The sequence below is a fragment of the Rattus norvegicus genome, chromosome 1 (genome assembly GCF_021556685.1).
Source record: "Rattus norvegicus strain SHRSP/BbbUtx chromosome 1, alternate assembly SHRSP_T2T, whole genome shotgun sequence".
Lineage (NCBI taxonomy): Eukaryota > Metazoa > Chordata > Mammalia > Rodentia > Muridae > Rattus > Rattus norvegicus.
In genome coordinates this window covers 197,680,362-197,823,460 of record NC_141534.1, presented here as the reverse complement: position 1 = coordinate 197,823,460, position 143,099 = coordinate 197,680,362, and the positions used below count along the sequence as shown (strand labels likewise).

General features: G+C 47.1%; 1 protein-coding gene and 1 long non-coding RNA gene across 20 annotated transcripts; both read left to right on the top strand.

Moving 5' to 3' along the window:
• The first annotated feature begins 7,232 nt into the window (after positions 1-7,232).
• On the top strand, positions 7,233-19,418 carry LOC147996981 (uncharacterized). The gene is made up of 2 exons (XR_015655355.1): positions 7,233-7,348; positions 17,965-19,418. It is a non-coding gene; the product is annotated as an uncharacterized LOC147996981 (long non-coding RNA).
• Positions 19,419-33,339: 13,921 nt separating this feature from the next.
• Positions 33,340-138,713, top strand: Fgfr2 (fibroblast growth factor receptor 2). 19 transcript variants are annotated; one of them, XM_087624566.1, is made up of 18 exons: positions 33,340-33,799; positions 37,577-37,878; positions 57,218-57,484; positions 58,539-58,616; positions 71,555-71,724; positions 81,376-81,499; positions 99,171-99,361; positions 101,810-101,954; positions 103,932-104,128; positions 114,535-114,686; positions 118,014-118,135; positions 120,270-120,380; positions 122,296-122,486; positions 127,988-128,110; positions 129,351-129,421; positions 131,100-131,237; positions 133,230-133,335; positions 137,033-138,713. In XM_087624566.1, exons 2-18 carry the CDS (start codon positions 37,713-37,715, stop codon positions 137,195-137,197), a joined length of 2,517 nt encoding a protein of 838 aa, XP_087480692.1. In that variant the 5' UTR covers positions 33,340-33,799; positions 37,577-37,712; the 3' UTR covers positions 137,198-138,713.
• The last annotated feature ends 4,386 nt before the right edge of the window (positions 138,714-143,099 follow it).

Genomic DNA, 143,099 nt, shown 5'->3' with positions numbered 1-143,099 from the left:
ACACACACACACATAAATAAAATTAAAATGTTTTAAAAATAATTAAACAGGTAAGGCAAAACTGTTAAGGAAAACTATACACCAATATAAAATAAAATTGCATACCGAATCTGCACATACACACATCACCTGCGGTGAGCAGCTCCCAGCGGGCACAGGGAAGTCCCATTTTAGCTTCCTTCCTCTTTTTGTCATTGCTTCCAAGGGTTTTTAGTGTGGGTACCACGGCAGCTCACCTGTGACCACTGCAGCGAGTCTGTGTAACACATAAGGATCTTTCCTTATTTGTGTGACCACAATGCCATCATTACGATTCCCCGAAGCCATTTCTTTGCATCCTTGGACGTTTGGAGTGAGTCCAGTTTTCAGGTTGCCTCACAAATGTCCTTTTATAGTCAATATGTTCAAATCAGGGAACACCCATCAATCTCTGAACCGAGTGATGATTTTTAGTCTCTCGCTTTCCATTTCTGTACTGAATTATTTTTAAAAATTTTTTTTCCACTTTCTGAATTTTTAATTTTCGTCTTTGTGGTGTTATTTCACACATTCCTCATCCCTTTGTGCCTTCTTTGCGTGTTTACACATATGGGCATGCATTTTTTTTCAAGATAAGGTCTTACTGTGAATCCCAAGACTAGCTTTGAACTCATGATTCTTCCGCCTCCACCCCCTGTGTACTGAGAGCACAGGTGTAGACGGTCACACTCAGCTCTGGGCTTCCTTGAAACTGGAGAGGGAACTAAAGAATGGGTTGGGTTTGGAAAGGGTCCTCCATGAGTACCACTCTTCTTGCCCATCCCTCCTGCCTGGAGACTCTGTTTCTACTGATGTGGGCAGCCTGGTCTGTTTATCTCAGCCCCTGTCTATATTTCCTCTGCTTCAACAGCTTTCCCAGGAAGGTGACACAGGACCAGCTAGTCCTACTGCCTATATTTATTTGCAGACGTCTCTGAAGACTTCCCATGTGAGGATGTGATGCCCCAGCCAGGTCAGCTCTTCTGATTTTTCTATTGCCTGTGCACGGCAGATCCTGGTAAAACGTAGGTTTTGACTCCAGAGTTCCGGAATGGTAAGTACCTAGCTGATGCCAAGGCTGCCATGTGTTAACCTCTGCTGTCATCTGTTATCAATGCCGATGTCACTGGAGACTCTGCAATGTGACTCTGCATCCTAGGCTTCTAAGGACCAAGGGGGGACAGGACATAGAACTCTGCTCCTTCTCCATTCCCTGAGGGAATTTGGTTGTACCAGAAGCACACTTTTCTCTACAGGTGAGAGGGATGTGCAGTTTTACATGGTTCCTATTGGATGGGAAAAGGGGCAAGATCCTTCCAGCACTAAGGACCGTGGGCTGCTGCCACCCCTACCTTCTACAGCAACCACACCAACATCTATGCTGCAGCTAGACCTGAGAGGCGGCAGCAGATAACCTCCAGAAGGCCTGTGGGTTATCAGAAAAACTGTTCTGTATGCTCTGCTTAAGAAAGAGAGAGAAATGGGGCATTGTGGCTCATGCCTTTAATCCCAGTGCTCACAAGGCACAGGCAGGGGGATCTCTGAGTTCAAGGCCAGCTTGGTCTACAAAATGAGTTCTAGGATAGCCAGGGCTATCTTGAAAAACCAAAAAGAAAAAAAGAAAGAAAGAAAGAAGGAAGCAAGGGAGGGAGGAGGGAGGGAATAATGGGCTAGAGAGGTGGCTCAGTGGTTAAGCTCAAGTATTGCTCTTGCAGAGAACCTGAGTTTGGTTTGCAGCCCATCCCCTTCCCCCATGTAAGGGAACTCACAGCTCTCTAAAATTCTGGCTCTAGGGGAGCCAATGCCTTGGGCTCCAAGGGCACCTGGACTCACATGCACACACCTATACAGACACCTGGACTCACATGCACACACCTATACAGACATCTGGACTCACATGCACACACCTATACAGACATCTGGACTCACATGCACACACCTATACAGACACCTGGACTCACATGCACACACCTATACAGACATCTGGACTCACATGCACACACCTATACAGAGATAGACACACCCCACATAATTAGAAAGAACAAAAATAAACATGTAAAAACCAAACCACAGGAGTTTGTAGATTTTCACAGTTGAGGCAGAATAAATACCTATAGATAGAAAAAAAGAACTTGCTTCTTTTTGAATATGACTATTTTAGTTAGTTGGAAACATGACCTCTCATTTATTGATCTCAAAGTTCTTTTACTTGTCAAAATGCTATTTCCAGTCTTTTAATTGTTTTATTTATTACTATTGTGTGTGTTTTGTGTGTGTGTGTTGTGTGTGTGTGTGTGTGTGTGTGTGCATGCGCACACGTGTGTAGTTCAGAGGAGGACTAGTAGAAAGAAATTTGTTCTCTTTCCTACTTTAATGTGTATTTCAGAGATCAAAACAGCAAGCAACTTTACGTCCTATGCCTTCTTGGTGGCTCTGACTTTTCATGTCTTTGTTTGTGGGAATATATATTCATGGTTCTTTCAATGTTCTTTTAAAATTTTCTATTTCTTCTGCACTTTCTACTTTTTCTATTTTTAGCATGTTTCTTTTTGACCGTGTTATTTTCAGTCTTTATGGTGTATGTGTTTTTATTACTAAAATCACATTCTCTCTTTGTTAAAAAACACATGACCATTCAGAAAATACAGGTAATGTAAGTATATATAAAAAGGTGTGTGTGTGTGTGTGTGTGTGTGTGTGTATGTGTATGAGAGAGAGAGAGCGTGTGCGAGAGAGCGAGCATGTCCTTGTATGTGTGTTTGCACACAATTGCACTTATTCAGAAACAACTTCCATTAACACCTTAGAGTCCATATTTCCAGATGCTTCTTTATGTCCAAACCAGTTGGATTTTTTTCTTTTTACAAAAAAAAAAGTCACCCAATCGCACCATTTTTGCAATATGCTTTTCTTCACTCACTTTACTGTGAATATCTTTCCATGTCATTAACATTTTTCAGAACTGTCACGTTTGTGTCCTGTTGGATTGTTTGGCTCTTTATTTTTAGTGACTTCACGGCTGGCTGTTGTGCTGTTCCTGTCTTTCACTATTCTAGTCCATAAGGAAGCCAATGAGCTTTAGAAAACAAGTTTTTGTGTATATTAATTCTTCTTTTCCTAGGACAAATTCTGGTCATCAACCTGCTGGGATCAAAACCAAATACTTTTCCAGAACGTGTTTGACATCTGTTAACTCTTTCTCAGAAAAGTTGCCCAACCTTCAGTTCCATGGAAGTCTATGGGTGTGTTTGTGTTTGCACTGGTTAAGTATATATATGTTTTTAGGCTTTCTCACTAGGAGGACACTACATCTAAAGGTTTCTCCACTGTGAAGCCATTGATATTAGGGACAGCAATTATTCTTCACACATATCACAAAAGTTTATTTCCATCTCAACAACACCTGTTCTGTTTTAAAATAGTTGCTCTTTCAAAAGAGAACACTTTTTTCTTTTAGAATATCTATTTATTTAGTAGATCTTTACCCTTATTGTATATTTTATGAATCATTTTCTTTGTCTGCCATTTAGTTTGGATGATAGTATTATGTGGAAGTTTGATTTTTTTCATTTAATTATTTACGTTGTCCTAATTAACTTTAACTGCCAACTTAACATCGTCTAGGATCTCCCGAGATCATTTGAGGAAATGGTCAGATCAGGGTACGTCTGTGGGAAATCGTCTAGATTGACAACTGATGCAGGAAGGCCTAGTCTGCAGTGGGAGGAACCATTCCCTAGGCAGGTAGTCATGGGCAGTATAAGAAAGCTATGGAAGCACAAAGCAGAAAACAGTGTTCCTCCATGGTCTTGCTTGAGCTCCCACCCTAACTTCTAACTTCCCTCAGTGATGAGCTGTGACTTGTAACTTGCTTTTAGTCAGAGGCTTTTCTTCCCCTACAACAATGGAAGCAACGAGAACTCTCTCTCTCTCTCTCTCTCTCTCTCTCTCTCTCTCTCTCTCTCTTTCTCTCTCTCTCTCTCTCTCTCTCTCTCTCTGTGTATGTGTGTGTGTGTGTGTGTGTGTGTGTGTGTGTGTGTGCATGCCATGGTGCAGGTGTGGAGGTCAAAGGACAATTTGCGAGAGTCAGTTCTCTCCTACTAGAGGAGGATTGAACTCAGGTCAACAGGCGTGGTGGCAAGTGCCTTTAGACTCTGAGTTCAGAGTTTGACTTTTTCCCCTGTGGCTAAATTGAGGGAACTCGTCCTGAGAAGCACGGGAGAGACACAGAGTGCAATGTACAAAAGCTTCTTCTCTCAGTGCAGTAGAAAAGCTCAAGCTTTGGGCACTCCTTCACGTCAAGCCCCCACGGTGCCAGCACAGTTGGTTCTCATCTTTCCCCAGTGCCCTACCATGGTCCATCCTACTTGCGTAGGACACCTTTAACTCACCACAGCTTGTGTGTGGATAGAAATCAGACTCATGAGGCCTGGCCTTTAGAGTCCCAGGAGACCAGGCCAGCAGAATTACCTCTTGGTACTCTCATAGGTCCTTCTTAGCTGGGTAGCCCCTTTGAGAGACAGGAGTCCTGAGTTTCTGCAGACAGCGTATAGTTTTGGGTCTGGAGTCCTCTCTAGGAAGTCTAAGGTATAAGTCAATCCTTTACATCTGCAGGACCTAAGCCTCAGCTGAGAGCCCTGGCCAAGTCACTGAGCTAGGGCTGCACTAATGGCAGCGAGAATTAACAATCCTGACCAGCAGAAACTGCTGCATCTGGAAAGTGGTGGGCATCCGAGGGCAGCCACTGGTGAGGACAGGGCCTTGAAGGTGAGACACTGGTAGCTTTGGATTCTCTTTGCCTTTTTCTTACCTGACCCCAGCAGCCACATACCACCCTCCTTAGTGCTCATTGAGTTGGCCTTGGGCTACAGGTCTTCATCAGTGGACCTCTGAGGGCCAGTCTCCCTTATGGACCTCCTAGAGCACCACAGAACTGTGCTCTGGCTATCAGGTTAGCAGCCAGAGCTGCGACTTCCTCCATGCCTCCTGTTGGCTACAATCACCAGCGCTGTCACTCTTATCCATTCCCACAGAGCTGGTTGGATTGATCAGGCAGTCCATGTGGAAATTACATCGAACCAGACTCACTGAAGATGGTGCTCGCTTGTCAGACATCTTTAACCCTCCCCCCAAAAAGAGACTATGATTTTGTCCCTTAATGATGAAAAACTGGGCCATTGTTTCATTATGCATGGCTCCTGCAGGGAGAGAATGGGCTACCTCAAGCATGGGGCCATGTCCTTTTCCACAGGCACACTGCAAAATTGTCCAACAGAGAAGATTCTCTCCCAAATCAAAGGCCACATAGGATCCCAAGGAACCAGGGCTCTCTATTCAGAAATTCAACTTCTAGGATCTTGGCAGGGAGGGTCTGTTGTGCAAAGGAAATAGTGAGTTCACCCTGAGGACCCAGTGAGAGACACTCAACCTCTCTCCTTCCTGCTTTTGAAAGACGGCCGTGAAAAAAATCTTTGTTTGCCCTTGGCATTCGTACCATCTACTGCTGCAGGATCCTGGCTGCACTGAAACCCAGTGATGGCCACCACCACGGTCCACGCTGATGACTAGATGGGCTGAGACCCGTTTGGGTTCACCATCCCACCCTGCCAACTTGCAGAAAAACCCAAGTGTGTGAGTTCTGACTTCCTGGGGTAAAGAAAAGACAGGACATGGCAGGGTGTTTGCTGAGAGCCAGGGATGGGAAACTCAAGATAGACTTGCCCACCCCATAGGAGCTGAGCAGTGTTCAGAGTTCTTTAAAATGCACCTTTTAAGCACCTGGGGAGTCCCTGTATACAGAAACAGTGCATATGAGGCTGACCATTCACTGCTGAACCTGGTTTCTTTGACTTGACTGAGGGTCAGGGGACAAGTGCATACTTCACATTTTCCCCTGTCACTCAGCGGCGATCCAGGCACCACCCATCCCCCATCTCCACGCTGGAAGACTGGAAGCAACCTCTTCTGTGTGTTTGCCAGAGAGAATAGCAACCCCCTGCTGTATCACTCAGCCTGGGACCATGTGCATGAGCAAAGGGGTGGGCATTTACACCTTGTTTCTGATTTGTTTGTTGCCCACCATGTGGCTGTGTTGTAGTAGATAACGCTCTCGGTCTCTCTGTGCCTTAGCTGAAGTGTTTATCAAATGGCAGGTGTGATCAGACCCATGAAAAATCTTTAGAACACAGGTAGGTTGGCAGACTATAGCCTCCGGCCAAATGGAGCCCCCCTTACCAATTTCAATATAGCCTGTGAAGGTCAGAGAGATTTTTTAATAGCTTTTTTAAATTATGAAAAATTAAAGACATATAAAAAGATATTAAAAAAAATCACTGCGTGCTGAGTTCAATAAGGCAGAGGCACTCCAAGGGTGGCCACACTGTAGTCCCACCTCAGTGAATTTCTTGGAGCAGTCAAATCTTTACAGACCGGAAACAGAAGGGCACCTCGGCTGGGGGAATTGGAGAGTGCAAAGAGAGACAGTTTCTATTTGGAAGCTAACGATGCTCTAGGGGCAGATGGCACTGACAGAGTGGCACCACCCTAAACGCCCTAAATCCTGGCTGAAGGCTCATGTGAGGCGACCGATGTGAGGAAGTCTAGATCATGTTTACTTCGCTTCAAGAACTGTGCTTGGCAAGCACTGGACCAGAGAAAGCTGTTGCGTCCTCCAGAACCACGAGTAGACTCTGGCGGTCATCATCCACGGTGATGCTCTCAACCTGAGTGGGCTGCGGGCACTGTGGGTTTAGTCCTTACACAGCACGGAGGGAAAGCAGTGTGCCTGGCAGCGCCTTTCAGTGAGCACAGAACTTTTGCTCTGGACACAACGGTGAGGGGAACTACCGACTAAAGGGACTTGCTTGAAGTTTTCCTACCTGATGCTACTCAGGCGGCAAGAATATGGCTTCCAGCGTCCTCCATGGCCCCATTTCTCAGCCCCTCCCCATCGTAAGAATACTGCGCTGTCTGTGAGCAGCAAGCAGCCCCCCTGCAGAGTGAATTTAGGAGCCGGGGCTACTGCCAGGGTCCAGCTTGCTGTCCTCTTGCATGTCCTATGTGAGCAGATAGAAGCCTTTAGGATCAACGTTAGGATCGTCCTTGCTCCAAATGGTCCCAAAACCACCTTTTCCACTTCAGCAGCAGACTAATTTGCAGCAAGACTTTTTCTTTTTCTCACGCTCTCTTTGTTTTGTTTCCAAAATATTTGAGTTATAGCTCAGTTAATCAGGCATAATCGTGTCACAACACTCAGGAGACTCCCATCTTCTTGGGGAAATGCGCTACACGTGCTGCTGGGCCAATCAGGGGCGAGTGGCCGTGAGAACAGGTAGGAGGGTAAGGGTTTTCTAGAGAGCTGCTGCTGAAGATGTTTGAACTTTAAAGCCATCATTTTAAAGGTGGACAGGCCAGCGGGCACCCTAACCTTTGGGTATTTGCTGTCAAAGAACTCTGGTGCTGAGAAACTGGAATGCAAGCAGGAAGGTGGATTTCGCAAGGCAAGGGGCTTGGCAGGGAGTCCTAGTACCAGGCAGCTTGGATTTCAGCCTCTGTGTTACCACAGCCTGTGACTGTCCGCTTGCTGTCTGGCTGGAAGTTAACTCTGTAAAGCAGCATTCCTTGAACTGAAGGGGACTTGTTTTCTCAAGGGGGCTGGGGGGCAGGGTGCCTTTACTGTGCCTTTTCTTGGCAGCCTGGCTGAAAGTGGCGGTTGCTTCTTGCCCTAGTCGGATCTGTAAAGACTAAGTGGAGGCAGGAGAAACTTTAGCCTGTTTAAAAGAAACTCAGTCCATATGTGGGTGCCTGACAAGACCCAGGGCGTGCTGGAGATTAAAAAAATATGGTGATCACACTTTGTTTGGGACATGGGAGGGGGGGAGTGGAAGAGAACTGGGTAATTCTTTTAGCAAGTAAAGGCATGTGCGAGGCAGAGATCTGAGAGACACTGTAAACACATTTTTACAAGCCGTGTTCAGAACTGACTCATTGTGGAGAGGAGATTTGGTTGACCAAGGTTCTGTCATAGGTAACCCTTACCTTACTAGGAGGCATACTGATTGTCTGCAATTGCTGGGGACCAGCAGAATGTTCGAGAAGTGAGGAGCGGACAGGGTGGAGGAATGGCTCTGCTGAGAAAGTCTGAGGCAGAGGAGACTAGAGAATCAGGAGCGCATCACTGGGGCGCATATATGCAGTGGGGCACAGGGAAGGAAGTTTGAAGCCCACAGTGAATATTTAACAACCGGTTCTCAGGAAAGACAGGAAAGGGCCCTAATTTGTAGCATTTTCTGAGAGCTGTGGTATGAATCCCTCTAAGAGGGCCGGTTGGAAGCTCTCCACTTGACTTCCTGAACATTCCTTAAGAAGGAATGGACTCCATTGGCTCCTGCAACGAGAGGAAACAGGCTCTGGCACACATGAAGTCGGCACCCTCCAGATCAGAGGGGGAAATGGGAAGGTGGTTTAGGACAAAGCCTGGGAGGAGACAGCTAGCCGGAGGGAGGAGGCTCAGCTCAGGAATAGCAGGCTACCATGCTCTCCTCTTCCTGGAGTGGGGCAGTCTGTTCAGCAAACATGTTCTGGGCTCCTGTGGAGAGTTTCGGTGGCTTGTAGGGGAAATGTGGGTTCTTTAGGATTGTCAGCAATTTTGATAGGTTTTTTAGAATGGCCCTGTTCAGCAAAAGTGTGTTTGCGAACGAGCTATGGTGTACCACCCATAGTGCAAGGCATGCATGTTCTCTCTCTCTCCCTCCCTCTTACCCTCCCTCCCTCCCCCCTCTCATCTGTACCTAGAAGCAGTTATAAAAGCCAAGTAGTGACATTGTGAAAAAGAATGGATACAAGAGCAGAAGGCTAGAATGCCAACATTGTGGATGAATTCTGGGGAAAGACTCTTGAAGTCTGAAACATGTACACACACACACACACACACGAGAGAGAGAGAGAGAGAGAGAGAGAGAGAGAGAGAGAGAGAGAGAATATAAGAAATAAGAATAAGAAACTAGATGGGGTATCTTACTATCTTGCATTGTGAAATAGATAAGCTCAGGCCTGAAGGACTCAAACCTCTCCAGTTTAAGCAGCTACCTTTGCTGTGATGTGTCCCTTAACTTCTCGGAAGTTCGCTGGTGTCCTTTGTAAACCAGGCCCTGGCACAATCTTAGTGAGGGCCAGTAACCCCCTCTGTATAGCTTCTCTCCAATGTGTTTGTGGAGACAACAGCTGAGAGCTTTACACCCACAGGGTAAACCTGACTCTGGGTCAAACTAGAGTGACCTGTAACCTGTGTTCTGCTAGTAACAAGCAATGTGACTTCAGGCCATTTGAAATCCATTTCGGAGTCACTAGCTTCATGTGTCCAATAAATAGGTCGAGCTGGTGGCTTCTAAGGCTCTTGTAGTAAGTCAGAATAGCAAGAGTGACCTCACAACTAGTTTCTCTGGGACAGTCCTGGGGGACACCTGCTATTCTGGTGTCCCTTTCCCTATCAAAATGTCCCTGTTGGACAATAGTGTGTATATATCACCTTTAATGGCTATTTTCTCTTTTAAACTTTGCATATTGCCCCCCAAATGTGCGGGTGCATGAACCCATGCATTCACAAACTGAGAATCAGATTTCATGCATCTTTGTCAATCTTGACTTTATTATCTTGAGACAGGGTCTGTCACAGCGGAACTGCAAACTCACTGGTTTGTCTAGGTTGACTGACCAGTGAGCTTTTTGTAATGCCTGTCTCTGCCCCTCCGGTACACGCCAACGTAACAGGCACACCCAATCATACCTCACTTTTTACAAAAGACTCAAACTCAGGTCCTCAAGAGCAGGAACTCTTACCCACTGAGCCATCTCCCAAGCTGCTAGCTAACATTTCTTAAATGCACTTTATAGACAGAACAGCATGTCATTGTTTCCAGCTACAAAAAAAAAAAAAGAGTTAGACCAGATGCCCTCAGGCCATACTGCCGCCAATATAGACACTCAGACTCAGTTCTGGCTACATGCACCCAACCTCTTACCCGCTCTTAGCCACTGCTATTCTGTTCTAGTCCTGTGGCTCAGAAGAAGTTTCTAGAAACAAGTTCGTAAAGCTTGGCATATGAACTTGGTCACTGCTAATAAACTGAGAACTTTAGGCTCATGCCAGGGCACGTGCTGTCAGGCTTGCACACCTGTGTGCAGACGAGGCGTTAGGCATCTAGGAAGGCGTTCAGCAAACGGGCTCTGCCTTCAGCTTGGCGCTCTTGGGGAGGCCCACATCATCTGAAACATTAACTTAAGAAAAGCACCAATTAAGTAGGTGTGCTGGGTGGGGGCATGTTTCAGCTTGATAACTGTTCTTTATCCTGAGCAGATGTGGGTCAGATTCCCAGAGATGCCCAACCCTGATGCTGAAGAAAGCTGAGTAGATCTATGAGGGCCTTAAAGAGACAGTATTGTGTAAAAGGAACTTTTATTCACCCGATGTAATTGTTGTCTCTGAAGCTCACTGCCTCTGTCTGCTAACCTAGGCCTAGTCCTGGAAGCTTTCACCCTCCGTACAGTCTTCTCCAGGCTTAGAAAGTTTCCAGTCTCTGAGACTTACTGCTGAATAAGCTCACCCTTACTAGCTCTTCCTGAACTCTGGCTGGTTCAACTCAGCTGTCCTGGCTCAAACTTCTCTCCAAGCTGACTGATTCAACCTGGCTTTTCTCTCGGCTTCTCCTGAATTGCTCTGCTTGGCCTCAAACTAACTCTAGCAATCCTTTCTAATCTTCTGGCTCCCCATTCTCTAGCTCTTCACCTGTGTCTAGCTTGTCCTTTCTTCATCTGTCTTTGTAAAACTCTCCTGGTAAAACTGCCTCCTTCTCCCTCTGCGCTGCTCTACCCACCCCTCTCAACTCTGCTGTGCTGCTCTCCACGAACTCCACTGTATTCTCTTCTTCCTGTATCGTCTCTGTCTCTCCCTTAAGTAGCTTTCCTTTCCTCTCTCCTCTTGTGAGAGGAGGGCATATCCTATTCTGTCAAATCTTTCTCTGATTCTTCACTTTTTCTGCCACTAAATTAGATATCACTTTCAAACATGGGTGCTTCCTTCTACGAACTCACTTTACCTTCATTATTTGGGATTAAAAGTGAGTGTCTAAGGGTGTGTCTGTATTCCAGCCAGAGGGATTAAAGGAGTGTGCCAAGGACTGAGCCTCACCACAACTAGAAACAGGCTCAAATATCCTATAACAGCATTGCTCTTCCAGGCATAGCTGACTTCTTTGAATGAGGATCTGAAATAGGAAAAATAGAATAGAATAAATAAAGGCTTTAGTAGTCAAAGAAAGGCAGGAAGTATGGGTGTCCTGTTGCTGACATTTGTCTGAGGAGAGTCTCTTGAATGGCACTCAGTGCTCTAGATGCCATATGTGTGTGCATATGTGTACCTGCCTGTGTATGTGTGTGCTATGTGTGTGCATGTGGAGGCCACAGGTCAACTTCCATTGTATGCCTCAGGTACCATTCACCTTGTTCTTGAGATAGGCTCTCTCACTGACCTGAAACATGTCAGTTTAGCTAGAATGGCTGGCCAGAGAGTCCAAGAGATTTGCCTCTTTTAACCTGCCCAGTGCTGGGTTCACAAGCATGCATCACCATACCTGGATTTTTAAAATATTTATTTTATAATTTAAAAATTGTGTGTGTATTCACATGCATGCATGCATGCATGCATGTATGTGTGTGTGTGTGTGTGTGTGTGTGTGTGTGTGTGTGTGTGTGTGTATGTACATGTGAGAACTTCAGGTGGTGCCTGCCTACCTTGGGGAGGTTAAGTATTAAATTCTTCTGGGAGCTGGAGATCTCGGAAATTTTGAGTTAGGAGCTGGCAGCCAAACTTGGGTCCTCTGCAAGAGCAGTGCACGCTCTTAACCACTGAGCCATCTCTCCAGCTCAGACAGCCAGATTTTTTATATGAGTTCTGAGGGAGAAGACTTAGATTCTCAGGCCTGCAAGGCAAGCACTTATTGCCTGACCTATCTCTCCAGCCCTGTAGCCAACAATTTTCAATGGTTCTTCTAAATACTTCCTTCTCTATGGCTTCTGACTTTTCCTGATAAAATTGTCCATCTAGCGCCAAGTCTCTAGAACTTCCAGTCATGGCAGCTCACAGTCAGCTGTCTTCAAACTTGGGCTAAGGGTCCTGGTTGTTTTGTCCCTCTTGTGGATGGGTGTCCTTCTCCAGCCTTCCTGGTCTGAACTAAACTCTCTGTCTCCTTTGCTCTGTACCAAGATACTACAAGGAGAGGGAGGCAGGTGATGTTGGCCCTGTGGGTGGACGGGGAATGCTAGAGCTGGGATAGCGAGTACTTGTTAGTGATGGGACTTGGCTTGGATGTCATTCTTGGGGTCCCAAGGTATGCATTTCCTATGGCACTCTGGGGATATGGTACTGGGACAGCTTTCAGGGTGTTTGGCATGAAGAGATAGGTACAGAGCGGTTTTCCCGCTCTGAGTGGTTGTAGTTATAGCCATGTGCAGAACTACATCTCATAGCTTCAGGTCAAATCTGACTCAATTCCAACTGCTATGGAGAATGAAACAGTTCTGTATGTGAATGCGCATGTGAAGATAGCTGTTTTAATGGTGGAAGCAGATTTATTTATGTGTTTATTTCACACAGTTTCTGGGAGCTTCTGGCTGCTGGGCCAGTTAGCTCAGAGTTCTATTGCAGAGCTCATGTGGGTCAGCACATGCAGGCTAGATCTACCCATCTGCTCTTGGGCTACGTTCTGCAATTCCCAGAATTCTTCAAGTCCTGCTGACTCTGTCCTCAATTTCCGTAGGTGACTTCTTTGGACAAAGAAACCACTGGGGCTCAGCAGGGAGCAGTCACTTCTATGTCCATAGCACACACAGTCCCTGGTCTCTTAGAGGCTCAATATTCCTCAATACGAGGTTTCCGAATGCTGGATACATGCATTGCTCTTCAAGTGGGCGCTTGCTTTAGGACATGGCTGCCTACCTGCTGAAAGTTAGGATCCGAGGTCAAGAAGACAAGGCCAACCTCCGTCAACCATCTTTCTCTTTAGACTGTGCTGGGCTTTGATAGTCCTTAGCTACCTGTTTGTGATCTGTCTTTCCCAGAATGTGAACCATCCGGGGATAAGGTGATGTTTTGCTTCGTATCTGAACCCTTAGTATCTTACTTCCCACACTTGCTAATCTAGAACTGCGTCCAGAGTGGTGTGAAGTTGCTAAAACGAATCCCTGATGGTCGTAGTTATCACACTGGTCTTGAACAGAAGTCTCGTGCCATAAACCAACTTAGATGACAATGTGCAATCAAGGTATTCAGTATTCCTGAGTTCCAGATCCAAGGGTACCAACACGCTCAGCTGAGAGAAGGCTTTTCCTCTGGGGGCCAGTTTGGGGGTAAGTCCAAGAATCCTTTATCTGTGTCTTTTGGCTGCTCATGTCCCTTCACAGGGAGGCCTCCAGTAACGAGGGCAAGTGTTTGAGATCAGCAACCTTACCAAGTCCACACAAGGTGATTTATTATTATTATTGTTATTGTTGTCGTTATTGTTGTTGTCAGTGTTTTTTTCTTTTGTATGTGTGTGCTCATGTATAAGTGTGGGTACACACATGTGCCATGAGATGCATGTGGAGGTCAGAAGACAGCCTCGTTCGCCAGTCCTTGCCTTCCACCCTGCCATTGCTCACTGCTGCAGCTGTCAGCACAGTTGGCCCTCAGGCTTTCTGGGGCTCTCCTGTTCATGATCCTCCTCTCGCCATAGGCACACTATCGTGAAAGCATCCAGGCCTGCTTTAAGTGGGTTCTGGTGATCTGAACTCAGGTCCTCATATTTGAGCAGCAAGAGCTTTGCCCAGTGAGCCATCTTCCCAGCCTCAGTGTGAATTTTTTTTATCATACAAAACAGATACAGGAAAGGAGTGCCTAGGACAGAGGCTGGGGGACCACCGCCCACTTCGCAACAAGCAAACAGACAAGCAAACAAAACCCCCCAAAGAAGTTAAGAACTGGTTGGTGTTTGTGTCACCTGCAAGGCTCTGGGCTTCCATCCAGGAGAGGCAGCTTGCTTCCCATTGAGGTCCTGTCTATTTACTGACAGCTCTTCAATGGTGTGACAGTTAGACACACCCGTGTATGACGTTTGGTCATTGGCTGTTCATCCGAAATGTGGGACAGAGAATGACCAACACGCGGTGCCAGGCAAGGCAGGCCATCAATCATTTGTTCAAAGTATGTTATACCTTTTTACTAAAGACTTTGAAATATACGGGACAGATAACACTATTCATTAAAGGGCTGCAGAGATGGCTCGGCTATTAAAGGCTAGGCTCACAACCGAAAATACAAGAGTTCATTAAGATAAATATTAGGTTTATTTATGTTGTGTGTGCACACGTGGATGGGGTGGAGCCTGTGTGTCACAGGGCACACATCGAGATCAAAGCACGACTTCCCTGGTGTTGGCTCTCTCCTTCCACCTGCGAGCGTTGGGGATTGAAATAATCGGACTTGGCGGCAGGCAACTCCACCGCCTGGGTCATCTCGCCCGCCAGTCAGCGAGTCACTTTATTTTTTATTTTTGTTAGAGATTATAATACAATTACATCATTTCTCTCTTCCTGCTCTTCCCTCCAGACTCTTCCGTATACCCCTCCTCGCCCTTTTTCAAATTCATAGCCTCTTTTTTAGTTAATTGTTGTTCTATGCATATATGTACACGTCCTTTGGGCAATGAGGCTTACCCTTCACGTCCCTCTGCTTACATTTGTAATTGCCTGTTCAGTGCCAGTGTTCCTATCTCCCCTCATACTTCCAAACCGCACAGGCATCTTGCGCATGTTTGATGTTGGGTGCAAGTTGAATGGATAAATAAACAAACCCGGGATTCGGCAGAATGTGCCTAGAATTTCTTGCTTATTTCTTGTAGGTCATCTATATATTTTTGAAAGTCTATTTTCAGTGTTTGAGTGTTTTGTCTGCATGTATGTCCGTCTGAGCACCGTGTGTGTGTTCCTGGTACCCCAGGAGGCCAAAATTATAGGTGGTTGTGAACTGGCATGTGGATGCTGAAAACTGAAGCAGGGTCCTCTGGGAAAACACCAGTGCCCTAACCTCTGAGCATCTCTCCAGCCCCTATAAAGTATGTTTTTAAGAACCCAAATCTAGGTCATGTTTTGAGATGGGGGCCAAGCATCTTGGTTGTTTCAGGTGTTTGATTTTAAATTGGTATTGAGGAAACCTCCCAAAAGAAGGTAAAAAAGATACGTGGCAGGCTGGCAAGAGGGCCCAGTGGGCTAAGGCACTGGCCATGTCCAACACTCAAGTTCCATCTCTGGGAATCATACAGTAAAAGGAGAGAACCAACTCCCACAAGTTGCATGTTGACTTCCACACATGCACAGTGGTACATGGACACACACATCCATACGTGTGAACACACACACAGAGATAGAGATGAATGGAGGGAGGGGCAGGGGGAGAGAGAGAGAGAGAGAGAATATAACCATAAGTTTGAAAATGCCGAATACGCGGCATCTGAGGGCAGCAGTCAGCCCTGTGCAGGCTGCAGAGCGTCAGGGGACACTGTTGCTTTCCTGTGCTCTGGACTTGCCTTGGGGGTGAGAGATTCTGGAAATCTGCTCTGCTTTCTCTGTTACTCTCTGGAGAGGCATTTAAAGTGATTTCTGACACCCCCTCCCCAACTCGCCCAGTTCTATTCATTAATAGAACTGGCCTCTGGATGTGCAGGAGGTCCTGAGGGCCCAGCTGGGCTGAGGATGTAACATCTGTGCTCTGTGTATGTGTGTCAGGCAGGGCTGGGGAAATGAGTTAAAACCCAGGAGCAAGGGGGAACCTTTCTGTCCCCTGTGTGCTGCGTCTATGAAGCTGTGACTTTTCACACATGAACAAAGTCCTGGGATCCATGGCCACGCCTTGTAGCTCACAGCTCGGCCACTGGCGAAGTGCAAGTGTGGCGATTTGTGCTTGGAGTCTGGGATTAAAAGGTGCAGAGGGGAAGTGTGTTTCCTAGTCTGATGTCACCCATGGACCCGTAGAGGGTGTTTGTGATCAACAAAGACTGCCTGCTTGCATCTACAACCTGCAAGTGCAAGAGGGAAGAAGAAAAAGATGGTGAGAACTGGTCAGTACAGGCCCTGCCCCATCCCATATGCAGATGAGGTGTAGGCCCCACCCCATCTCATATGCAGATGAGAAGGTGTAGATGTTTCTGAGCCCTCTGAGCCTCCATACCCTGTGTCTCCTCATTGGTTATGACTGGCTATCCTTCTATCCTTGTAAGTCAGCTCATAAGTGAGGGTCCTTGGCATCACAAGGGTGCAGTCAAAGCAAAGGATGTTCTCTGTCCTCCCACAGTGACCTGTGGTGGGGTGAAGACTTCTAGTTTCTTGCCTCCCATCAGGGATGTGGCCAACTTCTGACTTGCTTTGTTCAATGATATGTAAAAATGATGTTCTATTGTGCCTCGAGCTGGAGATTTGTAGTTTTCCACCTGCTTGGGATGCTCTTGCTTGGAACCCATTGTCACACTGGGAGGAGCTTGGTCTTGTGGAGAGGCACACGGCAGAGAAGTGCAGTGCTTCTGTTGACAGTCAACATGGCCTGCCAGGGACCAGTACCTTACACAGAGCCCGTTCAACAGCAGAGTTAGTACATGGTTGTTGAATTTAGAACCATTTAATATACCAAGAAGCTCAGAATGGCTTTGCTAACAGGAGGTCTGAAGGTTGGCAACACACTTTCCTCATTTCTTACAAAGTGCTATGATGGTTAGGATGTGACTTTACAATGCTTGCTGAACCTGGTTATTGATGTCCCCAACACCAGCACCAAAGGATTCCTTGCACACAACCCCACCCACCTTTCATTTCCCAGGCAGACTACCTGCTTGTCTCAGGAACATATGGGCACCCTGGAACTGGGGGGTTAACCTTTTCCTGGGGAATCATCTCAAGTTATTATTTTTTAAAGATTCATTATATATAATATATTACACACACACACACACACACACACACACACACACACACTGCAGCTGTCTTCAGACACCAGAAGAGGCCATCAGATCCTACTACAGATGGTTGTGAGCCACCATGTGGATGCTGGGAATTGAACTCAGGACCTCTGGAAGAGCAGTCAGTGCTCTTAACTGCTGAACCATCTCTCCAGCCTCTCAAGTTATTTTTACAATCTGGGTTACAAGGCTTGGTGTATAGCTCACTGGTCAGTTCTTCTCTAACAAGTGAAAGAATTGTAGTCCAGTGTGGAGGGATGGCTCATCAGTTAAGAGTGCTTCCTGCTCTTCCAGAGCACACAAGTTTGGTTTCCAGCGTCCACACTGAGTGGGCTCACAACTACCTCCAACTCAGCTCCAGAGGATGTGATACCCTGTTCTGGCCCCTGAAGGTGCCTGTACTACCACAGACCTACACACAGACACAGACACAGACACAGACACAGACACAGACACATAGACACACACACACACACACCACCCATCTCTCTCTCTCTCTCTCACACACACACACACCACCCATCTCTCTCTCTCTCTCACACACACACACACACCACCCATCTCTCTCTCTCTTTCACACACACACACACCACCCATCACACACACACACACATCACCCATCACACACACACATACACACACACACCACCCATCACACACACACATACACACACACTACCCATCACACACACACACACACACACACACACACACACACACACACACACACACACACACACACATGTTCCTAAGAGCCTTGGTTCAATTCTAACCTGAGGGGAAGGGGTTGCAAGTCATCTGCCTGCCCTCCCACCCCCACTTTGAGCCTGTCAGTAACATATGCTTTTGGAAGTTCAGTCTTGGTTTGCATGGCTAAAAATACTCACAGTTTCCTTCTATTCTTTCTTAGGAAGAAAAATCTTAGGAAGATTGTCTGCGGAGAAATGATACTCAGGCTCTGCGGCTCTTTCTTTCATCTAAGTCCTTGGGCCAAACTTAAAACTTGTCTGGGCCTCCATCTCCTGATGGATTTAGTGCGCTGGACTGTGTTACTCACCGAAGAATGGCCAATAGGCACCGAAACCAGGACCTACTACCACGTGGGCTCTCAGGGAACAGATGATGGCCTCTCGTGGGGCTCCCAGGCGCCCTGTGGGAGAGATTTTGGAGTACACCCATCATAGCAGCTTGGATCAAGAGAGGAGGGCGAAAGGCTTCTAGTTCCTGACTCCGGACTGACATGGAAAAAGAAGTCAAATCTCCCTCCTGTCCTCTTACCCTGGTCTGCATGTCCCTCAGGGGACAAAAGAGTGAGAATGGCAGCTTCTCCCCTAAGGTGCCTGGGAGGTTGTAGCAGCTGGCCACCTCAGGAGCTTCTTGCCTGGCTTGACTGACCTCCATTTCAGGCTGAGCTGTTGCTGAGAGCAGCAGCTTCAGTGCCACCTCTTAGAATGTCACCTGCCCAGAAAAAAACAGGGGCTGAAGCAAAGCTTTTCCCTTCTCCCTCCCACCTCCAGTCTAACAGGGGGCGTTTCCTCAGAGCGGAACTGCTCCACACAGGCCTGGTGAGGGGCTCCTTAAACCGCGTTTATTAAGCAGCTGAAAGGTGAGTAGCCGAGACGCTAAGAAGAACCAGTCAAACACACCGGCCTTGTTTATTTTTTTTAAGTTTCTGAGCGAATGTATACTTCTACATGTTTAGGGATTGGCAACCCTGGAAAATGAAGTTTATTTATTCATCAGATACACATCACATAAGCAGCTGCAAAACGACTTTGCCTCCCATGTGGCTGGGGTTCTCAGCTCTGACCCACTGTGGCTGAGGGGGGCGCCCCGCTTTTCTTAAACACACTACCCTCAGACAGGGCATAAGGAGGGCAGTCTGCCTCTGACATTTGTGCGTTTAAAACCAGGCTTCATTTGCAGTGTGTGTCAGGGATTGGGGCGGGCGAGTAGAGGTGTTCTAGAATCTTCTCTGGCAGCCTGAAATCATTTTATTGATTTGTTCATTTAACAAACCGTGATTGTTCCTTCTGGGGCAGTGTTAGACTCTGGTGATGTGAAGATGGCAAGACTCTGTCTGGGAAACCCTTCCAAAGAGGAACAATGGTCCAAGAGGCCCTGCCTGTCTCTTCTGTTCCCCCAGCAGCGACAGCTGTCCCTCATCTTTCTCCAGCTCTGTTCCCTTGTGTGCCTGGGGAAGTGAGCTTAAGGCCACTTCCGGAAATGAGGAAGGTCAGAACGCTGAAGTGTTTGGAAGTCATTCTTCGCTCTCCACAAAGCTGTGGCTGGGGACCGCTCTGTGTCTGCCTGCGTTCTGATTTATTAAATGTGTCTTGAAAACACGGTGTGAGATCCCCCAAACGGCTGAAGGATTGTCTCAACTCTTCCCCCTCGGCAGCCTGAGGCAGGCCAATGTTAGGTCAGTAAGTGAACAAGCATGAGGGAATCAGTACCCAGCATCTAGTCTGAATCCTTAACGTTCTGCAGTAAGTCGGGGTGGGTATGGGAGTAAGCCCAATAAGGGGGAAAGGTCTAGGGGGCCTTGGGGTGTAGCACATTAGGTAGAGCACTTGCCTAGCACCTGTGAAGTCCTGGATTCCATCCCCCAGCGTGGTATAAATCAAGCATGGTGGCTTTGTAACTCTATCATTTGGGAGGTGGGGGCACGAGGAGCAGGAGTTCCTGGTCATCTTCTGCCTAGTCAGCTTAAGCCTAGCCTCAGCTATGTGAGCCTGTCTCCAAAGGGGGGAAAAAAGAAAAGAAAAGAAAAAGAAAGAAAAGAAGAGAAAAAGAAAAAGGGTAGGCTACCTTGCCAAAGGACTTGAATGTTGTTTTTCTTTTTAGATAGAAAAGGTCATTGTAAGACAGATTACTATGGGACCAGGATGAGCAGATTGATTATTTCTTGCCTGAAAATCACTCATCTGAATTGTGCAGACCCCAAGCAGACGGGTCCTATGTCTTTGTGGCTCTTTCTCTAGCCAGCCGTGCAGCAGGATGGTGAAGAGGTCAGCTCCAGTACTCAGCCTGCCCTGCCAGAGTGGGTAGCGCCCTGGGGTGGGGGAGGGCTGGCAAAGGGTAGGGTGGGGAGAGGAGGGCAGTGGGAGGGGAAGGGGGGAGAGGAGAGATCAACAGCCTTCCAGATTATTGAGATCTGAAGAGTGGCCAAGATATGGACTTGGATGACCCAGAAGAGGTGAAAGGTCACACAGGCAGGAGCCAGTCCTAGTTAAGAGCAGTAGAAACTCTCGAGATGGGCAGGGGTCAGCTAGGCTGGAAGGCTAAGGAGAGGCAAAGCTATGGACATATTCTCACTTGCCATTCTGGGTGGTGCCTACAGTGACCAGAAGGGACCCGCCCTGGGCATGGCCAACTGCTACTGTGTATTAAGCCAGCTAGAGGCAGCCCTGGACCAAAGACTTTCCTAGCACTGTCTCTTTGGGACACTTGGGATTGCATTACTGTTTGACTGGGAGCTCACAGATGTCACCAAGTTAAGTTCCTTAAGACTGGCCCATTCTATAGGACAGATGTCCTTCTGAGAAGAGGCATGTTGCGGGGGTGGGGGGACGACACCGGATGAAGTAACAGTAGATGCAGCCACTGAAGGGCTAAGGTGCAAGCCAAGGGACTCTGAGAATGCCTGGTGGTCCAGGATGGCTAGGAGATAGAAAAGGAGAGGAATGGAGTCTCCTGTGGGTGTCAGTGGGAGCCCAGTTCCATAGACATCTTCCTTAGGGACTTGGAGACTCCAGAGCGTGTGAGAGGGTTAGCTCATGCACCAGCCACTGTTTATGTAGCCACAGTCTCTGAGATTTGTTTTTCTCCCTGCAGCCAGGTGTATTCTTCTCTGTTTGCTTCCCCTCAGAATGCTCCTGTTTCAATACCCTGAGTCTAGTAAAATAACGTTGCCGATGGGAAAAGTACTTTTAAACTATGAGGTTATTTGCAGGATGGTGGTGGTGCACACCTTTAATCCCAGCACTTGGGAGACAGAAACAGGTGGATCTCTGAGTTCAAGGGCAGCTTGGTCTACAGAGCCAGCTCCAGGACAGCCAGGGCTACATAGAGAAACCCTGTATCAAAAACTAACATGAAACAAGAGTGCCTGCAAGGTTAATTGGACGGGGCCATCTCTCCAAGCAGGCAAACTCTTCAAAAGGGACAACTTCTCCCAGTTGGAGCAGAGATGCGTGACAGGAGACGAGACTCGGCTCTGCATGGCACTGAGAAGCGCTTCTGCGTTGTGCCGACTTTGAGATTGGAGAGAGGAGCTGAGACAGGCTTCCTGCTGAATGCACGAGTGTCCCGAGGTGCAGCGTGCCAGAGCAGAACCCAGGTGATATACCCTGTGGGAATGTAGAGCCGGATGCTTGCCCAGAACATCTGTGAGCGGCACAGCCCACCCAGACTTCTTCTGGTCCTTGAGCCAGTGAGAGCACCTTTATGCGGTTTTTAGTCTGTGAGCTCATGGCAACTGGTTATAGCAGAATAGGGAGCTGTAAGCCATTTACAGAGCAGATGAGGCAACCAACAGAGGTGGCACAGGGAGGCTAGGCAACCTAGCTGTCATGGAACCCTAGTCAAACTGAAAGACCCAGACAGAGTTAGCTGATTGGAGCTGAGGAATGTGTGGCAGAGAGGTAAGAAGGATGAAGTAGTGGGATATGGACTGGTGAGGTCACCAGAGACCGCTCACAACCGTGAAGAGATTCTAACAGAAAGCATGCTCGGAGGACCAGAGCCGGTAGCAGGATGAGAACTGAGGAGTAAAGGACCCGCAGGCAGGACACCCTGGGAGCAGGAATTCTTCTGTCTTCTTTAAGGACAAAAGCTGTGTTTGTACCTGAGTTCCCTATAGTGTTGTCAAGATGGGGTGTCACAGCCCTGTCATCAGGCCGAGAGGAGTGCCGTAACAGGCTGGTACCCATCCCTCCTAAATCCCCAGGTAACCTAGCAGAAAACCTGGGGAACCAATGGTATATCACACTTGGGGCATATGGTCCCTGCATGCTGAGGGATGGACAGTGTCCAGGCTTCCTCCTGAGAGTCAATACTCTGTTGTGACTCCTGGAGAACCTGGTGCTCTAAGGTTGGGATTTCCTAATGACCATCATGGCGGCAAGAACTGATGGACATTCCGCCTACACAATTGACAGCATTTCCAATGGTTCCGGTTCAACTTCAGGACGGTAGCTCATTCAACAGGAAGCTCAGGTAAAAAGACATGATTGTAACCACTGGCCAAGGTGTGACCAGCTCTTTCAACTTATACATCAATCGCTAGGAAGAAAGCCCAGGTTGCCACAGAGGCCCAGGAAACCAAACTCAAGCAAGACACTACAGTCTTCTTCAGGCCTCCTCTCCTAGCCTCTCATGGCTCTTCTTTCGTAAATCCAGAGAGGAGGGCTTTTAGTTGCCTGTTTTCCTTGGATTTGCCCAGCCATGCTACCCACATGTCCTGGTTGGTTTTACTTGACCCAGCCTAGAGTCAAATGGAAAGATGGGCCCTCAGTTGGGGAATTGTCTATGTCAGATCAGCCTGTGGACGTGTCTTGATGACCAGTTGATGCAGGAGGGCCCAGCCCGCTGGGGGTGGTACCATTCTTAGAAAGGTAACTGAAGGTGATCCTTGGAATGAGTCAGTAAGCAGCACTCCTCCATGGTCCCTGCTTTAGTTCCTGTCTCCAGGGTCTTTCCCTGAGTGCCAGCCTTGATGTCCCTCCCCGATGAGCACATATAACATATAAGGCGAAATAAACCATTCCCTTCCCGACATTCCTTTTGGTCGGTGTTTTACCACAGTAACAGAAAGGCCATGTGGATGCCATGAGACTGGCTTCTATCCAGCATGGGAAGGGTGTGGATGGGGAGGCCACATTTAATGCCAGATACTCAGTTAAATCTGAATTTCAAATAAATTACGAACAATGCTTTGAAATATCTACATCTATATCTATATAATGACATTAGCTCATATGATGCTGGGGTCATACAGTAAAAATTAAAAAAATTAGTTGCTGTTTACCCCAAATTCAGATATAACAAGGCACCCTGTGTTTTTTTTTTTTAAATCAGATTTGGCAACCAGGGCATTCAGAGTTCAGAAGTGGCGTCTCGTTTGAGGGACACAAGGATAGCAATGGTGTCTAGTCCCTTTTCATTACACTGGGGATTTTTACAAAGAAAACGGAAGGGTGCTTTGTGGGAAGGAACACATGGGGATATAAGAGATAAAAACAACTTCTTCCGCTGAAAGAGGGGCTAAGGAGAGAGTGGCTTCTGGGCCACGTGGAGGTTCCATTAGAAGAATGAGAGGAAGCCCTCTGCCCTAGACGGTGTAAACCACGGTGGAAGGATGGTCAGTTTCAAAGCCATTCTGACAGAGTCATAGTTCATCGAAAGGGATGCAGCCCCCCCGGGGGGGCCACATCATTTGCCTGATGTCACTCAGTAGAGAGAAGCATCGGGAAGTGAGGCCAGGGTTAGAACAGGGCTCCACTGAGGCTGGGGCCTAGAGGCTCTGGTGTGGAAATGACACAAACAGCATGAATCACCGGTGCAGTGTCCTTTTCCGTCCTCGAGGGCCTTGCTCCATGGTCACCTACAGATACTCAGATCAGTGCCTGCTCAAACCTTTCACATGTCATGGTACTGTGTTTAAACATAAACCACACGTCTTTCAGGAAACTGTAAGCAGCCTCTAAACTCCATGTGATACCTGAGACATTGTAAATGTAACGTAAAGAGTTATTTATTCTACTGCATGGTTGGGGGAAACGACAGACACAGAATATGTACACATCAAGTGCAAATATAACCCCCGCCCCCCAAATCTCACTCTCAGTCTATGGACACTGAGCTGGGTGATGGTGGAACACATTTTTGTTTTAAGAGCCAACTCTGCTTGAGTGGTTGAATCTATTGTTCCTTAGCTTCCACTCATTCATTTCTGCCAGAGTCTACATTATATCGTGGTATTTACCATGTTGGGGTCTGGTTTGCTTTTCTCTTTCTAAGAACTTACGATCTATATGGTAATTTATTTGGAATCCTTCTGATTAAATGAAAGATTTATTTATGAATATGAATATTTATTTATGAATATGAATATGAAAAAATATTTATTTTATGAATATGAATATTCTATCTGCTTGCACGCAAGAAGAGGGCATCAGATCCCAGTACAGATGGTTTTAAATGTGGTTGCTGGGAATTGAACTCAGGACCTCTGGAAGGGCAGCCATTTACTCTTAACCTCTGTGCCATCTCACCAGCCTGGTGGTACACTCCTTTGATCACTCAGGAGTCAGAGACAGGCAGGTCTCTTGAGTTCGAGGTCAGCCTGGTCTACAGAATGAGTTCCAGGACAGCCAGCGCTATGCAGGGAGTCTACAGACAGAGGACCTTCCTGGTGATCCACAGAGCTGATTGTACTTCATTGTATACATGGGTCTGTAAGAAGGATCAGACACCCAGTCCATTACAGCTGGATTACAGCTGAAGGGTTGTAGCCACTAGAGTCAGCCAAAGATGCAGCCCACAGAGCCTCTGTCAGCATCTCTAAAGCCACTTCCTTCCCCATGGCAACAACATTCTTGGCTAAGCTCACACCACCAAAGCTTGGCTTGTAACCAGGGTCACCTAGTGCTACCTCTCAGGGTTCTTATGCTTGAAGGCAAATAAGCCCTAAAAGACCATGATGACAGTCACTAGACTAAAGTAAACACCAGGTCAATGTCTCCCAGGAAGCCCCTACCCATGCTAAGAGCAATGAGTCACGGTCCTGCAAATGGGGACCTATCAAAACTCAAGATGACTTCGTGGACAAGGAAGGTAATGGTTTCCATTTCTGGGCGATGACTAGTGGAGAGGAGGCAGAACTGGCCAGGATGGCCAATCACAGATTCTAATTTGATGAAGTTTAGAGCTACCATGGAAACAAGTGTCTGTAAGGGATCAGATTAGATTAATTGAGGAAGGTAGGCACACCCTGATTATGAGTGTCACCGTTTTATGTGGTGAGGTTCCTGGACTGAATAAAAAGGAGAAATCTTTTTTCCTCACTGGAACAAAGTGATCAGCTGCCTCAAGACCACCATGACGTTCCAGACATGATTGAGCCAAAAGAAATCCCTCCTCCTTCAAGTTGCTTTGCTCAGCAAGGAGACAGGCAACACAGTTTGTATCCGCTCCAGGAAGGATGGTTATATGGTGATAACAAGAGGAAATAGCCCAGAGTGGGGAACTCACTGGCCTTGGTAGAAGGGAGCTGGGATCCTCAGGCCTGGAGGCCTACCGGGCAGGTGGACTCCAGCAAGATGTGGTAAAGGCAGAAAGGAGACCCTAGCTTAACGCAAAGCTGCTGCGGTTGCTCGGCACCCTTTTCATCCAAGTGGAGAGAAGGGGCCACTATCTGGAAATAAGGAACAGCCTTCGGGGGTGGAGGTGGGGTATTGTTAAGCCATCCTGTGGACAGAGAAGAGGCCTGAAGTAGTAACATTCCAGGCTGCCGATGCTTGCTCGCCACGCCCTCCCAAGACACCAAGGGATAAGACCATCCATCTCAGCTAGGATTGGGCAACCCGCTGGATTCTTCCTACAGACACGCCTCCCCACCAATCACTGCATTCGCTACACACCAGGAACCACTGGAAGCCGGGAACAGTGTTCGAATGAACACGCTCCTGCTGCCCTGGAAGCCTCTTCTCTTGCACCCTACTAGGCCACTAAGAGCCTCTGGCCTGCCCGCAGGGACGCCCACAGCCACACGGGGGCGCTAGCGTCCGCCGAGCATCTACCTCCTGTGCCGAGGCAGAGGAACAAAGCCCCCAGGCCCTTCACCTACAGCCGCCTGCTTCCTGGGTCCCCGAGTGTCAGCTCAGATTAGGAGTTAACTTTTGCTCAGCACTGTTCTTAGAAATCTGTTAAAGAAATCTCCGTACTCCTTGATGGCCTTTATCCCCAGCCTGGGGACAAAATACAGGAGCTCCGGAACCCTAAAAGGGTTACTGGGTTTGTGGTTTAATGCACATCCTGACCTGTATTCCCTGCCTCCTTCTTTGAGTTTAGCAGGATCCTGGCAGCCTTCCTCTTGGTTTTTCTCCCTTTTGGTTTATTAAGGCAACTTCTTCACACATTTGGACAAAATAGATACACACCCTCGAGAAATAGAATAACGAGAAACGCAGAAATCGGCAGAAAAGGAGGAGCGCACCATGGAAACTGGGTCACTGCAAGCAAGGGGAATGACACGGCTAAGTCAGCCTTGCCCTAAAATGGCTTTTTCTCCCTAATTTCCAGGTAGACCTCACTGTGTGTAAAACCTCATTGAAATATGTTCCCCGGGCACCTTATAAAGAGATCCAAAGAGGCTATGTTTCAATCACCGTCAATCAGCGAGAATCTATCTGTAGGCCTGTCAGCTATAAGCACAGCTCACCAAACTGCTCTAGCATGGCAGGCAGGGCCAGCCTGTGAACCCAGAGAGACAGAGGCTATGCCTTTCCATGTGTGATAATTTAGCACTGCCCACTCAGCTCCTGCTTGCTCCAGGACTATGGCCATCTTGAATCAGCAAGCACTTCTCACTGGATCCTCACAGCTGTGAATTTCTGAGAATTCGAGGGAACAGTGAGGTCTTAGAGTGGGGGGACTGGAGGCCCATCGAAAGTCCCTCGGAGAGCAAGGGCTGACACAAGGGGGTGTCAGGACGGGCAGGCGAATCTGTACCCATTTCTCCTAAGTTAGCAGTTTTCAACCCGTGGGCCTTGACCTCTTTGGGGTTTGACCCCTTGGAGTCAAACAACCCTTTCATAAGGGTCACTTAAGACCATTGGAAAACACACATATTTCATGGTCAGGGGAGGGAGGTCGTCACAACATGAGGAACTGTACTAAATGGTGCCACCATCAGGAAGATTGAGAACCACTGGCAGTGTAAGGTGCTTTCCATACAGGCCATGGGAGTAGTCCAGATGGGGATGGGTAGGAAGAAACCTGAGGTCCTCCTGGAGGAGGAAGTGGTAAGCAAGGGCCTGGCTCACAGTATCGTGAGAGCAAAAGCCTCTCACATCTGTGTTTTGTTCACCGTGGTAGCACGAGCTACACATGGCTTTGGAGTTCTCAGGATGTGGCTACTGCTACTAAATTGGAGCACAGGGCTCCGGGTGGGGACGGGCGTTGCAGGTGGGAACTAAAGGTAGAACTGCATGTGATAATTTGTTTAGCGCTGTGTACAACCACACGGGTAACTTCCCTGCTGCCTGCTGAAGGGGTGTGGGGTGGACTGCTATGGAGGAGGTTGTCCCAGTGTGATGATGAGGATGGTGAGGGTGATGGTGGTGATGATGATGATGAGGAGGATGGTGATGGTGATGGTGAGGATGAGGATGAGAATGAGGATGATGATGATAATGGTGGTGATGATGAGGATGAGGATGATAATGGTGGTGATGATGATGATGAGGGTGATGATGGTGGTGATGATGATGGTGATATGAAGATGGTACTGGTGGTGATGATGATGGTGATGGTGATGATGGTGATGAGGATGGTGATGAGGATGAGGGTGTTGGTGTTGGTTCTGATGAAGGGCCTGGAGGCTCGTAGTCAAAAAATGATCAGCCATACATTGCTCTTAAATATCAATGGGCAGGGATTGGAGGCGTTCTTCTGGGAGAGGTTCATTATGAGTAGAAGGGTCAAGAGCAGTGCTCGCCGACCGCTGTCTGTTCTCCCACACAGATGCCAAGCTCCTGTAATATAGCAACTCCTTCAGTGACAGGTAAATGACAACCTCTCAGCTTCTGGACTTCAAGGTGTCGGCCAGGATGTTCAGAGGCCTGCGGGAGATCATCAGAAGCTTATCTTAGGCTAGAGGAGTGTGTGTGTGTGTGTGTGTATGTGTGTGTGTGTGTGTGTGTGTGTCTGTCCGTCTGTCCTTAATTATGCAGATAGTGATGAGCACCAGTGCCTTCTGTGGAGGTGGATACAAGCCAAGTGTGCTAAGGGATGAGAATGGAGGATGAAAGCCACATCTGGGTGCCTAGACCGAGCACGGATTCTCCTGTCCCATGGTCAACCGCCAAGAGACTTGGGGCTTCCTAGCTGTGCATGTGGCTGCCTTAACTAAGCAGCTAGCCAACCGACTCCCTTCTCAGATTCAGGTGAGCAGATGGCAGGAGCTCACCTTTGTCCGCTGGGCACAGGGCAGAAGGGAGCGGTGTTGAGATGAGAGCTCGCACCATCTACCTATGGATTTTCCGCTTCATTTCTAAACTATGAAATTATTCAAATGTCCAGCCAAGGAGGGAGAGAGAATGTGCAACCCTGTTGTGTGGACTCTGGAAAGATAAGGTAGATGCATCTGATTGGCCAGATCTCTGTGCTTATGCTGTTTTTCTCTTGCAGGGTGGTCCTCGGGGCAAACTATATCCTTATGTGTGCCTTCTACTCAACCCCACACAGTCCTTCCAATGTCCCCCAGGAACTACTGATAGCAAGAGCAGGTACCGACCAGCACTCAGGTGCCTCACTACCGTCCATGCACCCATGCTCTGTGCAACCAATGCCATGCTAAGGCCGACCTCCGGGTGTTTCTTATTGGGCTGTTCTGTTGGAGTGGGAGGGCGTGTCGGCAGTGATGGCTCCAGAATATGTTAATGAAGGCTCTTACTAATTATTAGTAATAGCACAGTAATGATAGGGTAGCCACGAGCTCAATCCTGGATAGTCCTGAGAGGTGGGAGTAGTCACCTATGGGGTGGTTGGAGATGATCATAGCACACACATGACTTCTCCCCTGTGCTAAAGGTTCTGGAACCCCCTGGGAGTACCCTAGTGTCTGCCCCATCTTCGTCCGTTCTGGCCTTTTGGAATCCATGTGACAGCTGTGGAATAAGAAGCTCCTTTGCCACTGAGGAAACAGATGACTCAGGACACTGAAGTAACTGGCTCCAGTTCACCCACACTGGGACCTAACCGTGAAGGGAGGGGCTTGCCACAAGGCCTCACCCTCAAAGAGTAAATCCCGTTGGCATCAAAGTGAGATAGTCCTACTAGGAGGATGTGGTTCTTCTTAAGCCAGAGTCTCATGGAGCCCAGGATAGCCCCCAGCTCTCTTCCTGAGGCTGCCTTTGAACTGATTCTCTCTCTGTCTCTACCTCCTGAGTGCTGGAATTATACATATGCGTATGCGTCACCAGATTTGGCTTCCAAAGGACCGTATATCCCCCAGGGAAGTAGGTCCATGTAGTTTAGAATACTGGATGACATTCAAGGTGAATATGGGGACACACACACACACACACACACACACACACACACACACACAGTATACTTTTTCTCTCTCACACACACAGTATACCTTTTCACACACAGAGTATACCTTTTCACACACACATACACACAGTATACTTTTTCTCACACACACAGTATACCTTTTCATACACACACACATACACACAGTATACTTTTTCACACACACACAGTATACCTTTTCACACACACACATACACACAATATACTTTTTCTCAGACACAGACAGTATACCTTTTCACACACACACACACACAGTATACTTTTTCTCAGACACAGACAGTATACCTTTTCACACACATACACACACACACACACACACACACACACACACACACACACTTGCCCTAGTGAGATGCCACAACTGATTGGGCTCTTTTCTCATCCCGGAGTAGGTGGCCTGGCTGTGGTCCTGGACCATGAGCTTGAATTCCAGCCATGCTTTGGACCTTATAGAGATGTCACATAAAGACTGAAGCCCATCATTTTGCCTGTGGGCAAGCCCACACGGGAAGACCCACACAGCCTTTGTTCACCCAGCTTGTCCATAGGGTGAAGGAGACACAACCCATTAAAACACGAATGGTTAAAATTAAACATCTGAATCTCAACAGAGAGGGGCCCCTTTCCTTTTCCCCTCTCCCAGGGATGGGCTGACCTCACAGTTTGCTCCTCGATGAGTGTAGGATCTTTGATTTCTTCTGCCCTCAGTTTCCTTTCATTCCATTGACGTATCATTACTAGAGTAGCGGGGGAGGGGTGTCGTCAGGCCTTCTGGGGAGAAAAAAGAAAAGGGTGACTACTCAAGACATTTTATAAAAGGAGAAAATTGGGAAGAAAGGAGGCCCCGTAGGGGGTGGAGGGTGGAGAATGTGGCCTTGTCTGGAGTTTCTTTCAGCCTAAACCTGCCGCCTTCAGTTCAAACTGTCACCTTCAGTTCTTGCAGGCTTTTCTGCCCTCACCCCCAAAACCTCAACAGATTGGGCCCTATTTACCTATTCACACTCGGCCATGGAAACTCATTAATAGGCTTATTAGCAACAGCATTCACGGGAGGCCATTGACAAAAGGGGTTCCAGCCACTTGAAGAAGGGAGAGGGGGTAAAAATCCTGCAAAGAGATTATTTTCTCATTCAGAAGCCTGGCTGGGAGGAAAGCTTCCCTGAACCACTGAGGTCATTTGAAGTCTAAATGATGCAAAACTATTTTTTTAACCAAAAATTCTAAGCATGCTTTAATTTTTTTTTAAACTTAAACATTTTCCTATTGTGAAATCTGTAGGTTTTCCTAACTTGAAAAATAAAAGGCACTCTTTGGCAATCAGGGACTTTGGATGGCTACCTTTTTATCTCCATAAAGAACAAATTCTGCACACTGCCTCTGACGTTGAAGAAGGTGTTTTTGTTTTCAGCGGAAGGGCTTCCCTCCCATTCAGTATCTATAAAGCTGTGAATGAATGGGGGACAGGGACAGTGGCTTCCTGGGCCATTAATTTATGTGAGAATGTGTTAACCTCATTTTCAATGGCTGGTGGACCCACTGCAGTAGGGAAACGTCTCTCTGTCCTGAGACACGGAGTTTCCCATCAGTGGGGATCATAAAGATAGAAGCACCATCTTGCAGCAGGACCATAGCCTTCCCTTTGTGACTTCAGGTCAGAGAATGAGCATAGGTTGGCACCCCCCAGTGAATGGTTCAGTGGTACCTGGCTGCGGTGTTCCCATCCAGGCCATAGAACTCACCCAAAACACACTCCTTTCCACTAAACATATAAACAGACCACTTCGTTTGGAAATCAGGCTGCTATTTTGGTTGAGTTCTCAAACTATAATTTCATAACTATTTGCCCGAGGCATTGGAAATGGATTTGCTACTCCTCCATTTTAAGTGATTTGCATAAAAGTTTCCAAGGCTATGCTGTGAGTAAAGACCATCCTCTGATCATGTGGGGGATGCCTGAGGAATTCATGTGTGTAAACCGCATGAAGTCGAGGGTTAGGGATTCTTGTACCTCTCCTCTTCCAAACCTGCTTCCCAGGTGAGCTTTCCTGAGGCTTTGTTTGTCTTCAGGCACCAGAGGGAGTCTAGGCTTTCCTGAACTTAGTGACTTTTTTGAGTCAGGGTCTCAGGGAGCCCAGGCCTGATACGAACTCAGCACGTACCTGAGACTGGTTTCAAACTCCCCAACTTTTCTTTATCGTGTGAGGTCTGGGAATACAGCATGTACTATTATGATTGGCTCACTAATCAAGATTTTATTTATTTATTTAGACACAATGTAGCTGTCTTCAAACTTACCATGTAGACCAAGTCGGCCCCCCGCCGCACTCAAGGCAATTCTCCTGCCTCACACACTTCTGAGTGTAGGGTTACAATTTATGTGGCCTTGAACTTAAGCACCGTTGCTCAAGGGTTGAAGGAAGGAAAGGGAACACATATTGAGAGATAAATGATCCCAAGATAGTCTAGTGGAAGAGACAAATGGGAGATGCCAATCAGTTACAACCCGGCCTGACAGTTTCGTTAAAGACTCCTGCTTTGCAACGTTAGAGTCAGAGAGAGGAATCCAATTTGCTCAAGATCAGACGACTTTTTCTTTTCTGATAGAGTGCATGTATTTTCTGTTTCTGTTTCTTTGTTTCTTTCTTGTGGGTGTGGAGATCAGACACAGGGCCTTGTACGTCAAGGCAAGCCATCTACCACTGCACTACATCTCCAATGCCTCTCTAGACTCTTGGATTTCTTCCCATTCATTCATTCATTCATTCATTCATTCATTCTCATTTTATTTGATGAGTTATGGACGTTTGCCTGCATGTCCATCTGCACACTGTGCATGCAGTATCCCCAGAAGCCAGTAGAGGGTGTCGGGGCCCCTGGAACTGGAGTAAAAGGTGGTTGTGAGCCAGCATGTGGATGCTGGGAATTGAGCCGGTCTCTGGTAGTACTCTTAACCACTGAGCCATTTCTCCAGCCTCACTTTCTTTTAAATATTTATTTTTATTTATTTATTTATTTTTTGGTTCTTTTTTTCGGAGCTGGGGTATTTTTATTTTTAAACTATGTGACTGTATCTTTGTGTTCACCAGTGCAGCTTCCTAAGGAGACCAGAGGTTTTGGATGCCTCTGCAGCCGGAGTTACAGGCCATTGTGAGTGCCTGATAGTATGCCAGCCATTGGTTTCTGGCCCTCTGGAAGGCAGGAAGCACTCTAAACTTCTGAATCATCTCTCCAGCCCTCCTTTGGATTTCTTTATGTTAATCTCGTTATGTTTGTGTTTAATTGATACTATTAAACAAGATGTTTTCTGTTTTTGGCTTTTTCGAAGACAGCCACATTTAAGGGCTCAACCAGCAGCCAGTTGTGTTAACCTCTCGGATCTTCAGTTTTCTTGTCAGAATCTGGCTATGTTACTCTGTGGGCAGATGTGCGGACTAAGTACAATTACCTATTCACTTGGTCCTTTCCCAAACACACGCCCCCTTCTATTGTTCAGAAGAACAAGATAACGCAACACCTTCCACGAACATTAGCTGCTTCTACCCTCGAAGCTTCAGTGACGCGAAATGTCTGGCCCTAGTACGCTGCAGACCTATTCTAAGGTGTCTGAAGTTGCACAGCATTCTGCCATTTGTTTCCTAACTTGACATAAAACAACTTAACTTATTCTCTCTGCACCGAAGCTGGCTGGCTACGAGGGGACAGAGGCGTACAGGGCGGTTCACTAGCCGGGTTCCGAGAGGTCATCTGTGCACCCCTGCGGGCAGCGCGGCGGGGCCCCTCGCCTGCCTGGCGGGTGTCTCTTTGCGGCTGCTAGGCGTCGGGAGCCGCGCGGGGCTCGGGACTGCCCCAGCGCGCAGCGCTGATTGGCAGAGCGGGCGCCGCCGTCCAGGAAACGGCTCGGGTTTCAGCGGGGGGCGTGACCCGCCCGAGGAGGCTGCGGCGGCGGCGCGGGCGGCGCGGGGAGAGCGCCGGGAGAGGCGAGCGGCGGCGGCGGGCGCAGAGCGGGCGCACGGACGATCGAGCGCGCGGCTGCCAGAGCTCCGGTGCTGAGGCTGCCTGTGTGTCCCTGGCCCGGCGTGGCGACTGCTCTCCGGGCTGGCGGGGGCCGGGCGTGAGCCCCCGGGCCTCAGCGTTCCTGAGCGCTGCGAGTGTTCACCACTCGCCAGCAAAGTTTGGAGTAGGCAACGCCAAGCCCCAGTTCTTTCTTCTGCTGCTGCCCAGATCCGAGGGCAGCTCCGGCGTCATGTCCGCGCTGTTCTGCGATCCCCAGCGCGCGTGAAGCCTCGGAACCTTGGCGCCCGCTTCCACCCAAGGGATCATTCTCTTTTTGGAGTTTTCCTCCGAGCTCATCGCCTGCTTCATCCCGACCCACTCAGGGCTTCGACGCCAACACCGAGCGCAGAGGAGCGCTGCCATTCAAGGTAATCGTCGTACCGAACGCCTTCCGGAGCTTCGCCAGCCGGGAAAGTGGGTTCAGTGGGAGGATGCGAGGCGCAGGATCCCGGGGAGGAGGGCGCGGGTAAAACGATTTGGGGGCGCGCCCTGTCAGTCTCTGGCTGTATTGGTGATGGAGGAGTGGATGAATGTGGATGGCTGGCTTTTGGGGGGGGTTCTTTCAGCACCTCCATCCAAATGCTGACATCTGTCTCTGCCGCCAGCACCCCTTTCCTGTCAGACTCCGGCGGGCACAGTCCTGCCTACTGGGCGCGTTCCTTTGAGCTCAGAGCCGGCGCGCCGTGGGGCCGCCTGCCAGTGGCACAGCCCATAGGAGGAGGTTCGGGAAGGGCATCTTTGGGGTGCCTGGTTCTTGGATTCTGGAAGCTCCAGCCTGGTACTACACAGACCCTTGGGAGAGGTTCTTTCTTGGGAAGAAACTGCTGGAGTGTGTCAGGCAACATCCCCAAAGGGATGGAGATGCCCGGATGACACCTTTGGGGAGGCAATGGCTTTGGTTCGGGATTCCGGTGCTGGCGGTCCCTCTCTGGTCACAGCGGTTGGCGCAGGAGGGATCGCCGCGCGCCTGGGGCTAGGGGGCGAACTGGACCGACTTTACCTAGTTCTTCTAGCAGCTCCTACCGCAGCCGCGCCGAGATGTTGAAAGCACAGGCGAGTTCTAACTTGCGCGCTCATTCTTTCAGCGCGGGGGAATCGGCAGAGGGCCCTGCGTGGCGCTGTCTTCCACCGTCGCGGCCAGGGGGCAGGCGCGGGAGGCCAGCTTCAGCTCCGCGCCCCTGCAAACTTCCCAAGACCTTCCTTCCTCAATCCCCCCCACGTCTCCCCCCCCCTCCCCCAGTTCAATAAAACCTACCCTTAGAAGCAGACTTGCTTTCAAACTCTGGGCACCCATTATGTGTTTGGTGTGAAACGCTATCAACATTTAAAACTCTATTGTCCTTAGCGTCCCAAATCCCTGTAAATCTTCTACCAGCCTGGACTCATTTTCATCTGAAAAGCCTGTTTAGTTTGAATAGAAAAGCAATCAGGCGCCCCTCTCCCTCTCGTTGGAATGTCAATTAAAATGCAGATTTCTCAGAGCTCTTTAGCGCCCCAAGAAGAGGGACAAAACAGGATATTCCAGGCTGACAAATGAAAGAAACGCTACAATGAAATAGGGTGGCGATGTGCACCCCAAGCTGCTCGGAGTACGGCAGTTTATATTTTTGGGATTTCATTGTGTTTAGGACCCCCCTCCTCGCCTCCTCGAACCCATGACAGCTCCCTTCCTTAATTCATCCGGGATCGAGAAGTAAAGGAGCCTTGAGTCAGGTTAGGGGGCCTACATATAGTATTAACCTGGGAGTGTTGACTTCTCCCATGAGAAATCCACTTGGGAACAAAATGTCAATTGCACAGTCCACTGAGGTATCCTGGAACTACCCTTTAAGGTAGCAACACACCCCTCCTTGCCCCCCCCCCAACTCCCTCCAGGCTGGCCTTAAATTAACCTTGCGAGATGGGGAAGAGTGTGTGTAAACGTGTACAACACTGCGCAAGCTCGCCAGCCCTTTCTGCTGGTCACTTTGCCTGTCTTTGGAGGCAGACGTGTGTGGAGATGACCCCAAGGGGCGGGTGGCCGTGAAGAACCATCCGTCAGAGCGAGGGTGAGGACTCCTCCCTCTAGGCTGAGAAGAGAGTCCCCTTTCAGGGGGAAAAAATAAACACGCTGGGGCTTTCTCTGGGGCTCAGCCTCCAGGAAGGATTATGGTATTGAAGGCAGGAAGCTGGGATTGTGGCCGCCAGCAGCATGCTGGGCCTGTGTTCCCAACACGGAGCCTTGGGACCTAATTATCCTGCCTAGGAGGTCGCTCAGCACTTTTGTCCACTCCGGTGAGGAGCTGCGCAGACCTGCTGCCTTCACTTCTCGCCTTACAGAGGTTTGAGGAGGGGGCTGCCGTGGGACTGGGCCTTCGAAGAACCAACGTTCAAATTGAGTCAGCCTGGGGCACTGGCCATCTTCCACATTCCGCTGGAACTGAGGCACTCCTGGGTAGTGACTAGTAGGGAAGGTGGCCTGAGCACCCTGCTGCAGGACCTACTAGAGTCTGAGATTGTAAAGTTGCTAGAGAGGCGGAGGATTGACCTGCATTCTGAAAGCTCTTAGTAAATCAATGAGAAGGTTTGTGTAGTCTCCTTGACAGGTATGTAGACATAGACAGTGAAATATCTTTTTGGGACTCTTGGCTTTAAAAAGAAAGAAGACTTGGGAAACAAAAATCCTTCAAGGTCTCTAGAAACCCTGGGCCCATAAATGCGTGATCAAACACATGTGCACGTGCAGGCGTGCACAGACAGACAGACAGACAGACACTCACTTTCCTGGATTTTGTTGTTAGCTATACCATTTTACCTGTGCTTAAAAGACAGAAACAAACAACAGCTTCTTATTTCCCTCTTGGAGATGGTGCATCCTCTCTGCTTTTTAATCTCAGAGAAGGGTGAAAGGAACAGATCCTAGGACAGGGAGGGCTTCAGGGAGGTTCTGGCAGTGTCGATCGAAATCCTGTGTTCTAATTGAAAGCATCAAAAGTGTGGGATTAGACACCTCTCTCTTTCTCTCTAAAACGCTCACCCATTCCCAGTCTCATAAAATGTGCGCACCACAGGATCCAAAGCCCATGGCTTTGTCCGATCCTTTCCTGTTTGAGCAGATTCTCTAAGAGCTTGTGCATTCTGACTCAAGACTGAGTCACTGAAGACACTGAACAAACGTAAAGCTATTTGTACTGTGGTAAGCTTTCTTGGGAAGTTCTCTGCTTTGGATCTAATGAGTTGAGTGCCCCCTGTAACTGATACTTGGGAAGTTTAGCCAATAGGTTACATATTGAAAGTTCGCAGGCCAATCACACACCACAAACTGCTTGTACATATCATCACCGTTCCTAATAGAATCTTGAATTATTCCTCAAGGTTTGTATCTGCTCTGTATCTTTACCCCTTTGACGTACGCTGAAGGTATTTAGTTAGTATGCCTGCCTGTACACTGCCGCGTAGTCAGTGGAAGGGAATTCAGGCTTTGAATCCCCCGGTTGGATTAAACTCACTCTTTGTAAGTGGCGGCTTGGCGAAAGATTGAAATACACGCCCGCGTTTGAAAATGAATTCTGACAAGTGTAAACTGGTGGGAATTTTTTTGTAGCCTTCCTGAGATTCTTTGATTCTGTCGGTCTCCTTTTCTTTCTGAGAACCATTCTGGAGCGGGGGACATGCAGCTCGGCTCAGCTGAAATGCGGCTCTCAGAGCAAACCCTTCCTCCAGTCAGCTTCTTAAAGGCCAGCTGGAATAAGAGAAGTTAATGAGGCTGGTCGTGCCAAGCCCAGCGTTTTAAACTCGGTTTTTTTTTTTTTTTTTTTTTTTGCAGTTGCCCTTGAGAGGAAGGAAGGTCAAGTTGCTTCAGCAACCTGGTGGCTTGATAGTGGATGGAGGGGCGCACTGCATGGCTGGGTGGCTGGGTCCTATAGTGATGGTTTATCTTTGTGTGTCTTAAAAGTAAGCTTTTTGAAAAGATTGGTTTACTCCAGTTTGTGGACGCCTCTGGAAACACCTGGGACGCTGAGGTGAGGATGGAAGGCTTTTCCGATAATGAGAAAAAATGTGTTTGCGAATGTATTGAGAGGCTGAGAAACGGTTTTTATCCCATCTGGGTTTAAGCTGGCTGGCACGGGGGGGGGAGAGACTGAATCTGGCTGATTCTCTTTCAGGGGCGGCCGCAGCAGCAGCAGCAGCGACAGCAGCAGCAACAACAGCCTGAGCAAGCCACAGCAGCGCCCTGGCTCCTGAGCCCCCCGTGGGCTGAAGGCATTGCAGGTAGCCCATGGTCCCTGAAGAAGTGTGCAGATGGGATTACCGTCCACATGGAGATATGGAACAGGACCAGGGATTGGCACCGTGACCATGGTCAGCTGGGGGCGCTTCATCTGCCTGGTCTTGGTCACCATGGCAACCTTGTCCCTGGCCCGGCCCTCCTTCAGTTTAGTTGAAGATACCACTTTAGAACCAGAAGGTAAGTTCTTGCATGTCATTTTAAGGGTACCAAGTTATTTTGGGGATGTGTCTGGGGGAAGTGGTCTTTGAACGGAAGGCCTATTTCAGCCTGCTGCCTTATGAGGGTGATCTCTCTCCACATCTTCCATATCAGACCGTAGAAGGGAGGGTCTTGGCTCCCAGGCATGAGTGGAGTGGTTTGATTTGCCCTGTTCTCTGTGCTTGGGTGAGGGAGGTGGCAGCAGTTCTTTGCAGCACTCTGGAGGGGACATACCCTGGCTGGGTGACTGTGGCCTTCTGCGGTTGCTTTTTTAGATGGAGGGAAAGCCTTGAATCCACTATCTTTTGGCTAAAGGAGATAGGCAGCCTCTGAAGGCTGACGTTTTCTCGAGTTGTTTAGGAGAAACAGTGGTTCTGAAGTTGAGCACCAAGAGCCGTGCCATGCTGGATTGAGTTTTAAGCTGCTGTAAGCTTTGTGCTTACGTCCAGTATCACAGAGGGGCAGGCTTTATGCTGGGAAGATTCGAAAGTGAATTGGCCAAGAGCCTCCCCCATCCGAGGAAACGCCAGATTTCACTAGTGTTTGGCTCTGCACACTTGGTTGCAGATGAGAAATAGGCTAGTTGTGAGGAGGAGAAGATGGCTGAAAATCCTGAGCTGGGCAAAGAGCTGGTCCTTCTCCCAGGTCCTTCAGAGCCGGGGTCCATAGCCAAGCCTCTCTGCTTGGTGCAGCATGGGAATCTGTCATCGGGAGGGAATATTGGTAGGCGAGTTATTTTTTGAGTGGTAATCCGAGCGTGACACTGCAGATCGCAGCACTCATCGCCACTTAATGAACGTGTTTGCCGAGGGCCCACCTGGTGCCGGCTGGCTTTGGAGTCCGTTATGGTCCTGAGTGCTGGCGGGTCAGCTGAGTTGCTGTTGTTACACACCCTGAATCAGGGTCCTGAGGAGCAGTTCGTCCAGAGGGGGATGGTAAGGGGTGGGGACAGAAACCCCACCCCCCAAGGATGTCCCCAAGGAGGGCTTGTATCCATCTAAGAGGGGTCCCCAGTAAGATCCACTCAGGCATTCTCACTGGCTTTGTGTGAATGAGACGTGTGTGTGTGTGTGTGTGTGTGTGTGTGTGTGTGTGTGTGTGTGAGTGAGGTGGGGTGGGGTGGGGTGTGGGGGATGGGTAGATGGGTGGGTGGGGGGAGGGCACACAGATGCCTGAAAATGTTATAAATTGCCAGGTGTCTTTGGAAAGGAAATGTGGTAGGAGCTTGTGTTCGGGGTTCAGCATACAGCCTCACACCCATTTTTGGAATCACCTCTTTGTAACTTATCCTGTGACGTCAGGGAAAGTGTAATTTGCAACAGGGACACGTTTTTCAAAGGGTTTAATGCGAGAGGAAAGGATTGGGTTTCTGAAAGTCTGGTCTGTACTTCTTTAATTTTGCTAATAATTAAAATGGATGTTCCTCTAATTGCTGGTTTTCCCTGGAGTGTGTGGTTCAGCACAAACTGAGGAAGCTGAGCCGAGGTTTCCTACGGCGTGGGCTTCAGAAACAGCCCCGTTAGGAAAGAATTGTCATTTTTCATCTGGACTCTCGGGGCAGTGTTGCTGTGAGTTGATTTCAGTGCAGGGTATAAAATGGTCCTGGACTCCATCTAATTACCTGAGAAAGGTTACAAGGTGTTTTTATGCGCAGGGAGAAGACAGGTGGGGGAGAGGAAGGACAGTGGGCTGGAGTCCCCCAAACGGCTCTTTGTGTAAGAACTGATATCCAACAATGCTCACATTGTTGAAAGCAGGTCCTCCACCTGGGGACCTGTAGGTACATGTGAGGTTAGGGAGGAAGGCTGAGAAGCCCCAGAAGTTGTAGGTCACACTTTGCCAATGCCCCTGGGTACACTTCACTAGGTTCAGGGTTTGCATGAGATTCGAATCACAGCCAGAGTCGGGAGATGCTGAGGAGAAGGAGAGAAAGAACAGAAAACCGTCTTAAGGTGTGGAGCTTCTCCAGCGCGGGCTTGGAAAATGCAGAGAAGTCTCAGAGCCTGGATTGGTTCTTCTGCTACTGAGTTCGGTGGCACCAATCGTCATCGAACAGTAATGTCCCCAGGCGCCTTCTGAGGTTAAGTTTTCACCAGTGACCTGGACAGAAAGAGCAGAAAGCACAGCTCCTGGCCTTGATGGTGGCCTTGGCCATTACCATCCCCAGCGAGTGGGGACAAGGTGGTGCCAGTTCTCGGTGCGGCAAACAAGTTACCCTGAGATGAAAGTTGCTTTCGGATGGAGGATTCGGTGATGCTGGATTCCTGCAGGATCAGGCTGACATTGCCAACGATATCCAGGTGACTAGAAGGCCATCAAGCTAGAGATTAGGTTCCGTGCTAGGCTCTGGTGTCTAATACGTGCACATCCCTCCAGCGGCCATATTTGGTGCAACCAGAACTTCAGCTAAGACTAAGTTCAGCCTCCATCTTCTGAAGCTCTACCACAGAAGACGTCGGTGCGCTAATTTAGAAGCTCAGTTTAGATAATGTCTATCGGGCCAGACAAATATGTAATCAGGAAGTTCCTAGAAAGAGCCCATGCCTTCCTGCTGAGGAGTCCTTTTGACCCTCTAGGGAGTGTTATATTCAGCCATGTAGTTCTGTGTAGTTTATGTTGTCATATAATGTGTGTCCTCATCCCCAATCCTATCCTGTCTCTGGACACTTTCTCAAGTGGCAGCAGCAGGGTTGGGTCAAGTCAGTTGACCTAAGAAGACAGTAATCTCTATAAGACGTTGCTCAGTATTTCAGGATAGAAATGACAGTACCCGACTGACTGGTCATCCCCGTGACAAAGGACAACAGTGTCAACAGTTGCAGATTGCGGAGGGGTGGTCCCGATTCTATGTACTGTCCTGTTGATTCATATTCTGAATGCTCCCAGTGTAGTCAAGCCTGATTACTGCCAGTCTTGGCTCTTACTTTCAGATTCCCCCTGACATTGTCACCTGCTCTGGTTAATTAAGTCATTGTTGACATTAAGGGAATCTGTTTACCCCAGCCCAGTAGGAGCTAAAATAAAAGGCTTTCCCAACCTCAAACCCTTAATTACTTTCCCACCCTCTGCTAAGTGAAATGTGCAAAGGGACGGCCTGAGGGTTGGGGGTGGGGGGTGATTTATACGCCTTTAAAAACACTAATTCTGGGACAGTCTTCTGGGGTGATGCAGTTCTGGACTGAAGTGAGCCTTTTTAAAGTTCACCCGCAGAAACCTCCTTGAGTGTGAGGGCTGCGTGGAGACCTGCCGAAGAGAGTTTTTCTTTTCCAGGGTGGCTCAAGTCCTTTGTCAGAGAATATCCTACATGCTGTGGTCTCAGCCCTCCACATTTAATTGCCAGTTAGAAGAAGAGAAAAGAAATATCCGCATGGTGCAAGTGGATGATTTAACATAAGTCTTGTGTTTCCTATTATCTGCATTTTTTGTTCCTCAGTGTGAGTGTGAATATTTAAGAGTTGACTGTAACTTGATAGTTTGCTGAGGAACAAGGGCTTATTCTTGGTCAATTAAACCAAATGCAGGCGCATGCTGTTAAACACACAATGAAGTACACATTCTTTATTAGAATATAGCATATTTCACAATTCATAGGCAAAGAGCTGTGTTTAATATTACTTCTAGAGCAAAAATCTGGCCAGCCCAGAAAATTGGCATTTATATAACTCTTTCTAGCTTCCACTGATCTGAATAGAGCAAGTTGTGTGTGTGTGTGTGTGTGTGTGTGTGTGTGTTGACTGTTTATTTCAATCAGTTAAAAGACTAAATCACTTACTTAAAAAAAATAGCCTCCCCTTGTTTTTAAGGTTTATTTTCTAATTAATTTAAATTAGGTGTATGTGTGTGTATTTCTGTGTGGGCATGTGTGGTGTGTGCACAAGAGGGTGGGTCCCCCTGGAGGTCAGAGGTTTTTGAGGCCTGGGAGCTGGGTCTGGAAGTGAACGTGGATGCTCTACAAGAACAATACATGCCTATAGAAAGGGAGCTGTGTCTTCTGCTCCAAGATATTTCAAAGTTTTTCTTTTTTCTTTTTCTGTTGAGGGTGAGAATTCAACTAACCAAGCATTCCAATATGAGATGTTTCCAATATATGATTTAATGAATAATTACATGGTTATGAAATAACTGGGGTAGTGTTTAAACAGGAAGGGGATGTTTAATGTTCACATTCTCCATGGAGTGCGTGCAGTAGCCTATGTGTGCAGTGGCCTTGTGCACCCAGTAGCCTGTGTGTGCTGGAGCTCTCACACTTCAGACAGTTTGGCTACTTACATAGTTAGGGTGGTCATGAGAAGACAACTAAGTCCCTTTCGTCAGGGTCTGTCTTACTTTTCCATTTCTGAATGATCCAGCAGGGTGTCTTGTCTTGGTCAACAGCTAGGAATTATTTTGGGGGAAGGGATGCTGCAGGCTATTTTACAGATAATTATGGGTTTCCTGTGCAGAACTGTCCCTGTAGGGGCTGGAGCGATGGTTCCGTGATTAAGAGCACTTCCTCATTTCTCAGAGGACCAGTGTTGGGTCCCCAACACCCACAGGGAAGTGCTCCTGGTTGTCTTTATCTCCAGCTGCTGGAAGCTCCACCCCTCTGACCTACTGTTGCCTGCACACGCCCTTCTCACCCATGGGCTGTCCTTGCCCTTACTGTCTTTATTGCTTTGTAGAGAATGGTGGGGAAAAAATTCAAGATGGCAGTCCCATTGATGACTACTGTTTAGTGTAGCCTTTTATTAAAATACAGTTGGTGAGCAAGGCAATGGTGGTGCACACCTTTAATCACAACACCAGGGAGGCAGAGGCAGGTGGCCCTTGAGATTGGGCCAGCCTGGTGTACAGAGTGAGTGTCAGGACTGCACAGAAAAACCCTGTTTCGGAAAACAAAACCAAACAAAAAAAAAACAACACCCCTCCCCACCACCCACATTCACATAATTACTCACCAAAACCTTGAAGATGTAGTTTTACAAAAGTGTATTTAACTGTCAGGACTAGCCATGAGCATTCTTTTGTGCCAGTGGTTTGTTTTTTGAGATGGGCATCTCCCACAGACTGGCTTGGGATTTGCCATGTAGGCCAGGTTGTTCTAGAACTTTCAATCCCCACCTCAACTTCCACACCTAGCTGTCCGTCATTCTTGAAGAGCATGTATCTCGATTTTCAGTAATTTTGAAAAACTTGGACTAGGGTTTATTTTTCACGTTGATTTATTTTTACACGTACATGTGTTTTGTCTGCATGTAAGTATATGCACCATGTATGTGTCTGGTGCTTGCAGAGATCAGAAGAGGACCTCCAATCCCCTGGAGGTAGAGTTATATAGGTGATTGTGAACTGCCTTGTGAATCAGGAAATAGCACCCAGTGGTCTTCACCTCACCCATGGCTCTCCAGCCCTGTGATTAAATGTGGAATGTGTTGCTTGTTTGCTTGAGGCCACTGTAGGCAATGATGTGCTCTGTGGACTCTTTACATTTTGAGAATAAAGGAAAGTCCACTGCTTGCTTTTATCTGGGTCAAGTCAGGGAGCTAAACCGTCGCAGACCTCCTCTTTAACTTCTTGTCCAACTAAAGAATCATGATTCCCAAGCCATTTCTGGACAGAGAGAATTTCAGGTTATGGTGACCATGTTTTATGATGATGTTAAAAATAGCTCATAGGGAGAATGCGGATTGAGGAAGGAGAACCTGGCGGGCATGTTTATTTGTGTTATTTATGTAGCACTTTCCCCTAGACATCTCAATCCTGAGCACTAAGGAAATCAACTCATAAATTCCTTCATTGTTTCCTAACCCTGAAAATTGTTTTTTTTTTTACTTTGTTATACCCGACAGTTTACAAATACTGTTTTTTTCTCCATATGTGACCACGTGTTTTAAAGGTATCTTAACAACTAAAAACGGCCAACTTGGTGTGCTTGAGATCTTTGAGAATAGAGACCTCTGTAAAGTTTATTCTCGTTGGAAACCCTTCAAGTTCACACTGAGAGCTGACAGTTGGCCCTTGAGTCATGTGAGTTGCTTCAAGCTGCCTCTTCCCTGTTCCACCCCAACCCTTTGGATTCCCACTAAGACTGCTGCTTAGCTGATTGTAGCCTGTACAGATATACGCTTCACATTTAAAACCACTCAGGTCTTTAAAGACTAAGGGATCCTGGTTGGACATTTGACTTAAAATTTTAAGTAGAAACTAAGAAAGTTGTTTTGAATCCATATGTGTGTTTGGAGTCTCAAAGGGAATTGCCCTTGGGAGCGGAGTTTGAACGTCTCTACTATCTACGTGACCTCAGTCAAGTAAGATAACCTGGCTGAAATACCAAGATAATATCTCTCTAAACTGTGCAGACTGAATACAAACTGGACTACGGTTTCTGGCTCAGCACTGGTGCTGGGTAAGTTCTGGTTTCCTCCCATCCCACACCCTCGTCAAAGTAAATAAAACCCATATTTCAAAGACCACGCTTGCCTTGTAATCTATGATAAATGGCAAATTTTCAGACATTTAAGTAGAGAAGAACATTAGGCCTTCCTTTATGCAACTCTCTTTTTTTTTTTTTTTTTTTTCTGTCCTCTTGGGCTTTTGCAAGCCTCCTGGTGTTCAAGGTTGCCTTTTTATTTCCTTTCTTTTTTAAGGAAGTCGACTGTGGCCACGCAGCACGTAGTGTGAGCTGTGAACGTGGGTAGAGTTTGGCAGGAGAGTCTTCTGTTTGAGGTTCCTAAAGGATCAACATAGGCCAGTGAAGGGCGGTGGAGAGGTTGGTGTGAGCCTGGTTGGGTGTGCCGTAGTGCTCTGTCCAGGCCAGTGAGGAACCTGTCCACCATAGCAGGTGGTGCTTGCCTTTTGCCATCGTCTCCTGTCTCCATTTTCCATTCGCCTGCCAGGGGAGCTAGGTGCTGGGCTTCTGGTGGGCTCCATGGAAGGAAGCTCAAGGGTCTGTGCTGGGATCCAGAGTAGTGGAGGAGCTGAGCATTCATTCGCACCGTTCCTCTAGGAGGGGCTGATGATGGCAGAGGTTCAGGGTGAGATCATGTCCTACAACTCAGTCCTTGGGACTGTGAGGCTTTCCATGAGGGCGGACGAGGTCATGCTCTTCACTCCATGCCTTGTGATGATGATGCTCAAGGTGGTGATGCTGACAGCGGCCAGAGCTTTGTGAAAGTGTCGCACATGTGCTAGGGATGTTGACAGATGGCCCCCACTCAATAAACAGGCAGATCCCAGGATCCCATTTCCGGAATAAAATTTGTGCAATTCTTAGAGATGCTGTGGTTTCCGGCCAACTTCACAGTGACCCTTTAGGTGGATGTCACAGCTCATTTCTCTTTCCTCAGCAAGAGGGTGTTTGGTGGAGTGTTGGCACCCCTCTTGTTTTGTTCTTCATCCCTACTTTGAACATTGAACTTCCGAGGAGAGGCTGGTTGGTTCTGTTTCTCCCTCGCCTGCCCACACCCCTTCCTTAAGTCCTTTGAAGAAGAGTTTCAGACAATAAACGTTTTCTAGCTCTTATATTCTGTAATCCTTTTTTAATGGCCTCTGATGATGTGTAGGGAATTGCTCTATACTCTCTGCTGCCATGGGGACCAGTGGGACACAGCACAGAGTCCTGGATGGTGACTTATGCTGAGCCCCTGAGCCACGAGCTCAGAACAAGAAGGGCCATCTTGTTTTTGCCTGTCTGTTCCTTACTCATCACTAGATCTGCCTTGTCCCAGATTCTACCAAACCTTAGCTTCATTGCATTGCTGTTTTGATAGCAATTCAAGTTTCTCCTTCTAGCATTTCTGCCTTTTATGCAACAAGGTGGGAAATGAAAGGCTACATGTATAGGACTGCCAGGAACTCCTTCAGCCTGTGGCCATGGAAATGACTGGTGTAGAGGCCCTTCCCAGCACTTTCTCCTGAGATTAGAGACTCCCCTATCTTCTCTCCACCTGCTGTCTCCTCCCCTCTACCCCAGGGGAAAAAGAAAAAAAAAATTCCAAGAACTAAAGGTTGGAAGCCAAGACACCCACTCCCCTTCCAGCCCTGGCCAAGAAGGGTGGCCCTAGGGGCAAAAGAAGCCAGGAAATGAAGCCTGTTTTTAAAGCAAGCAAAGCTCACTTCGGTGGCTTTAAAAAAAAAAGTGACCTCTGGTCCTCGCCTGGTATGGAGGTGAGTGTGACCGACTAGGATACAGATAGATCTTTGTGGAGGTCGGTTGCTTGTGCAGTGGGTAGGGATGTTCAGAGGCTGCAGGTCTGAAGTGAGGTGGGGTCACTGTTGACCGGAAAGACCCACATCAGCTTTCCCTCAGCGCTGAATAACCCTTGCATATAATGGCTACTTCCTAAGCTGGTACAGAGAAGAGGCCATCTGCAGGTGTGCTCTTCCAGGTCGGAGTAATTAGTTCCCTTTCAGTTAGTTTCTCCACTTATTGGCTGATTGGGTGACTTTGGGTCTCCTGATTCTCAGGTCTCCACCTCCTGCGTGCTGGAATTACAAGCAGGGACCACTATAGCCTGCTCCCACCTTTGTTGTAGAAGTGTTCACCCTTGAAAGGGTGGCCAGCAGGAGGAAGCTGCACCATGCCTTAGCTGCTCTTAATGTCTCTTTCCTGGCATTTCACCTCTCTGATTGGTTTCTTGCTCAGCCGTCATGGATGCAAGGCAAAGGTTGAGAGGCCAGAAAACCCGTGCTGGTCCTGGGCAGAGCAAAGACGACTTCCTTGCCTGGCACAGTGACATACCTTGTCCTCAGGAAGCCACACTGTTGGGCGCCTTGCCCGGATCTTCCCAGACTCAGTGGTGAAGTCTGAAGGGAGCCACTTTTCAGATTTGTTTGCATTCTGAAAGCCTTTCCCTCTAGGCAAATCTGAGGTCTGCAGAGCAGGAGAGAAAGGTTAGCCATGGTGGTGCCACCCTAATTTGGAACTTCCAAGCAGATGTGGCTTTTGGTCCTCCTGGACAGCATCCCCAGATAGAGAATCCTTGCTTTTCCCTGCAAATCACTATGGAAAAGTGGTCCTTCTGGCTCTGGCCTGCCTTTCGAGGTCCTGTGGTGTTAACCAGCTGGAATGGACGATCCCTGCCCTCTCCTGAAAGCAACTTTCTATGAGGTCATTGCTTGCCGACCATTCCCCCTAGCAGAGATTCTCCTCCAGCTTCTGTGCAGGCCTGAGCTAGCTGAGCCCCAACAACAGGATCAAACCCATTCCAAGAGGAAGGCCACCTGTTCCTCAGTCTCCAGCTGCTGGCCCCTCATTTGCAATTGGCTGGGAAGCTTTGGAGGGGACTGGTCCTGGGGACACATCTGCAGTCTCTGAATGGTGTTGTAACTGGGGTCCCGCTGAGAAAAGAAAGGCCAAGCCCTTTAAATAAACTTGCTGAACAATACCTCCCCAAAGGTCTGGAGTCAGAGAAGCAGGAGGCAGCCTTGCCCTCTAGGGTTAACTCTTAACCTTGCCTTTGTAGCCAGGCCACTTTAAAAACTATTCCTTTATCCAGAAAGCCCTTACCAAGTGGAGGAGGGAGGGGCTGCCTCTGAACAAGGAAAATGTCATATAGGATTTGGGCATCGATCTGCCCCTTAAGGGAATTAGAGGGCAAATATCTCCACTTGAGTGTATGCCATTTATTGAATATTTATCTCAGTGTCAGAGAGGCAAGCTCGGTCCAGATGCAGCTTCTGTAGAGCCACAGGCAACATGAAGTCCGCGCAAACTTGCCTCTGGACTGCAGTTCGGCCTCGGGAACACCTGCCAATTACCCCAGTTCATTGCAAACAGGTCCTCGAGCTGTGGCTGCTTTAGGCACTGGGATTCTTGGACCTGTGTGTAGTTTGGTGTTAGAGCCCCTATTCCCAGCATCTGGGGGGTGGGCGGTGGGGGCTGGGGAGTATGATAACTCAGCCCACTGCTATAGGGACTTCGTGTGTGTGTGTGTGTGTGTGTGTGTGTGTGTGTGTGTGTGTGTGTGTGTGTATTCATTGAATGGGTGAATAGCAGGTGTGCAGGTGTTGTCCACCTTGGTTTTATTGACAGGGTCTCTCACTGACCGGGAGCTTACAATGTAGGCTAAGCTGGCTGGTCAGCAGGCCCCTGAGATGTATCTGTCTCTCTCACCACAGCTAGCTTTTTTTTTTTTTTTTTTTTTTTAATGTGGGTTCTGAGGAATTAAAGTCATGCTTGCAAGGCAAGCACTTTGTGGACTGAGGTATCTGTCAGCTCAGCCCCCAAAGGTACAGTAAACTGTAGGCCTTTGGCTCACTGGTTTCTTGAAGCAGGTATTAGGCATGGTCTGGAAGAGGAGGCGCCTTCAAGACTTGTGGATGTTTAGTTCCACTTGAGAACTTTGCAGGAATCCTCACTTAGGGAAGCGGCGTATATAAGATGTGACAGATTTGCTCATTTGAAAGAAAACCCTGGTTTGGAGTCAGAGGAAAGTAAGTGGATATTCTCATGGGGCTGTCTCAATCCCCTGCTGACTCATCTACTGACTTGTTAGAATCAGGTTGTGACCCATAAAACCGAGCCCCAGATAGGTGGCCCCTCGCTGGGGCAGAGCTGCAGCTAGAGCACTTGCCCTACTGTGCACAGAGTGCTTCCTCTCAGCGCGTTCCTCATATCAGGGTCTGTGTCTCAGGGACCGAGGGGCCGTTCCACATGGCCTCGTTCATACCCGAGCAGCAAGTCTTAAGCTTTGGTCTTTGGGCAGAGGGTTTCTGAATTGGCAGTGCCCTCCTCATCTGGGAGCCCATGAGCACCCAACCCGAGCACCCAGTCCATGCCCTAGGCTGGCCTTGGATGGAGGTCCTCACACAGCATAAACCTAGGTCACTGCACTCATTTTCCTTCCTCCCAACTTCTTAGAATGTCCCCATGAGACAGTTGGGCGAGGGGGTGACTGAATCTGTGTGTTTTATTTTACATGGATAAAACATAGGTTGTGACATCATGGGGACGGGGTGATGGCATGTGTTATGATAGGAATCAGGAAATCTTACAGGCGAGACATTTGGGTTGGATTTTGAAAACTGCACAGGAATCTCTCAGGTGGAGTAGCAGTTTTGGGTGCAGGGAACAGGGACAGGGGACAGAGGACAGACAGTACCTTCTGACTAGGCAAGCTACTATGTGAATGAACAAGGGAGGAAGGGAAGGGAGAGAGAGAGAGGGAGAGACAGAGAGAGACAGAGAGACAGAGAGACAGAGGAGAGAAGGAGTAGGGAGGGAGGCGGGGAGAGACAGAGAGAGAGACAGAGAGAGACAGAGAGACAGAGGAGAGAAGGAGTAGGGAGGGAGGCGGGGAGAGAGACAGAGACAGAGAAAGAGGAGAGAGGGAGTAGGGAGGGAGGGGGAGAGAGACAGAGAGAGAGGAGAGAGGGAGTAGGGAGGGAGGTGGGGAGAGAGACAGAGACAGAGAGAGAGGAGAGAGGGAGTAGGGAGGGATGGGGAGAGAGAGGAATGTGGTGCCTGGGTAATGATGTGAATTAATTTTCTGGAGAGACACTAAAACAGATCTTAAGACTGTATTGGTACAGATGGGGTACGTTCCATTCTGGCCTTCGCCTCTTTGGGTGCCCAATGCTCCCTCTGATGCTGTAGCTAAGGGGAGCAGCCACCTGACTCCAGCCAACTTTCCTGGTGGCCCTTTTCTGTGCATCCAGCCTTACATGGCAAGGTTTGGGGAACAGCGTCCCAAGGAGTCCTGAGGACCTTAGGAAGCTGTGCTTTCTCTTGCAAGTGCGCCTTCAGACGCAGGAGGCCTGGGCCTGGCTGGCCAGACTGTGGATACAGACTGTTCTTTGTGCCTCTGAGCCACGAGTGCTGGGTGCTTTGACATAACTTGTAATGCCAGTTTCTACTTCCTGGGTGCTGTGGAACCTAATGGCTGGGTTCTCCGGGATATACTCTCAGAACAAAAGGCTCCATTTTACAGTTCTTGCTCAAGCAATAACTGGAGGATTTATGTGGCTGCACGGATTTGATATCTTCTTGCGTCTCGGTGGCCCAGAGGTGGTTCCAGTCTTGGGAGCGTAGGAACCGAGTGCAGGTGTCTCTGCCACTTGGACACTATCGTGTCATGACAGGATTGGATGGGAGAGGCGTGCAGGTGGGCACAGGGTGAAGCCACTGAGTCCAGGTATTGGGTGATACAGTGAGGACATTCTTGGGCCCTTTTGCCTTTCTGCATTTTTATTTTCTCCTGGGCTCAAGCATAATTTCTTTCAAACATGGAGGACTGTCCACCCTGTTTCTCAAAGCCAAACCTAAATTACGAGGGGTGGGCCTGAGTACGTAATATGTAATGGTTCCCATATTGGAAGCATTTGCTACCTTCTAGTCCTCTCTGACGGGCGGCTTGAGCCAGCCCGGAGTTTCTGGGGCCATCAGGCTACTGCAGCTGAAGTAGCTGTTGGCGGGAGTGATGCTGACAGGACACGTGTCTGAAGAGATGCTCCAGCTATTGGTTGTAAGCAGAAAGCCTGAGCGGCCTGCTCCCCTCTCTCCTCTCCCCGGCCTCACCCCACCCCTCCCCGTTTTTTATGCAGCAGTAGTTCTTGAGGTTGAAAACTTCCACCTTTGTCCTGTGTGGCTGTTGTCCCCCTCCTCTCTTTAAGGATGCGTTGTACTGGGGCCTTAGAAGGATGGCATCAGGATGTGCAAGTTGGCACCTGTAAAGGGGAAGCTTTGAAAGCGTAGGAGCTGTAGCAGCCTGCTCTAGGGTGTCGTCTTTGTGTCTGAGGAGAGGCTACCAGAGGAGGTTCTTCCTGACTCCACCAAAGGACCCCATTGTCCTTAATATCTTTATACTGAGCTCTGGTGCCAGCTCCATGCCGACCGTGCCGTGCAAAAAAAAAAACAACAAAAAACAAAAAACAAAAAAATACCAAAAAAAACCAATAAAACAAAACAAAAACAAAAACAAAACAAAAAACAAAAAACAAAAAACAAAAAATGAACAGGAGGGGCTCTTCCAAGGTCCCAGTCGAGCCAGGTGTCACAGGTTTCTAAAAGCATGGGTGGGCACCCCAGTACCGTGTGCCCTGCGTTCTGGGCATCCTTGATTTGAAGTTACAAAGAGCCTTTCAAGTTCTGTCCACTGTTCTGTGGCCAGTGAACACAGCTCACCAGGCCTGTGGAGTGGCCACTGCAGGGCATCTTTATGGCTCGGAGGGCAGAGTGGGTCAACCCACTGCCACTCACCTGTTATGAACCCAGTGTCCTATGACTTTGCAGTGACATTTGGCAGCTTAATCCCCATTCTCTGTAAAGACTTTTGGCAGTCCTGTGGCTGTGGTGTTTATTTGTCTTGTACTAGATGGCATCGTCTGGGAGAACACCAGGCCACGGTATTGTTTTCTCCTCAGTGCTCCTGTGCGATCCTGCTGGGCTAGAGGTGTGCTGGAAGCTGGGGACAGTTTAGCTGGGCAGTCCAGTCCCTTGACAGGACAAGCCTGCTGGGACTGCCCTTTCTCCACCACCCTCCTCCTCTCCTCTCCCCTCCCCTCCCCTCCCCTGCTCTTCTCTCCTCTCCTCTCCTCTCCTCTCCCCTCCCCTCCCCTCCCCTGCTCTTCTCTCCTCTCCTCTCCTCTCTCTCCTCTCCTCTCCCCTCCCCTCCTCTCCCCTCCCCTCCCCTCCCCTCCCCTGCTCTTCTCTCCTCTCCTCTCTCTCCTCTCCCCTCCCTTTCCCTCCCCTCCCCTCCCTTCCCTTCCCCTCCTCTCCTCTCCTCATCTCCCCCTTTCCTCCTTGTATTTCTCTCTTCTAGGTGAATCTATTCTGATTCTCTTTTGGGATCAGATTGTGGGGAGACCCCCTAAGTGGGCCATTTGAGGTACCCCACTGTATCTTTAACTCAGATCCTTTAGACGCTGATGAAGAAGTCATTCTGGGGATACCCTAGATGTGGCTGTTGTGATGTGCTGGGTGATTTGTTGTCCCAGAGGTGGTTGGCAGAAGTGGCTCCCTCTCCCTGAGTGGGAATCTGCCATGCGTTCTGCAGGAGATGATTGGCCAGGACAGGACTTGGACGCCCATCTGTTCTCTGTTTGCACTCGGGCGCCATTTCAGAAACCACACGGGAAAAGTTTATAGGCAAACATTATAAAAAGTGACAGTCTGAAGTGCTGCTATCGTTGGCTTGGCAGCGTAAAGCATTACCTGAAGCAGCCTCTCTCTCACTTCCAGACACTCTAGCTGTTTGGAAGCCTCAAGATGGCCATCCTGATGGTGCTGAGGAAAAACTTGCATTTGTGCGTTGTGAGGCGTCTTAGTCTTGGCTTCATCTACTTCTTGAGGGAGCCCTTTCTAGGGCGACTTCACCCATGGCAGGGTGTCATACCCCTCCCTTCAACTTACAGGAAAGTAAACAGGAGCTGTCACTGTTGACATCAGGTGAGGTGCCACCTAGAGGTTGTGACCTACGTGGATTTGCAGAAGAACTTGGGGAAGGGTCAGGAAGATTCTGCCTCAGTTTCCCTTTTGCCTGGGTCAGAAGCTCCTCATTTCTAAGTTTCTTTGACCTCTCAGGAAATAGTGACTTGGGAGATGTTGGGGAAGAAAGGGGGCTCGTGGCAGGGTGGCAGCCACATATGTGCTTTTTTTTTTTTTTTTGAAAGATAGACTCTCACTACACAGCCCAGGCTGGCTTTGACTGCACTCAGTAATTTAAGTAGGCCTTAAACTTTGAAGCCAATGAAGGCTCTGAACTTAGAGGACCCTCTTAACCCACCCTCCCAAGTGCCCACTGAGACCCACCATGCCCCAACACTGTTGATATTTTCATTATTGACTTTTGAGGCTGTGAAGGACCCTCTTTATGTTTTTGTTTGTTTGTTTTCTGAATATCAGAACAGTCAGTTCACCGAAAAATATGCCCACTATATAGGAAACTGCTTGCGTGTATCAAGGGTTTGTAACCTGTGGGTAGAAACAGCGCTAAGCCTCCACACAGGAGAGCCTCGGCCCCTGTTGTGTTTGTAGCACGGAGAAACAGCTGAGCGCAGCCTTCCCAGAAAGCAAACATGTCACCTGTTTGTTCAGAGAGCTTAGGGAACGCTGACAATGTGCGGCCCAGCTCCCACGCTTCTTTCCACAGTTTCACTTAATTATGAAAATTCTGTGTGTGGAAACTCCTGAAAGAGCAATTGGGGCCTCTGCTCGAAGCCTCTGGAATTTTCTCCCCATTGTACTGTGGAGAGTGCAGAGGACGGAACTTGGAAGTGCGTGCTGCAGTTAGCCACGGCATGAGAAATGTTAAATCCAGGAAATGTTGATATTGCTATAAAAGACACTGTTTGGATTTCCCAGGGAGTTCCTTGCCCTATGTCAATGGTCACGTGTTACACAGAGTAGCTTGGCGGAGGCAGGCAAGCAGTGGCCTGTGTCGGAAGGCCATCTGCGTAGGAGAGACAGGTGGGGTGTGGTGAGCACAGTGTTCTTGGTGTCTTGGCCCCTTAGGGGACACTATGAGGTGGTGATGATTCAGAGTTGTGATACCTCAGAACTCTTAAGAGCAAGCGGTGGCTGTGAGGAGACAGCCCCAAAGCCCCGTGAAGGATTCAGGCACAGAAGAGAAGCCTTCAGCTCTCAAGCAAGTGTCCAGGGCTAGGCGGAGGCATAGGACGACATCTCCTCAGTGTGCCCTGGTCCGTGATGTATCTCCTGTGTGTTTCATTTGACGGGAACTACCAACCAGATCCATGTCCTGGGATGCTGTTGGGTTGGCTTTTTATGCCCCCGATTATGGTCCTGCCCATCATCCTTCAGTAGCCTTCTCTCTCCTGTTTCTTCCCCCATTCTGGTGTTTGACCTTCTCCTTTCTTCCTGCCCTTTCTTTTCTTGTTTTCATCTCATCTCCCTGCTCCCCATGGCAGCCAAGGCAGAGGTAGCATCGCTTACTGACTTCTAAGTGGGGCTTCTTGTGAAAAGGCCACTGGGGAGGCTGGAGGAGCTTACCCAAGGCTGATACCTGGGAGGAGGCCTTGGCGTTAAGATGGCTTGATTTCATAGAAACTTATCTTTCCGATGTGCTTGCAGATGACACTTTACTGTCTCAGAAGCCAGCCATCTTCCTGGGAGACTAGAGAGCCCTTGCTTGGTTTTACGAGCAAACAGATCCCATTTCTGAGCAGCCACGCTGTCCTCACCGTTCACGGAGATGGGAGCCCGTCAGCGAAAGTCTTGAGATAAAATCCCGTTGTTTCTGACCGTCGTGAGCATAGTGCCACAGTCATAGCTTGAGAACACAGGCAGGGTGACTGACACCAGTTGTGGCTGGAAGAGCAAGTGCACAGTGGGCACCTCCCATATAGCGCCTGGCCATCCCTGTGTTTGGTGGTCGGGGATCCTGCAGCTGAGAGGCTGTGCGGGGCAGAGAGGAAACGAGCTCAGTGTCCTTGTACCCAGGGCAGTGCACATTCACCAAACGTCCAGCATCCTGTCCTGGCTGAGACCCTCTCCATCCTGTGTCCCTCATGACGTGGTGGTACAGCGTGCGTGGTAGAATTGGTCCAGCCATACAGCTGAATTTCAGTGAATCTTGGTCCTTTGTTGATGTCAGGTGAGGGAAGGGTTTCTCAGTGGATGCTGTAGCCTTTAAGGCTCAATCATTTTTAACATCGTGTGAGTCTTTGGTTCAAAGATGTTAAGACCAGAATGGCAGATGATATGAGACATAGGGTCCAACCGAACCCCCCTTCCTCTCCTTACTTCTCTTCTTTGTCCTTAAAAATAGGAGCGCTTTATTTTTTTTGTCGCTGGTGTTTGTCATTGTCAGTGTTACTGTGTGTGTGTGTGTGTGTGTGTGTGTGTGTGTGTGTGATGTGTGCGTGTAGACACATGTTGTGTAAAGGTCAGAGTGCAGTCTTAAGGAGTCAAGTCTTTCCTCCTCTTCTACCTTTTTATGGGTTCCTGGGAATCAAACTTGGCTTTAGGCCTGCCTGCCTTCCTCCACCGAGCCATCCTTCCAGATCTGCCTCTCCTTCGTTCAGTTAGGCACTCAGGTCAGCTGCCTCTTCCAACCGGATTCTCAATGTCTTTCAAACTTGGCGCTGCGTATTGCCCGTTAGCTACAGGGTGGCTGCTACTCCTTGGAGGAGACTCCTATCCGCTCCTACAACAGAAGCAGAAACACCTTCAGCGAGGGCAACGCTATCCGTGTTTGGGGCCTGTAGGCCTTAAGATCTTTTTTGCAATGACTTGGGTCTGTCCTTGTAACACAAAAGCAGCCCTAGACAATACATCCCCAACGAGTGTGGCACTGCTCCAAGAAGTCTTTGTTTACCAAAGCAAGAGAGTGACTTGGCCTTCAGGCAGTGCTTGGCTGGCTCCTGCTGCCCATGGGGCCTTTGCCCACCATTTCCACGTGAACTGTTACCTAGTTGCCTCGCCTAACACTACTTACACACTTCCTATTTTCTGTGAGTTTTTTTTTTTTTACTTACTTCCGTTTGCCCCACCACAATGGAAGGTTCACCAGGGCAGGGACTATGCTTACTGGCCTGTTGCTTCCTGAGCATACAGAACAGAGCTTGACCTGTGGTAGGTGTTCAATAAACAGAGGGTGGGTGAGAAAAACAAGCCTTGGACACCTTACCTGGTTGTCAGTTGTATTTGCTTTCTGCCCCTTTTTTATGTGTGTGTGTGTGTGTGGGGGGGTGTTTTTCTGTTTCGTCAACTTCTGTTTTCTTCCCTATGTGGGTTTCCTTCTGTGCTCCTGTACTGTTTAACATCTGTGCCCCTCTTGGCTGTGTGCACTTGAAGTGGGGGTCCCATGTGAGAAGCCTCAGGCCCCTTGTGTTGGCTGCTGCTGTGCTGCTGGTATTTCTTGGACCAGATGTTTATGAAATGGCAGGACTGAAACATGAATTGACTGTATTTTAGTTGTGGGGGAGATTTGTTCTTTTGAGTGGGCTCTGGGCCCAATAGTTGCCTTGTGATGCCACTGCCCAGATCTGGAACCGTCCCAGGGCAGGGAAGGAAGCATTGTGTTTTCTCCGCTTGGGACTCCGGGTACCATTCACAGCTCTCACTGTAGGAATGAAAGCTTACTTCATGGGCCTTTATGGCCACCCTGACCTTGAGCAAGGTCAGGAGCTTCCTCTCACTCCTTTTGGGAGGTTGGATCATTGTTGGCTTCATCCTGCCCTGTCTCTTAGAGGACTGTGACGATGTTCAAAATGTCTGCCTTCTCTGTGTACGACAAAGGTGTCAGTGCGTGGGGCACAATGGCCTATCAGAACTGAGCTTTCTGATTTGAAGGTTTCCTCCGGAAGTCAGGACAGTCCTAGTCAACATGTCTATTCCTGTGTTTGGAGGTATGGGGTAGGCAGTTGGACTTTAGAGTGGGAGAGACCCCCTCTATTTCTAGCCAGGTGATTGATGGCAGGGTGGTGGACCATGGAGGGCCATGATTGACCTGGGCACCAGAGGAGGATCTGGGCTAAATGGGGATGAGAGGGAGGACCTTGTGTTCATAAAGAAGAGAAGGATGCTGAAGGAGATCAGGGAGCCTGGGGTAGTGGGTGGGTTAGAGGGCAGGATGGATCTGGCTTCATTAGTAGCATGTCAGGTAGATAGTAGGTAGTATTCTTATCTAATACATACAGTGTGTGTGTGTGTGTGTGTGTGTGTGTGTTATGGCTGATATACAGTGTAGGGCCATTGATTGCGAGGGACTCCCTACTTTTCTTTCGTTTTATGTTAAAGGACCCCAGGCACCTGTCACTTTGAGGAAGGTGGAGTGTCCCAGCTCACCCAATACAGTATAGACCTAGCTCAGTACTGATTGGACCTCAAGAGCTCATAGAAATGATCACGCCAATCGGAGCCATTTCCCAAGTGGTGAAGAGTTCTGCAGATGGATCTGTTTGCCCCCTGAGTTTGAGACATTTTGTATTGAAAAGCGTGGTTTTGTGATAAGAGGCTAAGTGAAATATGAATGAGTGGTTAAGCCAGTGTGGGAGCTCGGGTGTGCGTGTGCACGTACACAGTCATGCTGGATGACGAGCTTGGCAAATCAACTTTACAGTTTTCTCGTGGAGTTTTCTTCCACTTTAGGGTTTGGTTGGTTTCTAAAGCCCGATTTACAGTCTGTGGAGATGAACCAACCCAGGACAGCTTCTGCGGATGCTTCTGTGGTCATTGTTTCCAGTGCTGTCAGTCAAGTCTGGGTGCAGGCTGCTTCCTGGCTTCTGGGGTCTGGGGGAGAGATGGACATCTCCTGGGGCCATTTGTAAGACAAACGTCTCCTGAGGAAGAACTGGCCTCCACTGACCTTTGTCGGACCTTCTCTCCTTTCCCTCCTTCCCATCTGCCTCTGTCTTCTCTCTCCCACCTCTTCTGCAGAGCCACCAACCAAATACCAAATCTCCCAACCAGAAGCGTGCGTGGTTGCCCCCGGGGAGTCGCTAGAGTTGCGCTGCATGTTGAAAGATGCCGCCGTGATCAGTTGGACTAAGGATGGGGTGCACTTGGGGCCCAACAATAGGACAGTGCTTATTGGGGAGTACCTCCAGATAAAAGGTGCCACACCTAGAGACTCCGGCCTCTATGCTTGTGCTGCAGCTAGGACGGTAGACAGTGAAACTTTGTACTTCATGGTGAATGTCACAGGTGAGTTGGCTTCTGATCAGAAATTATTACTAATTTTGGCCAAGGGAACTGCACTCATTGACTGCTAGGCACAGTGTCAGGTCGTTGTTCTTTAATTGTTTGAGACAAGGTCTCTCTTTGCTGCCCAGGCTGGACTTGAACTCCTGGGCTCATGTCAGCTTCTCATCATCCTCCCAAGAGCTGTGACCCCAGGTGTAGGCTAGTATGCCTGGCGGATCCATTTCTGAAATTCCTCACTGGGTCCTGGTGCACCACACAGTTGACAAGTGACAAAGATCTGACGAGCAGCACACTGTCTTCTCACTCCCACACTGCCCAGCACTCTTGGTGCTTACGGTATAGAGCTGAAATGTGGGAGCTAGATTTTAGTTCCTTTATCAAACGCTTGAGTCTCCCTCCTTGTTATTTCCTTCCATACGGTGAAGGGGATAGGTAGCAACAGGCTTCCTTTGTGGCCAAGTTGGAAGCCCTGCCTTCAGAAAGTTAGCAGTCCGAAGGCCCACACAGGAGACCGTCTTGTTAGGGAGTCGTTTCTGTCTTGAAGGGAACCCCAAACATTGAAAATGGGGAAACAAATCAATGTTTGGCTATTATAGAGTCAAAATTTGTTGGAGGTGACCCTGGAGAGATGGCTCAGTGGTTGGAGCACTGGCGGTTCTTCCAGAAGATCAGGGTTCAATTCCCAGCACCCACACGGCAGCTCACAACTGTCTCTAACTATAGTTTCAAGGGATCCGACACCCTCACACAGGAATATATGTAAGCAAAACACCAATGCACATAAAATAAAAATAAATAAGCCATTCGGAAAACTGTTGGGGACTTGAATACTGTTTGAGGCTTAAAAAAATGAGAAAGCAGAAAACCCTAAGGGTTAGAGACCGACTTCTCGCAGAGAGACACTTCCAGATGGCACTGCACAGTCTCTGACACTCCTCCTGGGTGGTTGAGCTCACTCTGAGGAGGGTGGTCGCGCGGAGAGCTCCCTCAGCCACAGGTGATGGTGACGTTTGCCTTTGCCAATGCACCCACACACGTGTTCTTTTGAATACAGATGCCATCTCATCTGGAGATGACGAGGACGACACAGATAGCTCCGAAGACTTTGTCAGTGAGAACAGGAGCAACCAGAGTAAGTAACCTGCCTCCGAAGGTCCCCAAGAGGAGTGACAGGGGAGTCCTGCCTGTCGCCTGTCTCCTGTCGACTCCTCTATATGCAGTGCTGTGTCCCTTGGCCCTCACTGTCCCCCACTCTGTCTGCTGTCCCTATTTTCCAACTTGAGAATAAACTGTGTTGCTGTCCACCGTCTCGCCACTTGTCTGTTCTTCTTGTGTCAACAGCTCTCTCTTCCACACAAACACTACTTCTGTCCGTGGTTTTACTGTCTTCTTTGGTCTCTCGGTATTCACAGAACTAGTAGAACCGTGGCCATCTTGGTTTTCTTCATAACTCCCGTCATGCCTTTCCTGACTTAGGGTTGGTTGCCTTCCTTCCTCCACTCCCTGGAGTATTTCATTGTTATTGTTGATTTATTTGTTTATGGAAACAAGGCGTCAACTTGGTTGCTTAGGCCGGACAGACTTGAATCCCTGATTCCTGCGATCCTTCCATGAGCCTCTTGAGTTCTGGGCCCATAGGTGTGAGCCACCTTTTGGTTCTTCTATTTCAGAAAGTCCTCCTTGAGAGCTAGTGGAGACTTGTGGTTGGAGGCAAGAGAAGCTCCTTATACTCAGCGTGTAGCTTAGCAAAGAATTGTCTGGTCCAGAATACGAGTTTTGGGGGCTTAGAGACCCTTGCCTGTGCAATATTGCCTTTTGCTGAGGGCAGAAAAGTATCTTACTTTGAGGATGTTGGTGAGAAAGGGAGGGAATGCTGGTGTGTTTTAAGGCAGTGGGCACCAGGCACTCACACTTGACGTCGCTGACTTGCTGGGCTGCTTGGGGCTGATTGCCTAAGTTCCAGTCTTGATTCACTATTTCCCAGTTGCTCATTTGTTCTCTGGGCCTCAGATGGGAATGGCGGCCATGTCTTCTGGGAAGTTAGAGGTATCAAAGGGCAGTATGCTTTGAAGACTCAAGCGCTCGTGAACATTTGTTCCACAGAGAAGCAAAACACAGAATTAGTTATGTTCTTCAGGTAGGGCTGGACTGTTCTAGGGAGACTGTATTGCTAACTGTTTTTTTTAACTTTGTATATTCAGTGTTATTGTGAAAGGATTTTTTGTCATAAGTAAATTTAAATGAGTCATAAGTAATAGAATTTAGTTATTAAAATGAGCCTATGGTGATATACCTTGATGGGTAAAAGTGCTTACCTGGCATGCACAGAGCCCTGCTTTCAACCGCCAGCACTTCCTAAGCTGAGCACGGTGGCACATGTCTACAGTCTTAGTACTCAGGAGGTGGGAGCAGGAGGATTGGAAAGAAATCAGGTACAATTAGAACAGCTCACAGCAGAATTAAGAGATTTTATTCTTAAATAAAATACTTTTTGAAAGGTTTATTTTATTTATACATATGTATTTGTGTGTGTGTGTGTGTGTGTGTGTGTGTGTGTGTGTGTGTGTATGTGTGTGCGTGCATTGCATCCCCTGGAACCGGATTTATGGACAATTGTAAGCTACTTAAGGTGGATGCTGAGATTTGAACTCTGTTCCTCTATACAGAACAGCATGTGCTCTTAACCACTGAGCCATCTTGCCAACCCATCATAAAACACTTCTTAAGGAAAAATATCACATACTTCCCCCTGCCCCAAGTGCAGCATCTTCCATGGTCAGCAACATTTGAGACCACTGAAGAGCCCACACTGACTCAGCCTTAGAGCCCAAAGCCTGTGGTCACTGGGGTTCACTGCAGGCTCTGGGACTTATGCACATGAAGAAGGACACGCGTCTGTCACTATGGTATTACACAAAATTTTATTGTCCTAAGCATTGTTGAGAATCACTTATTCACACGGGCTCCTGCCCAGCCCTTAGGCACCACAATCTTTCTGTAGCTTTGCTTATTCAGAAATAGCCTATGTCAGGTTTATAGACCACGTAGGCTTTTCAGAGTGTCACTTTGCCGCTAGTGCTGTGCGTCACGTTGTTTTCTGAATCTCCCATAGTCTTCAGCTAAATTTTTCTTAGTACTAAGTAGCACCCTCTGGTTTGTGTGTACATGGCTTACCCATTGTCTGTTGAAAGGTATCTTAGCTGTTGCCCAGGCTTGGCAGTCACAAGTAGAGAGATGCGGTTATCTAGGTGTGGGCTTGTTTAGCTGTGCGTTTCCTATTCTCTCCCTTGGAACATGACAATTAGATGCTGTGGTAAGTTCAGAGCCATTGGACACTTGCCAGACTACTCTTCAAAGCAGCCATAATATTCTGCGTTGCCATCGTCCATGAAGGGGAGCGTCCTTTGCTCGCCATCCTTGGCACCATTTTGTGATGTGGTGCTATGGATTCTTTGCCATTCTAGGATGCATTTCCCCCATGACCAAGGATGGTGAGCATCTTTTTATGTGCCTGATTAGCATCTTCATGTTCTCTTGGGTGAGCGTCTAACAACGGCTTTGGCTCCTTTTTTAATTGGGTTGTTTGTTTTCTTATTGTTGAGTTTCAAGAGCTTATTGCATATTTTGGATAGCAGTCCTCTTTCTCCTTTCAAATCCCCTCTCCCGGTGTGTGAATGCCTTTGTTTCAACAGTGTCTCGCAGAGCAAGCATTTTTGAATTCACAGGAAGTCTCTCTCATCAGCTCTCTCATGGGTCCCCTCGTGCCGTTGGTGTTGAAGTTGGGAGCAAACCCGAGGGTGATCCTGTTGCTTCTTATGATTTTTATAGTCCTGTGTTTTACGTTTATTTCCCAGTTGTGATCAGTTTGCAAGGTCTGTGTCTAGATTTAATTTCTGTTGCCTCTGAATGTTCAGTTATTCTTGTATCATTTATTGAAAGTGCCACCACTTAGCCTGGGATAGCTATGTAAGAGAATGTTGTTAGATCTCGGGGTGAATATTGTTACTCCACTGAATTTTTGGCTTTGTCCTTAAGTCTCCTAACTGCTTGGGCATCAAGAAAAATAATTTGATTAATACAATTTTTACTCTAGGGAGGGTAAACATGTAGGACTGTGGTTTTCAAAGTGTGCCTGGACCAGCAATGTCAGCATCACCTGGGTCCTCCCTAGAGATGTACATTCCTTAAGCTTGTCCTTAGACCTAGCTAGTTAGAGATGTGGGATGTGGGTGTCTGTCCATCCGTCCGTGTGTCTGTATGAGTGTGAGTTTATATTTCATCATTTCATATTAAGGTGTGAGAACTGCTGGTTTAGGGATGGACAAACACACACACACACACACACACACACACACACACACACACACACACACACACACAGATTTGCTCCAAACAGGCTCTTAATGCTAGCCATGTTCATAAAAATCAAGAGGACAAGGGAGAGTGTGTGAGTTGTGACTCCTTGTTCCTGTTCTTACGTCCTCTGATAAAGGAGGACTTAGCAGAGTGTGTGTTCATAGTTACCGTGCATTGGCTCTGCCTTAAAGCCAGAGGTGGAACCCTCTCGAACCAGCTCTGGAGGGCACTGGTGCCAACTGCTGGCTCAGGCACTGCCTTCAGGAACCCTTAGTGAGGAAAACAGCCAGGAAACCTATCTGAGGGAGCAAAGGGGGAATGTCCAGCCACTCGCAGCCTGGTACCCATGGGCATTCCAGGTCCTCACAGCAGGTCCCCACGGGAGTGGGATGACATGTTTGTGTAGTTGTTTACAGCTCTCGAGTGATACTACGTGCAGGTGGGTGCCACCATGATTGATTGAGACATCAGGTTCTACCCACTTGGTTTGGCTGGCACACCTGGGGACTGTTCTGTGCTGGGTCAAGGATGCTGCCTGACTACATCACCAGGAGTCCACATGATGTCATGATGAGTAAGATTAGGAATAGATTACGCAACAACCAAGGCCGAGTGATAACAATCTCCTGGTGGTTCATACTTTGCCTGATGGGGGACATCCAGGGCTTCTGCTGTGACTAAGTCCAACTGCCCAGCATGTGTGCAGAAGGGCCGGGCAGGAGAGCACTGTGCAATGGGTGCCGTTCCATAGACAGGTTACTTACACTTTCACCTTGCAACTGGGATTTTGGTAATTAGCTCTCAAATGACACCAGCTCTGTCCCTGAGATGGGTGCTGTGTGGCGATTAAGGGCTGGTGTTAGCTGTACCAGGGAGCTACTGCTGCAGGGAGGGGCCTGTGAAACATGAGATGCTATTTAAAGTGATAGCAGTTCTTAGCTGGCTACTTGGCCTCTGCCTTCTGTTAGTGCGATTAGGCTGGTCTGATTCACAGGTGCAGCCCGGGGCAGCTGAGATTAAGCAGCTGTGCCCTGTGTGTGTGGACAAAGAATGTCAGGACTGGGATACTTGGCAAGGCGGGAAAGGGAATGTGACTGTTCGAACCTTTGTTTTTGTTTTTGTTTTTGTTTTTCCTCCTGTCACCTCAAGTGTCAAATACCTTACCTGACCTGACCTGATTATGAGCGAAAATGCAGAAGTTCGGAATTCTTCGAATTTTCAGCCACCTGGAAACATCCTTGTGTCCACACAGATTCCCCTGGTGCTTCTGTTGTCTGGAAATGCCACTTGGGGTGTGTGTTTGAATATTTGCCTTGAGTAAAGTTAGCCAGTGGTGCTCCTAAGGAGGGGTGGACTGTGTTTGTCTTGGGGCTTGTGAGCGCCGTTTCCCTTTGGATACTTCATGTGCCAAGTTTGTGTCTTCTAGCTTGGAAAAAAAGTGTCATATAGGTCATTCCTTCTGCCAGGTTGCTAGATGGTCATTTATCAGTGTAGGAAGGCAAGCTTCCCGATGTGCAGAGGTGGTGAGTCCTGTGTAGCATGTAGAAAAGCATGATGGCCCCTAAACAACAAACCAAGAGTTAAGAGGGCTGGGAGACGCTTCAGTGGGTAGAAAGGTGCTTGCCACCAAGCGTGGAGACTTGAGTTATTCCTGGAGCCCACCCAGGGGAAAGAGATACAGCACTCCTACAATCAGTGTCTTAGGGTTACTATGGCTGTAATAAAACGGTGTGACTAAAAGCAACTTTGGGAGGAAAGAGTTTATCTGGCTTGCAGTTCCATATCATCATCATCATCATCACCATCATCATCATTATCACCATCACCACCACCATCAGGGAGGGCAGGATCCTAGGGGTCAGAGGGGATCCGGAGGCCAAGGAGGGGTGCTGCTTATTGGCTTGTTCCCCCATGGTTTGCTCAGCCTGCTTTCTTATAGAGCCAGGACCACCAGCCCAAGGGTGGGACCACACACAGTGGGCTGGACCCTCCCCCATCAGTCAGTCACTAATTAACAAACTACCCTATAGGCTTGCCCACAGTGGGGCTCTGATGGAGGCATTTTCTTAATCGAGGTTCTCTCCTTTTAGAAAACTAACGCTTATGTCAAGTTGGCATAAAACTATCTAGCACAGTCTGCATGCATGTGTACACACACACACACACTCACACACACACAGATAGAATAAATACATGTTTAAGAAAAATAATTAAGCAGGGCGGTGGGGGCACATGCTTTTAATCCCACCACTCGGGAAGCAGAGGCAAGTGGATCTCTGGGAGTTCGAGGCCAGCTTGCTCTTCAGAGTGAGTTTCAGGACAGTTAGGGCTACACAGAGAAACCCTGTCTTGAAAAAGAAAAGAGAATTAAAAGGAAGCCATGGCGTTGATCGTCACCCATACAGCAAAAAGGAGAACGCAGACACGAATCGACTGAGGCAGAGTAATGCACTTTGGTTACGGAGTTGGTGTCATTGAGTGAGGTGGACTTCGGTTTTTAGATGGATATTCTTGAGTGTTTGGGTTGCTCCTAACTTTTGGCTCCTCTTGCTGGTCTCCCTCAGCGATGGGTTCTTCTGTGGAAGGTTTCCCTGTTCATATAAACTCTGGGAACTCACCCGTTTTACTTTGTGACATTGTTTACCCTGTGAGCCGGGCTCGCAGGCCTACCTTTTTCACTAACCCGTTAACTTCTCGAGAGTAAGAACCAGCCTGGTGTAGAGTGAATGCTTCTTGGCCTTACAGGTTTCCCAAGCATCTCTTCTGCGTCTTACGTAAAACAGAGTGCTGTTCAGATCTGGTCCATACATGAAGAAATCAAGCCACTGTTTCTCAAAGGATCTTATCTGGAATGATAGTTTGGAACAAGTCTCCACTGAAGGTGACTTGAGTCTTGTAGTGAGTTTAGGAAGCACCTCATGTTGTGACTCTTGCTTAAAGACCAAGTCCAAGAGCATCATTCTTGATCCAAGGGCTCCTCTAGCAAACATCCATTTAATGCACACACACACACACACACACACACACACACACACACACACACACACACACACACACACTGTGCATTCCTGTATGGGCTGATGGGATGGATAGGGCTCCTATCCCTTTTAAGTTAAGTCCTTCTATTGCAGGTGTGAAGGGCGTCCCCAGGTCATGTTTTAGCGGCTGACTAGCTAATGACTTCACACTTTGCCAGCACTAGCTTACTCTCCTGAATAGAGCAATCCTGTGAAGTCATCCGAAGTGTATGCTCAACTTGTTTTCTCTGGACCGAACATTTGATGCTGATTTTTGAAATGTTGAGGGCGTAGAAGTTTCTACATTTGTGCATCAGCATGGGAAAGGTAGCTTGCCTAGTTCTTGCCTTCCCTGGGAATTTAAGTGTTTCCATAGATTGATATCTGGCAACATATTTGTGGAGATTTTTTTTAAAAAAAGTTTCCTCAAGCTTGTGTTTAAAGTGATTGCTTTCTGGAGATTCTGACAGTTAGTTCTTAGGTAGATCATGTTTAACTAAAAGTCTTTGTTACTTAAGTGGAAGGGCTCGACAGCAGGACAAGAGTCCCGTTCTTGGAGTGGTCCTTTCTAGTTGCAAGGGATTTTCCATTTTGTTTTCATCCCTGTTGAGACCTGCACATGCCATGTGCTCCACAACAGAGAGAAAGGCAATCTTCTTTTCTTCTTCCTGGAGGAAGGGCTAGGAGGAGCTAGGGATGTGGTCTAAGGTCCCGGATTCTTTGGTTACCTGGTTGCTGCTAACAGTCCTGAACCATCACTGTTCTGATGATTTTTTTTTTCTTAAAAAACAAAAGTGTGTAGGCTGCCAAATGTTCTGGAAATTCCTAACTGAAACCTCATCAGTAGGTCCGTTCAGGTGCGTTATCACAAAAGGTGCTAATGGTGATTCTTCCTTCTCAGCCCCGCCTGGCCAGCTGCATAGTTGCTGGTCAGGATTCCTTGACTTGCAGAACTTCCTGCGAATTCCATGGAGGCAGCCTCCCGGGAGGCTAGTCATTTCTCTTGTGAGTCATTTGACACTCCCTTTCCCCAGCTCTTCAGTGAGATGTTTGATAGAGATTTCTAGAAGCCAGGCTGTTCCTGTGGTGGTTTGAATAAAAATGCTTCCCAAAGGCTCATGTATTTGAATGCCAGGTAATGGCACTATTTGAGAAGGATTAGGAGGTGTGGCCTTGTTGGAAGAGGTGTGTCACCAAGGTGGGCTTTGAGGTTTCAAAAGCCTGTGGCTGGCTGTGTCTTTTTCTCTTTGCCTATGGATCAGGACACAGAACTTTCGATCTACTTCTCCAGCACTGTATCTGCCTACACGTTGCCATGCTTCTTCCCACTGTGTTGACAATGGACTGACCTGTGGCACTGTAAGCCAGCCCCACTTACGTTTGCCTTTTTAAGAGTTGCCTTGGTCATGGTGTCTCTTCACAGCAATCGAACACTCACTAAGACAGTACTCTTTTTTTAAGTGACACTCCCAGTCTAACTCTGCTAGATTTGGTTTCTCTCAGTTCATATCAAAGGGAAGAAGATGAATGCAAGGATAGTGACATTAAAAACAAAACAAAACAAACACATCAGGGGGCACAGCATTCAGATGCCCCGATTAGTGATATTTTTAAAAGCCCTAATTATAGACTTAAGGCAGGGGGCCTTAGTGAGGCTTTAGGGAGTCGGAGAGACTTGATCTAAGAGCTGAAACAGCCTGTGTGCTTTAAAAATTCTGCATCAATAAAAATACAGTTGGCAGTCGTCAGTATCCCTGGCTCACATAAATCTTGAACTTTTGACTTAATTACTGTGGGAGAGTTCACGGGGCAGCCTGCTGTGGATAAAGAGCATTGCTAAGGGAGCTGGAAACTCCAGGCTAGCCTTGGCCTGGCCTCTGGCTTCGTGACCTTGATCAAATCACTTAACCTTTCTGGGTGACATTGATCTTGTCAGCCATCAAGCCAGATGGAGGAACATTGTAATGTGATTCTCTGTTTTTGCTTTAAAATATGGGGCTGTGCTTGCATTTTGGTTCTAGAGAGAGAGAGAGAGTAGCCTGTAAACTTTAGATGTCAATACTTGGCCATGTAAGGGTTTTTACGGGGGATATCGGTGGGGGTGGGGGTGAGGGTTGGAGGGGCAGGGCCAGCAGCTTGTGTTTTGTCCTTAAGTTTAAATTGAAGGGTAAAAAACATCCCTGTGGTCCCATTATTTGTTGACAGAGATCAATACTTACATAGCACACAGAAGCCTAGAAAGAATGTTAGAACCTCATTAGAACGGCTTCCTTGAGGAAGAGTCAGGGTTTGTCCAGTTATCCATCCTCTTAGAGACTGGCTGCAACTCAAGCTATGGCCTATTTCATTCTATGCTAGCTGGCAGCCATCAGCGGGCATACCTTGAAGGATGGACAGACACCCATTGTGGGAGCTGGCATTGTTGACAGTGCAGCAACCCATCTAGAGGAGGAAGGACAGACCTCCATGGTGAGACAGAGTGGTTAAGGATAACCATTGAGTGCTTGGGGGGGACTTTGAGTGCAGTTAGCTGCATTTTAACAGTGGAAGGCTGCCTGGGCTGACCCTGGAGAGGTGATTGGTGCTGGTATAGAGGAGAATGGCTCTAAAGAGGCCGGCCACATCTCAGTGACGGGATTTTATTTACTTCTTATGATGCTGCTCTCTGTTCTTTTGACTTGCTTCTTGTTAGTACTATTTTGTGACTAAATAGAACTTTTTTCTTTCGCTGTGTATGCCGTGAGGAGATAGATGGATGTCAGAGCCCAAAGGAAGTTTGCTCCTTCCCTCACAAGTGACTTGGTGTGCTTCACTTTTGGTGCCTTTGGAGGTCTACCCCACAGACCAGTCTGATCAGCGAAGTGACTTTGTGTGCGTTCTGAGTGTCCCTAAATAGATGCTGAGGGAGGGGGAGAAAGCAGCTGTCTTTTTTCATGCTCCTGACTTCAGACAGCCTCCTGTGCTCTTGGCTTGCAGAGCCATTTCGAGTAAGGCTGTTGAGTAACTCCAGTGTGAGCGTCTGCTAGGTACCAGGATTGTCTCTGCTTTTGCAGGTTTTTACCCGGGTGCAGCAGTCCCTGCTCCATAGACTTTCTGAAATGCTCCCTAGCTTTGGGAAGGCTGCCTTGCCTTCTTCGAGATGCCTGCTTCTTGTTTCTCTGGTTGTATTTTCCAGTTCTGTGGTTTTTGACCATTGGTATGTGGTGACTTTGGAAGTGGCAGGAAGTAGGAAGAGTCTGCAGAGAGTCTGAGTGTTGGACCTGCAATTCCAGCGCTAGGGAGGATGGGACAGGCAGGATCCTGAGTGTGATGCCAGCCTGGGCTACATAACAAAGCCGTATGAGATAACAGGAGGCCGTTGCTGTGGGAAGCACAACAGGATGCTCATATAGGAATATTCATTTTCCAGACCATGTAGCTCCTTCCAGTTCATATCAGAGTGATAAAATAAAAATTAGGTTATTGTTATAGATAATAGAATAGTTTCATTCCTTCTTCAAGCATCGTGTTTAATGTTTTTTTAAAAAAATATGCACACTCTCCATTTTAAAGGGAGGTTGGTTGCAAAGGCCTTTGACCTGTGTCTCAATAGAGTGGCACTGGCCAGAAAGTCAGGAGCCCAGCAGAGCGTAGGGATGGCCCTTTCCTGGCACACAGGTATCTTGAACAGCTTAACTCAACCGCCCTTTCAGCTCCTGGGGGACTGCTGTGAAATTCACTTCCAACTACTTGTGATTGGATTTTGTTGTGCCCCCACCCACCTTGGGCCTCTGTGACTGAGACAAGAAGCCATCCATGCCCACTGTGGTGTGTGGCCATTGTCTGTTTTGTGTGAGCAGATTTTCTAGATACAGTTCCACTCCAGGGAGGCAACTACCTGCTAGAAATCTCCCGAAGCATTCTTTTATCCCATTCTCTAAGTCATTCCTTGGCTACCAGGACAAAGGCATTGGTTGCCAGTGCACTGTAGGCACAAGTCAGGACAGTGCATTGCATGCGGCTGGGGGCTAGGGGGCAGTCCCCTGTGGTGGTGCAGCCTCGTTGATGGCTTAGAGTAGAAAAGAACATTCGTAGTTCCTGAGACCAGCCCCTCCTTTTTGATCTCCGAGAAGATGAAAATCATGCCTAATAGTTTGTAAGCACCTATTTGCTGGCTTCTTTTATGTTAGGGGGGGAGGGGCATTCCAGAGCTCAGCCCAGCAGTAATTGATGCTATCTGAAAGAGTGACTGCATTAATATTTAGCTAATTCATGTGAATAGGCCATTGTGTTTACTTAAACAAATGACATGAGTCCAGACACCTGACAGCATGAGGTATGCTTTCCAGTTAGGTCAGATTTGTTAAAGTCTTTGTGTTGGGGACAAAGCTCATTATTTATTTGGGGACCTCAATGACTGCTTTCAGTGGCTTTGGATGGATTTTTCTAAGTAGAAGCTTTTAAAATGGAAGATGATTGAAATTGTTTCAGGGTATGCCAGATCCTTGGGGTCTTGTGATAAGTGGGAGTCCAGTAGTCCCCCGGTGAACTCTCAGAAGAATAGATGTGTTTACAAGCATTCAGTACCCAGCTACAAGGTCCTCTCACAGATGCAAAGAAATGGTATAGCCTCTTCTTTCTTAGCCTCACCCTTCCCTCCCTCCTTCTTTCTCTGCCTCCCTCCCTCCTTCCTTCTCTCTCTCCCTCCCTCCTTCTCTCTCTCCCTCCCTCCTTCTCTCTCTCCCTCCCTCCTTCCCTCCCTCCTTCTCTCTCTCCCCCCTCCTTCCCTCCCTCCTTCTCTTTCTCCCTCCCTCCTTCTCTTTCTCCCTCCCTCCTTCTCTCTCTCCCTCCCTCCCCCCTCCCTCCCTCCCTCCTTTTCTCTCTCCTTTCCTCCCTTCTTCCCTTACCTTCCTGCTTCCCCTCTGCTCCAAATGGGTAAGCAACTGTGGTTTTGCACAGTCTTGGCGTCATGAGGTTGCCACCGCAATCCCACCACCTTGACACTTGGGGATGTATTATTGTGAAGAAGATACAGTGTGCCCTTGATAAGAATCTCAACTCTGCCTGTTGTAGTGGGTGTCAAGAGCAAGGGATAGGTGCGGTTATTCCAGAAAGTGATTGTAGCAGGGAAGCTTGGTTGTTCAGGTTGGAACCCTCCCCCCACCCCCGGCAACCCAAATATGCTCCCTAACTGTGATCATTTTGCCTCTGGTTTGTGGAGTGTGCGTGTGGCTCCTGTTGACCCTCATCATGTGGAAAGTACAATCGTTGCCCAATATTTCAGTGGAAGTTCAGGACAATACCAAAGGTTAAGGTGTTCGCCCTGACTGTCTCAGATTCTAGTTTTTAGTGTCTAAAGGGTGGCATGGCAGGCTTGACTTCTTGGCGAAGCTACTCTGTAATAAGCAAGGGATACTGGGGATAAGGACTGCGATTCCAGTATCAGACCGATCTTGGTTAAATGTCAGTTGCAAGCCTCTCGGTGCTGTGACTATTGGCAGGTAATGTCTTACCTCAGTTTCCTTGACCTGCAGCAGGGATGGCAATAACTCCCTTGGGATTGCCATTGGGATGTTGTGAGGAGTCACATGTGTGCCCTGCATGTACAAGCTCTTAGAACAGTGCTTGGCAAACAGACATTGGGTCACTAGCAGCTCCACCCATGTGTCCAGGCATGAGGAATTGATAGCCGCATGCTGGATTGGGGCTGTGGTATCTGTGGGTAAGATGCCCTGTGCTTGTTACTTGGTCACGGAAAGATCCACCTCCTTTCCTGAGCCCAATAAGTCACTTGTGCCTGTGACTGAGGACTATTTAGGGGACTCAGCATTCATCTGATTATTTGCCTCTTAATAAGCTCAGGCAGGGCGTTAGGATTACAGTGCTTTATAACCAACGCTGGGAAGAAAAAAAGGAAGATCTCATTCATTAAAGAAAATTAAGATATACTTAGCAATACAGTATTCTGATTTATCACACGAGGTGCTAGGAAGCTAATGATGGCGTCCCGGATCATCCTACCAAGCTAAGATGAGAACTTACATGATCATTATCAGTCCCAGTGCTGGGGAAATGGGAGCATACAGGTCCCCGGGAGCTCAGTGGTGGGCCAGCCTTCCTACCTGGTAAGTTCCAGGCCAGCAAGAGACCCTGTGTCAAAAAATAACGTGTTTATTTTTTGGCACTTGAGGAACGGACACCTGAGGTTGACCTGTGACCTTACTCACGCACATGCCCATGCACCCGGAACATACACGAACACCCCTCTACCCGCGCCCACACAGAAAGTTCTGATCTGTAAATTGATATGGTCCCCGAGGACAGTTTGTTTTTACAGTGTGTCTATATGACCATTTAATAGGCGCGGAGATCTAAGATGATGTAATTCTCGAGGACAGAGCCCCTTGTCATTACACGGGCTGTTTCTGTGAATACAAAGTAGCATTTTAAAGCATGATTCCACATGGAATTATTTTTTTGGCACCAGACGGGAGCAAGAGAGAAGGTGCTTCTCATGCTTTTTTCCCTGTTAATAGGCATAACCCAATAAGCAGCCCCTCTGGGGACCTTCTGCTAGGCCAGCTGGACCAGACTTCTGGAAATATTTTCAGAATCAAAAGAAAATCAGATCCCTTCCCGTACAGCGAAGCAGTCCTACCTTTGTTGCTTGATGAGGCCGCTCCTTCATACACACGTATTTCATTGTCTTCTAACTCAGGAGCACCGTACTGGACCAACACCGAAAAGATGGAGAAGCGGCTCCATGCTGTCCCTGCCGCCAACACTGTGAAGTTCCGCTGTCCAGCCGGGGGGAATCCAACACCCACAATGAGGTGGCTAAAAAACGGGAAGGAGTTTAAGCAGGAGCATCGCATCGGAGGCTATAAGGTAGGAGCTTCTAGGGCCCTGTATTTCCAAATGTTTATTTTTTTTTAAAGTCCTCTGGAGTTGGTGGGACCAGGGGGAATACGTGTTTTTAAAACGATGTAATTATTGTAATTGGTCACGTCACTGTCTGATATGTTTAAACGATCGCCCCGGACGCCCCTGTAATTTTAAAGTTAGTCCCCATTTACATTCTTCTTTACACGAGGAGGGTTTAATAACCAGGGGGTCGAAAGTTGAGGGTCTGTTTTCTATATGCTTTATGGCCCGTAAAACTTGAGCTGGTGCAGCCAGCCTGCGAGGGTGGAATTATATGAAGAGTGAATAGCTTGGGTTAGAGAAGGGGCGTATGAACTAGTATTAGTTCACAAGGGGGGTTGCTGGACGATGACAGAAGCAGTCCCCGATGCTCCATCGCCAAAGGTGTTCCAGGGACCATCCGAGAATGGCCTAAATTTCGTCTCATCCCTCACTGAAGAGCTGGGTGACAGCATCTCTGTGACATCCTGAAATGGCTCCCTGGGATGCTAAGAAAGGTTTTGCCCATTCATTCATTCTTCATTCATTCAGTGTCATGGATTGAACATCCCTAGGGGTTTTCCTTATGGTTTCATTCAATCACTCCGCATCACTGATTAAGTATCCTTCTATAGGACACTGCCTAAGCACTGGGGAAACTAAGCAAGCAGGACTAGATGTGGTCTCGAGTCAGAGGGCACCGGGTATGGCAGGGAACCCAAGGTGAGAGCTGGCACTTAGATAGAGGATGAAGTCACAAGCACACGCTGTACCCGGTGGGCATGCCGAGGAAGGGTGGTCCTCAGCACAGTGGGAGGATAAGAAGAACCAGGGCTAGCCAGGCATGGTGGCACGTGCCTTCAGGAGCACTCAGGAGGTGGAGACAGACAGATCACTTTGGGGATTAGTTGGAAAGTTGAGGTGGTGGTGGTTGTGGTGGTGGTTTGGTTTGGTTTCGTTTGAAAGAAAAGAGATGGAATTTTCAAATTATTTAGTATGGGTAGAATTATTTTAAGGATTTTGCACATGCAGAGGGTTTAAGGAGGCCGTGTCCCTGTGCATTTGGACTCAGTGAGGGTGTATACATTGTCAGTTGCCACCAGCTGCTTCAGGTTGAGGCTCTACTATGGTCAGCACCTCACAGTTTGACCGTAAGTCCGAGTGCAGCCTAGTGGGGTCTTTCCCCTTGGGGTCTCCCTGAAAGGATTCTCTGGGGAAGGAACTATTCATTTGTCATTAGGATTCACTCTCTGCTTCCTGCCACATGGGCCAGAGCAGAGCCGGTGACACGGTAACAGCTGTCATCTCCAGGGTACGCAGAGGAGGGAGGTGGGAAGAACCTCACAGCCTCTGCGACCTCACCTCACCTCACCGTGGGAGCAGCGTTCCGGCTCTTCTGCTCTCCCCTTTAATTAAACAGGTCCCCAGGGAGGAGCCCAGCCAAGGTCATGAGTGCCAAGAGTATCACTTAGAGGCTTCCAGCGTGGGCAAATAGAAGGCACCCATGCCTGGCTCCTAAAAGCCAGGTGGGAGAGGCGTTCTTGGAGGCGGCCTTGGGGTGTGCGGAAGAGCGGTCTCTACCTGTGTTTAACCTGGCACTGTGGTACCCAGGCCCCGTGCCACCCTGCCCAACTTATATGAGCTTCCTCCCACCTGTCAGATACCTGGCACTGGCTGAGCAGGCTTTCATCTTTAAAAGGATCATTTGTTTCTATAGTAATTTTTTACCCCTGCTTTTAACCTTTAAAAAATTAACACGTAGAGCCCTGAACCCAGAAGAGGATGGGGCCAACCTGTAAGTCTTTATCTAGGTTGGGGAAGTTGAGTGTCAAAGCAAAGAAGGGCAGGCTTGCTGGACCTCAGACACGGGCACTCTTCAGTCCTCCACTGCGACTTCTCCATGTCGTTAGAAACAGGACAGTGGCATTGGAAAGTGGACTCTAAAATAAATAAAAGGAACAAATAGACAAAGATTTCATCAGGTATTGCAGCTTAGAAAGGGAGGGTCACACCCCTTAAACGCTGGCCCCCAGACTGGCCGACCACTCTGGCTTGCGGGGGAACTCACAGAATCGATGCAGTTTCAACGATTTGCTTACGTACAATTTTACTGGGAGAATGGTGGTCAGGACCCTGGTAGTTAACTAATTCTGCTCAGGCAGACAACTCTTAAGCAGGTACCAAGCGAGCCCGGGAGTCTCCAGAGACTCCTGGTCTTAAAATAAATGGGCCGTACATCATTATTATGGATAAGGAACATTTTGCAAATGTGAATGAGTGATTACGATTTCGGAGCTGTTAGACACAGGGCTTAATGAGGGAATGCCCTTGATTTTTAACAGGTGCAGGTAGCTTTAATTACCCGTGACAACGTTGTGCTAATTAAGAGCACCCAGGAGGACCCTGGAAGATGGCTGTAGCCTATGAGGACACATGTCCAGGCTGTCTTATTTTTTTTTTAAAGATTTATCTGTTTGTTTTATGTGTATGAGTATCGCCTGCATGTGTATTTATGCACACATGTGTGCCTGATGTCCTCAGAGGTCAGAAGAAAGTGTTCGAACCCTGGAACTGGAATTACACCATGTGGGTGCTGGGGCTTCTGCAAGAGCAGCAAAATGTTCTTAACCACAGAAACACCCTCCCACCCAACCTTGGGAGTCTTTGCTAATTCGTGTTGGAGCTGTTCCTAGAGGGAAGAAGAAAGGAATTTGGATGGATAGGGGTAAAATCCTAACTCAAAAGGACATTTCCATGCTTGAGAAATAAGCCTAGAGAGAGATGAGGACCCGAGTCAAAGACTAGAACCCAGATGTCACAGGGTGTCCTGTGATCCCAGGGCTGGAATTCAATGGCCAGCTAGTCTTGCCAAGTCAGGTTTGGTGAGAGATCCTGTCTCAAAAAAATAAGGTAGAGAGGGAGATACCCAAATTTGGCCTCTGACCTCCACACATACGCACACATGCATAGGTGGACCCACTCCCCAGAAAATAAAGGAAAGAGGATAAAAAGGATGAAAGGAAAAACTGGTTTGTGTGGCCCTGGCCTCGGTGCTCTCCTAATCTTTCCCTAGTGCATGCAGAAGGAAGCTGTTGTCCTGGTGGCCCCTGAGGTGACCTGTCCAATGCAAATGATTGTGCAACAGAGATTTTCACATCAGAGGAATTAAGTTGACCCTGGTAGGACGTTCATTGTGGCGATACTGGAAATTTAGAAATTCCGTGGAGCCCCAGGGCTTTCTGGGAATTAGGAAAGTCATAGCTGTCAGCTTGGCAAATGTGTGCCCTAAAGCATACTTCTTGCTGAAGGTGCATTAAACCCTCCCAGGGTTCCTAGGTTGTGAAGGGTGGGAGGTCCCCCAACTATTGCCATCTCCTGGGCTTGGGTCTCCCTTCCTGGTATAGCTGCCTGCCTGAAACCACTCTATTTTTAGGCTTCCCCCTGGGCCTTAACAGCACAAGGTTAGGTATCTTGGTCTCTGTGTGGTTTTCCTTTTGATATTCTCTTCATTGTTAAGTGAACTCCTAAAGAAAATGTACCTGCAGACTTTTGACCTGAGGTGCTGTGTACAAGCTGTTGTTTTGCATCAGTACCGGTTTTGGTCTCAGTACCGGAAAGGAGAGACCTACTTTAAAAAACCAAAAATAAAAGCTTAGTTTATTTGTCTGTGTGTGTGTGTGTGTGTGTGTGTGTGTGTGTGTGTGTGTGTGTGTGTCTTGTATCATGTGGAGGCCAGAGGACAACCTTTGGGAGGGAGTTGGTTTTCTCCTTTCACCAGATGGGTCCTAGGGATCACCCTTAAGCTATCTGTCTTGGAGGTAATTCCATGTCGTAAGACAGATACCTTACTGAAGAGACTTACCTAACTCAATCGCCACAGAGAGGGCCTGCCAGGTCCCAACCCCCAACTCTTCTGATTTCTGTTTGTTTGCCTCTTAATGAAGCAAGGTGTCAAGTTTTCCATGGTATGTTTTTTCCAGAAAGCCTGAGACCTGGAAGTTTCCATAAAGGAACATTGGTTATTTGTGTGACTTTTCTTGTTTCTTCATAAACCTGTCATTCTGGAGCCCACACAGGGCTTTGATGGCTAGCCTAGTCCCTCCAGCACTTCTGACTTGTTTATGGCTTTGTGGCCCTTGGCCACCACACCCCAGCATGCTCTGGAATGACTTGTGCTTGGGACCACTGAAGGGGAAAACATCGAGAATTAAGAAATGAGACCAAAACTGGAGCTGGAGGGATGGCTTGGTGGCTAAGAACGTGTATTGGTCAAGCAGAGGCTCTGGGTTCAGGTGTCGGCACCCAGAGATCTGGTGTACCTCTGAGGGTACCTGCATCTACATGTGCATATCTTTCTTACATAGTACACATGATTAAAAATAAAAATAATTAAAATTTTAAAAGGGGGCTCAGCTTTGTTTCAGCTTAAAAGACATTTGGCATTCTGCACCCCAGTCATGTGTGTGTGTGTGTGTGTGTGTGTGTGTGTGTGTGTGTGTGTGTGTGCATGTGTGAGTGGGGGTGTGGGGGGTGTGGGGGTGTTCATTTGCTCTTCCAACTTCTGTCACCTCTCTGGGTTATGAAAGTTAAAAACAAAACAAAATAAAACCCACCAAAACCTGTCCTAGAATACCATCTTGTTTGACCATTTTTTTAAACCTCCAAAACTTTTTTGATACTCTAAATAAAATGTCTGCACCCATTAAAAAAATAACCTGTCCCCCAGCACTTGAGGTTCTCAAGTCTAATTCATTCTTTGTCTTTAAATTTTTTTTGTACCTCCTGCAAATGGCATCCTAGGATGTTTGCCTTTTATGCCAGTGTATTTTACTTAATCTATTCAGGCTCTATGTTACAGTATGAATCAAAACTTATTTTTATTATTGATCATTATTGCGTCCAATGGCTGTAGCCAGCACCTTTCGTTATAATTTGAATGTGTCTGAGTCCTTGCTCTCAGGTTTTTGGGGTACACAGTTAGTGGAATTACTGGGTCGTATGGCTTGAAGGCCAGCATTCAAGGAGAGCTGAGTTCAGAAGGTGCTGAACGGCCTGCTGCCGCCCAGCTTGTTGTTCAGGCAACCTTGCATTTTGTGGTATAAGACATCTCCTTAGAGAGTCAGCGGTTGTTTACTGATCTGAGTAAAGAGATTCAGTTTCCACTTGCGGTTGTAGATTTCAACCTTCCTAAAGCTGTAGCCATTTAATACAGTTCCTCATGTTGTGGTGACCCACAACCATAAAGTTATTTCCCTTGCTACTTCATAACTGAAAATTTGCTACTGCTGTGAATCCTAGCGAATGGTCTTAGGTGACCCCTGTGAAAGGGGTGCTTGACCCCCAAAGAGGTCACACCAGCAGGTCTATAACCACTGTGGTAGAAGGTCTGATGGTACAGTTCTCTGAACAACCCCGCTGTAAAGCAAACTGCTACCCGTCGATGCCGGTTTAAGCATTAACAAGTGTTTGCCTTCACATCTGGGTAATGACAGGCGGCTGAATGTGAGTCCTTCCACACACGTGTGAGACTTGTATACAAGTGCGTTCAGAAGGAGTGGTTGGGCACCCCTAGGAGCCTTCTGGAAGTGGGGCTCGGGGATGGAATAGTGAGATTTCGTATATCTTCTCAGCCACGGATGTATTTATAGATGACCTTTCTGAAGCCGGGACTATGGGGTTTTTATTGCTAGGAAGTTAGAGGGCATCTGTTGTCACATGGAGACTTCCTTCGAGCTGGCTTGGGGTTCAGCTTCTGGCTGTTTATTCTGCTTGTCAGCGAACACCTGGGTATTTGGAAATCTTTGAATATTTTGTTGTTTTGCAATGAGGAAGCCAAACATCCAGGTGACAGTTGGGGCCTTCGACCTTTGACTTTTTGGTGATACCTTTTGAGTCTACAGAAGTTAAATCTTTATTTCCCGTTGTTACTTGAACATAACCAAGGCTTTCACAGGCATTTAGAGAGGTTCGGGATAGCAGAAGAAGTCTAGAAACAAAACAAAACAAAACACTGAAAACAAAACAAACAAAAAAAAAACCCCCACAAAAACAAAGCAACCCAAAAACCTGTCTGGGCCGCCTTCTGTCTTGGAATAGGTGGGGTGTGGAACATTTGTGAAGTCTGCTTTTTGGGTTCCAAGTTAAAGAGCTCAGGGCTTAGCTTCAGTCTGGTTTGTTTCAAAGCTGAAATGTTATTTCGAGAAAGACCTTGGTGAACATAGTTTTGGAGCTCTGCTCGCCAGTTCTGTTCCTTGGCAGGTGGAAAATGACGATGAATTCCACACAAATTTGGCTGTGGGCAGGAATGAAAAGACGAGTTGCTTGGTGCAGGGCTCCTCCCGTCCTTGGCCTTTTGTTCTGGGTCAGCTAGAGAGACCCAGAAGAGGAACATACCCCAGAGCAGGATTTAGGGCCCAGCAGACGGCTGAGGAGACGTTCTCTTTCAGTTCATGCATCTACATGTTTGTGTGTACACACGTGTTTGTGTGCACACACGTGTTCATGTGTATGCATGTGTTTGTGTGCACACACATGTTCATGTGTATGCACGTGTTCATGTGTATGCACGTGTTAATGTGCACACATGTGTTCATATATATGCATGTGTTCATGTATATGTACATGTTCATGTGTACACATGTGTTCATGTGTATGCATGTGTTTGTGTGCACACACGTGTTCATGTGTATGCACGTGTTCATGTGTATTCATGTGTTTGTGTGCACACACGTGTTCATGTGTATGCATGTGTTCGTGTGTATGTACATGTTCATGTGTACGCACGTGTTTGGATGCCAAAGGCTGACAAGTGCCCCCCCTCAGTCACTTTCTATCTTACGGACTGAGACAAGGTCTCTCACTGAACCTCAAACTCGCCGATGGGCTTGCCTGGTTATTTTCCGTGGACAGGATACCCAGAAGAAGCAGGACACAGTTAGTTAAACAGCACCAGCAAGCAAAGTGTCATTAGTCTTAGTGGGTGCCACTACCTTGTTCCTCAGACTAGTTTCTCTGGTTTTACGTCGCTGCTCGCCTTTGGTGTCTGTGTTCCCTTCTACTCGCTCACCGCGTTCTGAAGTGACACCCATCTTCCTGATTTGTGTTAATCAGCCGGCGAGCAAGTGTCTCATTATTGTTTTAATTTGCATCCCCTTGATTGCTAATGAGGATGAGCAGCTTCTTAGATTTGGGGGGAGGTATTTATAGCCCATGTACAGAAACAATGTACATGCATTTGGCCTAAACGGCAAAACAGTCGAGGTCCCGCAGCTCTGAGACACTCGGGGCGCACTGAAGGGCACAGCACATTTCACCCGCTTTCTGCACGGTGCCCGCTTCAGGTCACAGAGAAGCTTGGAGCGCAAACACCGAGTTTAATAAATTTCCAAACTCAGTGCCCATGGCTGCCATTTCTTACGAAGATGCTATTGTAGTTGTTTCAGCAGTCCCTCCTCTACACAGCATCCAAGCAAGCCCTGCTATTGGCAGCTTAGTTTCTAAGAGCATCCCTCTGGAAAAATGCCGTACCTTTAATATTTGGGTCTCGTGATGTGTTAAGGAATTCAGCTGGGAGCAGAGGTGTCAGGGGGAAAATATGAATGGCACTGCATGTAGGAGATGATTGAGGGAGTCGCAAGGTTCTAGAAGGCCGGAACTATTGAGTAACAGGGTTCTAGAAAGGGGTGGAAATAACTACTTTAGTATGTGTGCTTCTTGTTGCAAAAGCATTTTGTCCAGGTTAACTTGTTGATATGTGTATTGTGTCTCTAAGACGTTAATATCTGGGACTCTTTCTTAGAATTCCATAGGCCCCAGGAAACTCTTAGCTGATCATGTATTCTGAGATGGGGTGCTGGGCTGTGCTGCCCCAAGCCAAGATCTGATGCCTTGGGCAGCCAACGTCACTACACTTAGCAGTTCGTGGGGCAAGTCCATTTGGAATATGCCATGTGCCAGAGTCTGAATCCAGGCACAAGAAAGACATTGACAGTTTGGATGGGGTCCAGAGTGAGGCGCTGCCACGATTAAAGGCTCACAGGCATGACATTTGAGCAGGGGCTCAAAGAACTGAATATTTACAGCAGGGCTCAGGGATGGATTACGAAGCGTGGACTCTGGAGCTTGTGGGCTGCATCCCTAAAGTACCGTCCATGTGACTGGCTGGTAGAGAACCAGTTCTGAACATTCTGAGAGCCTGGGATACAGAGGGTACCCTTGTGTCTCCATCTGCCTTGAGTTCTGCAGAGGAGCCAGCCTGTCACTGCCTCCCCCACCTCTCAGAGTGACATCTCCAAGTAGCACCCTGGGACTGGAATTTGATAGGTTCCCCTGGAATTGGCAGGGCCTCCCCAATCAGGACCCTCGTATTGCACGGCTTTTTCTCAGGGGGTCTTGCAGGTCCTGAAAGGGGACCGATGTGAGTCTTGTGAGTGGAACACAGACCTTCTCTGTTACCAGGCTGAAGCCCTCAGATTCATTCCTTCTCCCCACCTATTTGGCTTGTGAGTCAGTTTTCCTTCCTGTGCTGGACTCAGAGGCAACTCCAGGATTGTGCAATGGTCGGGGTCAGTGGCATCTAAGCAAGGCAACAGCCCCGCCTCATTTCGAACCCTCTGCTTGTGCTGTTAAGAAGGTTCCGGCCCTCACCCCAGTAGTACCACGAGTCATCCTAGTGGGAACAGTGATCTTGGCTTTGATCTCAGCTCCACTCAGAGGTTACAGCCACAGCATACGATTGCCCCGTTTTCAGGTGCATCCTGGGACAGCGGCCCTACCCTTTGTTCTTAGAAGGGCATGGCCATGTGGTACCTTTCCTCACTGCCTCCTTTAGGTTCTCCCAAGACGAGAACATTAGAACCTCACGTGAGCTGACAGGCTGTGGGTGGGAGTCATAATAGCTTTAGTTTTACGCGCACTTCTTATTTTTGGAAAGTCTCAAGACATTTACAAACAAACAGATATGTAACTTGGGGTCCTTGCTCCCATGTCTGGAATTCTGGGAATACCAGGAACATGTGCCATTAGTTTATCTCCCCCATCAGGGAGGGGGAGGGGCAGACCCATGGTCCCAGTGGAAACATACTTTCGACATATCTGGGGGCCCAGAGAATGAAACAAACAGCCCTAGGAACAATAATAGATCTGACCCAAGGGCTTCTTGGGGGAATTATATTAGCTAAGGCCGAAGGTGGGGCATGCAGCCAGTGACCTCGAGTGTTGGCTCTAGGTGATTCCATGGTGCTCTGGGGACTGCCGGCTCCAGGTGGGAGGATGGCCTAAGCAGTTCACCTACCAGTGAGGTATGACATCGTGAGGTTTACTGATTGGACCTCTTGGCTATGTAGGTTCTCCTAGTGGAACCACAAATCCAAGACAAGGACACGCATTTACAGGCTCCTGAATACCAGCTTGTCGGGCTGTTCTAGGGAAAACTTTCTGAATATTAATTATGGGGCAGTTTACAAGTCTTTTTCATTCTCCGCTTCCCATAACTTCCTGGGCATTGAACCCAGGCTATGTGCAAGCTGAACAAGTTCTGCCCATGAGCTTGACTCAGATCCATCCAGCGTCCTTCATACTGTGCACATCTGGGACTCAGTCTGTGATAAAAAACCATCTTTCCTTTGACTCTTTCAGGTACGAAACCAGCACTGGAGCCTTATTATGGAAAGTGTGGTCCCATCAGACAAAGGCAATTACACCTGCCTGGTGGAGAATGAATACGGGTCCATCAACCACACCTACCACCTTGATGTTGTTGGTGAGTTCGCCTCCTGGCTTGGCTCCTTTAGAACCACAGCAGTGAGGGTATTTCTTTTCCTCACACTTAAGGAGAATCGGCTTGTCTCCTTTCTGTGTCCATAAGCTGTCATCTGAGAAGGTCCCATCTGTCATATGACTGTGTTCTGTTTCCTGGGTAGCCAGGTTTTATGGGCTTGGAGGAGATCTTCCTGGTCCCTAAGCATTATTTATCAGGTGGATGTGGGATAAAACAGATCATTCTGGAAGCTGAGATTACTTTGAATGATCTTAGTGTGTGCAGGGAAACTTTTAATTATGTTTGTCTGTGTGGATATGTGCAAGTGAGTGCAGGTGCTTCTAGTGGGCAGAAGAGGGGGTTGGATTTGCTGGAGCTAGCGATCCAGGCAGTTGTGGACCACCAATGTGGATGCTGGAACGGAACTCAAGTCCTCTGGAAGAGCAATGTGTGCTCTTAATATAATGATTGAGCCTGTGTCTGGCTGGAAGTAAAAAGTCAATATCAGAAATGGTCCTTGGGTAGTTCAGCGCCTATTCCTGGAAGATATTTCTCTGAGCAAAGGGAACCATCTGTGTCTGAGACTCACCAATATGTTTTTGTCACAGCGTACACATAAATAGGTCATTTTCATTTCCCACCTTTTACACAGCCTGTAGTTCCAGAAAGGGACATTTCTACCCAAGTTTTACTGGTTATCATATGCCTGTGTCATGACTACTGAAGAGATCCGATTGGTTGCTCCAGGTTATGTTTCTCATTGTTGCACAGAATGCTTAACAGATGCAACTTATAGAAGGAAGGGTTCGTTTGGGCTCCCACTTTGAGTCCTCCATGGTGGGCAAGGCATGGGGACAGGAGCAAGGCACCTGGTCACATTGTGTCTGCACGTCAGGAAACAGATGGATACAACCACCTAGCCCATTCTTCTCTCCTTGTACAGTATACTTAATGGGGTACCCACTTTTAGGGTGAGTCTCCCCACCTACCCTAGATTAATCTAGAACTAACTTAATCTAGAAACTCCTGCACAAACTTGCCCAGAGGTTTGTCTTCTAGTTGATTCTAGGTCCTGTCGATAGTGTTTGCCACATGGTTACTGACGTGAGTCCCCAGCCAGTCCCCTGCTCTGACTTGTCAGGCAGAGCGACACTTGGCGTCTTCTCTGTCCTTGGTCATTTCTTTGGGTTACTCTTCAGTGCACAGATTGATGACTGAGGGATCAATCCGTTTTGATTTCTCACGGGTGACAAGGTGACGTAAATGGATCCACCCACTGTAAATACAGACTCTGCTACATCATTTCCTCTGCGTGCATGGCCCTGGGTATTATCTTACCTAATGGATATTCCAGTCTCCTTTGTAAGCTGTAAGCTGAAGGGAAATTCTGCAAATTCTTGAATTTCCTAAGAACCAATAAAAACCTCTCTCAATACAGGATTAGCCAAACCTCAGACATTGGTTGAATTGAAGATTTAGGTTAACTAAAAGTTAGACAGAAAGTCATATTGATTTTACTGTCTGGTTAAGTGAGGTTACACTCAAAAAAGTTGCCTTACAAAGTACAGCACACAGCCTTTAACTTACATATGGGTGTAAATATTCAATGCCAAGAGTATGAGTTATTCAGAAGCCTTAGAGTGAAATTTGATAGGGCATGGTATAATATTTATCCTATAACTATTTGTAAAAAGTGTCAGTTGTAAAAAGTGTCAGAGCCTTCTTTTATTTACTTTTTTTTTTTTTTTTTGAGACAGAGTCTTATGTAGCCCAGGCTAGCCTTGAACTCTTGGTGTAGTTGAGGATGATCTTGAACACTCCTGGTCTGCCTGCCCCTGTACCTGGTTTGTGTCCCCCACTTTCCTATCCTCAAATACTGAGGGCTGAAATTAGGCAAGTACTTTATCATTGAGCCATCTTCCAGACATTAGAAAAAATGTATATTATTAATTGAGATGAAATCTTGTTAAGTTGTCCAGGCTGGGCTGACCTTGAACTTGCTCTGTTGCAAGGTCCATGATTCCATTTTCTTTCTGCCTCAGCATCCTGAGTGGTAGCTCTCCTCTTGAGACCTGCGTCATCAGGCCTGGCTCTGGTCCTGTTTCTTATAGAGATATTTGTGGTATGCTGGACTCAGATATTTTAGTAAACATGCACACACACACAGAGGAGTGACGTGTGAGAGGATTTCTTTTGTCACAAATGACTCTAAATCCATTCATCAAAGAGCACATGACTTGGGATTTACTTCAGGCTTGCCCGGACCAAATCTGACACGAACTGTTTGCATTAAGAATGCCAGATTTGGGGCTAAAAGTTCTGAATACTTAAATGTAAAATTAAGTAATTTATTATGGAGAAAAAAAATTGTTCTGTAGGAGTTCCTTTGGGACTGTAGCCTAACGCAGGTCTACAAATTATTCATGGCTGGGGCCATTCCAAGAATTGGGGAGTCAAGGCAGGGCTGCTGTCGCCCCAGGGTCTTGCTTACAGCAGGTTTTAGCTTGAGTTGTTGTGTTAAACATTCAAAAGCCCCCATGCCCCACCTCCCCTTTGAGCTCTCTGGCAGCTCATCCTGTGAAAGCTCTGAAATCTCTCTTAGAGTTTAGGGCTGGGATTTGAATGGGCCTGCTGAATAATGGAATCGGGCTGTCTAATGTTAATCCCCTGGCAATGAGTCTTGCTGAAAAGAGCATATGATTCAGTGGTGTGATGCGGAGGGAGCACAGAGTGTATGGAGTAATGCAGAGAGAGGCCTGATTATGTCACAAGTTTGGGAGATCGCCCAGCTCAACCCAGGCCAACAATGACACAATGTTGCTTGGGGATATCCATTAAAGCACAGCGCCAGGGGTTTCTTTTTAAGTCTCTAGCCTTCCTTATAAATAGTCAAAAGTCGGTGGAATATAAGACATTTTCAGTAAAGACAGAGGTGTGAAATTCTCTCTCTCTCTCTCTCTCTCTCTCTCTCTCTCTCTGAAAACCTCAGCATGCTTTGGAGAACTTCTAATAAAACAAGAAGTGAGTCAGCCCCGAAGAGCCTCTACAAGACTTACAGGGTTGGCAGTCATTCTGAACATCTTGGCAAGTAGAAACAGAAAAGATTCAGGCTTAGGCAACAAACTCCTGGTGGCCCTGGAGCCCAAAGGCTGTACTTTGCTATGTGGTAACAGGGTCTCAGAAAACCAGAAACGGTTGCCAACAAATGGAAGGTCTGGGTCTTGCCGCACTGTCTCTGTGCGGTTCGGGTGTTGGTAGGAAGCATCAAGACCGAGCGCTCCACTCCTGCACGCCCATGTAAAAGCCACAAAGCAGTCCAGTTTAAGTGATACTCTTGCGTTGTGGGATAAAACAGCGGGTCACTGTTGTGTGTGAGGGGATCACTCTTCATTTACAAGGTCCTTTTAGGAGCCTCGCTTGATCCTCATTAAAACTGACACCATTACTTTTCAGCCGTTTACAGCGAAGGAAAATTAGCAGGAAGCCCCATGTCTCAGGGATTGTGGCAGTAATAAAAGAGCCTCCCAGGTAAATGGCTACAGGAGGTCGTGAGTCTTCTCCATGATTGCTCAGCAAGGATGCTGAAGGGCTTGATCTGACGGCTATCCCGCCACCACCAACTGGCGCCTAGAAATCATTAACGCTTTTCAACATCTCTTGGGTCTGACCCAACCAAGAACTGAGGCCCTGGCATGTTAGGAACAAATGTTAGGCTTGGTGTAGTGATAAAAGTAGCCAGCCTAATGGCAGAAACATCTGGGTACCAGGAGAGCGGTTGAGCTCTTCTGTACCTGCGTTAAAACCAGCAGCATTGGAAAGAAGACATTAGTCTCACTTGCTTGATGGCTGTATTCATGCCTTAAGACAGCTGTGACAAATGTCCCCATGAGGATTACTCTTTAACAACCTTTGTTAGTCTCAACCAGAAGTAAGTGTGTGTGTGTGTGTGTGTGTGTGTGTGTGTGTGTGTGTGTGCATTTGTGTGTCTGTGTCTAGGAGTGTGTGGATGCTAGAGGTCAACTTCTGTGCTAGTCCATAGGAGCCTTTCAGTCTTTGTCCCCTTCCTTCTCCTTTTCTTCTTCGAAAGGTCTGTCACTGCAACCTTGAGCTGAGCAAATAGGCTAGGCTGGCTGGTTAGCATGTCTGTGCCTTTTCAGCTCTGGGATTGCAAGCATACAACATCATGCTGGCTGTTTTACATGGGTTTAGGGGAGTCAAACCCAGGTTCTTATACCGGAAAGCAGGTGTTTTACTGAATGAGCCATCTTCCTAAGCCCACAAGTCTTAACTAGGCAAAGCGAGTGCCATGTGGGGACCAGTGGGTGAGGGTCTCTTTCCTGCTGACTTTGCATCTTTGAGTGATGCTGTCATTAGACTGGTTTGGTTGCTTGGCTTGCAGAGGATCAGAGAGCCTCCCTACCCCTCCTTCCATCCCTCACCCCATCTCAAGACTGAGGAGATCTGGGCCCAGTGATTTGTACAAGGACTTGGGACGACACCACAGTAGGCATCTCACACTGGGTCCCCTTGGCTCTAATTCAGAAGATTAGTTTCAGGCAAGGGGGAGATTTCTCAGTAGGTAAAGCACTTGCCAAGCAAACGGAGTTGAGGACTAGAGGACAGAAGTTTGGATCCTCAGAACCCAGGTAAATGCTGGGTGAACATGACAATTCCAGCCCTGGAGGGTGGAGACAGGAAGCCCTGAGTAGGCTAGCTAGTGAGATTAGCTATATTGGGGAGCTCTGAGTTAGAAAGACCCAGTCACAAAGAATTCGGTAGAAAAATTATCAAGGAAATTCCTGATATGAATCTCAGACCTCCACAGGTGCATACACACTTGGATCCACGAACATACAAGAACACATAATACATGCATACATACATACATATATACATACATGCATAATGCATATGAAGAAGTTAGGGGTTAGTACCCTTCCTCACTTATGAAGCCCCTTTGACTCTGAATTATGAGCCTTTTTTCTTGCCAACTGTTATACTTCTATATCCCAAGAGACTATTAGATACTTACTGGTGACTCTTTTCTCCTGAGATTTGGCATGTAGGGACATGGGGGCGGGGCGCAGAGTAGAGTGGAGGTATGAATAACACATCTGATCCCTTTTAGTTTAAGCAAATTCTCTGGAATCTCATCTCAGGTGTTGGGTGGTTAGGACTACCATTTGCTGTCCTTTGCTTCTGGCTGGGTGGAGGTGGCTCAGCCGTTACCACCATTCCTGTCCCGTCTTGTCACTGGCAGGCCAGAATGACACTGTTGGCTGGCCCTTGACACAAATCCTCCATAGCTCATCTCTAGACGTGATGGGACACAGCCTGGCAGCATGTGCCGAGTACCTCAGGTGTGCGTTCAGGAATGAAGTCTTGCTTCTTCTAGGCACAGACTGTTAAGCCCTGCTGCGTGGGTGACCTCTGCCTGTGGCAGTCTCTGGTGAGAGGAAGAAATTGCACAGGGCACCAGCTTGCTACTTGGAGGCTAGGATGACAAAGGCTTCAGTGTGACCTCATAGCATTGGAAGGGGTCAGAGGAGCCTGATTATCTAATTCGGGACCTGCTTGTGGATCTGGAATAGTGTTCAAGTCCTTGCTGTGATAGTAGGGGCTGGGACCAGGGTGTGATTTGGAGGGTACAGACCTTGCCCAGCGGGCACAATGAAGTCCTATGTCTGACAGAGAGAGAGAGAGAGAGAGAGAGAGAGAGAGAGAGAGAGAGAGAGAGCTGCACTGCATATAACATCTGTAATCTTAGTAATTGTGGAGAGGATTAGAAGTCCATGGTTATCTTTGGCTACAAAGTGAGTTTGGGGCCAGCCTGGGCTATATGGATGAAAATAAAGGTGCGGGCGTTAGGATGCTTGATAGTGAATCATTTAGCCATTGAGTTCATTATAGAAATTGCCACTAGTAGGATCTCCTTGATTTCTGCAGAGAAAGATCTTATACGTGTCTTGGTTTCTATCTGATTGGCTTCTTACAGCTTGATGGGACAGGGGGATTCTTGGGTAGAGAATTTAAATGACTGCTAACCAAGATCTCGAGGTTTTAACAGTGATTTTCCTTCCATTCTTGGTTGTAAGCCTTATGTTCTTCCAGCACCAGCCAGCGTTCAGCACTGGGACCCTCACAGGCCCTCCAGTGTTTGCCTGGCCTCCAGGCCTCACCTAGATCTCTCTCTATTTCTGATCTTGCTACCAGTGGACACTGTCCTATTTCTTGTTGTAGCTTGACATCATGCTGGAGCTGTCTCTCTCTCTGTGTTAGCTCTGGACTTAGGAAACCTAGCCAGAGGGAGGTAGAAAGCCCCTGTACTGTGGACGAGCTGAAGATTCAGGTTGTGTGCAGTTATAGGTCACAGTGAGAGCCTCTGCGAATGGACACAGAATCCCAGCCCCAGAGGAACAGCAGGCAAGAAACACATCCCCATGGATCTGTGGCCAGGTCTACCTTCCAAAGGCCCACTCTTAGGGACTTACTTTTGACAGCCAGACCTCACCCCCTAAAAGCCCTCTCCAGCCCTCACAATAGTGCCATCAGCTGAGATTCAAGCACTCAAAACTCGAGCCTGTGGGGGCCATTCCCGATTCAAACCGTGACGGGTTTGACCTGCTTTGTTTGTAGCACCTAGCCAGGAAAGAGTTGCTATGAGAACAGGGCTCTAAATCACAGCACGGGGTGATCATCGCACTTATTAGGCAATCCTGTACTTTTTCACCTGTTTCCAGGCCGAGGCCCACACTCAGCCTAGTCCTCATTACAGGGGTGCTGAGGCTTAGTACTTTTTTGATGGGGATTTCAAAACTCTCTGGGGTCAAAGCCGGTTAATGAGATTTCATTGCTCCAGAGTGGCTCCACATTCCTGCCTTACCACAGGGCTTCCAAGGGCAAAGACTGGTTGGCGGTCAGCTGCTTCGCAGGGGCTGCCTGGCAAATGCGTGCTTTTCTGGAAGAAGTTAGCCTTTGCGGATGGTGGCTTGTAGGCACCACTCTGGTAGGGATCTATTAGTGCTTGGTTGATAGTCTCATTTTGCTCTGTTCCTGAGGACTTTCAGAAGCCCTTTGACCTACAGTTGAGGAATGAAGGTTATTGATTCCCTTTAGTTCTGGCAAAAGTCCTGGTAAAGGTAACCAATGAAGAGGGCTAATATTTGGTTGGCTGTCGGATCTTTGGCATGGAGTATGTGGTAGGAGCTGGGAGGATGTAGAAGTGTTGCGGTCAGGTTAATGTCCTACAGTTCTGTGTGAAGACGATCTCTTCCTGGGACTCTGCATAGAGAGTGCAGGTGGGAGCAGGGAGATAGAAAGCTACTTCAGCGAACAGCCCGGGAGCAAGCTTAGCCTGAGGATGTGTTCATGGAGAGCAGCAACAGTGGGCGGTAACAGGTCCCTGGGGTTGAACATCGCTAACCTGTAAATCCAGCCTCCAAAACTTCTTAATTCTCTAATTTATTGTATTGTCAGTCAAGGATTGTCATGTTATAAATTCCAGATTTTAGAGAATTTAGGACTTCGGGATTTTAGAATTACAGATGTTCAACCAGTAAAGCAGATGCATGATAGCCTGGCATCCAAGAGATGCCCTAACTTGAAGCACTTCTGGCCTCAAGCATTTTCAATAAAACACATTACCCTTTTACACGGAAAGTAGTTCATGAGTAATTTATATTTGAGTTCGGGTTATCTTAACATATTTCAAATTCCGAAACAGAAAACCTATGGAGTTTTTAAGTACATGTCTATATACAGCTTAACCAGCACCTGCCTGCCCTTGTGAACCAAAGGGCCATGTTATTGAGTCTTATGCCTGCTCTTATTAAGGAGTATGGCGGTGGCACCATCTTCTTCCACTCGTGAGTGCTGCATGTAAGTTGTGCTCATGAATTCCCTTTCCCTTAGAACACCCGGCTGTTGTTATTGAGTTCATCATCTTCCTGTTTGGCTTTTATGCCCACAGACAAGGAGAAGGGAGCTTGTGGCTAGGATGTGCTGCTAACATAGGAGATTTGATTTGGAAGGGTGTGCTTTTTACTGGTGTAGGTTTTACATAGCAGGTCCAGAGCAGGAGGCTATGGGAGGAGGTGACCAAGGACATTGGTGTTGTCATGGGGATGGCGTTCTGTTCTTCTGTGAAGAAGGAGGAGGCAGTGAGGAAGTCCCTGTCCTGATTTGAAGGTAGAGGTTAGAACATTGACCGTGTTGTATTGAGGATGAACCCTCTGTCTTGTCTGTGCAGTGTTGATGATCCTGAGCCTTTCTACTACTTGAGTGCATTGTGAGCTACAAGTAGTCTTGAGCAGCCCCGTTTTGGTCCTGGGAAAACAAACAGTTGATCCTTTAGCTTCTTGTGTTGTCTGTACCTGAGGGAGACGTTTCTTGTTTGCTCAGATGTGCTGAGAGCCTTTCCTTCTGCTTGATCCACCCCAGGAGCAAACCAAGGCATCTGAGGGATTAGCATGAAGCTTTCTGGACTTCCTCTGAGGAAAGCTTTTTAAATGGTGAGAGTTGACATGGAAGCCAAGTTGTCCTTGTGTCTACACATACCGGTCTATTTCAGTTCATCCCTGTGGCCCATTCGCTGCTGACAGAGCCGTGGTATGCCATCATATTTAGGCAGTGCATACCCTGTTTTCCATTACAACAGGACCGTGACAGGCTCTGTACACATCTATTTATTGGGCACCTGTGTGAATACTTTTCTAGGACATATTTCTAAAAATAGGCCTAGCTTGATCCTTTCAGATAGGTATTTGCATAGCATTCGAAACCCAGGACCATAGCATTTTGGCTTCCGGGGTTTTCCAGTGATTCCCTTTTGTTTCTTTGCAAATCACATGAGAGAAAAGATAGTCGAATTGGGAGTTCAGCCTTTCTGACAAGAGGATGTATTTAATGCCTGAGCAATTTAAAAAGAACAAAACCCTACCCAGCACACTTTCCCTGTGAGGGCAGCCCAGCACTGCACACACCAGCTCAAATCACACATTCCTGAATTGTGCTGCTCCTCCTGGGCTAGTGGGGTGCAGGGCTTTATGGTGTCCTGCCCAGTGGGGTGGATCTCAGCTGTGTTTACCTCTGCTCCTCAGGAGGGAGCCTGTGGACATCTGACGTCTGAACTGACATCAGCATCCACACCGAAGGCCAGTGTAGCAGGGACCTTGTGTAGACTCGGTACTGAAAGAACAACTGTCATTAGTAAACCGAACAAGGGAGTAGACTTCAGGTTGGACCCTAGGAATACCATTGATCAATGATATTGTCACAGTTCCTGTGTCTCCTTTTAAAAAAAGCTGTGCCTGGGCCGGAGATGTATGAAGCTCAGGTGTAGAGTGCTTGCCTCACGTGCACGAAGCCCCAGGTTTCCTTCCCAGTGGGTGTGCTAGTGTACATCTGTAATCCCAGGAGGAGGCAGAAGGATCAGCAATCTAAGGGCATGGTTACCAATATGGCCAGTCTGAAGCCAGCCTGGGCTACATTGTATAGCATAAAACTGGCCATTTTCAACTGTTTTCGAAGGTCTCATTTACTGATATTTAACTCGCTCAAAACATCGTCCTTGTCTGTCTCATGAATCTTGTGTACCTCCCTAGAGCCAAGTCCCCTGTAAAGAAAAAGGCAGAGGCCCTTTTGAATCAAAACATGACGTCAGAGTTGACAGTGCTTTCATACCCCTGAAGCCACAGAGCTCAAGGGTGTCTTAAACGTTTGGGGTATAAATGACACCAAGCTCATCTCCTGTAATTTGCCTAAGAAGATCTAAATTGACATCCCAGCAGGTAGAAGGCGCTCAATTCCAGATCAGTCATCCTCTGTGATGTTCATTAGGGTACTTTGCTTCTACATGTTTGGGTTTTCCCAGGCCTGAGCCCAGCCAGCCCTTCGCTCTGCCTGTCTGCACCAGTGGGCAAGCACAAAGAAATTAGTGCTGTTTTGCTTCTAACATTTTGCCTGGTGCACCCTTCATAAGTCATTTTGGGACTTTAGCACTGAGGGGGAGATGATCATCTCTTCCTAAACAATCTGTTCCTCAGACTCTGAAAAGATGTGGGAGAGGGTGGTGTTGGTTGGAGGCAGCCAGAGGCCCAGCCTGAGTCTATAAGACTTTTCATAGGCAGATGTTTCAACAGGAGGAGTGGCTACCTGCTGGAACGGGAGTGAAGATCAGAAGAGGGGAAGACAGTAAGCCAGGCACTGCTCAGTGTTTAAGAGTGCATACTCTTGACGGGGTAGAGAGATGGCTCAGCAGTTAAGATCACTGGCTACTTTTCCAAATGTCCTGAGTTCAATTCCCAGCAACCACATGGTGGCTCACAACCATCTGTAATGAGATCCGATGCTCTCTTCTGGTGTGTCTGAAGACAGCTACAGTGTACTCATATAAATAAAAATAAATACATAAAGAGTGCATACTCTTCTTGCGGAGGACCCCAGGGTGGTTCCTAGCACCCATATCAGGTGGCTCATGACTGCCTGGAAGTCCAGCTCTGAGCTCTTAAGTGGATAACTCTGCACCTCCCCAAGACACACACACACACACACACACACACACACACACACACACACACACACACACACACATTACTAAGAATAACAAAAATAAGTCTTGGGGTTGGGGATTTAGCTCAGTGGTAGAGCACTTGCCTAGCAAGCGCAAGGCCCTGGGTTCGGTCCCCAGCTCCGAAAAAATGTCTTTAAAAAAAAAGTAATTCAGAAGTAGGGAGAGCTTCAGAAGAGGTTGAGCAGAGGCTGGGGAGACAACCTGATGGATGTAGAGCTTATTGCGTAAACATGAGGACATGAGCTCAGATCCCCAGAGCCCAGAGCCTGGGGAGGCAGAGACTGAAGAACCTCTTGGTTTTGTTGACCAGCTAACTGAGTCAGTTGATGAGCTCCCCAATCTGTGAGACCTCAAAACTAAAGGGGAGAGGGTGGTGAGGTGGTTCAGTGGTTACAGTACTTGCCATGCTATCCTGAATACCTGCGTTCGATCCTTGGGATCCATGTAATATGGAAGGCAAGAACCAATTGGACACGGTGCCATGGCAAGTGTGCACTCCTCACATCCATCGTACATACAGTGATAAATAAAATAAAGCGAAGGGAGAGAGCAGCCAAGGGAGACGCACCTAGTATCGGCCTCCACACGGAGGTGTGCACCTGTACATATGGGCGTGTGTGCACACAAAAGAAGGAGAAGATGGAGAAGAAAGGAAAAAGCCATAAAGAACCCCGGGTCTAGTGATACACGCCTAAACCCCCAACACTGGAGAAGCCAAGGTAGGAGGATCATGAGTTCAAGCCCAACTCGGGCCATAGAGCAAGACCCTGCATTTCAAAAGTAAATAACTCAGGGGGCAGAGACAGATGGATCTCTGAGTTCAAGGCCAGCCTAGTCTACACAATATGTTCCTGAGCTACGGGTGTGGGGGTTGTGGGGGTGAAGGATGGAGGGGGAGAGAGAGACAGAGACAGAGGGAGGGGTAGACAGACCGACTACACACGAATATCCTTGTTCTGGGCACCAGCGCCCATCTGAAAGTGTAGTGCTCCCTTGACCCCTGCACCACCTCCTCTACTGACCATTTTTAGTTCTAGCCATCTTTTGTGCTGATATCTAGAGGTGGGAAAACAAAACAAAATTCAGAATCCAACTGGCTTGAGCAGGGCTGGTCTGAATATGTCTGCAGAGGCCTGACAGGGTGGTGAACTCTGCTAATTGTAATGAGCACGAAGCCTTTGGCAGGTTATTGGGCCCTGAACATCAGTGCTTTGATGGCTGCCTCTCCATTAATAATAGCCATGCCTCACCAACTGGTTTAGTGTGGTCTTGTTGAGAGAAAAGTCAGGCTGGCTTCCGAAAAGTAAAAGACTTCTCTCTTGTTTTTACTTGTCTTGCAAATCTCAGAATGTTCTTTCTCTATTCAGCCCTTTGCAGTTACTAAGAAACTGCCATTTTGGAGAAGGGCAATTACAATTTGACTGAGGCATGCTGGAAACCAGGGGCCCTTGGCTTGATTAATTTAGAGATGTGATTTAAGAGCCCGGCCCTCTGATCCCTGAGATACCTGTTTACCGGCATCTGTAGACCGGAGGCCTCTGCTTGTCACAGCAGAAGTTGTAGGTCTATCTTATGCAAACATGTCATTAAGTCCAGAGAAGTCCTGACATGCTATAAAGTTCCAATGGTCAATTAACAAAGACTTATTCTCCGTCACTCAGGTATTTCCCCTCCCCTGCCCCCCAGCTCTATAATAACCTTGGAATGAAGCAGGCTGCTGTCCCCCTCCCCTCTTTGGCTGGATCTTGGCTCCCAGCTACAAAGGTTTGAGAGTTAATGTTTCTATGTAGTCTCTCAGCAGCTGGGCTTTCTGCTGTGGTGAAGTAGACACTTCAAGCAAGGGGGCCAGAGAGAGAGAGAGAGAGAGAGAGAGAGAGAGAGAGAGAGAGAGAGAGTGTGTGACAGGCGGGAGGGCATGTATTTTTTTTTTTAAAGCACTCCAAGCTGTATTTACTAAGCATTTATTCAAAGGAACCTCATTCCAGAGCTGCAGCCAACTGTCCCATCGGCCACAGCCCCACCCTTTGGACTGTGTTTCCACTGTGTCTTAATTTGAAATTCACAGAGGGGCCTCAAAAAGGCTATTTCAAAGCCCCTCCCCCTTTCTTCCCCACCTTTTGGGTCCGAGGATCTGCCGCCTGCAAGTCCAAATTGTAACTGTTTTCAAATTGCAGTACAGAGGTAGAGGTAGGCTGTCCGTGGGCCTAGCCCCCTTCCTCGTATTTATTTCACTCACTCCCCTGGAAAAAGAAAAAATGTGTTTTCTATAATATCTGGGAGTTCAACATGCTGTAAGAGAAGCTTGCCTCTCTGTAAATCCTGCTTGCTGGAGGAGATGTGATTTTTGTTGTCACGTAGAAGAGCTGAGCCAGCAATGGGCTTCAGTCTCTCGTCCAGAAATAATTCACAGGCCTAATCCCTTTACTTCAGTGTACTGTGAGAAGCTGCAAACCTGTGGGCTTTGATTTGCCTGGGGCTAGATGAGGTTCAGGGGAGCCTTTTGGAGGACTGTCATTCTGGAGCCTCACCCTCTTCTCCTGTGCCCACTGGGAAGGCTGCAGGGGGCACCTGTACCAGGCCTCCTCACCAGCATCTGATTTGTTTGCACTCCAGCCTCCCAGAAACTTTCCACACACTTCCACCAACTTCCTGGTGGCTGCTTTCTGTGTCCCCTGCCCCCTGCCCCTGTGACAAACCTCACTATGTGGCCCGCGTTGACCTTGGGTTCTGAGTACTTTGCTCACGAGCATGCACCCCCAGCCCCGCCAGGCCAATAGCTGTTGTTCAGGGTCTGTTGACACCAGGTCGATGGCCAAGGAGGACAAGATGGCAGATGCTGGCATCCTGGGGCCTTTTCCAAGTTGTTTCAGGCCTCATTCTTCGACTTGTTTAAGGGCAGAGACTAAGGTTGCAAAGGAAATCAAAGCCTGATGTGGAGAAATGAAACATGAGGCCTACTGACTTTTTAAAAACATTTTAAATAACGTTCTCTGAGGTTTCATTTTATACTGAGCGCAGCTGTAAGAAGTTTTGGAAGACGGTGTAAGGTTTCTATTACACAGCAACCGTACTTGCAGGGTTTTTTTCTGCCCAAAGTGAGAAAGAGCCGAGAGGGGAGAGTGGGTAGTTTGGAGGTTATTTTGTATAAGGTGAGAAAATTTGAAAAGATGAATTCAAGACTTCGAGCTCTAATGTTCAGTGTGCCGTAATTTGCAAATGCAATAACACTGAACCATTGCAAAGGTCTCCTTTTTCCCTTTGGGTGAAAATAGTCCGGATAGCTTGGAATAACTTAATAACCGGAGCTCGGCAGCCCTTTGACCACAAGGAAAACAAGACTGTGAGCTCTGGACCAGGCCCTGCCAGTGTTACCCCAGCGACCGATTCCCTGCCCAAGGCTGGTGTGGGAGATGCCGAGTTCTGAAAGCACTCCTTGTTCGCGGGCAGCGTTATTTGGTATTAACGTGTGTAGCGTTTGCATGTGAGATGGTTTATTAGAAACAAGTATGGCTAATAAAAAAGGGCTTGCAATGAAATTCCGTAGATCTGGCTTGGAGCCTTAGAGATTTTGTATACTTATGTTTCCAAGGAAAGTTACACTGTCTATGCACACACATACACACACACACACACACACACACACACACACACACACACACACATCCACACGCATTCACACACATGCATAAGAGCATGTTTGTGAGTGCAAAATTGGAAAAACCAAGGCAGGGAATGAACTGATAACTAAAATTCCTTCCCTGGGGCTAGAGAGAGAGCTTGGTGGCTAAAAGAGTGTACAGCTCTTGCAAGGGTCCCACGTTCAGTTCCTAGAACTCATGATAGGTACTTGGAACTGTATCTAACTCCGTTTTCAGGGGATGTAGTACCCTCCTGTGGCTTTCAAGTTTCCTGTATTCACATGTACACGTACCAACAGAAGTGCAAATGTACATACACAAACATCCACATGTGTACCATGTGCACAGGCCCCTGTGTGTGTGTGTGTGCGTGCACGAGCACACACACACGCGAGCATGCGTGTAGGCTAGAAGCAGAGGTTCTTAGTCACCCTCAACTTTTTTATTTCATTGAACCTGGAACTCACAGACTTGTCTAGGCTGACCTGTGAGCTTCAACAATCTTCCTCCTTCACCCCTCTAGTTTAGGTTTCAGGCATGTGCTTTTTAAATACATTGTCTAGAGGATTGAACTCAAGACGGCGAGCTTCTGCAGAAGGTGCTAGATTGACAGAGCCATCTGTTTGGCCCCACAGCTCCTTTTATGGGAAGGAAATGACCTTAATATTTGACAGGTAGAAATGAGTATACCTGTGAGTTTGGCTGGCAGTCGCCAGCTCAGAGGTCAGCTTCTATCCTGCTGGTAGATTTCCTGGTACATATGCTTGGAAGAGATGAGGAAACATGGATATGGGGACTTAATTCTATCTTTCCCATTGTAAAGGACCCAGTGGGGATTAAAGCAAACCTTGGCCATTTTCACCCAAGTGCCTCTGGTCCATTCCAGAAGCAGCACATCGTCCCACAGAATAGGGGGTTTCCTGTGATGTATGGAGAAATGAAACTTTGAGATTTTTTTTCCAGTCACAAAAATGGCCAGTCCAACTTCTCTGTTCTACATGGGTGATAAAGGAGGAGATGAATGACTCTTTTGGGGGGGTTCTGAAATTTTTATTTCATTGCACGGCAATGTAGGTGTCTATGTAATGATGGAAGATTCCAGAATGAAATGTGCTCCAACTTTTTCTCTGTTTTTAAAAAGTTTCTTAAGGGCCAGCAACGATCTGATGGAGTAGAGTCAATCTGTATACAGTCTGGCTCTGGTTCAGCCAATTCCACAGGATGATATTTTAATCGGAAAGGCTCCAATACAGAAAGGCTTAGAGGTCTTTCATTCTAATTTACTCCTTCCAGCCCAGTGCCCAGGAATCTCAAACATAGGGCCATCCTTGATATAGCAGGCTGGTTTGGTGGCTCTAGTGGCTCCAGTATAGGGTTCTTTTTATTTCTCTTAGCTATTTTTTGCCATTTTTTTTGAGACAGAGTCTTACTATGTTAGCCTTACATAGTTAGAATTCACTGTGTAGACCAGGCTGGCCTTGAACTCATAGAGATCCACTTGGCTCTGAGATGAAAGATGTGCGGCATCATGCTCTGCTCTGCCTGAATTGTGTTTGTAAAGCTAGGACACTGGAACTCCCTGTTGGAGAAAGAAGGAAAGAGAAGAGTTTGAGTGTATAAGCATATATGTGGGAATGGGATGGTAACCAGGGTGCATGTGACTAGTGATGGAGCCGCTGTGAAGAAGATTCCAGTAACTTTGTAATTACAGGGTTTTTGTATTTGAGATTAAACAGCAGCCCACTCCATTTGTTAATTCTTTCTTGCTCTCAGTCTTCCATTCATTTGTTCAGCATTCATTTTACTGTTGTAAGAGCAGTAACATGTGATGTCTTCTCAGTGTAACTTTAATTGTATAGAACCTTATCTTCCATCATAGGTAGACCAGATCTCTAGAATGTATTCATCTTATGTGACTGAAAGTTTATATTCTGTGATTAGCCACTCCTTTCTCCTCTTCTCCATTCCTGGCCACCACAATTCTATTCTTTTGATATATGAATTTGAGAGTTTTAGATCCCTTTTTATAAGTAGGATCACACAGTATTTGTCCCGTGACTGACATAGTTTTCCTAGCGTAATGTCCTCCGGGTCCATGCCCGCTGTCCATTGGCATCAAATTGCACGCTTTTCTTCTTTTTAAAGCTGGTTAGTTTTTCCGTTGTATATAACCAGTGTTTTTATTTTACCCATTCTTCTGTGGATGGGCATTGAGGGTGTCAATGAAATTAAAACCTTGGTTGTTGTAAAGAGCCCTGTGATGGCTATGTCTCAGATCTTCACTGAAGTGAGAGTTACTGGATCAGATGAACTGCTTTTGCTTTGTTTTTTAACTCTGGCTTCCTGAACTAACCCTAACAATTGTATTCTCACCAGCAGTGGTAGAGGGGATCACTTTCTGGGCCCTCAATTGTAGTTGCCTTATTATATTTTTAATGATAGCTTTGATTTGCATTTTCCTAATGATTACTGATGCTAAGCATATTTTCAGCTGCTTGTTAGCCATTTGTACGGCTTTGGAGAAACTCCTTAGTCCACTTTTAATTGGGCATTAACTAGTTCTTTAGCGACAGTGTGTGTAGGTGCAAGCAGACCTTGACCTGGTCCTTCTATGGGTTTCTGCCGAGAACACCTCTCATTTGGAACAGAACCTTCTGGTATAAGACAAGGAAAAATGTGCTTTGTTGAGAATCTTCTCAGTGAAGCTAGAAAGGAATGGTCAAGCATCCCTCCTGTGGTGCCTCCTCTAACACTCTGAAACTTAGGCAGGAAACAGGCGTCTGTCCCTGTGTTTCTTTAGTGCCATATCAGAATATGCTAAGGAATATCTGCTTCTAAACATCTGGTGCCTGGTGCAGAGTGGGGCTCGGTACTTGTCGAATGGATGAATGAATAAAGAAGGAACCACTGAATGGAGTCTGTGTCATGATAAAAAGAGGGATCCAGTAGATTTGGTTTTACCTCACTTGGTTTCCAATTTGCTTTTTAAAACAGGAGATACAGGACTTCCCAGAGCATCTTAGCAACTGGCTGGGAGAGAGAACCTCTCTTGATAGTCAGCATGACCTTAAGAGTTAGCTATGTTACTTCCTGTGTTCTCTACCTCATGTTTAAAGTGAATCAGGGCATCACCTCAAGCCAAATAAGTGAAAAGCGGCCTTCTACCCGCTCCATCTGTCTCTCAGGTTGCCGAAGTAAAGAATTTCCCCTTGTTCATTAGGTAGTCCATAACTCACAGTGCAATGCATTCTTTTTCTGATTCTCTGAATGAGTTATCCTTTACAAGGGTTGTGCTTCAGTGATCCACTTTGAAGTTGTTTGTGTTGTGCATGGGGCCCGTGTTATTCTAATGGAGTCAGCCAGCAGACTGAGGCCATTTTGGCTTGAGTTCCCTCCGACAGCCTTCAGGACAACACAACTTATTTATTGTTCTCTCTCTCCCTGTCTCATCGCCTCTCTCCATCAGAGCGATCACCACACCGGCCCATCCTCCAAGCTGGACTGCCTGCAAATGCCTCCACGGTGGTCGGAGGGGACGTAGAATTTGTCTGCAAGGTTTATAGTGATGCCCAGCCCCATATCCAGTGGATCAAACATGTGGAAAAGAACGGCAGTAAATATGGACCTGATGGGCTGCCCTACCTCAAGGTCCTGAAGGTGAGAACTTTCTGAAGCCCAAGGGGCCAGCAGTGAGGGCCCCCTTGGAGATCTGGCTAGGGTCTTTGATTTCCTGTTGGCTTTCAGAGATGGTTCTCTTTATGGACTGGCCAGTAGAGTATGTTAAAGAATGAGTAGCCATTAGAACTGTTAATAACATTCTGGAGGGGGTTGTGAAGTAGGGTGGGGCTGCTATACTTGGAACCAGAGAATTCTGCTGTTTATTAGCCCTGAGGAGATGCTAAAGCTGGGGTGAGGTATTGCTTACAAGGCGATGTAGAGAGTAGACGGATTGAGTAGATGGAAATAACTGGAAAGCTCTAGACAGTTCTACTAATGTTTTCCTGACGTTGTTTTATGATACTCAATGCTATGTTGATATATAACATTTGAATCAAATTGTAGTAGTTAGAAACAATTCAACTTTCTTTTTCAAAAACATTCCCTCTCACCTTTTATGATTTTTGTGTGGTCTAGAGAGTAAATGGTGTGTGTGTGTGTGTGTGTGTGTGTGTGTGTGTGTGTGTGTGTGTGTGTATGTGTGTGTGTGTATTTTCACATCTATAAAACAATGAACGATGAGAATTTCCTTTCCTTTGTATTAAAAGAAATACTTTTTTTTTCATGTACCCATTGTTTTGTGGCTTTAGCCTCTTCAGTTTTGGGGCCTGGTCACCTCTTCAGTGCACTGAGCTAAGTCTGTATTGTCAATTCTAAGCCACTGTCTATCTACCATGCTCCTAAGGGGCATAACAGACAGCCAGTCTTCCTATTCAACTATAGGCACAACAGGTGGCTAATGAAGAACACTCAACCTATAGTCTTCTCTCTAGCCAGCAATACCCAGGATCCAAAGTGCTGGAGAAAGACGGCCAGGCTGGAGAGCTGCTCACCCATCCCACCAACTGGTCACCTCATCCGCCCTCCTGTGATCACTACCGTTCTCCACCACTTGACTCATTGTGATCTCCTCCCTCCCACAGCTCTTTAGGTGTAATTCATGGAGATTGTTTTCTTGTGGTGTGTTGGTGGTGGGACCATAGGCAGCACCGAGTCCTTCCTGGTTGGCCGTTATATTGTTTTCCTATGTCTGTTCTAGCACTCGGGGATAAATAGCTCCAATGCAGAAGTGCTGGCTCTGTTCAATGTGACGGAGATGGATGCTGGGGAATATATATGTAAGGTCTCCAATTATATAGGGCAGGCCAACCAGTCTGCCTGGCTCACTGTCCTGCCCAAACAGCAAGGTAACAACGTTTTTGTGTTTGTGTTTTTTATTTTTTATTTTTATTTTTATTTTTTTAAGAAAACTGAATATAGGAGTTAAAAAAGACTCGGTGCTTTGGGAGGCAGCAGGCAGCTTCTAGAATAACTCTTGTGGTCTTGGTATATTTATAATGATCTTTCTTTGGTGGTGCAGCTGGCGTCATGCCAGTGGCCATGGAAAAATGCCCACAATGTTCAAAGTGCTTGAAGATTATCTTCCACCCCCACCCTGTTTTCAAGCCCTTCTTTCTGGTCTGTCTTGTTTGGACTGCACACTTCCCGTGATCACTGTGTCTGAGTGCACGTGGGCCTTGCGTTTGCATGCCCGTCGAGTCTGCACTCTCTGATTATTAAGCCAGACTTGGTTGCCTTTTATGCTAGTGACATAGAGAAATGCTAGCATGATAGGATTCACCTAACGAAAGTTTTGTTCTTTGGTTCGATTCCACACCGGATCCTTTCCAAAACTGGAGAATGGTTATCTTCTAGTGCGTATGACACTGGAGGATAGTGAAGGCAGATGGTGGAGTTTTCAGTTATCATTCTTCACACGCAGACATATTCATATTAGAAAAGGAAACAAACCATAAATCCAGTTTTTTCTGTTACCAGTATTACACTTTCTGCCATGTTCTTTCAATGATCATATAAAGCAAGATGATTTTCGGCCTGAATGAAATTAACCAGAATCCAGTCACCAAGATAACGTCCCACCCTGGTTCCCATGGAGCCTGAGGGATGTGTGGGATGTCCACCTGATCTGCCGTGCTTTATTCCATCACACAGAAAATAGAAGAGCCTCCCCTTTTCTCACAATTGGAGTCTGCATCCAACAGGACCAGAACCCAGATTAGCCCTCAGGGTATTATACTTTTTGGAAACCCACTCCCAAATCCATATGCAAACAAATTCAAAGAGAACGGACTCTGTGGGCTGATTTTTCCATGTGTTCAATCGCATGCATGTCTAGGTGGTGACGCCGGTGTGGTGATGGGCCTGCAGAGGTGAGCTGGCCGGTGTCTCTCAGTGTCTCTTGGTTGTGGGCTTTGTGGACGGGCTGCAGTTGGAATCTCCTGATGGCCAGCACCCCCTGGACCTGCTGGGACAAGGCCTCTTGGTTCCAAGGCCCCCTCCACAATCATTCCTATGTCTAGCCTTTTTCTTGCTTCGTTTGTTTTCTAGGCCGCCGGTGTTAACACCACGGACAAAGAAATTGAGGTTCTCTATATTCGGAATGTAACTTTTGAGGATGCTGGGGAATATACGTGCTTGGCGGGTAATTCTATCGGGATATCCTTTCACTCTGCATGGTTGACAGTTCTGCCAGGTACATACAGCTCTTTCTTTCCATGGGTTGGCCTCTGTCCTTGGTTGATTGCTATAAAATTAACACAGCTTCTGTTCTTAGAAATAGCCCCATTTATCCATTGCATAAAGATGTCCCCCAAATGTTTCGAATGATTTCCGACCCCTCCACCCCCAGAACAAGAAACGGTCTTAGAAATTCATGCACAAGGAGATCCCATACTAGAATTTATGGTCACATAAAATGTTACCTTTAAACTCAAAGGGATCTTATAATCTTAGTGAATCATTGAGATGTCGACTCAATGAGCCCATCCCCCAACCCCCTAAGAAGGAAGTCAAAATTACTTTGTGAAATTCAAAGCAATTTGTTTTCCCCATTGTAAATTCCACTTTGCTGAAAGCCCATATGTGGTTTGATGCCTCTTGGTCTGACTCGCTTACCCCTCATTTGAGTGCAGATAAATTTGTACTGGGGTGCCCAGGAAGCACCTCTGAAGGGAGGTGTGCAGAAGCGGTGTGTTACCTTGGGAATCGGGTGGCTTGCTGCATGCCTGGATAGAGCGGACTCTTGGTTTGCTTTTACTGCAGAAGCATGTGTATGCTGTCTCGGGCTCGATGTTATTTCTGCCTCATAGAGAAATAAACATCAGCAAAGCCCATTGCTGTCTAAGCCTTTAACCAACGCCTCTGTTCTAGTCCAACTCTCTTGGTCCATGCTGCTCTCTCTCTCATGCATTGCCTAGCATTTCCTTTGGAAACCTGCATAGACTGGGTTGCAGCTCATGGTACTCTCCTGCTCCTGTTATGAATGCCTTGTTTCTAGAGTACCATGCCTACTGCATGCTTGTTTTATAGCTCGTAAAAATAAATGGATCGTTTTGTTTTGTGCTATGCTGCTGAGAGTTTTGACTACCTTTGCAAATATTTGGTTTATTTTTTTTTTCTGATTAAAATGTATAAGCTTGAAAGTGATAACCGTTGCATCCAATCTTCCCCTTTGGTTCTGTTATGAATCTGCTCTGTGAGTATTTATTCTTGAAACAGAGATGCCTCTCCTGTCGAGCTTGCTTGTATTGCGATGCTGCGCTCTGTAAGTGCCTACCTGGTACTTCTTAACCAATTTGCCTGACAGCGCTACCCCTTAAGGAGGTGCAACTTGAGAATAACCCTGTGTGGAAATACACTGCTTGTAGATTGGCCAACTGAGGACTAAGGAGGGACCAATATAGTTGACAGGAGAGTGTGTTAAATTAATCACATTTCTGCTCACATGCAGTACCATCATAGTTTTAAAGGTTCAGTAACAAGTTAATATAACTGGATATAAAAACATTTTAGTGGTTATTAAGTTGTATAGATATAGATATAGATATAGATAATAGATATATAGATACATATCATATATGTGACTGTCTCATGGTTGGTTGATGCATCTGTTTAACTGAATAATATTCTGGACTAAATGAAGGGACTCATCAAAACATTTTGGGCCAGCCTACTGATGAGTGTGAGCCCTGTGGAGCTGTGGCACTCTGGGGCCCTGTTGAAGCTTCCCTGGAGTCTCCTCCGTAGCAATCATTGCCCCCAGCTCCTTAGACACAGCAGTGGATGCTCTCCCTTTTAACAATTCTTTTTGGTTTATATTGAGTGGGCATCATACGAGACAGTCCTCCTGTGGTGGGTGTACTGGGTGTCCTGCTCAGACCAAGGCCCTAGCAGAACGTGGCCTTGTAGTCTCCCATAGGATTTGGTATCAGCTGCTCGCTGGTGGCAGGTGCCCGTCGAGGCTAGAGAAGATGGCTGCCTGGGCTGTAGTGATAAACTGAGGCGCCCTTGGCTCTTCGTTAGCATTCAGAGAGGCCCGGCTGCTTTGCATCTGGGTATCTCTCTGCATTGACCTGTTGATGGGGAAGCCCTTGATGTCTTTGATACATCCCTCTGGTATCCTAACTGTGTGGCCTGCTTATCTGTCCCTCCCCTGTGATCTACAACCCAGCACCTGTGAGAGAGAAGGAGATCACAGCTTCCCCAGATTACCTGGAGATAGCTATTTACTGCATAGGGGTCTTCTTAATCGCCTGCATGGTGGTGACAGTCATCTTTTGCCGAATGAAGACCACGACCAAGAAGCCAGACTTCAGCAGCCAGCCAGCTGTGCACAAGCTGACCAAGCGCATCCCCCTGCGGAGACAGGTAACAGAAAGTAGATAAAGAGTTTGAAGAAATTTACTCCCCTCTACCACCCAGCCAGCTCTCGGATCTTTCCCCTCTGCTTTGATTCTCCCCCTAACTTCTGGGAGCTTCAGAAGTGCACGCCATTCTAACCTGACACTGTGTGGAAGTTCAGTCGGGGTTGGGACTAAAGAGCATTAAGTCACAAAGCTGCTCTGGGGTTGGTAGGTTGGATCTAGTTTTAAAGGACAATAGGGGTGGGCCAGAGGAGGCCATGCCCTCGGGGCCTGTGGGAAGTCTCTTCTTTGGGAGAATAGGTGGTTTTTGTCTGGGGTCCATTGCTTCTTTATGAGGCAAGGTGTTCAGGTGCCGTTTTTACCATTAATAGGAAAGAATGTCCAGTTTTCTTTGATTTACTGTTTTTAAGTAGAGATAAGTAGCATACAGTATGGAGGTGCACTTGAACTAATGCTTACATGAAAGTGATCTGTGATTTCTTCCAAACTGGATTCTGTCTGAATCTGTTTGGTTTTTGAAACAACATTGTATGCTTATAGTTTATGGTTACAAGTTACAGTTTACAGGTGTGGTTAGGGATTCAGGAATAGGATTATTTGTGTGTGTGTGTGTGTGTGTGTGTGTGTGTGTGTGTGTGTGTGTATTTGTGTTATGAGCACCTGTGGAGGCAAAGAGAGCGGGTCAGATCCACTAGTGCTATAGTTAAGACAATTGTGAGCTTCCCAGCGTGGGTGGTGGGAACTGAACTCTGGTCTTCTAGAAGAGCAGCAAGCGCTCCTTAACCACTGAGCCAGTTCTTCGGCCCCCAGATAAGATGATTGTTAATGCAGAACGGGGAGAAAACTACCTTTAACCTTGAGCTTGATCTTGCATGGTTGGCTTTGGGGGGGGTAAGGCAAGATAGAACCTACCCGGTGCCATAAAACGAAGCCCTTCAGAGGCAGATAAGAAAAGAATGCTTGACTTCTTGTGCTTGTACTTAGACTCTAAGGGCCAGGGATGTGTGAGTGTAAATCTTTATGATAGGATTTGGAATTTGACTCTGATAAGATTGTCACTATTGTTTAATTAGCAGTTGAAATGACCAACTTGGGCTCTGTTACCCTGTGCATCTTAGTGGACAGAACCGGGAGGTGTCTGTTAAAATCGCATATTCATTAGTTTGAGCCCTAGAAATTCCTCTTCTGTAGCTCTTGAATGGATCTGTAAATCTGCATTTTAAACCTTCCCTGGGTGATACTGTGTAATACCTCAAGAATCTCTGGGTCCAACCCTGCCTTTCCTGGGCTGTCAGCTAGCAGGGCTCTTTCTGTGGACAAGGGTCTGGGACAGACTGGGAACCAGCAGGCCAGTAATGGCTCAGACACAGGCTGTTCTCAACCTAGCTTCATGCTACAGGCCGAGCAGCTTCTTGTCGACTTCGCTGAAGCCTCGTTTCTAACAGGTGTTTCTTGTAGAGGTTTAAGATATAATTTGGAGCATATGTCAGATGCAGCCATTGCATTGGCCAGCTGTTGAATGTGGGGATCCAAGCGGCTCCATGGGTTTCTTTTAGTCCTGAGAATGCTGTGCTTTTTTGAGTGACACCACTGTCCTTTGTGGGGCCAGAGAAGCAAGATGGTGCTGACATTAGTTTAGCTGCCTAATGAGTTCCTGGAAGAGTCCATTAGTCAGATTCTTACCTGGCTACATAGTGCTAAGGCTGCAGGCTGAATGGCCACTCCTTTGGCCACTCCTTCACAGCCTCTCCTGCTCTCTTAGCCCTGGGCCAATCCTAACATCTGGATTCTGGCGTAGGGCATGTGAATAAAGAGAGCGGCCTCCTCTGATTATTTGTTCTTATAATAGAGGAAACAAGTGAAATCCGTAACTTGAAGGGAGATAGGGCATTGACCCATAATTATTTCATCAGTTAAAAAAAACAAACAAATCTTTATTTTTGTGTGTGTTTACACATATGTGTGGGAGCTCTTGGAAAGCTGGATGAGGGTATTGGATCCCTCAGAACTGGAGTCCAGGTAGTTGTGAGTTGTCTGATGTCGGTGCTGGGACTAGAACTTAGGTCCCCTGCAAGAGCAGTCAGTGCTCCTAACCACTGTGCCATCTCTCCAGCCCTCATTGCTTTTAAAGAAAACTCTCTTTACATTTATATATTTATGTAGCTCAGGGGTGTGTGTGTGTGTGTGTGTGTGTGTGTGTTTGCACGTGGGCATGCACATAGCATAGCCTGTCTATGGTGGCCAGAGGACAACTTACATGGAAGCCAGCACCTTCCTCCATCACGTGGTTCCCAGGAATCAAACAGATCAGGCTCGGCCAGGTCACCTTACCTGATGACCCGTTTTGTTGACTCTTTTAAAGAAAAGCTATTCACACCTACTGCGACGTTCTTCCTTTTGCTTCATGCGAAGAAGACAGATGCTCTGGCATTGCCTTTGGCACACGTGTTCAGCACATCTTCCTTTCTGTTTGTCCAACTGAGTTTCTTCATGGTCCGTCTGTCTCCACCTAAGCTGTCCATTCTTTTCATAGTCCCCATGTGACCAGAGGGAAATGTTGTGTTTCTTTTCTTTTACCTTCCCCTTTTTCCTTTATTCATCGTCATTTACTAAGCGCACAGCTTCTTTTAGTGTATGGGCCTCAATCAGGACTCCTGGGCTGGGAGTGTGGCTCAGTGGTGGAGTGCTTGCCTAGCTCCTCCAATCCCCAGCATCACCAGAAGAAAATAATTAAGTCAGTTTCACATCAGGGAAAGGCTGCCTGTTTGTCACTGGCTGCAAGGTTAGTGAAGGTCCTTTCGAAATGTTTCTTCCGGGTCACGTTGTGTGAGAGAAGTGTGTGAGGATCAGGCTCTCTGGATGAATGAGTCTCTGGGAGATAAACAGCCGGAAGAGGTGCCGATACACTGCAGCATTTCCTAGAAGTCAGGAGGGAGAGGTTCCGCCTCTTCCCAAAGGATTTCCCAAAGCACAGCCCACGGTGAGGAGGAGGAGATGCTTATCAGGAATCTGGATAAAGAGGGTATTGGGCTGTGGCTGGAGGGAAAAGTCCCACAAAGGCCTGCAGATAGGTTAATGACAGAGTGAATACCACGGGGATGCCAAGAGTGCCTTTACCTGGCGACAGATGAGTCTGTAATCAGATGTCTGAGGGCCGTGCTCCCAGGCGTTAAAAGCCTGGGTTTATTCTGTGCTGGCCCCAGCTTCTGTATGACGCAGCGTCCATGTTTGAGCCTCTTGGCCCTGCCCAGCACAGCGTGGAGGCTCATAGCCTCTCTCTGTTCACTCCGTCTTTGTCTTTGTTTTAGAACACTAAAAGTTGGTTTGTTTATTCGAGTTGCTTTTCCCAAGCGCGTGTGCAGGTGTGTAGGTGTGTACAGAACGTGTGCTGAGGCCAAGTGATAACCTCTGGTGTCATTCTTCAGGCGCCGTCCACTCCTTACTCCTCTTTTCTACTAAGTTTCTCACTCGCTGGCCTGGAACTAGCTAAGTAGGCAGTCTGGCCTGTGAGCCTCAGGGCCCCATCGCTCCACCTTCTCCTCCTTCCGGCTGGGATTCCAAGTGTCAGCTACCGAGCCTGGATTTTTTTTTTTTTTTTTTTTTTTTTTATGTAGCTTCTGGAGATTGCTCTCGGGTCAAGGCAGGCTGTTTTTCCTACTGAGTCACCCTTCTTGTTCCTTCTTTCTCCTTGATGTTTGCTCCCCTCTCCTGAACTTGTGTAAAGCAGGTATTTCAGTTTATTTTCTGAGGTTAAAAAGGTAGGTCTTTTGGGTTGTTTTCTGTATCTAATAAATTCTTTATAGTCTTTCTAGTAAACATTAATTTTGGGAGATATTTTCTGTATGTTGATGCTTGGGGAAAGAAGCAACCTTTCGGTGGGACAGGCTGGTAGCCTGTGGGATCTCCCCATTAGGGAGGATTCATCCCTCTCATCCAAGGCTACGACTGCATACTTTGTAGGTACCTGCTCTCTCTTGCCTCTACTTCTTGGTACCTGGTGTCAAACGGCAGTAGCTAACCTAGAGAAGGGCACCTTGTGACCCAACTGGATCATCAGTGGTCACTGGGGAGTGGTCTTTGTGTTCTCCTGAGTCCAAGTGGACGGATCTGCCTTCTGTGATTTCCACAAGTCCCTTGTTGGGGGAGGTGGGGTATGGGGGGTAGAGCGGGGCAGAGGAAGCCCTGTTCTGTGGAGTGCGTGTTTGTTGACAAGCTTTCCCAGGCTGTGTCAGCTCTTCTTCCATAGCCTGCCCATCTCCCAGTCTCACATGGGACTGTAGTGAGTTTGTTCCTGGCCTCAGCCACTGACATGGGTAGCTGAGAAAACCAGAGAGCAATTTCATAAAGCCTTTGAGGCCCATGGTTATTAGGTGTAGGGTGGAGGAACACTTAATTTCAGAGCTGTTCTCAGGGCAATGTATTCATGGTGTATGAAACTCAGTGAAAGTAAGTTCTGACTCACTGCTTAGCAGCCCAATACCATGACCCGGAATCTCCTCCGTCCTGTAGTTGACCCAGAGTTGCAATGTACTGGGTTCTGGGGAAATTTTGGGCAGCTGGATAGCTGTGGATGACCCAAGCAGAGTCTCCACCTTCTTAGGGACCGATTGCTTTCTTTGTCCCTCAGCTTAGCCTGTCTTTTCTCTCAGCCTCTGAAAGACATGCTTCTCTGACTGAGATCTACCCTGGACTTTTGCTGCTGAGCTGTAAGTAGAATCAGAACACTTGAGCCAGGCGCTTTTATTGTTGTGTCCGGGCATTCAAGCATCTGGAGGAGGCAGAGGCTGTTTGTGGGGCAGTGTGAGTGATTACCTAGATTTTGTTATGGAAGGAGAAAGAAATCCATCCCCAGTAGCCCCCCGAAGCTTGGTGCGGTGCAGGCTTTCTGCTTTGTTGTGGAGGTGTGTGGGGCTAGACTGAAGACAGAACTGTGTACGCACTGGCCTTCTGTCTGATGCGGAAGGCTCCATCCATCCGCTGCCTGGGAGTCAGGGTGTCTCAAGTCTCCTGTGGTCCAAGGGTATGTGTCAATCCTCAGGAATAAAGACAGACTTTGACTCACCCCTCCCCATGGCATCTTCGCCTCCGCCTGCTCTGTCTGTGAGGTCCCCTTTGGATGTTCAACTTAATCCAACATAAAGAGAGACCGCTATTACTTGGTGGCCCTTTAAAAAGAGAAGGGAAGAAAACCCACTTCCTCCGTTAATCTCCCATATGTACCGTGGAAATATATGAAAAGCACATTTAGTTAAAAGCTTGATTTATGGCACGTGGTAAAGAGATCCCGGCATGTAAGGCTGCCGAATTGGAGACCGTGAGGATTGTGTGGCTTTCTAAACACCGCCTGCCAAGATTCGGGTGGGCGGAGAACCAGTTTACTGGAGTGTTAGCATTTATTGTTTATAAGTGACTTCTAAGGGAGGGATATTTTTAAGTGGGTTGAAAGGGAAACTCCAAAAATTGAAGTTTCTAGATTAAGGATTGAAGAATTATCTGAGGAGGGAAATTATAACTACAAAAGAAAGAAAAGAAAGAAAGTCTGTAATACAATGGTTGTGAGGAACCGTCCAAGGTGGGCGGGCAGTGGGGCCACAATTCAGAGGAAGGAACCCCTGAAAGGCAGGGTTCCTAGGGGAACCCCTGCTGGGGATTTTGCCAAGCCCTCCAGACAGGTTGACTTTCTGAGGAGAGGCGAGTGAAGAGAAAGCCAGTCACACTTTACAGCCCCAGAGGGGATTTTAAAAGTATAGTAAAAACGCATGGAGGTAAAATTAAGATATACCTCTGTAGACAGGGAGAGCATTTTCTATATGTTCAGATACTTGGCGTATTCTCTTACCCTTTCTCTCTCTGGGTGTTTTTCACAAAGGTATTTTCCAGACTTGTACGTTGAACCTGAGTCTGCACTTTATATTGAGCAACATTCCCACACATAAAGGCAGTTTGATATTTTAATAGCAATGGCCGCCATGAATACTGTCAGGGTTTTTGTTTTTCTTTCTTTCATATTATTTTAGTTTTCTTCTTCTCCTGTTTCCCCATTTTGAAAATGTTCACATTAAAACCTTGTGGAGGTGCTCCGTTGCGGGGTGAGTATGTGTTTGGTAAACTCGTACCTCAGGCCTATGGTATGCATTCTGTTTGGGTCAAAGGTTCTCCACAGAGCAGTTAATGTCAGACTCGATGGTAAATCTCTCTGATTTGAGGCAGCCCCTAAGTCATATTCACCAGCAGGACTTTGCTACCCTACAGTTTTCCTTCCTCTCCCCTAATTCCTACATTTAAAAGGATAGTTTTTTCTTGCTCACTGGAGCTCCAGGCCATCCAGGCTGGCAGTTTAGGGTCCCATCTTGCAAATCAGACACACAATTAAGGTGTATACCATCTAACATCAGAACAAACCCACCCAGTAGAGCAGTCTGGTGAGCTATGACTGCCCCAGCTCAGCAGAAAGCACTTAATGCTGTTTTCATTCTGTCCTCCTAACTCTGTGAGCTGTAGTCGAGTCCTCTTGAGACTCACAGGTAGTGTGCTTTATAACGGAGATGTAGACCCAGGAATCTGACCTTGACCTCACAGTGCCACTGGTCAGGCTGTAGCCTGCCACACGTAGGGCATCTTGGCCTTAGACAGTCATGTTGAAGGATGTGGAAACATCACAAAACAACCTGGGGGGACGGGAGAGAAGTGCAAACAGGGGTCTTGCTAGTTTCTAACTGACGTCTGTATATTTCAAGCCTGTGCCTTCTTCCCCTGGGTTCATATTTATTTAATTCCGAATGATATTTTGACTAAAGAAAGAACTTCTACTAAAACACAAAAGAAACACAAGGCCAGGGTAATAAAATCTAAATGGTGTAGAAAGTTCTAGAATAAGACTGTTTTCCTACCTTGCTCCCTATTCTTGATATCTCTCTCTCTCTCTCTCTCTCTCTCTCTCTCTCTCTCTCTCTCTCTCTCTCCCCCCTCCTTCCCTCCCTCCTAAGGTGACCACTGCTAAATCCTTAGATATCTTTCCAGAAAACATTTCCTGCCTTGCTTCCCAATTCTTGATCTCTCTCCCCAAAGGTTAAAATCCTTAGAAATCATTCCAGAAAATGCCTGTGGTTACAACCCATCCTGTAAGCCTCCATGGGTGAGTACTGACTCCCAGGGACAAGCCACAGAGGCTTCGATGTGCCACTAGCTTTGGGCCATTCTCGTCATTCAGAACTGTGGTCTCCTGAGATTTCCCGATTAGTGTCCCCTCCTCACTGTCTTAGCACACAGTGGCCCCTAACACTTAAGCTTGGAACTTTAGGGTCCAGGGATGCAGAACAAGTTGACAGCCCTATAAAGAACATCCTGGCTGCTCACAGCCTCTGCTGGCTCTTGGCTCTCAGGCAGGAGCCTGGGTTGTCTCATTACTGGGTTGACTTTTACTAGTTTGGCTGTAGCCTCTTGCCTCTGACCCTCCGGTGTGGATTTTTACTATATTTCTACCAGGTGATGATGTTCGCCCATTTGTAAGGAAGGACTTCCAGAAAGATCTTAAATTTAAAAAAAAATTACATGCCTTTTGCAAGCATAACTTATGACCCTGATTCAGAATGAGTCAGGCGGGTGTCTCCGGGGAAGCACTATGGACCAGTCCCATTCCAGAATCTTCTGAGTCCCTTCTCTGTGGATGAAGCTCACAGTGCTTTTGTGGGCAGTAGAAAGTGGACATCTCGATGTTGTCAGGAGGCTCCTGGTTTCTGACGCAGCCTGCTCATCACAGCTAGGCTGGACACCATGTAGACAGTGGAAAGGGCTTGGGAGTCATCTTTTGTTTTGCTGGAGTGGAGCTCCTGTTCTGGACCACGGGAGTAGGGAACAGAGGGAGTGGCTTCTAGAGGCACTCACACGTTTCCTGGCCCGTCTTCCCTTGCTTGCTTCTGGATTTTCCATAGAGATTGGGATCCTTGAGTGCATGGCTCTCTAATGCAAAATTATCAGGTTCCTTCCCTTTTTTTTTTCCAAAAAAAAAAGCATCAATTTTTGTTGTGGCAAAATGAGTAAATGTCCTGTCCCATAGTAGAATTTGAATATAGCTTCTCCTTGAGGGTTGGTGAGATGGTTCAATGGGCAAAGACCAAGCCCCGTAGTCTGTGTTCAATCCTCAGAACCTACGTGGTAGAAAAAGAGAACAGATCCTCAGAAGTTGTCCTTTGATATGCATACAAACACATGCACACAGATACATATTTTTCATTTAAGAAGAAAATCATCTTTCCCCTTCCCAAAAGATACTTAGAGGGTTCAGACATATCCCTGTGTCTATTTTAAATGATAATATTTCATATCAAAATTTACTTATTAATCTTAAAATTTCTTTGTGGGGTTTTTTTTTTTTGAGGGGGATAGGGTCCCTGGGATTGAACTCACTAGGTAGCCAAGAATAACCTTGTACATCACTGACTTTAATACTGCAAACACTTTTCCTCAATTCCATTAAGGGTAGTTGGGTTTACAAAGAGCAGAAGGGCTGGCCAATGGGACAGTCCTTGGGTTCCTCGGATTCTTATCTAGGATCACCTGTGAAAGTTCCTTTGGCTTCATCTTTGCTAGCTGGATTGAGAAGGAGTTTGTATACTCAACGGGGGATTGTCATCCGTGAGGGAGCTGGAAGCGAGGGGGCCCTGGTGTGCTGCCTGGGTGGCTCTTGTCTAACCTCACACTCCTTGTGTCCTGGACCAAAGCCTCAGTTGTGGTCTGAGGTGAAAACACTATCCAGTAGCCAACAATCACACCAAGATTGTGTGGCCATACACAGGCACGGCCTTCGTGTGGGCTCTGCGTGTATTTTCTTTCTTAGAAACCAGCTAAGGAGAGGCAGACACTGGGTCTGACATAGACTAATATACATCAAGGTAAATGAGAAAACTTGGTGAAGCCTTGTGTGGTCGGGCGTTGGGAGAGGATCCTTCCTGTGTGGTTCTGAGTCAAAGTGTCTTTTCCTCAACCCTTGGTCTCATGCATTCATTGCCCTGCTTTCTGAAGCTTCAGTGACAAGAGCCAGCCTGTTCTCACTAAATGGGCTGGGCATCATCAAGGTTCAGAAGGACTCCTGGAGGAGATGGAGAATAACCTCCCAATGACTACGACTCAGTTTTCCTTGAATGAGAAAGCTTTGAGTTAGCAGGATGCCTTTCCCTGTGTCTTAGTTAGGGTTTTATTGCTGTGAAGAGTTATCACGACCTATGCAACTCTTATCAAGGCAAACGTTTAACCGGGGCTGGCTTACAGTTTCAGAGGTTTAGTTCCTTATCATCATGGCGGGAAACATGGCCGCTTCCAGGCAGACATGGTGGTGGAGAAGGAACTGAGAGTTCTGCATCTTGATCCACAGGCAGCAGAAGGGGATTGTGTGCTACACTGGATGGAGTTTGAGTAAAGGAAGCCTGAAAGCCCACCCCCCACAGGGATAAACTTCCTCCAACAAGGCCAAGTGTCCCCTAACAAGGCCACACCTCCTGATAGTGCCCCTCCCTATGGGCCAAGTATTCGAACCACCACACCATGCGTACCCTACAGCGCTTTCCTTGAGAAAGAGATCTTTCTTGGCATTTTTAAGCAACAACAGTGTGGAGGGACTCACTTGTTAAATGTTTGTGAATCCCTAACCTGCTGATTTGATTCTGGATGTGTTTTTATTTTATGGTGCTGAAAATTGAATGTGGGGGTTTCACACATGCTTGTCCAGCACCCTGTAATTGAGCCCAGCCTTTGAGTTAGCATATCGCAGGATCTCTCAGAAGTACAGCCTTGATCCACAGGCTGAGCAGGACTAAGAGGATCTTGGTTATCCAGGGTTCTGAACAAGGAAAAGTAAAAAAACAAACTCTAATGCAGTCAGTAGGGTCTGTCTGCTTATTCTTAAGTGGCTGTCTTAAAAAAAATTAGGGGGCTGGAGAGATGGCTTCTCGGCTAAGAGCACTGGCTCTTCTGGAGGACCTGGCTTCAGTTCTCAGCACCCACATGGCAGCTCACAACTGTCCACAACTCCAGTTCCAGGGGTCCGACACCCTCACACAGACATATGTGCAGGCCAAAGACTAACACACGTAAAATTAAAAAAGAAACCCCTAGCTTTTAAAAAGTTAAGAAGAAGAAATACTATGGTTAAACTCCTGGAAACACTTTTATTTGGAAACCTGACCTACAGATCCTGTCACTTTTCATTTTGGCTCATGTGGGGTTTTTTGTTTGTTTGTTTATTGTTGATGTTTTGTTTGTTTCATTTTGTTTTTGATCATGGCCCCCCCAGTCCCCACCGCCGTTCCTTCCCCTTTCTTTGCAAGAACTCATGCTCTGGCTGGGTCCCAGCTCACTTCCCGTCTCCTCAGGTAGAGCCAACATTACATCTGCTTCTTTGCATTTTGAATACAGGTTTCGGCCGAGTCCAGCTCGTCCATGAACTCCAACACCCCACTGGTGAGGATAACGACACGTCTGTCCTCAACGGCAGACACCCCGATGCTAGCAGGGGTCTCTGAGTACGAGTTGCCAGAGGATCCAAAGTGGGAATTCCCCAGAGATAAGTAAGTACTCCTTCTGGGCAGGGCCCCAGTGAATGCTTACATATAATTGGGAATATGGGATTGACATTTTCCTTTCATGGCCTTTAGCTGCAAAGGTCTTACTCTGACGTTGTCAGTAGGAGTGAGATTGTGTTTTGAAATAACCAACTCCTGGAAAAAAATTTTTGTTTGTTTGTTTTTTTATAAATAGCTCCTTCGAAGCAGAGCTACAAAGTCCTGACTAATCAATCAATCACCAGCAATATGGCATCTGGAACTTGTTTCTAGACAGTTCAAACCCAGTCATGGAATAAAAGTAGAGTTATAGTCTTTCTTTTTTTTTTAATACTTTCTTTTAAAGTTTATTTTATGTATGTGAATACACTTTAGCTCTCTTCAGACACACCAGAAGAGGGCATCAGATCCCATTACAGATGGTTGTGAGCCACCATGTGGTTGCTGGGAATTGAACTCAGGACCTCTGGAAGAGGAGTCAGTGCTCTTGACCACTGAGCCATCTCTCCTGTCCTGAGTTATGCAGTCTTTAAAACAGAGCAAACATTCCAACTTCTGGTAACTAGAAATTGCCTTAAAGATCTATTGGTCTCGTTTAGTTTTTGTTTAATGGTTATTAGTGAGGTGTTGGGCTGAAACGTTTCAAACCTGACACCTGATTTCTTTGGCCTACAATACTTGTGCTTATTGGTTGATAGAGAGGTGTCTGGTTGAGTATTGAGGCACAAGGTTGCCTGCCATGCAGGCTTGGAGAGGGCCTTGCCGGAAGTTGTTTTGTTTCTTGGCCCAGACAGAATAACTGTTTCTTGGCCTATGGCTGGACAGACCTGAGGGATTCACTCAGTTCTCTGAATCTCTTGCCTATAAAATGGGGGTAATGGTCCGCACCTCCTGGGACTGAGCACAGCTCTCAGTTGTGGGAGTCTCTCCTTTTCACCTGTGTCTTGATAATCAGGGACCTTGGAACTGCAAACTTCAACAAGATGGTGCGTTTAACAGAGCTGCTGGTGCAGAGGGTAGGCTACGTGTCTCTGCCCTTGAGGCAGAAGACCAGCCTTAGGTCTGGAAAGTGAGGCTCCTGGAAGACTGGCAGCTTCCTTCTTGTACCATTAGAGTCTAAACAGCTTGAGAGTAACAGAAGGTGGAAAAATTGGCTCTTTCCGCATAAGACGTAGGAATAAGCTCTCAGCTTGCTTGAAGACAGCTGGCCTGCCTATCGATATTTGCGGGGTCTTTCTGGGATTATGTTAGTAGTATGTTTAACACATAGTTGTGTGTGAGTGTGTGTTAGTGTGTGAGTGTGTGTGCAAGAGCATGTGAGTGTGAGTATGTGTGAGTGTGAGAGCGTGTGTTAGTAAATGAGTGTGTGTGAGTGGGTGAGTTGGGTGAGTGGATGTGTGCAAGAGCATATGAGTGTGTGTGTGTGTGTGTGTGTGTGTGTGTGTGTGTGTGTGTGTGTGTGTGTACAGAGATTCAGAAGCACAAAGATAAGCTTTCCCAAGACTGGATATGGCCAGCTCTAGTTGAAAGGGGAAGGAAGCTTTCCCCACCCCCCACTCGCATCTTCGAATCACACAATGGGTACTTTGGTTCCCAATTTAGAAATATTTACATATATCCTAATCCAGGGTTGTCTGTGCAGCCTTCGTATGTCAGTGGAAGAATTTCCCGTTTATTTATGTACTGCTATGAAAAGAGCATTCATTCATTCCTTCATTCATTCAGGGAACGTTTAGTGGACATTTTTTTGGGTGAGGTACCAAAGAAAACACAAAGAGTGGTTTCTTTACCTACAGGATTTTGAGAAAGGAAGGTATGTTTCTCTTGACCCTCGCCAGCCTCCTAGCTGGGTGTGATTGTATAAATAGCTGGGCCCGGGTGCACATTCCTATGTATACAAGGCTGGCCGGGGAGTTTTGCTCATATGTTAAAAACTTGCAGCTTTCAGGTTGTGTCTGTGCTTTGGGCCACCTGTGACACCACAGTCAACAGTGTGAGGCTGTGTTGCCCGGCAGCTCCCACCCGGGGGTACCCGAGTGTGGAAAATCTGAGCGCTATGCATTTCCAAGCAGTGTTTAGCACAAATGTAGGTGGAGCACTTCCCGATGAATGAAGGCTATTTAGAAACGGTTTATTAGGTCGGAGGCAGAAGTTACACAAAGAGAGGTTTGTTATGGTTGCAGTAACAGGGCAATAGGACATAAATTAGCCATTTTCCAACGCAAATGTTTATTTTCTGCCAAGATGTTCAATTTAATTTTAGTTCTTGACCGGAGAGGGGGTGCCTTCAGCAGAGCACGTGCTGATTTCCATTTTCTTTTCTTCATTTTGAGATTTTAAAAACATTGTGTGCTTACTGCTGTTTGCTGAGGACAACTCGATACTTGGCTGCACTGTGCTTATGTTTAAAAAAAAAAAAAGCATACTCAGGCTGGAGAGGTACCTCTGTGGTTTAGTGCTCTAGTGAAGGATCAGAGTTCGGTTCCCAGCGCCCCTGATGGGTGGCTCACAACCTCCCATAACTGCAGATCTGGGGAATCTGTCTGGGCTCCTTGAGCGTGTGCACTCACAGGCCCATACCCTCTCTCCAGAAATACACATACACGTAATTAAAAGTAAATCGTAAAGAATACATAAATAAAAATAAAAACACACTTCCCTGTTCTTTTGGCTTCTGGAACGCCACCATTTGTCTGTTGTATAAAACTTTTATGCTTAAAAATGTGATTTGTGCTGTTTTCTTTCTATTTTCTCCCTTGTTTACTTTGGGTAGTGATAAAAATTTCTAAACATATGTCAAAACGATACCGTGCCCGTTGTCTAGAAGTTTCAGTGCAAATTCTTAGAAATGTGCTGAGCATTCCTACCCTATAACTTGGCAAACAGTGAAACCATAAAACCTACTGGTATTAAATAATAGTGATTTGAAAGCTGCCACTTTACGGGGACAGAAAACAAGAACAGCCTTTTACTTTTTCCCCCCCTCCTCTGCGACATTGTAAATTATAAATATTTAATTGGCTCAAGACCAAAAGTTCCTCATGGTTGGCATGAGGGAGCCTGACCACCTCGATTGCAAGGACACCGTCCATAAAGAAAAAGAAAATAAACCGAGAGTACAAATGTGAAATTTAATAGTCCCTCCAACAGTAATTGACGTTCTGGAAAAACATCACTAAGAAAATACCCGGCGTGCGCATCGGGGCCTCATTGGTTCCATATGCATGCCTCTGGAAGATTTTTATATTTAGTTCTGGAACTTCCCTCCCCGTGCCCCTCAACCAGACGGTCGCTCGCTCTCTCAGTGTGCTAATCCCCTATTTACACATTTAGGCTGACGCTGGGCAAACCCCTGGGGGAAGGCTGCTTCGGGCAAGTAGTCATGGCTGAAGCGGTGGGAATCGATAAGGACAGACCCAAGGAGGCAGTCACCGTGGCGGTGAAGATGTTGAAAGGTGAGTGGGCGGATGGGCGGGGAGGAGGGGTCTTATCGGGAGGGTTCCTTTTGTGACATGTGAACTCTGCAATGACTTGGGGTCAGAGAGCACATACTTGACCTGGAGGTTGGGGGGTTTTCAGGATAAATGAGCATCTGAGACAGGATTTACCTTGAGCTGTGTGTACTTAAAAAGAAAAGGCAGTTTAGGAGCAAGTTGTAGCCGTTCTCTAACTCCTTAGAAGAGGTCCTGGTTCTCTTCTTTTCTGTGTGTTCATGGGTTTAGAAAGTTTAGGGGTTTAGGTGGGGATTGATATGGTAAATTTGGGACCCAGACTTCTAACATACAAATAAGAAGAGGTAGGTATTAGAGAAGGAACCAGGAGGCCCTGGAAACGGAATGCCACATTCTGTCAAAATGTGGATTCAAAGAGTCACTTAGAACTCAAAGAGGAGGAAACAGAATTGGGACTGATGCAGGATCTCAGGAACATGTAGACAACAATGCCACCATGTAAATGCCCGGTTTGGGTTTTTTGTTTGTTTCTTTGTTTGTTTGTTTTGGGGGGAGGGGCTGAAAATTCATACACAACCTTTCTAACACAGCTTGATGGCCAAGCCCAAGATGCTTAAATTACTTTCAACCATTAACCTATCCTTGCATGGTATTCTTTTATACGGAGAGTTAAAAAGGTCACACTATAAATCCCGTTGGAAGGGTCTCAGATAGGAAGATTTCATGCTCAATGCTTCCCTGGCTTGTGGGCGGAGAGGTCTGTCCTGGGTGCGGGGAGGTGGATGGCACTCAGGAGTCAGACATTGTCTTCTTTGACAGGACACTTACCACATCCCTCCCTGCTGAGAACACGCAGACAGGAAAGGGCCAGCATGTCCTTCATTTTGTCATTTTAGTTGTTGACCTGAGACTCTCAGTGAAGTCTCCTTTCTTTGGAGACTGATACTAGGGAGGAGATAGCAAGTATCTGGGCACCAGGGCAGAAGCAGCCCTGGGTCCCTACTGGAAGCTATGGGTTGGGAAGGATCAGGTTCCCACAGAACCTCTGGTTTTGAGATCCTTGGGGCTATTGCAAAAGGGAGGTTTAGGGGTTGGCCCTCCCCTTTAAGTCAAATTGCCCACCATCCTTTTCATCATGATCAGAGGACATTGGTCCCAAAACCTTTTCAACATCCTTTGTGACAGCCAGAGTCTGGCCAAGGTGTAGGGAAGACAGTAGACTGAGCAGTGTGTCTACAGTAGGCCTCTCATCCATCTCCCTCCCCTCTTCTCTGTATTTGTCAGGTATATTTTTGGACATCTCTGCCCCTATTTCAATTTTAAAGCCCTATGCAATTCTTTTCTTTTAGCTCAGTCTTTTTTTTTTTTAATTATTTCTGTATTGAATTCTCTGTGAGGTAGAATGCTCGGGTAGTCTGCACGTGGTACTAGGTTTGCATCCTAGAATTACAAGGATCTGAGTGACAGCAGAATTAACTGAGAGGAGGCACAGCACACTGGAAATGCTCTTACCTCTTGTGTGAAGTTCTCTCAGAACCCACGTTGTGCTGGGCCTCTGTCATGCATGTGCCATGTATGTGAGGCATGACTTGTATCTCTGGTAATGTCATACTTGGAGCGTTTGAGAGGGCTTTTTTGCTCACCCAGACTGTTTCTGTATACACACACACATTTACAGATGCACTTATAGACCTGGGCCTAACTTTGAATAAGCTAATGGGCTCTGTTTGGAATTTTTGTTCTGTGAAAACATTTTCTGGTGGTTCCCATTGTTCCTCCTATGGCTTGCTCTCCATCACTCTCTGAGTTGTTTGGGGAACATCAGGAATTCTGACAAGTTTTCTATAAGGTACCTTAGATATATCCAAGGGTGGAGTCAATACATGATCAAGTACTTCACTTTGAAAGACTTGGCCTAGTGTTGCAACTCTTGACCATGTGGCCTCCGGTGATCTCTTTGATACCGGGCATGGCACTCGCCTGCCTCAGCTCTTATCTCTTCACTGATTAGATGGGAAAGTGTTTCTGGTTCTAAAATTCAACTCCAGGGTATTCAAAGGGTCTGATGGCCGAGAGCGATAGTGTGGGAGTTGGGAGAGACCAATGGATTTATGACTCACCTACTTGATGTTCATAGATGACGCCACAGAGAAGGACCTGTCTGACCTGGTGTCAGAGATGGAGATGATGAAGATGATTGGTAAACATAAGAACATCATCAACCTCCTGGGGGCCTGCACCCAGGATGGTGAGTATGAGAAGGGCATGTTTCCTGTCCACACTGTACCACTGGCAACCAGGCTTCTGCAGGGTTCCGCTTGTAGAGCATACTTCCCCATCAGGCATGTCATAAACACCTATCCAGGCACTCAAGATGCTGAAACGTGGGATCACAAGCCTGGGGTACCTAGTAAGACTGTCTCAAGGATCCATAAAAGTAGAGGCTGGGAGACAGCTCAGTCAGTAGAGGGCTGGCCTTGCAGCATGAGGACCTGAGGTGGATTCTTAGAATCCATATTTAAAATTGAGCTTTTATGGTCCTAGCACTGAGGAGACAGAGGGAGGTGGATCCTGGAACTCACCAGCCCACTAGCTTAGCCTTCTACGTGACTCTGTCTAAAAAGTAAGGCTGTCTTCTGGTCACCACGTACCTGCACGTGTATCTTAATATCCAAATATCTAAATATCCAAACATATCCACACATATAGACACAATTTTTAAAAGTCACTTTTACCTTACCCTTAGGAAGATGTTAGCAGCCATGGGTGCACAGCAGGTCTGTGTCTTTCCCTCAGGGGCATGGAAAGTTAGAAATGGGGGGGGCTTCTTTGGGAAGGAGTTTCTGCTGGTGCTTTTGTTATGTGAGGGACTAAGAGAGATTTCTTAAAATCAGCCGTATGTTTTGGTTGAGAAGTTCTCTCAAAATGGGGACTGAGGAATCCTGTCTTGCTTTAGGAGCGGAGTGGCTTTGCAGAGAGAGTGAAAGGAAAGAGCTGTCTCCTCCCCCCACCCCTATTCCTGACCCCAGGGGACTGATTGATTCCCTGGCTGCCCTCAGGAGTGCCTACTGGTACTTTAGAAATCAGCTTGACAGTGATTAGTAGATTTGAAAAATGCTTGCACAGCTTCTCTTTTAGGTGTTCAGGGACTGGAACGGAACCTTCTTCTCCAAAGGGTAGATATCTAGATTTTAGATATTTTAGGTTTCTGTGAACCTGTGGTCTTGGTTACAAATACTTGTCATTGCCACTGTATTGGAAAAACAGCTTATATGCTAGAGAAATGAATGAGCATGATTGTGTGACAGTAAAATGTGATGACCCAGACTGCTATTAGGCAGTATGTGGCCTGGGAACCGTTCTTTCCAGCTCTTGGGTCTACACCATGCTCTGGCTTTTTGAAACCATTTAAATTTAATAATTACTTATCCTTATGATATATGTGTATGTACATGCATGTATACAGAGAGAGAAAGGTGGAGGGAGGGAGGAAGGAAGAGAGAGAGGGAGAGAGAGAGAGAGAGAGAGAGAGAGAGAGAGAGAGAGAGAGAGAAGCTCAAGGGACCTAGAATCTGGAATGGCCATGCTTCTGATGGGCATTGCTTTTCCAGAAAGACAGCAGTGTTTCTCAACCTGTGAGTCCTTCAACCTCCAAAGGGGTTCTCATAAGGCCATCAGAAAACACAGATGTTTACATTATGATTCATAATAGTAGCAAAATTGCAGTTACGGAATAGTAACAAAGTAATGTTATAGGTGGGGGTCAGCACAGTATGAGGAACCGTATTAAAGGGAGGCAGCATTAGGAAGGCTGAGAAGCACTGCTGCAGAGGAAAGCCGGCATCCAGAGGGAAGCTGTTACAATTATGTCCTTTATTTCTTTAAACCTTTGGAAGTTATCGTGTCGATCGCCATTTTGGAAAGATGAAAAATGGAGGTGTCCTCTTTTTATCCATGCGTTTCTGAGCGATAAAACTTAAAAAAAAAAAGAGGTTGGGGCTACTTCTCGGTGATGGTGTACTTAACTAGCACTTACTACCATGTTGCGTTCTGCGTTTAATCCTCAGCACCACACTAGGTTGTAATGACTAAAAACCCTGCTGAGTCACCCCAGACTAGTTCCTGCCTTCCCTGCTCTAAGGAGCTTCTCCTCTCTGTCACAGGACCCCTCTATGTCATAGTCGAATACGCATCGAAAGGCAACCTCCGGGAATACCTCCGGGCCCGGAGGCCACCTGGCATGGAGTACTCCTATGACATTAACCGAGTTCCCGAGGAGCAGATGACCTTCAAGGACTTGGTGTCCTGCACCTACCAGCTGGCGAGAGGCATGGAGTACTTGGCTTCCCAAAAAGTGAGTCCTTCCTGTTCTACTTGGTTGGCTGCGAATGCCAGTTAAGCGTCTTTGAAGTAGCTGGGTGGTTCTGACTTGCTCGTTCACTCGATCTAGTCCTCACATGCTTTATACAACCTGGAAAATATTTGTGGTGTTATTCTTAATCCAGTTCCACGGACTCTTTTTGAAAGGCCAGAGGAGCCTCACAAACTCCTAACAACTCCAGGAGAGCGGACCCTGCTTTGAGGCAGGGCAGGTGGGGTGCTCCTGGGATGGCCTGGCTTCATTCTGAGCTTGGGGCACAGACTTGGGTGTTAAATTTAGCCTGGTGAGCTTGATGTGGAATTATATGATCTGAGAATGGAGATTGAGCACAGGAGGTATTTTTGACATCAAGAGTCTGGGATATCTGTTTATTTTGTCTCCTTTGGTGACTCTGTGGTCAGAAGTTGGCCAGGTCCCCTGAGGTAAATGGTTGGCATTCCAAGCAAGCCACTTACAATGGAACTCGGAGCATTCCAGCTATTCTGGAGGCTGTGAGGCAGGTGCCTAGAATTGTCAGGGGTGTTTCAGAGGACCTAAGGTACCCTGCCTCACTCGCACACTCAGAGGCTGAGCGCTCTGTGGACAGAGATGCTTGGCTCCCACCTGGAGTGGAGCTTGCCGCACTTCCATTGTCTCTGACTCCTCAGGTTGCCAAAGACAAAAGGATCCCCTGGAGGGGTTCTCTTCTATTACTTGGAGTCTGGGCTACTTGAAGGGTCATTAATCTGGATCCCCCAGGGGCTTTGTTAGTGTCTGGAGTGAAGGAGGTGACCTGGTCAGATGGTGCAGGTGGCACCACTGCTTCTCAGCGCTCCCCTCCCCCGCCCCTGCTCTCCATCTCCTGGGAAACATGGCTTAGAGTTACTATGTGCTTCAAGTAGTCTTTGTTTTATATTATTTTTCTATTTTCTTGAGAGTTTACAGCTTATGGCTTATAAATTTTCCTTCTTTTATCTTTTCTTTCTTTTTGTTTCAAGCCACTAAAAAGCCTCCTGATATGGAGGTTTTAAGAAGCCAAATTTGAATAGTTTTGAGTTCTGATTTTATACGTGTATGGTGTGTGTGCACATGGTGGGAAGCAGGGTGCCCCTGAGAAAATCTTTAGCAACAGGAAACAGACAGGCATTCACCAGACAGTGGTGGAAAACTCTTTTAATCCCAGTACTTGGGAGGCAGAGATAGTTCGAGGCCAGCATGCTCTGTAGAATGAGTTTCAGGATAGCCAGAGCTACACAGAGAAACCCTCCCTTGGGGGAGTGGAGGGGAGGCGGGAGGTGGGAGTGGAAGAGAAAAGAAGGAGACAGATCTAGAATGTGGGACATTTGACAAGATATCGCCTCTGAATATCTGTATCATGTCAGCTAAGAATTGCTTGTGGGGGCGGGGTCGGGGCTGTCAGGAGAATGCTGTTCCCTAGCAGGCATGAAACCCTGGGTTCCCTCTCCCGACACAGTGGTACAGACCTATATCTCTAACACTCAGGAGCTAGATGCATGGTTGGGAAATCTCTTAACGCAAATTCTTAAAAACACCAGAGTTAGAGTTTCAAGGTGAGACTTTGTAATGTTTGCCAGTATATAACAAGACGTGATCTAAATGAAAGCCAAATCTGTCAAAATCAGCTGTTTTCTATGACATATCCGCATAGCCAGGAGGTACCTTTACACAGTCAGTATTCTTAATGATTTTGTGCATAAATCAAAGTTTTATGATCTGGAACTTTCCCCTCGTGGCATCTCATCAACACTGTAAACATTTTGGATTTTTGGGTTAGGAAAGATTGAGGCACCGAGGTGTGAAGTAGCTCGCTTCTAAAGTGATCATCAGTAAAGACAAGCAGGGTGTGTGTGTGTGTGTGTGTGTGTGTGTGTGTGTGTGTGTGTGTGTGTGTGTACACATACCTGCCCTTGTGCATATATATACATGTGTGATTTTATGTATATGTATACATACATGTGCATGTATGTGTTTACAATGTGTATGCATGTACATGCATATATGTGTGTATATGTGTACTGTCTGTGGGCTGGACATAGAGAATGAATGAGCATCCTAAACAAATCTGGCAGATGTGGATAGCCGTGGCACCATTTCCTCTTGACATGTTTGAACTACTTCACGTGGAACCCTGGGCCAGGCAGTCAGCCGTAGGCAGCCTGTTAGCTTCTCTAGGCTTGCTGACTGCCAGGAGTCCTTCTTGGTAGGAGCTGGGGGAATGTTTGCGTGCAGCGGGGTTTGCTGCTGATGGAGAAGTGGTAGGACTGGCTCTTCATTTCCCTCAGTCCTCGAGATTCCCCAGATACTTGGTCTCTGGGCCACCACGCCAGGCTGTCCAGTGAGGTGTCATTCTTGATTTCTCAGAACAGGAGTCATGAGAAACAGTAGGGGGAAAATGCCAGTAAATGTGGAGTTAGAAGAATAAATATATAAACAAGCAGAAACGTTGTGATAAAGCCACTCATTCAGGGCCTTACAGTGCAAGGCTGGAACCCTGGCCCTGGCCCTTGGGGTATGTAGAGCTGTCGAGGGTGAGTATTAGGGTCATGTATGCTTTACGGTTTGTTCTTGTGTGGAACATTGCAATCACTGAGATCCTCTTTGGGCCAAACTTTATCAGGTCCCAGACACAGAAAAGTTGGGAGTTGGAATTTAGGTGCGTTCTGCTGTCGTGGTAGTAGTTTGATTAGGGGAAACAGAGAAAGACAACTCCTGATGTCCAACTTGAGAAACGGAATGGTGGTGTAGCTTCCCTGTGGGAGGAAGACCCGGGAGCCAGGATGCCGGGCAGGGAGTAGTTTCTGAAGGAAATGCAGAGCTCACGTTAAACATCTCTGAGAGTGAGTTAAGAGGGTCAACCAGCAAGCCCAGAGGATGGAGCTCAGCCCTGAAGCACCACTCATCATTTATGGGACTGAAGAGGACGATGTGACTTCCATATGGTGTGAACTGGGGAGAAGCCGAGATGGAGGAGGCAGAGAGGCCAGGATGTCACTCTTGGGTGCCACTGAAAGGGTTTGTAGGCTAAAGTTAAGATCAGCCGTGTGTCCCTGCTCAGAGTCAGGGAAGGAGCATGCTGGTCCATGACTCTGGTTCTGACCCACCCCAGTGTTGTGGCCTTGAGACTTTTTGTGTCACAGCCAGTAGGTACAGTGGAGCAAGGGCTGTCACATGAATTTTGCAAAGGGGGAATGAGTACATTTGGGGGCTGCAGAAACAGTGGGGAGTAGAAATGTCCTTGCAAATAACATGGTGATCATTGGTTGCCAGCCACCTTTCGAGAGCCTGCATTGGCCAGACACAGTGTGGTTCTGTTTAGCTCTTGGTATTTTCCAGCATCCTGGGATAAAGAGTGAACAAGATGGTGGCAGTAGCCCATGGCCGCCTATCTGTCCCAGCTGAGCCTCTATGTGTGGTCGGAGCCCCCTGCAGGGGAAGCTAGTTTCTTCTGACCACTCAGTCTGCCAAACACAGAAAGCACATGTCAGCAGGAACACAGCACCAGGAAAGCTTGGCCAGGGCCTTGGAAGTTGAATTTGAAGAGGCCTCCAAACCAGCATTTTACTCGAGAGCCCAGGCCGAGCTGCAGGCAGCCTGGGGAGCTCTCAGATTTCCCGCTCCTAGTCTGGCTGGGGACACACAGCCTTGGGTGGCTTGCCGGCTTCCTCATCTCGGGGTTTTGGCTCACTGACACATGCAAGGGAACAGAGGGGATGCTTGGGTGTGGATGAGGGCAGAGTTAAAATAATTCCTTATCCATGTTTTCAAATGCAGTTAGGCTTGTTCCATTTTTACTTGGCCATTTCATGGAGAGCTTACTTCGCTCATCCAGTAGATGAATTCTCTCTGCTTCATGTGACTGTTAACCTTGGTTTATAACCTGTATAAAGGCATTTGAGGGTGATGCTCTTCTAAAAGTAGAGGTGGGTGATCAGGGGTTCTACTTACCAGGGACCTTAACAAAATCCCAGACTGTTACAGCACACCTGGGACATAATAGCTATGGAAAGTGTGGCCTTTGGAAACAATAATGACAAGACCTTCCTGAGTCCATGGCTCCTGTTGGCACAGAGCATCCTCCCATCAGATGTGTCATAACAAGCATAGCAGTACCAGGTCCTGATGTATGTGCAGACTCGGTTTCACCCCTGCACAGGCTGGGGTTGTAAGGAACTGCACCTAAGAATGTGGACCTATGAGTACTGACTGGGCAGAGAGCCAGGGGAGAACATGCTGGGCCATGTCTGAAGCACAAAGATAAGAGGTGTACAAAGGGACTCAAGAAAGCCTCTGAGCAGTCAGTGCAGCAGTCCATAGAGGTAGGGAAAGGACACTGAGCACAGCCTGGCCTAAGGGATGAGCAGTATAGGACAGACATTGGAGCCGTCTAGGAGTTGGAATGGTCAGACTTGAGTATAAAGTATGACCCTTTCTGATTAAGGATCAAACAGGCTAGGAATCAGAGGAGCAGAAGCATTGGCTTTGAGATGTCAAGAGGGCACTACTGTCTGTGGAAATGTCCTAGAGTGACTTGACAATAAGACTCTTAGGAGAGGCCAGGATGGAGGTATGGATTTGCAGCTGCTTTCTGCATCTAAGAATTGATGCTACAGAATAGAGGAAACATGCAAAAGGCATGTCACAGTTTCTTCGCTTTTGAGAGACATGGGAAGAGGAGAGTTCGCCCAAGTCTGCCAGAGAGTGAAGCAAGAGGAAGACTGGGGGAGGCTGCTATGAAGGAGTCATTTCCAGAAACAGATCTCTGCAGTGTCCAAAGCTGCCGAGAGGGCAAACATGGGGGCATTGGAAGAGATCAGTTGGGTCTAAGAGTAAGGAGGGCCCTTGTACAGCCTAGAAGCCAGGCTAGACACCACTTAGGGAAAGGAAAGAACTAGACTTTGCTGAGACTGTTTGTAGGACATGAGGCCCCATTGTTAGAGAAGTGGCCCCGAAATGAAGACTGTTAGAGCTTAGTCATCCGAAAGTTGGGTTTTCCTGGGTAGAGAGAGCAAGTATTGAGCTCAAAGATTTTAGAATGGTATCTCATGTCAAGTGTGGGTGAAGCTGCAGGAAATGCAGCCGTGTTGTGGGACACTTGAAGATAAAAGTGAATGTGGTTATATAATCAACCATTACTTTCTGAGATGACCGGGGCCTTTGTTTGTTTCTTTAAATCACAATGAATGATTTCCACGTCATGTGTGAGCCTCTTGTCGATGCTAGTCAGCTGGTTGAGTTTACAGCCCTATATGTCTCTTGCAGTAGTCTGCACCCAGTTTATGATTTAGGGTGCATTTTCTGTCTTGCATTTTTCTAAGAATGTTTTTCTTTTGGTTCTTAAAACATGTTGGAATTCTCACTCTCTCCTCCTCCTCCTCCTCCTCCTCCTCCTCCTCCTCCTCCTCTTCCTCCTCCTCCTCCTCCTCCTCCTCCTCCTCCTCCTCCTCCTCCTCCTTCTTCTTCTTCCTCAATTGCAGTGTATCCATCGAGACTTGGCAGCCAGAAATGTGCTGGTAACAGAAAACAACGTGATGAAGATAGCAGACTTTGGCCTGGCCAGGGATATCAACAACATAGACTATTACAAAAAGACCACGAATGTGAGTGTGGGGTGTAACACCGGGGAGCAGGGCGGCCGAGGGTACAGAGTGATGCAGACTTATTGGTAGGAGAACAGCGGTGATCCTCCCCATCCATATTACATTCTGTTGCTTTGCTGAACTCTTTTTTTTTTTTTTTTTTTTTTTTTTTTTTTTTTTTTTTGGTTCTTTTTTTTCGGAGCTGGGGACCGAACCCAGGGCCTTGCGCTTCCTAGGTAAGCGCTCTACCACTGAGCTAAATCCCCAGCCCCAACTTTGCTGAACTCTTGATCAGCAAATTTAGGCTGTATCTGAGATTGGTTTAGTATCCACGGAGTGCTGTTTTATACAGAAGAACAATCAAAAGCCTTCAGGGCTTCGTGTGCTCACGTAAGAGCCTTCGTAATCAGTGGACGGTGAGACGGCTCAGCTATTACGGCAATGACTGGAACTTGGCCTTTGCTATGTTCATTTCTGCCTAGAGGCTGATTGGGGTGTATTGTGTGTTAGTGATAGATGATAATATAAAGAAATGTCATTTTGATACTTTATTTAAAGAACTAAGTCTATGAATCTTAGCCATTATGTACAGAGCTAGCTGGAGCTTACTTGTGCCCTAGGGGTAACTTGATGAAACCCATTAGAAAGGCACCTCTTCATTCGGAGTATAAGGTGGATACCCGGGAATGGTATGCAGTGGAGCCGGGGACACCTGCCACTGGGTGCTAGGTGGTTGCTCAGGTTTGGAGCCTGAATTCAAGACAGGTTGGAGTAGAGAAATGAGAAAGAGACAGGAACCTAAGTCTACTTTCCAGGCTCGGTTCTTAGAACCAGCCAGAAAATCCTAGGACTTGATTTGGGGCCTTAGGTATTTTTTGTTTTTTTAATAGACAAGCAAACAGGGGCACCACTGTGCGTGTCAACACAGTCATTTCCTCTGCATTCCAGCAAATGCACAGATTTGTCTTCTGAGACCCAGAGTCTCTTTCCACACATTGCAGAAAGGCCCTGTAGGACCTAACCAATCAATGTGGTTCTTGAGTCCTTTATTTTAATTTTTGGCAAGATTAGGCAGCCAGGTATGGGAGCGCAAAAGCTGAGGCAGGAGGACTGCCGAGAGTTTGGGCCTACCTTGGGCCAGTTTAAGTTGTGAGCCTATGTGGCTACAAAAATGAGTCAGTATGATTACACAGGGCATGGTTCTGTTGGGCCTACAGCAGTACTCTTGTAAAACCTACAGAGATTTTACATTTTCTTGCAGGGGCGACTTCCAGTCAAGTGGATGGCTCCTGAAGCCCTTTTTGATAGAGTTTACACTCATCAGAGTGATGTGTAAGTAACTTCTGTCCTTGGCTTATATATGGGTTGAGTTGCAAAAATATTACAGGTCCGACATGTTCACAGAAGGCATGGGAGTTGGGGATCTCAAGTGGCTTGAGTTTATAGTAGACTGGTGCCCAGGGTTTGGTTACTGATCTGCCTACCTTGGGAAGGTGGAGACACCAGCCTCCTGCTGCCATATTGGACGCACCTCTACCTATCACAGATGGCGGATGCTCGCTCAGCCTCTGTCTCATTTGTCGAGTGGGTGGTACGTTCTTCACTCCCTTAAAGAAACCCTCTTAGCTGGGCCTGGAAGTGCATGTGTACACCCTCGTACACAGGGGTTCAAGACCAACCTACACCACATGTTGTAAGTTCAAGGCTAACCAGGAATATGTAGTGTGAACCTATCTTTTTAAAGATTAGAAAGAAAAGACTGAAGCCCTTCCAATTTAGGAATATATGATTCTTCTCTGGCCCAGGCTTGTCCTGAGAGGTTGATGCTGAATGAGGCATGATCAGTTGGGATGACCACCACATTTACTAGCTGTGGTTACTATATAATATTTTAAGTCTTGTCTTAGCCTCTGATAACATTCTAGAAATACGATAGAAATTACGTGATTTTTTTTTCTGATGATTCATGTAAACTACTGTTAGAGCCAGACTCTAACTGATGTTGTAGATTGGAAAATTTAGCTGAAAGATGTTACTGGGAGAAACTGCTAGTTCCTGTGGGTTTATAATTATTCCAAAAGACAACAGGGTCTTTTGTTGTTGTTGTTTTGTTTTTCTTTTTGTTTTTAGTTTGGAAGGGCTGGGGTTTTGTTTGTTCGGTTTTTTTGGTTTTTTGTTTTCTGATGCAGCGTTCTTGTTCCCACTAACCTTCCTAGGAGGAAAGAGTTCTTACTTGTGTGTGGATGCACTGAGGCTCTGGGCTGCTTTTGCCTGTATTGTGACCCTTACTTGGTAGAAAACCAGGGACAGTGTCAATGTTGAAGCTGACCTTACAGGGTCACGGCGCATGAATTTTCAGAACTGCAGGACCCAAATAACCTGTGGTTCTCTGATCAATTATATCATAGACTTGAGTGCACCACACTCGGTTGGGGAAATGCAGATGTGGATCTCTGTGAAATCAAGCACAGAGGTCTTCTCACTCTCTGCTGTCTGAGGTTCTTCTCTTGGGGTGTGAACTTTCTCCATGCTAATCCCAGCCCTGCGCTGGCTCCCTTCACATCATACTAAGTCACAGAATCTGCCCTGCCGGAGCCCTACCAGCCATCCAGGGCAGGCATCCTCTCACAGAGTCAGCTTTTCTAGCCTTATTTTGTCATCTGTAGATCAGGTTCCTATGTCAGCTACAAAGCGGGATGGGTGATTTAGAGAGAAGAAGCCTCAAGTCGAGGAGTCAAGACACCACCACCCCCGCCCCCCACATGACTATCACCACATAAAAGACAAAGAGCTTTGTCTATCGATGGAAAATTCCATCAGACCGTCCACATGTCGTCCTCATTTAGGGAGGCTCCTTGGGGGTCACGAAAGGGCATGCAGGATGGATTGCGGGAGGGCTCATTTGTCTATGGATGTAAGAAGTGAGCGGGTGTTTATTTTTTAACTGACATGTTTAGTTTTCTGCAGTCTGGATGCATTACTAATGCTATGTTTTCTCTTCTCTTTGCAGCTGGTCCTTCGGGGTGTTAATGTGGGAGATCTTCACTTTAGGGGGTTCACCCTACCCAGGGATTCCCGTGGAGGAACTTTTTAAGCTGCTCAAAGAGGGCCACAGGATGGACAAGCCCACCAACTGCACCAATGAACTGTAAGGGCTATAGCCACCCCTGCTGACAGTGTAGTGGGCTCACCACATCTGTCCTCTCTCCAGACGTGTCTTGGGTTCCTCAGGCTCCCGTTCCCTAAATATGCTCTAAGCAGAAGAATTGCTGCCGCCGCCTGGGTTCAATGGCGGTACTGAGTTAGATACACAGACAGCCATGGCTTAGCCAAAAGAGTGTATGGAGTGGCCTTAAATCTGGCTGCCCACGGGAAGGGAGAACCACACTTCGACAGGAACACTCTATAGGTCAGGCACTGAGCTAGAATGCCGCAGGGCTGCCCCTGTAGAATGTACAAGGTTGTTCACAGCACTGGCAATGCCAAGTAGGAAATGAACTCCTTCCAAAGCACCTTTAACCATTGATAATCATCATGACAGCTAGGCATGGTGGCTCATACCTACAATCCCAGCATTATGGAGGCTAGAGCAGGAAAGCAAGATTGAGGCCAGCCTGGGGTACAGAATGAGGCCCTTTTCTTGATAAAATAAAATGAAAATAAGTTAAAAAAATTTTTTTAACAAAGTGATGGGAATGGGGAGATAGCTCATTTGGTAAAGTGATTACTACACAGGCACGAGGACCTGAGTTCATTCCTAACATCCACATAAAAAGCTGGGTACAGTGGTGTGTGTGCTTGTAATTCCATAGACTGCAAGGTGGAGATGAGCTACTTGGAGCTTGCTAGCCAGCCAGCCTAGCCTAAAACATCGAACTTCAAGTCTCAGTGAGGGACCTTAGCTAAGAGAATAAGGTAGATGGTTTCTGAGGAACAATATCCATAGTTGACCTCCAACCCCCAAATGTACATGCATGCCAACATGTGTGTGCATGAACACACATGTATGCAGAGGCACACAAATAACACACAGACTTGTGAGCATGCAAGAACAAAAAAATAGGGAGGATAGGAAAGTTGCCATTCCATCAACCACATTTCCTCTGACTGAATGGATTGCCGTGTTTGCCTACTCATATTTTATCAAAGAGTAGTTTTGGTTCTTTTTTTTTTTTTTTTTTTTTTTCCGGAGCTGGGGACCGAACCCAGGGCCTTGCGCTTCCTAGGCAAGGGCTCTACCACTGAGCTAAATCCCCAACCCCTGCCTACTCATATTTTAAAGCAGGGGACTGAGAGTTTATCCTGGTGCCATCACTGAGGTACTATTTCTGAGTATGAAAATGTGAGCTGGTTTTTAGGAATGCCTTTCTCACACTGTAAGAGAAATTGTGTTGTGTTAATGACGCGTGCCTTGTGCAGTGAGGTGCTGCTTCTCCTCTGGGGCAAACTAAGAAAGTGATTGTCCCAGAGACTGCCTTCTATTGTGTGCTTCTTCATGGGGATTTTAGAGCAGTAATCCCATGAGCACTTTCTGGTGTACAGTGGAGGGCTAATGAATGGCCACCGTTTATAGCGTATTATATAAAGGCATGTATTGTGCGCCCCGTGTTCCTGTCGCTTTTTCTAACATAGAGGGTCTGTCGAAACTCATAATCAAGATAAGGCGGGAAGCTTGGACTATCCCAAGAGTTAATCAGGAAGTTAGTGCAAAGCTCTGTGGTGCCAGATTAGTTTGCATAAACCTTCTCGCTATGGTTTCTGAATTTTTTTTTTTTTTAAACTGAGGAACTTTTGTCAACAGACTTTTTAAAACAAAACCGGAAGTGTAGTTCAGGCCGGAGTGTTTGGAGAGGGAGAAGAGAGGCAGGCGGTAAACGTGTCTTCTTCCGCTCTCTAGAGGATGCTGAAAAGTATCCAGCGTAGTGGTAGGTCACACTGTCACAGAGATAGCACATGTGTACACCTGTCTGGGTGCAGAGCAGTGTTCTGGGTATGGAGAAGTTTCTGTAGTGGTAGATGGTGGTGCATGTAATTATATTTTACTATCTAGGCCATGTCTCCATGCCAGCTGTTAAAAGCAATCACATCTGTACATCACGTGCTTAACGACATTGGTTCACCAGAGAAATCCTTTTCCCAGGTACATGATGATGAGGGACTGCTGGCATGCTGTACCCTCACAGAGGCCCACGTTTAAGCAGTTGGTGGAAGACTTGGATCGAATTCTGACTCTCACAACCAATGAGGTAAAAGCGCCCCTCCAGAAGCTCAGAGGCCCTGCTTGGGTCAGGCAGAGTTAAACCCCCGCTCCATTTTAGTCGGGTGTTATTTTTCCCTCCAAGAACTGAACTTTGAGAATTCTGACTCCCAAGGCTGGAGGCTGAGGCCCAGGGCGTCTGGGTAGACAGAGGAAGAGATGGAAATGTTTTGTGGTAGTGTTTTGGTGTGCGTGGGAAGGTGCTGGCATGTAACATGGGCCCTGGGTTCTACGTCCTGGTGGGTGGCTCGTGTGAATGCTCAGTGGCTGACCAGCTTGATGGAAGGCAGTGACATTCTGTCCTTCCCACATGTCACTTGCCTTATGTGATCCTGTCTGGGAAGGCATGTGGCTTGGATCTTTCTGTGTGACATATGTGTCACACATATAATGAATGACTTACATTATATAATTCTGTAATGAGTGACAGGATTTTTAAGTGACAATTGGTGCCTATAGTTAAAATATTTGTCTTAGGGGTGGGGTTGAGCTGGTTGTCAGTAGCGGGCTAGCCACACAAGCGTGAATTTGATGCCCAGTATTCATACGGAAAACCTGGTGTGATGGGCTTCTCCTGTAATCCCAGCATTGGGGAGGCAGAGACTGGTGGATTCCTGAAATTCAGTGGCCAGCTAACCTAACCCAGTAGGCAAGCTTCAAGTCCCAAGAGAGCTCCTGTCTCATAAAACAAGGCTTCCACATGCATGTACACTGAAATCCACATGAATACACACAAAATATTTTATTTTCTCTATAATTTATGCCAGCCAAAGATATCATGTTCTGTTACTCTTTGCCTAAATACAGCCCTGCCTCTGGCTTCAACATAAATTGAATGACCATTAGGGTTTTAGAAGGCATAGTTTATGAGCAGATAGGCTCACATAGTCCAGGGAAACCCCATGATAGAAACTGTATATGAATTTTGAGATATTCTCTGAACCAAATAATATTCCCTCCCAAAGAAAATGTGGATACAGTTGTTCTCACAATAAAGAAGGGCTGGAGAGATGGCTCAGTGGCTAAGAGCTCTGACTGCTCTTCCAGAGGTCCTGAGTTCAAATCCCAGCAACCACATGGTGGCTTACAACCATCTGTAATGAGATCTGATGCCCCCTTCTGGTGTGTCTGAAGATTGCTACAATGTATATAATAAATAAATAAATAAACAAACAAACCTTTAAAAAAAAATAAAGAAGGTTTTGGATCTCCCAAATACTTAGAAGGAAGAGAATACAGCTAATTTCTGATTTAAAATACAAATAGAGCGATTTAAAAAGACCGAAGAAAAACAGCCCAATGTCGAGATATACAGCCCTAATGTGGCAACTTTATTTTGTGCTCTCGGCTGTGGCTTGTGCTGGATAAAGGGAGAGCTTGCATTTAAATGAACACAGCTGACCTTCAGAAGTTGAAAGGAAAGGAATAGTTCAAGGGGGGGAGGGAAAAAAAGCAAACTTTCTTCTCCTGCCAAAACTGTTGTTTCTAGCCTAAGTTCCTTTAACCCTAGGCTTGGAATCCAGTGACACTCCCCCCTCTTCCCCCCAGTCAGATCTGAAAGTTACAGCTTCATTTAGAATCTGGGAAGGGCATTAGGCTTTTCATTTAATGATCCTGGGTCTGTACTCAAAGTTACGTATTGATATATTTATGCTTAAAGGGGGACCCATTCCTACTGAACTTTATATGCATATTCTAAAATAAGAAAGCAGAATGCCACATTGTCCAACGGATATAAAAATCGAAGTTTCTTCCCTTCTTAAAATCATTACCACATGCTTAAGAAAAATGGTTCCATTTAGGACAAAATTTCATTTTTATCATTGTAAGCAAAAAGTCCTCTTTTGATGTGGTGGGTGTGTTTGTTTCTGGTTGTGCGGTCAATGCTGATGTTGTTGGAGCCGATACGTCCCCCTTCTTGGATGGCGACTCTTTCTCTTGCCAACCCTGGTGATGAATTATAGTGGTTTTTGTCTTTTAAACTGTATGGTCGCCAACATTCCATGGGCTCTCTGCTGATAAGGCTGAGGCTGTTTGTGCTGTAGTCTGCGCTTTTTGCCCCCCTCTCAGAAAAGCCATATGTCATAGAGGAATTGCTGGCTTTTGGGTACATAAGCAAAGCCACCCTATTGTGCCAGTGCCTTAGACAGTGAGACAAGGAAGGCCCCTGGTTAGAAATCTTATCAGGGCTGGGGGTTTAACTCAGTTGATAAGAGTGCTTGCTTAGTGTTTACACAGGCCTGGGTTTAATCCCCCAGCACTACATAAACTGAGCATGGTTGTGCACACCTGTAATCCCAGCACTTGGAGAGGTAGATGCAGGAGGATTAGAAGTTAGAGGTTATCCTTAGCCACATAGAATTGGGAGCCAGCCTGGAATACTTGAGACCCTTACAGGAAGGAAGGAAGGAAGGAAGGAAGGAAGGAAGGAAGGAAGGAAGGAGATAGATATATACTGAAAGAGACAGAGAAACAGAGAGAGATACAGGAGACACAGAGACAAAGTGAGAGAGACAGAAAGACAGACACACAGAGACAGAAACATAAACACACACTGAGAGACACAGAGAAATCTCTTCCAATTTTGCCCCGGGTCAGTTAGTAAGTTCTTTCTGTAAGGCCCAGAGAGTAAACATTTTCAGCTTCTAGGCCATATGGTCTCTGTCGAAATTGCCATTCTAGTATGAAAGCAGCCACAACTCTATGTAAATAAATGAGTGTCTGTGTTCCACTAAAATTTTATGGACTCTGAAATTGGGAAATTTATATAATTTCATATAAAGTTCATGTCATTGGCTGCCGTAAGATATGACTCAATTTGATTTTTCTACTACCTATATACTAATGTTGTGAACTCGCCTTAGTTCATGGGCCAAACAGAAACACACATGGGCTTGAACCCTACTCTGAGCTGGAGGAGGAGAGTGACCCAAAGGGAGTTCAGCAGCAGCCAAGGATGCTTTGGGGAGCAGAGAAACTTTTATGAACTTCACATTCTCAATACTGACACTTCCCTTTCCTTGGACTTCCTTGACAGCCCATTATGGGTTTAGCATCCATGAGGGTACCCAAGTCTTTCCCTAACCTGTTTATGTTGTTTTCTCTGAGAGCTCCTGAGGGTAATGAATTACATCTGTTAAACTGTGAAACAAATGAGGAGCCCTCCCTGCTAAGCGATCTTAGAAATGACAAGTGTAGAGTGTGATTCAGAAAATACATAGTCACGTTCTGGCTTTGTAAAGGGGTCCTGTTGGGTTTTTACTTCACTGGGCTTTAAACTCCAACTGTGAGTCCTAGTGAAGTGGGCTATATAGTAGGTCACTTAGGCCCTGTAGGCAGAGTGGGCTGAGCAGTTCACTGTGTTTTTATTGTCTGCTGCTTGCTGCTGGTGGTTTATGGATGCCATGTTATAAGAGAGAAAAGTTCAGGGCGGCCTTGATTGAATGAAGTTTGGGGTATTGGGGGTCTTTGTGCAGTGGGGTGAGCTGGGCCTCTAGAAACCTTCCAAGGGGGTTCCCCATCCCTTCCTAAATCTGATAGAGATGTCTAAGGAGCTTCTGTTTAAAATGGGATTCTTCTCTTCCCTTCTTGCAGGAATACTTGGACCTCAGTCAGCCTCTCGAACCGTATTCACCTTGTTATCCTGACCCAAGGTGAAATAAAACGTCTCTCTTCCCTTCTTGCAGGAATACTTGGACCTCACCCAGCCTCTCGAACAGTATTCTCCTAGTTACCCCGACACAAGGAGCTCTTGTTCTTCAGGGGACGATTCTGTGTTTTCTCCAGACCCCATGCCTTATGACCCCTGCCTGCCTCAGTATCCACACATAAACGGCAGTGTTAAAACATGAGCGGGTGTGTCTTCCTGTCCCCAAACAGGACAGCACCAGGAACCTACTTACACTGAGCAGAGAGGCTGTGCCCCCAAAGCGTGTGGCATGCCTCCACGTGTATATATGGATCAGAGGAGTAAATAGTGGGAAGAGTATTTGTCACGTGTGTGAAGATTTATACAGTTGGAAACATGTTACTTTCCCAGGAAAGGAAGACTGTTTCCTGATAAGTGGACAGCTGCAAGCCACCGCCACCCTCTCTGACCCACCATGTATGCTGGCTGTGCCCCAGTTGGACTCAAGGCAGACCGCTGTTCTGCCTTCCTTGTTAATTTTGTAATAATTGGAGAAGATATATGTCAGCACATACTTACAGAGCACAAATGCAGTATATAGGTGCTGGATGTATGTAAATATATTCAAATTATGTATAAATATATATTATATATTTACAAGGAATTATTTTTTGTATTGATCTTAAATGGATGTCCTGATGCACCTAGAAAATTGGTCTCTCCATTTTTTTTAAATAGATATTTGCTAAATGCTGTTCTTAGAATTTCTTAATTTTCACCGAGCAGAGGTGGGAAAATACTTTTGCTTTCAGGGAAAATGGTGTCACATTAATTTATTAATGAATTGGTAATATACGAAACAATTAATCATCTATAGTTTGTTTTTTTTTTTTGTAATTTAAGTGGCATTTCTATGCAGACAGCACAGAGGACTAGTTAATCTATTGCTTGGACTTAACTGGTTATTGGATCCTTTGAGAAGAGAAATATTTACGATATATGACTAATTTGGGGGGAAATGATGTCTTGATTTATTTGTGTTTCAACTCTGCTGTCCGATGATTATGTCTAAACACCTCAATGCCCACCTTTCAAGAAACCTTTTAAACTCTGTCACCCCAGTGTAACAATTAACCAGACTTCCCATGACAAATGGTACCAGAGTCCTCATCCCAAGATGCCTTAATCCTCTTCTCTGGAGAACAGACTCCCATCGGAGACGGCAGGGTGGGTCTTGTCTGGCAGCTGGCCTTCTGCCTGAGTTACACACCCGTCACATTCGCCTTGCTCCCTCTCCGTGAGTTTTGATAACAGCTTCAGATTCTTCAGCATCAAAAACTCTTTGGGGACTCTCCATCCTCTCGGAGAATAGTGAAAGCCCAGGGTTATTCTGTCGAGAGTTTGGGACCTCCTTCCATCTTCTGCAGGGTTTGCTTCTGGCTTCCACCCACTTCTGACAAGACCTCTCCTCACTAAAAGATCTGGCCCGAGAGCTACACCCAACAAGAGAACGCTTACCGTTGATTTCTGTGTTCAAGTCTTGTGCTTTGCTTTGGACACGCCCACTCACCTTGCTACCGTCATGTGACAGGAGTGCAGACTACACTGATTTTATGTGTTTTGAAATTGGAGAAAGTATTTAATAAAACCTGTTAATTTTTATACTGACAATAAAAATGTTTCTACAGATATTAATGTTAACGAGACAAAAATAAATGTCGCGCAGCTTATTTTTTTAATACTCGTGTCTTACCAAATGGTTTCCTGTGCTTTGGAGCTGTGGACAGTACTTGGTGGGGTGGACGCCCAAGAGGCAAAGCCTAGTAGGCCACGTATCGGGGTGACTTCCCAGAGGGGTTGCCTGCCTGGGGACAGCAGTGCCTGGGACATGTTGATCAGTGAGGAACCAGAAGTTGATTCAACCCTGGGTAGGCTACTTGCTGACATCTCAGCAGAGGAAGACATCATTTCTTCCTGGGTCCTTCATACTTTCCAGAGGAGCGACACAGAGGAGACCTTAAAGACAGCTTAAGGATGGGGAGGTATCAATGACAAGACTCAGATTGGCTGGGTTGCTGGGACCTGCCACTCTCCAGGCTACCCTCCGTGGAATGCACACAGAGAGAATTCGTTTCCTGTCACTAAAACTGAGTGGTTTTTTGGTTTTGTTTTGTTTTGTTTTGTTTTGTTTTGTTTTGTTTTGTTTTTGTCTGCACATGCAGACAAGAACTAGGACCTATAGGCTTCCATTAGATTTGCCTAGGAACAGCTTCTTCACTGCAACTCGGGGAGGCAAAGACAGACGGAGCTACGGTGGTATGGGCTGAGGGTCACTAACCAGTGCTGTCCCACTGTCCTGCTGTCCTGCTGTCCCTGTTGGGCTTGGGTCGTGGGTGAAGCAAAGGTACCAGGAGGGTGGCATTTGGTTCTGGTCTGGGCTTCTGTTTCTTATTAGTAGAGCAAGGTAATGACCCCACCAAAAGAATGTGAGTAAAAAACTGAAGTATGCTGGCTGGGCTGTAGCTTAGCAGATCGGGTGTTTGCCTTGCAAGCTGTAGGCACTGGGTTCTGTCTCCCGCAGAGCATTAAGAAAGGGTGTGAAAACAGTCACCTGGGTTCAGGCTGCTGCTTACTGCTGCCTTGCCATTCCCATCCTAGAACGGACCTGCTGCTGATGCAGGTGTATTTAAGCCAGCCCAGGCTTGGGATCTAATGTTCCTTTGTCTCCGGGCAGATCAGCCTTGCACATCTCCCAGGACACTGTGGCTTCCAACCTGGAGACTACAGTGGAAACTACTGTACTTTTTGTCTGTCTTAGGAAGCCGGGTCAGCAGGAATCCTAAAGCAGTTATTGGGGATTTTAGTTTTAGAATTACTTTGAGAGATTTGTCACAAAGGGAAAGAAAACAGGACATTCGTGGGAAAGATAGGAAATAGCTTCTTGTCTTTTTTTTTTTTTAAAAAAAAAAAAAACCTGTCCTAAAGAAATATACACAGAGCCTGTTGAGAATAAGGAAAGCTCTGGGAAGTAGATGGTTGTCAGTGAACCAGGAAATCTGGAACTAAATCAGGAACTAAAAGATGGCAGGTATTTTGGGTGTGTCCTGGGCCCTGTTTTTTCCAGGTGGGAAGGGCACATTCAGAAGGGCGTCTTGAAGTCCCATGGTAATTGCGGCCTCTGATGGTGATGGAAAGATGTTGGGAGAGAGCCCTTTGGGAGAGTTCACTGGGCTCTTGGGCATAAGGGGTTCTCCTTGTCCACTGCTCAGCCTCTGCCCTGGGGAACTTCTCACCATTGGATGTTGGAGAATGTTCCAGAACCCCACACCCAGGAGATGGAAACAAGTTTATGGTACAGTGCCATACAGATGTGTGCAGCTGCGGATCAAGGTCCCAACACCATTCTGAAGTGGTGCTGCCAGCTTGTCCTGTCTACTGAAGGTTTCTAGAACATTCCAGAGAGCTTAGCTAGTGCAGATAGAAACTTGAAACTGGACTGCAGGTTCCTAAGAGTCACCCAAATGGGAAATAGCCTAAACAACTAAAACTGTGGCTCTGCCTGGTGCCGTAGAAAGGCCTGGCAAGCAAGCTGGAGTAGACTCAAAGTCCCAGGTTTTATCTGGACAATCATCATAGGTCTCATCATAAGAATTGCCTGTAGGTCATGCAGATGGTCCCTCTTTTCCTGGGATTTTTTTTTATGCATTCTAATGGTTTTTGTAAAGTATATTCGCTGTGTCATACAGTCGTCATTACCATGATGCCTGAATGCCTTCGAATTTAATTCAGAGTTAGCAAGAAGAAACCCCAGTGTCTGTTAGCAGCCTTTCCAAACTCTCTTCCTAGCAATTCTCGTCTGTTCTCTGGGGAGACAGTTCACACTCGGTGGGTCCTACGGTAGGTGACCTTCCATGTCTGGTTTCATTCATTTAGCGTAAGATTCGTCCATATTGCAGCGTGCCTCAGTGTGACATCTTTGTTTTCAGATTTTATTCCTTTTTTTGCGGATATACTGCATTACTTGTTCACCCACTGATGGACTTTATAAATAACACTGCTTTTGAACACCCACCGACAGTTCTTTTTTGTCCTTTGAGGTTATTTTGCTTTTTGTTTTGGTAGAGGTGAGGGGCAGTTCACGTGTTTTTACTTCTCGTGAGCATAGGTAGAATTGCTGGGTCTCAGGATAACTCCATGTCTGAACTTTTGAGGAATTAATCATCATTTCCTAAGCAGTTGCCCTGTTTTATGTTCCCACTAACAATGTGCCCGTTTTTCCACATCGTTGATAACACTTGCTATTGTCTATGTTTTTATTATTGTATCCTTGTAGGCATGAAGTGCCTGCTTTCTGGACTTCATAGCTGAGGAGGTGGATACCACTCAGATCGTGGGCTATCTTACTGGGCTTTTCAGAAAAAGCTACTGCCTTCCAAACGATTTGGTCTGCTTTCCAAGCTTACAGTTTGGTTTCCATAATTGGGAAGTCTAGTGGGTTCTTATGGAGTGGAAAGGCTGAGTGCCACTGATCCTGTTCTCTGACATAGCAGCCATTACCACCTTAACCAGAGTGGTTGTGGCTTACCCTCTTCCCCAGAGACACTCACCTGGGTTTTCAGCTCTTCCTTCCCCCCTGTACTTTTCTCCCAGCTGCACATGGTCTTGAGAGAACATAGAAGGTTAACTGAAGGGGATATTCTGCAGATATGAGGGAGTCGCTATCCATGCTGGGTGACTTTGATCATCTAGCCGTCAGATGGAGTTTACCCCAACTCTCATAAGGAATACTTCCCCCATGCTCCTATAAGTAAGCCCAGTAGATTGTGGTTAACCAAGCCAGACTTGGGTGAGAATGTTTACATTGGTCTGTTGTTGGTGTAGTCTCTGAGGTGAGGAGGCATTTGGCTGTGTCATCCCGAGAAAAGTCACACAATACTGAGATGTCAAGTAAGTCCATTCTTCCACTCCTGGCTGAGAGATGAAGTGAGCACTTGATGACAGTAAGAGATTTTCTGGTTCATCTCTTCCTCGAATCCCCAGTTTTCTTCCACATATTACCTGGCAACCTTGGGCAGCCTGTGGGACTGATAAATGTGCCCTTGCTTATGCATACACACCAGAGTCCTCCAGCCTGGGTTCTGATGTTATTTATTTATTATTTTGATGTTTTTAAGAGATCAAAGCAGAGCTTATCTCCCCTCACAGTTCATCCTAAGAAGCCTTGAAGGGAGTTGGCAGACTATTCTGGACAAGGACAGGAGAAACCTTCAGCATCTTACATGTCATTCTGAACAGGGTCCCTTTAGCTGCTGTTTTCCTGGGGCTTTGGGGGGAAGTTTTGAATAGGTACCTCAACATTACTTTGCAGTTCAGACTCAGGAATCCTGAGAGGCACAGTACAGACAGTGGACATGCAGACAGTCAGTGCCAAATATTTCCTAAGTGGAGCCTTAGGCCATGGAGTACTTCAGAGATAAAGTTTAGTTTAATAATACATATGTGTACAAGTGACTTTGCTTCTCCACAAAGAACCCTGTGTCCTCCTGGATATGTCTATTCAGGCTCTTAGAGCTCTTGTAATTTCTTTGTTGGGAGTACTTAAGTGAACTTTGCCTGCATCAGTTGTAAGTCAAACTCTATATAGCATGATGTACTTGGAAATAGAACAGTTGATAAACCAAGACTAGAGGAGGAACTTAGAATGGTGATGGAATGCGGTCTACCCCACATAGAGTGGTCCTATCTCAAAAACAAACAAACAAACAAACCAAGCTTGGCAAGCGGGCTTAGCGGGCAAACAAGCTTGCTTGCCACCAAGCCTGACAGCCTGAGTTCAGTCCCCAAGACCCACATGGTGATAGGAGGGAGCTGACTTCTTCAAATTGTCCTCTGACTTCCAGATGCGTGACACATATATTCACACACACACAAACACATGCACACATGCACAGAAGCCACACGCAATAAAAAGTTAGATTTAAAAAGCCAATTAAGGGCTGGAGAGATAGCTCAGCGGCTAAGAGCACTGACTGCTCTTCCTGAGGTCCTGAGTTCAAAAGCCAGCATGGTGGCTCACAACCATCTATGATGAGGTCTGATGCCCTCTTCTGGTGTGTCTGAAGACA

Bases quoted from the DNA above. Each gene is read 5' to 3' on its own strand.
- Fgfr2 (XM_087624537.1), top strand. From the start codon at position 37,713: ATGGGATTACCGTCCACATGGAGATATGGAACAGGACCAGGGATTGGC. The intron at 99,362-100,460 runs GTGAGAACTTTC...TGTCTGTTCTAG, and splicing joins CCTACCTCAAGGTCCTGAAG to CACTCGGGGATAAATAGCTC. The intron at 118,136-120,269 runs GTGAGTGGGCGG...TGATGTTCATAG, and splicing joins GGCGGTGAAGATGTTGAAAG to ATGACGCCACAGAGAAGGAC.